Source organism: Lynx rufus, unplaced genomic scaffold, assembly GCF_022079265.1.
Source record: "Lynx rufus isolate CCGP_SWC_20201006 ecotype Redwood Valley unplaced genomic scaffold, mLynRuf1.p SCAF_2, whole genome shotgun sequence".
NCBI classification, from domain to species: domain Eukaryota; kingdom Metazoa; phylum Chordata; class Mammalia; order Carnivora; family Felidae; genus Lynx; species Lynx rufus.
In genome coordinates this window covers 125,801,529-125,945,707 of record NW_025814834.1, presented here as the reverse complement: position 1 = coordinate 125,945,707, position 144,179 = coordinate 125,801,529, and the positions used below count along the sequence as shown (strand labels likewise).

The following is a 144,179-nucleotide window of genomic DNA, read 5'->3' as shown; positions in this document are numbered from 1 at the left end:
CTTATACCTTAGAGCAATGCATCAGCTAGCAGGATTAGAGAACAATGAGCAGTAAACTTTTTTTGTGTGTGAAATGGGAGGAGGGCAATTGAGGAAAAAAAGGTGAGGAAAAGAGGAGCCCCTGGCTGGCTCAGTCAGTAAGAGCAGACAACAACTCTTGATCTCGGGCTTTTAAGTTCAAACCCCAAGTTGGCTGTAGAGATTACTTACAAATAAAATCTTTAAAGTATTTTTTTTTTAATTTTTTGATGTTTATTTATTTTTGAGAGAAAGAGAGAGAGAGAGAGCACAAGCCAGGGAGGGGCAGAGAGAGAGATGGGGAGACACAGAATCCAAAGCAGGCTCATCTCTGAGCTGTCAGCGCAGAGCCCAACACGGGGCTTGAATCCACAAACCATGAGATCATGACTTAAGCCAAAGTCAGACGCGCAACCAACTGAGCCACCAGGCAACAAAAAGAAAAGAAAAATGGCGGTCAAAGGAAATCAGCGCTGCAGATGCCCTCTGAGGCACATCCGTTTAGGGAAGAATATGAATGGAAACTGAAGACCTGCAAATTGATCCCTTTGAAACTGACCAGTGTCCCATACCCTTGGAAAGTATCTGCGTACCTAAACTACCTGCCTTGTTAACACCCGTGCCCCACACCAGCCTAGCAGAGAAACTGGGTATAGCAGTAACCAAGCAGTATTCTTTATTCTCTATCCACGGGGTTTGCACCATATACAGCCCCTTCAAGGTCTTCCTGAGTCATTCTGGAGCCGTTGGGGTGGCTTTCTTGTGCCCACAAGCTGGTGTTCTTGGTTTTTCTATGGCTTCTGCCCATTTTGATCTATCTTCTGCGCAACAGAGCTGCTCACCCCTTAGCTGCCAGATCTAGTGTAGACAGTTGCACTTGAGGAAATTAAGCTTCAGACCCCACACCCATAGGCTTCTTCTGGCTCAAACAGTGGCCCTTCAGAGGGAGAAGTGTCCCCACCCTCCCCCAGTGTCTCTCCCTGGGATGAAGGGTCTTGGCAGGGGAAGCACCTCTAGCTCACAGTTCTTAGAGGGCACTTACTATCCTGGTACATATCTCTTTACATATTTGTTAGTCTTTCTCTCTAAACTGTGGGCTCCTTGAGAGCTAGGTCCAGCTTTATCAGAGACTCTGCGTCCCCAGAGTCTGACATGGGGTGTGGACAGAGTAGGTGCTCAAAGGATGTTTGTTGAATTGAATGTCACGCCATTTAGACAAACTTAGAGGGAGGAGAAAGGACAATAATTTTGGCCTATGCCATAAACGGGGATGAGGCGAGGATAAGCAGTGTCCGTTGATACTTTGTTCTGTTATGTTCTGGTGCATGGACAGAAGTGAGTGGTTCTCTTTCGATCACCCAAAGTGCCTTTGGGTGCTCACCTCTCTTGAGGATAACCAGCTCATCCCACTGAGCCCTGGGATCTAGAGGTTCTAGAGTTTGGAGGGTGCTGAGGAGGGGACAGAGGCCTTTGGACAAAAGCTGTTACACACAGCAGGGTTCTGTAGATAGAGTTTCCATCTCCTGCCCAGGGGTGAAGGAGGGGCCTACTGTAATTCTCCTGCCAGTTGGGAGGAAAAACAGTCAATGGAGAACCATCTTATTATCTGAACTCAGCCCCCTCCAAACAATGCTCTGGTTGATACATTCTCTGCTCCTTTTCCAAGGGGAGGGAACAGCAGCAGGCTGATCCATGAGATCTTCTGGCCTAGATTTAGAAGGATCTGGACTTACTATTCTAGGGGAAATTCATCTTATCAGGATTTTATCCAAGCAAGCCCCTGACCCAGATTTATAAACCTATTCACTGCATTTGGTGTACAACAGGGCTACTGAAAACGTGGTCCACCAGTGATAGCATTAAAATAGCTTGGGAGTGTTAAGAATGCAAATTCTTGGGCCCCACTCCAGACCTACTAAATCAGAACTCCTGGGTGAGGCCCAGGAAACTGTGTTTTAACAATCTCTCAAGGTCGTTTTTCTGTATACGAAAGTACACACACATACACACCACACACACAGAGCGCTGCCTCTAGCTCCTGCAGCTGCTCATGCCACTTGGTCCTTTCCCTGTGGTTTTCCCCGGCAGGGCCCTGGGATTTGTTTTTCTCCACTGTGGACCTTGTTCATTTCCTGCTGCTTCCAAGAGGTTGGGAGAGGAAAGAGAGTGAGAATGAAGGCAGGAGGGAGGGGCCGGGGGTTAGCTAAGGCAGTGGAGCTTTCAAGAATGAAATGGAAAATGCTTAGTGACAATGTTCCTTTGTCAAGAGTTAGCTTTATGTTGATGAAGCTGCAAGTCATTAGCAATCCAGGCACATGGCAGGAGTTGACCTGGTCATTCTCCAGAGCCAGATCGCCCTCTGCTGCCTACCAATAAATAACACTCTGGGACTCGGGAACTGCCAGAGAAAAGAGTCTCTGGGGCTGAGGTGGGAGAGAGGCCGTGACTAAGGCCAACAGGTCACAAAGTCACCACTTTGGGCTAGAAGAATCTTGTTAGGATCTTGTTTGCAGGGAAGGAAAATGTTGCCAATTCAGTGGGTGTTTCCAGGATCCATCCAACAGTGGGGTTCTGCCAAGCCCTACACTGGCTCCCATGATTCCAAGCTCCCAGCTTGATTTGGCTCTGCACTCTCCCCCTTCTTCCTCACCCTTCTCTCACCTTGAAAAGAAAGGGTGTTTAAAATCAGAGGAAGACGAAAGACGGAATTTTTTGCTATGGAGGCATCTAGAGGCAGTTAGTCAAGGCTCAGACTTTTTAAAAAATCTCCTTTTCGGGATCTCTTTGTTTCTTCTGTCTCTAGGTCTCTCTGTCTTTATTCTCTTGCCAGGGAACTCTTACCCCGCAGCTGTGGAGTCAGACCTTCTTTATTGCCCCACTTTATTGCTGTTGGGAATTATGGTTCATGTGGGTCACTGGTGAAGAGAGCAAAGATTTGTTCCCAGAATAAAAGTTCAGGCACAGCAGATGCTCCTGCCAACCGCGGGGCAGTGACCCATTTCCTCCTAGTCCTTGCTTTTGCCCCTTTTCAGCTCTGACTGGGGCTGGCCCCTGGCGAGCAGTCATGCCTGTACCCTCTGTCCTGGGACTTCTGCAGAGTGTAGGACTCCTGCTGGGGAGATACCTTTAGAGCCAGGTCTGGAAAATAACTGCCCCAAAGGGGCTGGGATGGAGTTGAAGAAGGGAGGGGAGGAGAGGGTCGCGGAGATGGGGGAGATGAAGAGAGAGCAGTAGAGATGAGAGTGGAGATCAAATTTTTCAGAATGTTCTGGTGTCATGAAATACTCTAGTCTCTTCCCCAAATATCCTCATGTACAGAATAAGTCTATCTGTGATGCTAAGCCCCTCAACCAAAACAGTTCTCTTTAGATAAAAGTTTGGTTGTTTGCTTGGTTTTTGGTCTACATGGGACTGAATATCTGAATCTTTAGATAAGCACATTTAGATAATTTTATTTATATGACCGCAGGTATATATGCCTGTTGTGTATTTGTATTACAATCGAAGTTGGATGGTGCCTGGTCGGTTGAGTGTCTAACTTTGGCTCAGGTCATGATCTTGCGGATCGTGAGTTTGAGCCCCGCATCAGGGCTTGCGACTGTCAGTGCAGAGCCCTCTTCGGTACTCTGACCTCCTCTCCCTCTGAACCTCCTCCGCTCGTGCTCTCTCTTTCAAAAATAAACCTTAAAAAAATCAAAGCACCCTTATAGTTATAAAATAAATAAGACCTGGAGATACAATGTACAGCATAGAGAATATAGTTAATAATAGGTGATAACTTTGTATGATGACAGATGGTAGCTAGATTTATTGTGGTGATCAGTTCCTAATGTATATAAATGTTGAATTACTAAGTTGCACACATGAAACCAATATAATATTATGTCTCAACTACACTTCAATTAAAAAAAATTTTTTTTTAAATCAAAGCACCTTTCCACTGCCTTGTGGTTATGATACTTGAAAGACAATTTCATCTCTTGAACTCATCTACTTGGTAGCCTTCATTGTGAGCAGGGTTGCATCTCTGGAGCCATTTTGTGCCTGGAGTTGGATCAGAACTCCAAGAAGAAGGGGCATAATCATAGGTACGTAGGCTGCAAACACAGGCAAGCTAAGGGTTAAGGAGAAGGATGGTATTTAATAGAGGGTGTGATTGTGAGAAGGTATGGTGGCAGATGTTAATTAGACTTACTGTAGTGTTCATTTTGCAATATATACAAATATCAAATTGTTATGTTGTATACCTGAAACTAATATAATATTGTATGTTGATTATATCTCAATAAAAGAAAAGAGGGTGTGAGTAGCTACGTAATTTGCTGTGCTCAATACAAAATGAAAACAGAGGGCTTCTTGTTAAAAAGTATTAAGAATTCCAAGATGGCAACAGCAGATTATTAAGTATGGGGCCCTTGTAAGCACAGGGCCTGTGTGATTGCACATGGCCCATGGAGACAGCTCTGGTAGAGGATCCTGTAGGGAGCGTGTGGAAAACAAATTTAAGGAGAAGTGATATGTCTCGTCCAGTTTAAGTTTCCCTCCATTTATGCGATTCTCAAGACATCTGGCAGGCTTTTTTCAACACCACTTGCTGGCCCTACCTGTACTTTGGGGAGGGGAGGATAGAGCCTGTGCTCAAGTTGGGGGAGACACAGCTGGGGGAGAGCAGCAGTAGTCTGGGAGGAGCGAATCCCCAGATGGCTTCGGGTGGCCCCAGAGCTGTGGAGAAGCACCAAGTGTGGCAAATGTACTTAGGGGGAAAACCTCCAAAGGCCAGGATTATGTTGGCTTTCTTCCACAAACAAACAAAAGGGGAAATCCAATGAGACTCACAATGCTTCTCATATTCCAGAGGAGACAACTTGGAGTCATTGAAATGTGTCTATTGAAGAAATGCGACCTGATTCTGTAGTCTTGGGCTAATGAAGTCTTGGGACACTGGGTTGTTTATATAATCAGGCATAGCTGGTATGACATGTTTTGTGGCTTGGGGTATAAATATAGTCTTATCTTTCAAGTTTTCATTAATCACTTGAGCCTGCCAACTGTCTTCATTATTTTTCCAAAAAATTATTTTTAAGGTAATCTCTATGCCCAATGTGGGGCATGAACTCACAACCCTGAGATCAAGAGTCACATGCTCTACCTACTAAGCCAGCCAGGTGCACTCTTCTCCCCCCACCCCAACCCCCCACAACTGCCTTTAGTGGCAGGAAGCCCAACATTTCCCTGGAGACCTTACCATTATCCTTGTGAGTTGTTAAAGAACAGGGAGGGGGCTTCTGTAGGTCTGGCCAGGTCCTTGTCTGGGAGGAGGAAACAGCCATAACCAGTAGCTCAGAGAGTGGAGGAAGAGATGATACCGAGTGTTAACCGGGTTGAGAAAGCAGCTCCACTCAAGTTCTACTTTATTTCCTTCCCCTCCCGGGCAGAATCAGTGCTATATTTGTGCATGAATGACCTAAGGACATCCTTCCCGACTTCTTTCTCAGAATTAGGAAACCCTGCTTAGTATTCAAATCTCACTGTTCATAGTGAGTCATTTTATCCAGTCATTAAAATATCAAGACCTACGCATCACACTGATGAAATTTAATATTAAGGAAGATAATGAAATAGATTTAAATATGTTTAAAATGTGTATTTTAAAATGTGTTTAAAATATGTATTTGAAATGTTTGTTTCTTTTTTTTCCCAAAAGGTATATGAAATAATATTTATTTATTATTTATTTTTATTTTTTAAATTTACATCCAAGTTAGTTAGCATATACTGCCATAATGATTTCAGGAGAAGAATCCAGTGGTTCATCCCCTACATATGACACCCAGTGCTCATCCCAACATTTAGCCCATTCCTCAATGCCCCTTGCCTATTTATCCCATCCGCCACCCCAACCCCTCCAGCAACCAACCCCGCGTTTGTTCTCTATATTTAAGAGTCTCTTATGTTTTGTCCCTCTCCCTGTTTTTATATTATTTTTGCTCCCCTTCCCCTATGTTCATCTGTTTTGTATCTTAACTTCTACATGTAAGTGAAGTCATATGATATTTGTCTTTTTCTGACTAATTTCACTTATCATAATACCCTCTAGTTCAATCCACGTTGTTGCAAATGGCAAGATTTCATTCTTTATGATTGCCGAGTAATACTCCATTATATATATACACCACATCTTCTTATTCCATTCATCTGTCAATGGACATTTGGGCTCTTTCCATACTTTGGCTATTGTTGATAGTGCTGCTATAAACATTGGGGTGCATGTGTCCCTTCAAAACAGCACACCTGTATCCTTTGGTTAAATACCTAGTAGTGCAATTGCTGGGTCATAGGGTAGTTCTATTTTTAGTTTTTGAGGAACTCCATACTGTTTTCCAGAGTGGCTGCACCAGTTTGCATTCCCACCAGCAGTGCAAAAGAGATCCTCTTTCTCCACATCCTGGCCAACATCTGTTGTTGCCTGAGTTGTTAACGTTAGCCATTCTGACAGGTGTAAGGTGGTATCTCATTGTGGTTTTGATTTGTATTTCCCTGAAGATGAGTGATGTTGAGCATTTTTTCACGTGTCTGTTAGCCATCTGGATGTCTTCTTTGGAAAAGTGTCTATTCATGTCTTTTGCCCATGAAATGTTTATTTCTAAGTTTCAATGACTAAAATTGCCATTTAAGACAAGAATTGATTGTTGCTGTTGCTTCCTGCTTAGGGAGGTGATGGAATGCACTTTGATATGGAAATAAATCTCTCTCTTGGTCCTTAGTCCTCCCAGGAGCTATTGAGGAAGGAGAAAGGAAAAGATTTCCAAGTGGCCCTGAGAAGTTGGCTCTGAGAAAAATGCTTGCAGGTTAGAGGAGGTCAGTCTGCAGAGAAGACCTGGGGTTGAGTAGTGGGTGAAGAGGTCAGTTGTTTTGCATTAATAGGGTGAATTTCCCAGAGACCAAAGCAAGGGGACGCCTGAAAATTAAATAAACAAAGAGGCTTTCGGGAAGAAATGATGGTCAAATTCAGTTTGTGTTGTTTTTCTGTAAAGTAAATCTCTTCCTGTCCCCAAATCTTCAGTAAAGTGTGTTGCACACACAGGTGCCTTGGGCTAACAATGAACAAACAACACATAATACTTAACTATGTATCATATGCTATTGTGAGAACTTTACAGACACAAATTTATTTAATCTTCATAATAAAATTATGAAGTTGGTACTATTGTTCCATTTTTTAAAATTGAAGCATAGTTGACGTACAAGTTTCAGGTTAAAACATAGTGACTTGACATTTATATACATTACAAAATGGTCTCCACGATAAGTGTAGTTACCATCTGTCACCATACAACGCTATTACAATATTATTGATTATATTCCCTGTGCTGTATTTTTCTTCTCCACAACTTATTTATTTTATAACTGGAAGTTCCTACCCTTTAATCCCCTTCACCTATTTAGTCTGCCACCCTCTCCTACTCCCCTTTCATAAAGACGTTTGTTCTCTATTTATGAGTCTGTTTCTGTTTTGTTCATTTGTTTTGTTTTTTAATGTTTATTTATTTATTTGTTTGCTTATTTATTTATTTATTTTTGAGAGAGAGAGAGAGACAGAGCGTGAGCAGGGGAGGGGCAGAGAGAGAAGGAGACATAGAATCTGAAGCAGGGTCCAGGCTCTGAGCTGTCAGCACAGAGCCCAACACAGGACTCGACCTAGTGAACTGTGAGATCATGACCTGAGCTAAAGTCAGCCATTTAACCAACTGAGCCACCCCGGTGCCTTTGTTTTGTTTTTTAGATTCCACATATGAGTGATGTCATATTATACTTGTCTTTCTCTGACTGACTAATTTCACTTATCATTATACCCTCTAGATCCACCCATGTTGTTGCAAATGGCAAGATTTCATTTTTTTATGGCGGAGTAATATTCCATTGCATATCTATATTTATAGCTACACACACACACACACACACACACACACACCACATCTTTATCCATTCATCTCTGGATGGATACTTGGGCTGCTTCTATATCTTGGCTATTGTAAATAATGTGGCAATAAACATAAGAGTGCATATATCTTTTTTAATTAGTGTTTTAATTTTCTTTGGGTAAATACTCAGTAGTAGAATTACTGCATCATATGGTAATTCTATAGTAATTTTGGAGAGAACCTCCCTACTGTTTTTCACAGTGGTTGCACCAGCTTCCATTCCCAGCAACACTACACAAGGGTTCTTTTTATCCACATCCACACCAACACTTCTTATTTCTTGTGATTTTTATGTTAGCTATTCTGACAGGTGTGAGGTGATGTGATATCTCATTGTAGTTTTGACTTACATTTCTCTGATGATGAGTGATATTGAGCATCTTTTCATGTATCTGTTGGCCATCTGTATGTCTTCTTTGGATAAATGTCTGTTCATGTCTTCTGCCCATTTTTAATGGGATTATTTGTGTGGTTTTGGTGTTGAGTCATATAACTTCTTTATTTTCGATATGGACCCCTTATCCAATATATCATTTGCAAATATCTTCTCCCACTTGGTAGGTTGCCTTTTGTTTTGTTGATGGTTTCCTTTGCTGTGCAAAGGCTTTTTATTTTGATGAAGTCCCAATAGTTTATTCTCACTTTTGTTTCCTTTCCCAAAGGAGGCATATAGAAAAATGTTTCTATGGCTGACGTTAAAGAGATTACTGCTTGTATTTTCTCTAGGAATTTTATGATTTCAGATCCCACATTTAGGTCTTCACTCCATTTTGAGTTTATTTTTGGATATGCTGTAAGCAGGTAGCCCAGTGTCATTCTTTTGTATGCAGCTGTCCAGTTTTCCCAGCACCATTTGTTGAAAAGATTTTTTCCCATTGTATACTCTTGCCTCCTTTGTTGTAGATTAATTGACCATGTAATCCTGGGTTTATTTCTAAGCTGTCTATTCTGTTACATTGATCTATGTGTCTATTTTTGTGTATCACATCTTCTTATTCATTCATCTACCGATGAATAGCTGGGTTGCTTCCACATCTTGGCTATTGTAAATAATGCTGCAATAAACAGAGGAGTACATATGTCTCTTTGCATTAGCATTTTTGTTTTCTTCAGGTAAATACTCAGAAGTGGGATTACTGGATTGTATGGTATTCCTACTCTTAATTTTTTGAGGAAGCTTCATACTGTTTTCCATAGTGGATGAACCAATTTACATTTCTTTTTTTTAATGTTTATTTATTTATTTTGAGAGAGGGATTGTGAATGAGTAGGAGAAGGGCAGAGAGAGAGAGAGAGAGAGAGAGAGGGAGAATGAGAATCTCAAGAAGGCTCCGCCCTATCAGCACAGAGCCCAGTGCAGGGCTCGATCTCACGAACCATGAGATATCACGACCTGAGCTGAGATCAAGAGTTGGACACTTCACCAACTGAGCCACCCAGGCGCCCCCACAACTTACATTTCTACCGATAGTGCGTGAGGGTCATTATTCCGTTGTTATGGATGAAGAAACTGAGATAGAGAGAGGGCAAATAATTTTCCTATAGTCATGGTTAATATATTTTGAAACATCACTAGATATTAATATGCTATTTTTAATTTAAATTCCAGTTATTCAAAGTTACAAAAAGTTATACATGAAATACCTGGTGAATAAATTTTAAATGATCAAATTTGTTATATAGAGAGATACAACAAAAAGGAATGTGTGCCAGGACTGATTTTTATTTATTTGTTTGTTTTCTATTTTTCTTTTGCAAACTAAAGAAGCCCTGAGGACAAAACTCTGGTCACTGCAGAGTGAAAGGGCATTAACATAGCAAGTAAAAGACTTGAAGGTCAATGCTAAGAAGAAATTGGAGTTGGAGAGAGTAAGGAGATGGTAAATGAACTTTTTAAAAATGCCTCCCAAGGGGCACCAGTCTGGCTCAGTCCATAGGGCATGTGACTCTTGATCTTAGGATAGTAAGTTCAATCCCCATGTTGGGCATAGAGCCTACTTAAAATAAAAAAAAAAAAAAAAACACATACATACATACATACATACATACATACATACTTCCCTTCAAATCTCTGGGCCCAGAGAGTTATACTCCATAGTAGTAAAATGATTTGTGGATGGGATCATGAATCTACCAGCAATTTTCTATATTTAAGCATAAAGATAAACACATTTTAACTTTAAATATTCTTGAGACATTGTGGTGAAAATAAAAGGGTGTCAGGAGGATGGAAAACATCATACATTTCATAAATGGGAGAAGGGCAGATTCCAGAAACTCATACCAGGAAGTAGGATGTTGTTCACAGGAAAAAAAAAATCCCAAAATAGTATATTAAATACATTAGTAGTATATTAAATAGTGTATTAAATGTTCTGTGGATACTTCATAAAGAAAGTTGTTGACACCTGGAATGAGTTTGAGTTTTCTCGGAATGTTTCATGTCAAATTATATTTTATTTTATGATAAAATTACCAGATATGTAAATTAAGGATAAGTAATAGTTAACCTTATCCTGGTTTTAGCAAGATGTTTACAGAGTCAGTTGATGTCACTATAGAAATGATGAAAAATGTGACAAGATTCTAATATGGTTTGCTGGGTTACATGGGTTAAATCACTCATGTCAATGTGAACTGATTCAGGGCCTTTAAAACTGTCCTGCATGGTGTCGAGGACTTAAGAAAGCATTTTTATTAAATTTCTAGATGACAAATTTGGGAGCAATATTTAATGAGTTAAATAACAGAGTCAAGATTAATAATGATCTTCTTATTTTGGAATCATTACCTCAAACCAACAAGAATATTATTTAATCCTACAATTAAGTCTAGGGCTAGATTGAACAGGTATGAGCTTTTGGATAATGGCTCAAAAGAATATCCTATGAAAAACTATGGGCTGGCAAGGTGGTCTTCATTATTTTTACTATAACTGCTAAAAACAAATGAACAAACAAACAAAAACAAAAACTTAAAGAACTCTTCCCTGGGTGGTTACATCTGTATGTAATTCGGTGAGCTATGCCATTCTATGGAAGGATCCTTAAAAAACCAGGGGGATATTCAATGATGATAACACTGTTCAAGGGGCTTCAGTATACATTTTCTCAATTATTCTTGAAATAGTCTTGTATGATAGCTATTACTACTCTCATTTCACAAATGGGGAACTGGGACGTAATAAGATTTGCCCCAAATCATACAGCTATAATTAAGTTTTGAACACAGTCTGGCAGACTTCTCCGCCCTTATGCTTAGCCACTATGGATGCTACCTTCCAGAAGAATGACCAAGTCAGTATGATCCTAACTTAAACTGTGCCTTAACACAAGTGGTTAAAGATTCCGGGTCTGCATTTTCAAATATTTTTTTATTTTGTAAGGAAAATGTGATTCTAGAGGGCATAATTAGGACAAAAAGTTTGATCAGTATCTGCTTCACATAAAGAAAGACTTTGTAATCATTAGAATTGTCCAAAATGGAATGAGCTGCTCGAAAGAAAGAAAGAAAGAAAGAAAGAAAAAGAAAAAGTGTGTGCGCACACGTATATGTGTGTGTGTGCATATGTGTGTGTGTGTCTGTGCTCTGGGTGCTGGAATATGGCACTGACCAAAGTTTCTGTCCTCAAGAAGTTCTCAGTGTTTCAGATTTTTGCAAAATGTGTTCGAGATAGCTGGTGACTCTCTGGATTCCTGTCCAGAGGTGATGACATTTGAGTTGGGTCTGTACTAGGTGGGAATTTGGACTGGTAAATCTAAGTTTGCAATAAACTCAATGATTCCTATTTGTAAATATTTGGGTGATTTGATATTTAAGATTTTATACAACTGTTAGCTATACATACTTGAAAGAAACAGCTCACGTTACCACTATCATTTCTGAGGACAGAAACTTTGGTCACCCCTGTATTCCAGCACCCAGAGCACAGACACATACACATACAGCACCCAGAGCACACACACACATGCACACAGGTGCATGCGTGTGCACACTTTCTTTTTTTCTTTTTTTGAGCAGCTCATTCCATTTTGTCCCCCCTCAGTCACTCATAGCTGTTGCTATTGTTTCAATAATTATTCAAATCAGACTGCATGATATGTCTTCACAGACCTGTCTGCAAACATGCAGAGCAGTTTTATTTGTAAAAGATAAAAACTGGAAATGGCTCAAATGTCCAGCAGTAATGAATGGATAAACATAATAACATGGAGTATTACACAGTAATAAAAAAGAATGAAATGTGCATACACACAAAAGCATGATGGTTCTTGAAAGTTGGAAGAAGGTAGACAAAGAAAGAGTCCCTGTTGTGCTATATGCTATTTAATTTATATAAAATTCTAGAATATGTAAACTAATCTCTAGTGACAAGACAGATCAGTGGCTGCCTGTGGATAGGGCTGGAGCGTGGTGGAGGGAGGGGTGGATTACAAAGGAGTGTGTGGAGGCTTTCGGGAGTAATGACATCCATTCTCTTGGTCATGGTGGTGGTTGCACATGTGTCACAACTCACCAGCCTATATACATTTTAACATAGGCATTTTGTGATATGTCTGTTACACCTCAATAAAGCTGACATGAAAAGAAGAAACTGCGTGGAAGGACATACAGGAAACTGGAAGCGGCAATTAGCTCTAAGGTTAGGATTGGGGAAGGGATGAGTTTGTTTTTCCTTTGTGTGCTGTTTAAATTTTATGAAAAAAAAGTAAAACAAAATGTTTATTTTTATTTTTATTTTTTTAAGATTTTTTATTTTCAAGTAATCTCTATACCCAACATGGGGCTCAAAGCCATGACCCTGAGATCAAGAGTCACATGCTCCACCTACTGAGCCAGCCAGGCGCCCCTGAAACAAAACGTGTTAAAGATAAAACTGTTCACACGAACAAAAAATCCAGGCCATTTTGAGCCTAGAAATTAATGGTTTTGGAAAAACTGCTCAGAATTCTTGCGTACAGAACAAAACAGGCTGCTTTAAGAAGCTGTGCAGGGGTGACCTCGTTACTGAGAACCTTAAAGGCTGAGCTGTAAGTCCTCTCAAGAGCTTTCCTCACGTTCCTCTTTCCTTGGGGTCAAAGTCTTTGGGACCCAGCAGTAATCAGAGAATAACATTCTGCCGCCCTGGGATTAAATGAGAGGTCTTTAGGTTAAGAAATCTGGTTATTGTTCACTGTTAACAACACGTACTTAGTACTTAAAACACGCAAGCCACCAGGATGGGTACTAATCGTCTTTGTTGTCGGTTATAAGCCCCACTGTCTCCGCTAACCTGTGCAAAGCATTCTGCCTGAGGACTTTAGATACAGTATCTCCTTTAGTCCTCACAGCCATCTAGGATACGGATATTATTTTTAACCGTCATTTTATGGGTAAGGACATTGAGTCAAACTGAATCTGTTACCCAAGGTAATAGAGTTAATAAGTAGTAGAGCTAGGATTTTAATCTAGGCAGCCTTCCTCCAGAACCAGTGTACTTAACCATGACTTTATACTGCCTCTCTAAGGATACTGAAATGAAAGAGGTAGAGTCCCTGCTCTTGAAGCACCCATGATCTGGTGGAGGAGATTGGCACAGAGACCATTGACTCCAGCATGTGAAAAGCACTATAACGAAGGTGCGTATGAGGTACCACGAAAGGACTAAGGAAGGCTCCCTGCCTTGCCTTGGGGAAAATAGGCAAAGTGGCATTTAAGCTGGACCTTGAGGGATAGGTGGGATCCTCCACGGAGAGAAGGGGGAAAGAGTATGGCAGGTAAAGGGAACTGCAGGCACAAAAGGCAATGGAAAATGAAACCTGGAGGCATATCGGGTTTGGAGAAAAGCAATAGTTTGAAATGAGAAAAGGGTGGTGCAGCAGGAGGTGAGAGTGGAAGCAGCTTTGAGAGGCTTTGCCGGGAGCTGAGGTGCCACAGGAGGTGGGTGAGCAGAGTAACAGGGTCAGGGCTATGGCAACCATTCTGGTTTAACTCACCTCGACAAGTTAACGAGGAGAGCCTGAGACTTTTGCCACAGTTTCAAAAACCCCTGAGCTCAAACTGGTTCTGCCTAGCTCTGTTTATCGTTGATTTGTTTTTGCTTGGGCTGTTGGTTCTAGAAGGGGCAGGAAGCTGCCCTAGCAAAATACTAGCTATTTTCCTGTGAAATAGAAAGAACACCACATAGGCTCGCTTGTCCATTGTTATTGCTACCCACATGAGAGGTACTCTGTTGGGATGCCTTTAGCTGCAACTGAGAGAAAAATCGAGTTGCATAAGGAATTTATCAGCTCATGATGTTAGAAAGTCCAGAGGCGGCTAGTTTCAGGTGAGGCTCGATCTAGCAGCAAAAACAATGCCTTTCTCTTCTTCCCTGTTCTCTTCTTAAGAAAGCTGACTCCCTTTGGGGTCCCAGGATGACTTAACACAGCTCCCAGGGCTACCTGCTTTCTCATTCACACTCAGCAGGAAAGAGAGCATCTTTGTCTTTGTCTGAGAGTCACCCTGATTACAACAGCTTTGGTCACATGCACCCTTTAAATCAATCATAGTGGCAGTGGATAAAATGCAGTGATTACCTTAGCTTTCAGGGGTCTACTGCTTGACCTCTGAAGTCAGGAAAAGAGTTGTCTTCCCTAGGGCCACACAGACTTCCAAACGTAAATAAAACAGGACTACTGGAAAAGTGAAAAGGGGTCAATGAACAGCCTTCTTCGGCAGTCAGGTATTAGAGGTTCAGAGGACTCGCTCAGTTAAAGCCTTGGTTTTCACATAACCTCCTTCATCGTTGTTAGTGCCCCCCCCCCAAATTTCATACTCCCGGCAACCTCTATTTAATCCAGTGATTCCTAACACCCTCAGAGATTCTGAGTTCATTGGCCGAGACATCAGTATTGTGTTTTCAGCTCACCAGATGATTCTAGTGGACAGCCAGAGCTGAGAACCACTGCTGTTATCTTTTATTAAGGCCACTTCTCCAGTCTCAGGTTCGGTTTTATGTACAGCTGAAGTGGGCTGAATCTAAACAAATAAGAAGAATATAGGCAAACATAATAAAAATTAGTAATAACTAACACTAATTCAGATTTACATGTTCCTTGCACATTGCAAGGTGTTTTACATGCATTATCTCATTGTATCCACTCAACCATCTTATTGAGATAGAGAATAATATCTCTTTTTCACAGGTGAGAAAACTGAGACCCAGAGAACTTAGCTTAGTTGTCCAAGGTCCTGCATCTAGGATGTGGTTAAAATAGGACTTGAACCCAGGTAGATCGGACTCCACAGTTCCATGCACTTAACCTGTTATACATTGTTCGGAGCCATGAGTATGAGAGATCTCATTTATGGTTCATTTCCCAACCGTTTTTAGGCCCTGATACATTTTTTTGTCAGGCTCTGCCAGGTGACATTTGGGTGGGTTTTATTTTTAAGCCACCTCTTAGTGTCTCTTATGCCACCTACCACATTTTATATACCTTGTATTACACACACACAGATTACACCCAGTGTATATCTGTAGGTATAAAATGGGGTGTAACCTAAATATGTGTTCACAAATTACACACCGTGCATTTGGTGTTTATATCTGTACACACACCTATATTTCATACACATATAAAAGTTGTCGATACTGTGTAAGGGAGAGAACAGGACTAGCACTGTGACCTTAGGCAAATCAACCTAAATTTGCTAATTCCTTTTTCTCATCTCTAAAATGGGAAAATGATGCTTGCTTTTCTTTTAATTTTTTTAATGTTTATTTATTTTTGAGAGAGAGAGAGAGAGAGAGAGAAAGACACAACGTGAGGGGGGAAGGGTCAGAGAGAGAGGGAGACACAGAATCCGAAGCAGGCTCCAGGCTCTGAGCTGTCAGCACAGAGCCGGTCATCGAACTCACAAACCGTGAGATCATGACCTGAGCTGAAGTCGGACACTTAACTGACGGAGCCACCCAGGTGCCCCAATGCTTGCTTTTTCTTAAAAAATTTTTTTTTTCAACGTTTATTTATTTTTTTTGGGACAGAGAGAGACAGAGCATGAACGGGGGAGGGGCAGAGAGAGAGGGAGACACAGAATCGGAAACAGGCTCCAGGCTCTGAGCCATCAGCCCAGAGCCTGACGCGGGGCTCGAACTCACGGACCAGGAGATCGTGACCTGGCTGAAGTCGGACGCTTAACCGACTGCGCCACCCAGGCGCCCCAATGCTTGCTTTTTCTAACTGCATGATTATCTGAGGATCAAATGGGATCCCAAATGCAGCAAGGAGTCTTGGGTGTACATATTTTGCTGGCTAATGAGCTGTAAATACATATGATGGGTTGGCATCGTCTTTTACAGAGTAATACTGAGTTTCTGTGTCTCCCAGTGACGAGCCGTGAGGTCCCCCTCCCCTTGCTTTCTCATCTACTGACAAACCTTTGGATTCTGTACAATATGCATGGATCAGAGGTCGTGAATTTAATAGAAAGCAGAGGAAAGGACAGAGGAAAGGGAAAGAGTGGGAGAGGCATTTTTATGAGCTTTACAACTTACATAGTGCCATGTTGTTTTACTATAAAGGAAGTCACCGTTGGCTCAGATGGAAGGAAATGGGCCTTTTTATACACAGTTGAGATGTAAATTGCACTAACATTTTGGAGACCTACTCCTTACATTGGAGATCAGTCTAGCAATCCCATTTTTTTAAAATGTTTATTTATTTTGGAGACAGAGGGAGAGCGAGTGGGGGAGGGGCAGAGAGAGGGAGACACAGAATCCGAAGCAGGCTCCAGGCTCTGAGCTGTCAGCACAGAGTGCGACTCAGGGCTCAGACTCACAGACTGCCAGATCATGACCTGAGCTGAAGTCAGACGCTTAGCCAACTGAGCCACCCAGGCTCCCCATAGCGATCCCATTTTGTGATAAATACAAAATTTAAAAATGTAAGCTCATATTTATACCAAGATTTAGCAGAAAAAGATAGAAAAGGTAGATAACGAATAGCAGTGGTTATCCCTGGCGGGTGGCAGTGTCTGGGAGGCGAAGTTTCGCTTTTTACTTTATATTCTTCTGGGTGATTTGAACTTTTGCCTACAGGCATTTTTTGCAAAAAAAAGAGAGAGAGAGAGAGAGAGAGAGAGAGAGAAATGCAGAGGATAGCTAGATGTGCACACATCAGCCGTGCTCCTGTGTTCTTAATCCTTGGCTCCTCTCTGCAGGCAGGCCCAGCGGTCCCGGGAGGGTGCTGACCCTTGCCTGGCAGGCCCTCCTCGTGCTGGCCCTCCTCGTGCTGTGCTGCTTCGCAGTCCATTACCCGCTGCTTAAGCAGCAGGTTCCTGGTGGCTGGTCAGCTGGAACTGCTTCCTGACGACAAACAGGAAGGACACAGCAGCCTGTGAAGCAGCTTCCCTCATTGGCCTCATTGACAGAAAAAAAAAAAAATTAAATCTTACAACATTGAGGAGAACTTCATGCTATTAATAACTCCTCAAGCCTCTTCCTGGAGAGGGGAACGAGCCAGCTTTAGGTTGCCCTGGAGGAACCTTTGCACTTGCCTGCATTAACAAGCCTTTACAAGCCTCCAGTCCCAGGTCCTGATGACTTGTCCTCCACACTTGCTTACGGCTTTGGCTACGTAATCTCATGGCGATCCTGACCCCCTCCATGAAACTGGAGCCTCCTCTACAGCAAAATAAACCTCCCCACCATTCGGGCAGCTTGCCTTCTCTTATGCAGGATGCTGGAAAGAGCTCAGGGAAAAGAGAGATTAAGGAAGGCAAGGAAATAAGGTGAGAGTTCCTGGTAGATGATAGCAAATCCCTGCTCTGACACTTCCTGGCTGTGTGGCCATAGGGAAATTACTTCACCTCTCTGAACCTAAACTTCCTCATCTGTAAGACAGGGAAAATAAATTTGGTGCCTTATAGGGTTGGAGGTGCTGCGACTTATAAAGGGCTTCGTACTGTCCGTTTGGAAAGAGGAAGTGTCAGTCAGTGTGATCTGTATGGGTCTCATTAGCACTCACATCCCACAATGGCAGTGGTTCAGAATTTGGGCTCTGTTATTTATTACACGTGTGACTTTGAGCAAACCTCATTGGGCTTCCGTTTTCTCCCAGGCAAAATGGATATAAGGATTTCCATCTCATATGGAATCTTGTAAAGATGAGCTGGCATCATGCACACAAAACAGTAAGGTGCCTGGACACAGGCATTCAGGAAATGGGGGCGTTTACAGTTTGCTGATGAAAAATTGGCATGTTTCCTGTAAAACATAGGAGTTTTGCAAAACCAGCTCTAAACCCCTGGCTGCCCAGTCCCCAAAGGCTCAGAGAATGAACAGGTTCTAATCCCATATCTACTCCTGAAATCCTGTCCTGTAAGGTGTTCCGTCTTCATCTCCTTTCTCGCTCTTCCAGCTTCTCCTTGTCTCCCTGCCTAGGCCTCTCATTAGTCCAATTAATAAACTGTTGCTGTCACTTTAGTTCAGCCCCAGGACCCGCGTCCCTTGTGGATGCGCCATTATGCTGGGGAAGTGAATTGTGGGGCACCCTCATTTCCACAGGGGAGTGGAACAAGGACCTGGGGTTGGCAGGAGATGGACCTCCCTGGGCCCCAGTCTCGTAGAACATCAACAGGATAATCAGTGAGAACTTCATTATCCAGGATGAGAGTCTGGCTGTTTGGCACATCACCAGGGTCCCATTTATGGGCTGGAAGGTTCTGGCCTGAGGCCTCTGGCTTTCCACGCACTGGCCTTCAGCTCCCCCTTGAACATGTACACACACACACACACACACACACACACAATGCAGGCACGCACACAATTTCCTTGGGCTTTTAGTAAGCTAAAGAGTTTGTGGGTACATTCCAGTCCTGGAAGGCTGGTGAGCCGAGTGAAGCTGATGCTGGAGGGCCCAGAAACGCACGACTGCTCCTGCTGATTGCTGAGAATAACCAAGCCCTGAGGTTCCCAAGAGCCCATTAAACCATCACAAGTGTCTCATCCCTAGTGAGAGCAGTCCCCCACCTCCCTGGCCTTGGAAAGATAAAGGACCAGGCCTGGGGAGTGGCCCAGCTAGCTGAAAACAAGAAGATGGGACTACTGGGTTAGCTCAGAAGCTCCAGCAGCCCGGGGACAGGTTGGTTTGCTAGGTACACAATGGAGTCAGCATTCACAGCCTCCTCCCTGACATCCTATGGTGTGAAACTGGAGTTTATGCTGAGGACAGGGGAGGGTAGGGGGCATGGTTTGATGGGAAGTTATTTCCCCAGCCAGTTATATCATTCATACCTGTTCAGGCATACATTTAGGGGAAACGGGGTTCCTATCAAAGTCATTGTGCTGACACCTGGCTCTCACCTGCTGCCCTATCAGCACTTCTATTTGCCACCCAGAATTATGAGCTTCCATGCTGGCCTTAGCCCAAGCTGAATGTGGAGAGGGATACGTTTTCTTTCACTTCTTTGTCTAATTCCCCACAACCACAAAAACACACGTGCTGTGTATAATAGACTTCACGGTAGGTCTCCGAGTGTGGTTCTCAAAATATAGTCCATGGGCCAGCTGCATCATCATCACCTGGGAACTTGTTAGAAATACAGATTCTTCAGCATTACCCCAGGCCTACAGAATTAGAAATTCTGGGAGCCAGCCCAACAATTTGTTTATTAACAAGCCCTTCAAGCGATTCTGATACCTGCTGAAATTTAAGGACCATTACTGTATGTTTGAAGATACCTTGAAAAAAATCACAGTATAGGGAAGGAGACTAAATTCAAGCAGAATTGTAAATAGGACTGTTTACAAGCCCATAGGAATATAAAAAGGGGCTTTCATGGAGTTTTGCTTCCCTCTCTGGAGGCCCACATGAAGAGGTTGATTTCTTCCCATATATAAAAACAATCCTAAGCATGTGCTCACACACATACCAGACACACACACATGCACACACGCGCATGCACACACACACACACGAGAACCCATTCCCCACCTTTTCTCTACAGAGGCCACAACATTCTTGAATTTGGTGTTTACCATTTACATGCATGCTTTTATTACATATTTACTACATATAATTTTTTGCATATTTTAAACTTTGTGTATTTTGGACATACCAGACATAAATGCTGGCAGTTTGCTTTTTTCATTTGTCATTAAGTTTTGAGATTTATTTTAGGTGCTACTACATCTATTTTTTTGTTGGTGGACTTTTAGATTGATCCAATTTCCTTTTTTTCCCCAAATTTTTATTTGAATTCTAGTTAGTTAAGGGGTGCCTGGGTGGCTCAGTCAACTGAGCATCCGGCTTCAGCTCAGGTCATGATTTCACGGTTTGTGAGAACTGAGCCCCGCGTTGGGCTCGCTGCTATTGGTGTGGAACCTGCTTCAGATCCTCTGTCCCCCTCTCTCTTTCCCCCTCCCCACTCTCTCTCTCTCTCAAAAATAGACATTAAAAACTAAATTATAGTTAGTTAACATTCAACTTTCAACTATTATAAATAATCCTGCAACTAACACTCAAGTATGTCGATGTATAAGAGTTTCTCTAGGATAGCAATCCCTATCAAAATAACACCAGCATTCTTCACAGAGCTAGGACAAACAATCCTAAAATTTGTATGGAACCAGAAAAGACCCTGAATAGCCAAAGAAATATTGAAAAAGAAAGCTGAAGCCAGAGGCATCACACTCCCGGACTTCAAGACATAATACAAAGCTGTAATCATCAAGACAGTATGGTACTGGCACAAAAACAGACACTCAGATCAATGGAACAGAATAGAGAACCCAGAAATGGTCCCACAAACGTATGGCCAACTAATCTTTGACAAAGTAGGAAAGAATGTCCAATGGAATAAAGACAGTCTCTTCAGCAAGTGGTGCTGGGAAAACTGGAGAGCGACATGCAGAAGAATGAACCTGGACCACTTTCTTACATCATACACAAAAATAAACTCAAAATGGATGTAAGACCTAAACGTAAGACAGGAAGCCATCAAAATCCTCCAGGAGAAAGCAGACAAAACCACTTTGACCACTTTGACCACAGCAACTTCTTACTCAACACATCTCCGGAGGAAAGGGAAACAAAAGCAAAAATGAACTACTGGGACCTCAGCAAAATAAAAAGCTTCTGCACGGCGAAGAAAACAATCAGCAAAACTAAAAGGCAACCAACAGAATGGGAGAAGATATTTACAAATGACATATCAGATAAAGGGTTAGTATCCAAAATCTATACAGAACTTATCAAACTCAATACCCAAAAAACAAATAATCCAGTGAGGAAATGGGCAAAAGACATGAATAAACACTTCTCCAAAGAAGACAGCCAGATGGTGAACACATGAAAAAATGCCCAACATCACTCATCATCAGGGAAATACAAATCAAAACCACATGGAGATACCACCTCACACCAGTCGGAATGGCTAACATTAACAACTCAGGCAACAACCTATGTTGGCGAGGATGTGGAGAAAGAGGATCTTTTTTACACTGTTGGTGGGAATGCAAACTGGTGCAGTCACTCTGGAAAACAGTATGCAGGTCCTCAACAAACTCAAAATAGAACTACCCTATGACCCAGCAATTGCACTACTAGGCATTTATCCAAGGGATACAGGTGTGCTGTTTCAAAGGGACACATGCACCCCCATGTTTATAGCAGCACTATCGACAATAGCCAAAGTACGGAAAGAGCCCAAATGTCCGTCGACAGATGAATGGATAAAGATGTGGTGTATATACACAATGGAGTGTTACTCAACAACCAAAAAGAATGAAATCTTGCCATTTCCAACTACATGGTTGGAACTGGAGGGTATTATGCTAAGTGAAATTAGAGAAAGACAAATATCATATGACTTTACTCATATGAGGAATTTAAGATACTAAACATATGAGCATAAGGGAAGGGAAGCAAAAAAATATAAAAACAAGGAGGGAGACAAAACATAAGAGACTCTTAAATATAGAGAACAAACAGAGGGTTGCTGGAGGGGTTGTGGGAGGGGGAATAGGCTAAATGGGTAAGGGACATTAAGGAATTTACTCCTGAAATCATTGTTGTACTATATGCTAACTAACTTGGATGTAAACTAAATAATAAATAAATTAAAAAAGAGTTTCTCTAGGGTATATACCTATGAATGGAATTACTGGATTATAGTAGTGTGAATCTTCAACTTTGCTAGATCCAAATTATTCTTTGAAGTGGTTATATTAATTTATGCTGCTGCAATAATAAGGTATAAGAGTTCCTGTTGCTCATGGCCAACATTTGGTATTGTTAGACTTTAATATTTATGTGACATTTGTCAATTTTTAGATGTGAATGGTATTTTTTTGGGGGTAGTTTTAGTTTGCATTCATCTGATTAATATTAAAGTTGAATATTTTTTATAATGTTTATTTGGCCATTTGGTTAATTCTGTGATTTCATGTTTATTTCTTTCCTTTGTTTTTCTATTGGGTTGTTTATCTTTTCTCTAGTGAAGTGAGGATTTTTTTTAATGTTTATTTATTTTTAAGATAGAGCACAAGCAGGGAGAGGAAGAGAGAGAGGGAGGGAGAGAAGCCCAAGCAGACTCCATGCTTTTGTCAGTACAGAGCCTAATACGGGGCTCGATCTCAGATCTCACAAACTGTGAGATCACGACCTGAGCCGAAATCAAGAGCTGGATGCTTAACTGACTGAGCCACTCAGGAGCCCTGAGGAATTTTTTACATACTCTGGGTAGGCATTATAAATTTCTTCTTTCATTCATAGCTACTATTTTCACATGATTTATGGTGTTTTGTGGTTTGGATGTTTTTCATTTTAATATAGTCAGATTTATCGACATTTTTCCATCTAGTTGGTGCTCTTTGAGTCATGGTTACAAAAGATTTCTGTGTCAGTGAAGGCTGAGATGCCATAACAAAGAGACCCCAAAATGCTGTGCATTAAAGAACAGATACATTTATTCTTTCACAAAACAGTCCCGAAGATTGCTGAGGTGGCTTTGCTGAACATAGACATTCAGGGACCCGGGTTCATGCCATCTGGTGAGTCTGCCATCCCCTTGGGCATATCACCATGGTTATAATCAAAGTCGAATTGCTGCCATATTCAAATTCCAACCAGCAGGAAAGGGAAGGAGGGCGTGATGGAGGCATACCTAATGTCAAGTTCCAGAGCTGTAATTGGCAGTCAGCATTTCTGCTTATATCCCATTGTAAGAAATTGATTTCATTATGAGACCTATCTGCAATGTGATTATTATGGAAGAATAGGAGAGTAGATTTGGTGAGCAAAGAGTAGTTTCTGTCTACCTTCTCTACCCAAGGTCTTTATTCCATTAGGGTTTTATGTTTGTTATAATGTGAGCTAGGGATCTCTTTTATTTTTTTACATTCCAGCATATTTGTTGTTTGTATTGTGACCTGTGTCTTATATCAATCTCCCTGTGGGCGTGACTTGATTTCTGGACTCTGTATTCTGTTCTTGTTGTTTATCCCTATACCTCTTCCCCACTTTCTTAATCACTAGAGTAGTATTTTATAAGTCTTATTGTTTGGAAGAATCAGCTCCTTGACTTAGCTGTTTTTTTTATAAAGATAGTCTTGGTTCTTCTTGGACCTTTGCTCTTTATAATTTTAGAATCAACTTGTCAAGTTTCATAAAATTCTTTCTTGGAATTGTGCTGCACTTATGGATTCATTTTGGCAGATTTGTCAGTCTTAACCTTTCTATGACACACTATGACATATGTAAAAGTGTAAAAAATAGAAATCTACATTTTGGTTGTCAAGCAAAACCGATGTCAACCACCTTCCAGGTCAAGAAACAGAATATTGCTGGAACTCCAGAAGTTCCCTGTATGTTGCTTACCAATCACAATCATTCTCCTCCTGCATTAGAGGTCACCACCCTTAGCTTTTCTAGGAATAATTACCTTATCTTTATAGTTTACTGTCCGTGTATGCATCTCTCAATAACATTTCCTTTGTAAGCTTTATATTAAGAAAGTAATTTGGATCATTGGCTCAATATTATGTTTGGGTTGTTTCCAGTGTTGAGCAATTATAATAAGGCTGCCATCTACATTTTGGTGCATGTGCCCAGGTACATAAGCATGCCTATCTCTAAAGCGTATACCTAAAAGTGGAATTGCTGCCTTATGATACATGTACATTTCAGCTTTATTAGATAATCCCATGCTGTTTTCTGAAGTGATGGTGCTAATTCCCATTCCCATTAGCCTTTGATGAGACACCTCATTGCTCTATTTTCTTTTCTGCTTTTTTTTGAAAAAATTTAAATGTTTATTTATTTATTGTTGAGAGAGTGAGAGAGAGAGCGAGCAAGCGAGTGCATGTGGGGGAAGGAAGTAAGAGGGGTACAGAGGATCCCAAGTGGGCTCTGCTGACAGCAGTGAGCTAGATGTGGGGCTCAAACTTGCGAACCACAAGATCATGACCTGAACCAAAGTCGGTTGCTCAACCAACTGAGCCACCCAGGCTCCTGTCATTGCTCCATTTTCTTACCAACACTCGGGATTGTCGGGTTTTATAATTTTCATCAGTCTGATAAGTGTAATGCTATTTCATTGTGGTTTTAATATTCCACTTCCCTGACACATAAAGAGCTCAGACAGTATTTCACGTGCTTTTTGGCTATTTGTTTGTTTGTTTGTTTGTTTTGAAGTTCACCTTAAAATTTTACGCCCATTTTTCTTTTGGATTGTTTGCCTTATCTCAGTTATTCTTTGCAAATTCAGGATAGTTTGTTGGTTATGTATGTTGTAAATATCTTTTTTATGTATGTTTTGTGAAGTTTATTTTGATGTATTCATATTTATCATTGTTTTCTTTTATGGTGAATGATTTTTGTTTGTTTGTTTTAAGATATCCTTCCCTATTCCAAAATGAAAAAGATAGTCTTTACTGTTCTCTTCTGAAAGCTTCATGGTTTTACTTTTCATTATTAGGCCTTGAGTTGATTTTTGTACATGGTGTGAGAAGGAATCCAGTTTCATTTTTTCTCCTGTATGATTATCTAATGACCTCCGTTCCATTTATTAAAAAGTCTATCCTTTCTCCAATGATCTGAAGTTCTACCTGGGTCAAAAAATCAAATGTATGGCTAAGTCTCTGAAATGTACCAAAAATCTACCTAAATTTCCCTGTGGCAGTACTACATACTACCATTATAGTTTTATTTTATTTTCATTAAATTTTTTTAATGTTTATTTATTTTTTAAAGAGAGAGACAGAACATGAGCAGGGGAAGGACAGAGAGAGAGAGGGAGACACAGAATCTGAAGCAGGGTCCAGGCCCCCAGCTGTCAGCACAGAGCCTGACACGGGGCTCGAACCCACGAACCATAAGATCATGACCTGAGCCAAAGTCGGACACTTAACTGACTGGGGCACCCAGGTGCCCCCTAATCACTATAGTTTTAATGCTTATCTTTTTTCTTTCTTTCTCTTTCTTTCTTTCTTTCTTTCTTTCTTTCTTTCTTTCTTTCTTTCATTTATTTTTTTAGTAATCTCTACACCCAACGTGGGACTCAAACTCATCACCCCCAGGTAAAGACTTGCACTTTCTTCTGACTGAGACAGCCAGGTGGCCCCTTAACATCTAACTTGATATCTGGTAAAGCAAATTTTTCTACATTTCCTGCTGGTATTTTTCCCTTGCAATACCATGTACATTTGGGATTTTTACTAGGATTGCATTAAGTCTACAATCAATCTGGGAGAATTGATATCTTTATGGTAATGACTTTGAAATACTTTTCAATAATGTTTTTTTTTTTTTAATGCTTATTTATTTATTTTTGAGAGAGAGAGAAGGAGGGGAGGGGCAGCGGGAGAAAAAGAACCCTGCACTGTCAGCACAGGGCCCGACACGCTTGAACTCACAAACCATGAGATCATGACCTGAGCCAAAATCAAGAATTGGGTGCTTAATCGACTGAGCCACCCAAGAGACCCTCAATAATGTTGTATTATGTTCTCCATACGCTTTTTCTCTTGCACTTCTTTGTTTGATCGCGGTATCTTTTAGTTCTATCCTAGATGTCTTGTAATTTTTATTGCTATTGCACATGACGTCTTTTAAAAATTGTATTTTATAATTGCTGATTTATTACATTAACAATTGATTTTAGTTTGTGGATCCTGTAGTCAGAGATTTGTTAAGTCTTTTTAATAATTCCAGTAGTTTTTTTTTTTTTTTTTTTTCAAACGTTTATTTATTTTTGGGACAGAGAGAGACAGAGCATGAACGGGGGAGGGTCAGAGAGAGGGAGACACAGAATCGGAAACAGGCTCCAGGCTCTGAGCCATCAGCCCAGAGCCTGATGCGGGGCTCGAACTCACGGACCGCGAGATCGTGACCTGGCTGAAGTCGGACGCTTAACCGACTGCGCCACCCAGGCGCCCCAATAATTCCAGTAGTTTACTTGAAGATTCTTTTGGATGCTTTTCTTCAATCATATCCTGTATGAGTAAGGGTAGTTTTGTATCTTCTCTTAAAATCCTTAAACCTTTGATAACTTTGCTTGCACTGGTTAGGACCTCCTTCTGCACTTGTTACAACCTCTAGTACTCTGTTGTATGGAAGCAGTAATAGACATCTTTGTCTTTAACCTAAATGTAAAATGAGAATTTTAAGAAATATTTAATTAGTGGGGTGCCTGGGTGGCTCAGTCAGTTAAGTGTCTGGCTCTTGATTTTGGCTCAGGTCATGATCTCATGGTTCATGAGAAGGAGCCTTGTGTGGAGCTCGTGAGGCCTGCTTGGGATTCTGTCTTTCTGCCCCTCCTTGACTTGTGTGTGCATGTGTGCATACTCTCTCTCAAAATAAATAAACAAACATTTAAAAAATATTTAATTAGCTTAAAAAGATTTTTTTAATGTTTACTTATTTTTGAGAGAGAGAAAGAGAGAGAGCAAGGGAGGGACAGAGAGAGAGGGGTCAGAGGATCTCAAGCGAGCTCTGCACCGACAGCAGAGAGCCCAGTGTGGGGCTGGAACCCACAAACTGTGAGATCATGACCTGATCTGAAGTTGGTTGCTCAATGGACTGAGATACAGCTACCTAGGTACCCCTAATTATCTTTTTTAAAAGTAGACTACACACCTAGCATGGAGCCCAACATGGGGCTTGAACTCATGACCCTGAGATCAAGACCTGAGCAGAGATCTAGAGTCAGATGCTTAACCGACCACACCACCCAAGTGTCCCAGTATAATGAATATTTTTAATGTTTATATTATATTGCATTTTTTTAATATTGCATTTTTTAAAAGTTTATTTATTTATTTTGAGAGAGCCCAATGCCAGGCTCAAAGTCACGAACTGTGAGATCATGACCTGAGCCCAAATCAAGAGTTGGTCACTCAACTGACTGAGCCCTATTATATTTCATTTTTAAAGAGCTTTTTAAAAAGTATTCTCTACACCTAACATGGGGCTCAAACTCATAACCCCAAAATCAAGAATTGAACACTCTATGGACTGAGTCAGCCAGGCACCCCTAGGATATTGTATTTTTTAAATAAAGTTTATTTATTTATTTTGAGAGAGAGAGAGAGAGAGAGAGAGAATCCCAAGCAGGGGGATTCTCACACCATCAGCATGGAGCCCGATGTGGGGTTTGAACTCCGGAACTGTGAGATCATGACCTGAACTGAAACTGAGTCAGATACTTAACTGATTGAGCCACCCAGTACCCCTATTATATTTTATTTTTAATGTTAATAGTAAGTATGATGTTTGCTGCAGGTTTTGGTAAATATCTTTTATCAGCTTAAGGAAGTTCATTGTGTCTCAAGTTGGAAAAGAGTATTTATAATATGTCTGTAATATGTCCGGAATATTATGTCTAACACACATATATGATATATGATATCTCTCATATAGTAGGTATTTACATATATCTTATGGCATATGTGATCTATATTATATATCATATAGTGTATATATGTGTTAAAGAAGAAAAACCATACAGGTATTTTAGTAAATGAAAAAATATATGATATACATTATATTTATAAGATATATGTAATACATATAACATGTATGTACATACATACTATATCTGATAATGTAGTAAGTTGCTGGCACTCTGATTTACTTATTAAGGAGTGCATTCATGCTGTTTGCTGTGCAGATGGTTTTGAGGGGAATAAGGTTGGAAAAAAGAGTTCAGTTAGGAGGCTACTGAAGTGGCATAGGTCAGACATGCTTGTGCCTTGAGCTGGTGTGGCGGTAACAGAGATGGAGTAAAGTAGTCAGGTTTTTTTTCTTCCAAGATTTTATTTAAATTCAAGTTAGTTAAGAGGTGCCTGGGTGGCTCAGTCGGTTAAGCATCTGACTTCGTCTCAGGTCATGATCTTGTGGTTCATGAGTTTGAGCCCCACATTGGGCTCTGTGCTGACAGCTCAGAGCCTGGAGCCTACTTTGGATTCTGTGTCTTCCTCTCTCTGCCCTTCCCCCACTCACACTGTCTCTCTTTCTCTCTCTCTCTCAAAAATAAACAAACATTAAAACATTTTTTAAAAAGTTCAAGTTAGTAAACATATAATGTAGTATTGGTTTCAGGAATAGAATTTAGTTATTAATCACTTACATATAACACACAGTGTTCATCAGAACAAGTGCCCTCATTAATGCCCATCACCCATTTAACTCATCCCCCCCCACCTCCCCTCCAGCATCCCTCAATTAGTTCTCTATAGTTAAGAGTCTTTTATGGTTTGTCTCCCTCTCTGTTTTTTTTTTTTTTTTTCAACGTTTATTTTATTTTTGGGACAGAGAGAGACAGAGCATGAACGGGGGAGGGGCAGAGAGAGAGGGAGACACAGAATCGGAAACAGGCTCCAGGCTCCGAGCCATCAGCCCAGAGCCTGACGCGGGGCTCGAACTCCCAGACCGCGAGATCGTGACCTGGCTGAAGTCGGACGCTTAACCGACTGCGCCACCCAGGCGCCCCTCCCTCTCTGTTTTTATCTTACTTTATTTTTCCTTCCCTTCCCCTATGTTCTTCTGTCTCGTTTCTTAAATTCTATATATGGTATTTTTCTTTCTCTGACTTATTTCACTTAGCATAATACCCTATAGTTCCATCCATGTCATTGCAAATGGTAAGATTCATTCTTCATGAAGGCTGAGTAATACTCCATTGTGTATATATACCACATCTTCTTTACCCATTCATCAGTGGATGGACATCTGGACTCTTCCCATAACTTGTCTATTGTTGATAGTGCTGCTCTAAACATAGGAATGCATGCGCTCCTTTGAATCTGTATTGTTGCATCCTTTGTATAAATACTTAGTGGTGCAGTTGCTGGGTTGTAGAGTAGTTTTATTTTTAGTTTATTCAGGAATCTCCATACAGTTTTCCAGAGTGGCTATACCAGTTGGCATTCCCACCAACAGTGTAAGAGGATTCCCCTTTCCTCACATCCTCAACAGCGTCTGTTGTTTCCTGAGTTGTTAATTTTAGCCATCCTGACAAATGTCAGGTGGTATCTTATTGTGGTTTTGATTTGTATTTCCCTGATGATGAGTGATGTTGAACATTTTTTCATGTGTTTGTTAACCATTTGCATGTCTTCTCTGGAGAAATGTCTGTTAATGTCTTCTGCCCATTTTTTTTTTTCTTTTTGAGAGAGAAAGAGAGAGATAGAGAGAGAGTGAGCAAGTGGGGGAGGGGCAGAGAGAGAGGAAGACAGAGGATCTGAAGTGAGCTCTGCATGGACAGCAGAGAGCCCAATGCTGAACTTGAACTCATGAACCGTGAGACTGTGACCTGAGCTGAAGGCAGACGCTTAACCAACTGAGTCACCCAGGTGCCCCATCTTCTGCCCATTTCTTAATAGGATTATTCATTTTTTGGGTGTTGAGTTTGATAAGTTCTTTATAGATTTTGGATACTAGCCCTTTATCCAATGTGTCATTTGCAAATATCTTCGTCCATTCCATAGGTTGCCTTTTAGTTTTGTTGATCGTTTCCTTTACTGCACAGAAGTTCCAATAGTTCACTTTTGCTTTTGTTTCCCTTGTCTCCAGAGGCATGTCTAGTAAGAAGTTACTACAGCTGAGGTCAAAGAGGTTGCTGCCTGTGTTCTCCTCTAGGATTCTGATGGTTTCCTGTCTCACATTTAGGTCTTTCATCTATTTTGAATTTATTTTTGTATATGGTGTAAGAAAGTGGTCCAGTTTCATTCTTCTGCATGTCACAGTCCAGTTTTCCCAACACCATTGTTGAAGAGACTGTCTTTTTTCCATTGGATATTCTTTCCTAAGAAGCAGTCAGTTTTAAGGTATATTTTAGATTTGCTGATGGACTGGATAATGGGGTAAGAGTTGGGAGCAGATGGAGAATAAAGGGAAAGGGAAGACTCAAAGAGAAGTCTTAAATTTCTGGTTTTAGATTAAAAAAATTGTGGTAAAATATACATAACATAAAATTGACCATTTCAACCATTTTTAAGTCACAGTTCAGTGTCATTAAGTACATTTGTGTTGTTTTGGGACCATCAGCACTACCCATCTCCAGAAGTTTTTCATCATCCCAACTGAAACTTAGTATCTATTAAACAAGAACTCCCTATCTCCTCCTCCCCCGCAGCCTCTGACAACCACCATTTTATTTTCTGTCCCTATGAATTTGACTACTTTAGGTACCTCATGTAAATGGAATTAATGATATTTATTTTTTTTGTGACTGGTTTTTATTTCACTTAGTATAATGTCTTCAAGTTTCATCCATGTTGTAGCATGTGTCAGAATTCCCTTCCTTTTCAAGGCTGAATAATATTGCATTGAGTGTATATAATACATTTTCTTTATCCATTCATCTGTTGATGGTCACTTGGGTTGCTTCCACCTTTTGGTTACTGTGAATAATGCTGCTATGACCATGGGTGTGCAAATATGTCTTCAAGTCCTTGCTTTTTTTGTTTTTTAAAGAATAATCTTTTTTCTTTTAAAAATATTTATTTATTAAAAAAATTTCTTTTAAATGTTTATTTATTTTTGAGAGACAGAGAGAGACAGAGCATGAGTGGGGGAGGGACAAAGGAAGAGGGAGACACAGAATCCAAAGCAGGCTCCAAGCTCTTAGCTGTTGGCACAGAGCCTGACACGGGGCTCGAACTCCCAAGCCGTGAGATCATGACCTGAGCCGAAGTCAGATGCTTAATTGACTGAGCCACCCAGGCACCCAGAAAAATATTCATTTATTTTTGAGACAGAGAGAGAGAGAGAGAGCAGGGAAGGGGCAGAGAGAGAGGGAGACAGAGAATTCCAAGCGGACTCCAAGCTGTTAGCACAGAGCCCATCGCGGGGCTTGAACCCATGAATTGCAAGATCATTACCTGAGCTAAAATCAAAAGTCAGATGCTTAACCGACTGAGCCACCCAAGTGCCCCTATTGTTTATATTTTTGAGGAAATGCCATACCATTTTCCATAGTAGCTGCACCATTTTACATTCCCACCAACAGTGCACAAGAGTTCCAATTTCATATCACTCTTTATTTATTTTATTATTTTATTTTATTTTATGTTATTTTATGTTATTTTATTTATTATTTACTCTATAATAGCCATCCTGATGCGTATGAGGTGGTATCTCACTGTGTTTTGATTTGCATTTCCTTAATGATTAGGAATGTTGAGCATTTTTTCATGTGCTTATTGACCATTGTATGTATATCTTCTTAAAAAAATTTTTTTTAATGTTTATTTTATTTTTGAGAGAGACAGAGCGTGAGTGTGGGAGGGGCAGAGATAAAGGGAGACACAGAATCTGAAGCAGGCTCCAGGCTCTCAGCTGTCAGCACAGAGTCCAGACACGGAGCTCAAACCCACGAACTTGTGAGATTATGACCTGAGCTGAAGTTGGATGCACAACCGACTGAGCCACCCAGGTGCTCTGTATATCTTCTTTGGAGAAGTATCTAAGTCCTTTGCCCATTTTTCAAAAAAATTTTTTTTTGCATTATTGCATTGCAGGAGTTCTTTATACATTCTGGATATTAACCCTTTATGAGATACATGATTTACAAATACTTTCTCCCATCCCAAACATTGTCTTTTCACTCTGTTGCTAGGATCCTTTGCTACACAAAAGTTTTTAATGTTGATGAAGCTCAATTTATCTGTTTTTTTCTGGCTTTATATTTTGCATCAATGAGTATTATCATTTCTTCTTTGCTTTTGCAGGAAAAGGAGATAGAGGTAGGAAGAGATGGAAGGAGACAAATGCATTCTAAATAGATTTGTGCTTATTCAGTAAGAGAAGCAGTGAAGTTTTTTATTTCATTTTTTAAAAATTAAGCTTTTAATTTTAATCCCAGTATATTTAACGTACAATGTAATGTTAGTTTTAGGTGTACAATATAATGATTCAATACTTCCAAGCAACACCCGGTGCTCATCACAGCAAGTGCACTCCTTAATCCGCATCATGTATTTAACCCATTCCCCTCCCCCCTCTCCTCTGGTAACCATCAGTTTGTTCTCTGTAGTTAAGAGTCTGCTTCTTAGTTTGCCTTTCTCTCTTTTTTTTCATTTGCTCATTTGTTTTGTTTCTTAAATTCCACATTTGAATGAAATCATATGGTATTTGTTTGCTTAGCATTATACTCTCCAGCTCCATCCATGTTGTTGCAAATGGCAAGATTTCATTCTTTTTTATGGATGAATAACATTATATATGTATATATATATGTGTGTGTGTATCATATGATAATATCACATCATATTTTATTCATCCAGTCATCTCCAGATGGACACTTGGGCTGCTTCCATAATTTGGCTATTGTAGATAATGAGAAGTAGTGAAGTTAACAATAATTTATTCAGTAACAAATATTCATTTACAATCTCTTATATTCCTGACACTGCACTTAGCACCAGGGAGATAAAATGAGTATGGGGATTTCTTACTTAGCGGGAGGACAACCAGAAAAAGTTATTTTCAGCACAATGGGATGTAATTAATATATATGAATATATAGAGGAATGCCATGGACTGTGGTTGAAAAATGGAAGTGGAAACCACTAAATGTCTAGAATAGTCAGAGAAATCTTTAAAGAAGGAGAGTAAGAAATGTCTGGCCAGAGAAAGTGGGAAAGGACAACCTGTAGAAGGAACAGCATGTACAAGTAAGTATAGACATGCGTGGCCCAATTTATGAAAGGAAAATAATTTCCTGTGGCTGGAATATGGAGAAGATGGTGAGGAGGTAATGGGAAATGTGGGAGGTAGTTAGTCTGGGCCCTAACTGTGGAATCTTCAATGGTAGAAACAAGAATTTGGAATTCGATATTGGAAGTCATTAATTAAAAAAATATTTTTTCCTGTTTTCTGAAATAATCCATTTTCATTATAAAACATTGGGGGAAAATATCAAAAACAAAATAAAAACCACTGGGAACATAAAAAAATTTTTTTTAAGATTTTATTTTTAAGTAACCTCTGTTCCCAATGTGAGGCTTGAACTCACAACCCCAAGATCAGGAGTCACATGATTTACTAACTGAGCCAACCAGGCTCAAATGTTTCTATGTAGGGAGAAGCTAACAACATACCTATATCAGTATTCTTTGGAAAAATAGTTCTGACAGAGGGGAGAAATGGAGGACAGGAGATGAGTTCAGAAGTTATTGTATTAATACCCATGAGAGAGGAAAGTCTGAACAGAGACAAGAGTAGTGTGGATGGAGAGGTGGGGAAAGATCTCAGACACTCCTTAGGAGAAATCAAGAGAGCCCAGTGACTGACTGGATGTGGGAGGAAAGAAAGAGGGGAAAGTGTGAGTAACTTTGGGATCTCTAGTTTAGGAGAATAGAATTGGCCAGATTAGTTAGCTATGACTTAGCAAAGAGCAAAGTCCTGAGATAGGGGGAGATGGGGCAGCTAAATTTTAAGGGATGGTGTTTATACAAAAGTCTGGTGTTTATAGAAACATCTGCAACAAGGGATCCAAAGTGAGCCATTTTCTTTAGGAGTCTGGAGTTGGGGTATTCTTAGCTTATGGGCACACTGAATTCTAAAAACTCTGCTCAGGTACTTGGCACCCAAGGATTAATTAGACAGTTTTAGGACAATAAATGTAAAAACTCTTTATTCCATTGTTAATGAGAAACAGGTCACTAAACTTTATTAAAAACACATTATTTAGTAAAGTTGGGCATATGGGCTTATTCTATGATTCTTTTTATTGCTGTAAAGTAAAAATTCATACTAAAAGCTTTTTTTAAGTTTATTTATTTTGAAAGAGAGAGAGAGAGAGAGTGGGGAAGGGGCAGAGAGAGAGGGGGAGAAAGAGAATCCCAAGCAGGCTCCACACCATCAGCACAGAGCCCAATGTGGGACTCAAACTCACCAACCATGAGATCATGACCTGAGCTGAAGTCAAGAGTTGGACGCTCACCCAACTGAGCCACCCTGGCGCCTCCATACTAAAAGTTTAAAAAGAAAAAAATTTAGGTCATTTTATCAAGTAGGGAGTAAAATAATGTCATCATCTATTCACATATCATACATTTATTGAGTGTCTATTATATGCCAGGTACTGTGCTAGCCTGTATGGGGAATACAGAGGTATATAAGATGCACATATGTGCTATATAAGAATGGTAAAAAATAATGTGCAGGAGGAATTAAGGGCTGGGAGGGACTCCTGGATGGTGTAACCTGTACAATTTATTGGAGAGGACACAGGATAGAGAGCATGATTTTCTATCATGCCCAAAGAGAAGCTCTGAAACTATAATCCAGAGAGGTACTAAGATACTCCTGCCTATGCCCAATTTCTTAGTGGAGGTTGTGAAGCATGTTCAACAGACAGGGAAGGGAGACTAAGAGTGAGTTTCACCCTGCTGTCTTGGTTTTAAAAGTTTAGTTTAGATTGGAGCATTGGATATGTCTTTGATTCCAAGAAATATTTCAATTTTAAAAATGGAAAAAGGGTTTTAAAAGCATAGTTGTGACTCCAAACCTGCCATGGAAAGATTGATTTCAGTTACTTTCTAGGGCAACAGTATGCCCTAGGCATTCTGACTTTTTTTTTTTTAACCTGCTCAGTCTTTTAATTCGTAAAAGTCAGAAAACCTATAATAATGCCAGCCTGCCTCTGTCTCCAGGTAACTGGTGTTGAAATAGAAATAACAAATCCAAAATGGAGTCACTTGTGCTAAGCCCCATATCAGCAAACTAAGATTAAATACCTAGCCTAATTTCAGTTTCAACCTCTCCCAGGACTGTGACTTTTAATCAGTCAGTCTGGAATTACTTGGTCAGCACTAGTGAGGTAATGTGCCTGTTAGATCCCACTTTCCCCCCAAAGGAGGGTGACCTTTTGCTAGAAACTTCTTTTTTCTGCTAACTTCTGCCTACAAAGCCTTCCATTTTGCACAGCTTCTCAGAGCTCTTTTTAACTTGCTAGGTGGGATGCATCCTCGTTCATGAATGTTGTATAAAGCCAACTAGACCTTCAAATTTACTCAGTTGAATTTTTCCTTTTTTTTTTTAACATTTATTTATTTTTGAGAGAGAAAGAGAGCAAGCACGAGTGGGGGAGAGACAGGGAGAGAGAGAGACACACATAGACACACAGACTTGCTTTTCTGAATGTGAGGATATAGGACAGCTTCGCTGAAACAGAAGAGTATTTTCCTTAGAGACATGCCTTGCAGGTGCAGTCCCATCAACATTTCTTAAACTCCAAGCTAAACAGAAGCTGGAGGTACACAGATGAATAAACAGGGCCTCTGCCTTCGGGAGCTTAGGGGTCCAGCAACCAGTAGTGATAACACGCTTCGAGTTAAAAGGAGTTGCCGCCCACTTGCAGGACTGCAGGAGCTGCAGACAAGCAGGAGCGGGCAGCGGTGGCCCCAGCTGGGCTCTGGAGGCCAATGCCAGGTGGAAGTTCCAGGGCCCTTTCAGTGCTCGCAAGTTGGAAGGTAACCCTTCTATCATTCCCCTTGGAGTCCAGAAAAAAGATCCTTTTCTATTACCATAGTAGATATCCCTCAAATCAGGACTTGGGACTCGCAGAGCTTTAGCCGCTGTTCCTCTTAAGGAGCCACTACGCCCTCCAGTGGAGGACCAGCGGCGGAACCCCAGTGAGGCGCTGCAAAGTGACGGACACCTTAAAGTCGTCCTTAAGAAACTCCCTGTCACTGGCTCCACCTCCTCGCGGAGTCCCGCCCCCGACGCGACCTCTTTGTGTGGCACCGATTGGTTGGCTCTTGTGCGTGAAGACGTTGCGTCGCGGGGCGGGGCGGAGGAGCGTTGTCCGTAGAGTTTCAGCCGTGTGTCCTCGGCCGCCGCCCCCACTGCTGCGCCGTATCCGCCCCTCTTTTCCCTTTAGAGGGTACAGGCGACAGCCGGGCCCTGGGGTGGCAGCGTAGCCACCAAACGTCTCCGCCAAGCTGTCTCTTCTAGCTGGCGGTTCTTCTCGGCTGGGTCCAGGTCGGGGGGAAAATGGCGCCGGCGCCCCAAGGCGTCCGGGAGGAGCCGCTGCTGGATTGTCGGTCCGGACCACTTTCCCGGTTCCTCTTCCTCGCCCAGGCTGTCTTCCTCTTGCTGCCGGCCGCTCGGGCAGGTCTCTGCCCCGCGCCCTGCTCCTGCCGCATCCCTCTGCTGGACTGCAGTCGCAGGAAACTACCAGCGCCGAGCTGGAGGGCGCTGTCGAGCCCGCTGCCCCCCGACACTGCCAGCCTGTGAGTAGAGTTGCCGGGCGGGGATCCAAAGGAAAGGGAGCTCCCTCCAAGGGGACAGGAGGGAGACACAGTTGGATGAAGGTCGCGGTTGCGAATTGAAGTACTGAAGAAAAATGCCATTATACTGTTGTGAACTTTTTTTGAGGTGGGGTGGGAAGCCTAAAAACCCTGGAGTTAAGGTTATGAAAATTAGCACGAAAACCAGGGTTAATTAAGATTCTTGGGGCCAGGGAGTTTGTGATTCCTGCACTGGGGAGGAGTTGGAAAGGGGATATTGTTAAGGGCTCACTGGACCTGGGCACCGACCTTGACTCTGGATGGTTGGGGATCCTCGCCCACTTTGGGCTGCATCATCCAGTGTGTAACTCAACTTGAATGCTCCCCAGGTACGTGATTTGATAACCACGATCGCCAATGACATAAGAACGGTCCTTTTGTCCCTAGTTCGCATTTGCACATTTGGTGCCATAGTTTTGATGCTTAACAGGGTTAAAACATCATGGCTTAGGAGATCCAACACTTTGAGCAAATACCTTTATAAGTAGCGTTTTAAAAATCTAATTCAGGACTCACTGGAAAGAAGGGAAGGAGTATTCTTTCCCAAATCATGTGTTACTTTAATTGTTTTCAGTGCATTTCTTTGTGGCAAAGAACCTAAAAATCAGTTCTCTTTGTTTATGCGTGACAAACAAGTACAGTGATTGGATTAATTCTTCTGGAGACTCCACTGCTGTGTGCTCATCTTGACAGGCCTGTGTGGCACCTGGAGAGCTCATTAGTCTGAGTCAGCCTGGTGGCATTAGGAGCAACAGTAGGTATTAAATGCTGCAATTATGGGGTTTCTTAACCACTAACATACAGTTATTTCTCTGCTGCTAACTGAGCACCGAATTTATTAATTGACAGACTTCTAATAGAGTCTTCTCTAAAAAGTGTCACAAAAAAGTATAGTTTGAGGTGCAATTAAAATATGAGGGGCTATTTGGATTTTCCTTGGAAGTAGAATACAAATAGATCTCTCTGCTGCTGTTTAAAGTAATTAGACATTTACAAATAGGTTAAGATAGATAGGAAGGAAAGCTATTTCAGGAATTCTTTGAGAAAACTAAGGTAACTTAAATAACCAACTGTCGTAGTAGCATAGATCTGTCATAAAATAAGATGTTTCTGTTGTTTTTATGATAGTGGCATCTGTAGCTAATTCTGGTTCTGTTGACCCAGATTAAATTTAAAAATTGATATCGGTGAGCAGCATAATCTGAATTGAACCTAGCACAGCATTTTTGTAATGCGGCAAGTGCCTCTTTCTAAGAAATTCTTGGAACAGCTACCTGATTATCTGGTGCAGGTTTAAAACCAACACAAGTTTATTTAGCTGTAATTGAAAAAAATGTGGCTTACTTTTAAGATCCTCCATTGGTAGGTAAACAATAATTGGGAATAGTTTTATGTAAGGTACAATTAGTTTGTGTTTGGGTTTGATTTCTGTGTAATCTAGACAAATTTCCTAAAGCCAAATGACATCCCCAAATTTTAAATGTCCTATAATGAAATTGACATTTTCAGTTGAAGTAAAATGCCTTGGAGAGCAATTCTGTTGTAGAAGTGTAATTGGATGGAAGTCTTACATTAGCAGAACAACTCTTGGAATATTAAAAGATGGCATTGTGCTGTTTTAAACTGAGAAATGTAACATCTTCAGTAATTGCTTTCAGCTATAAAACCACCAGGTACACATGGGGTTTTTTTTAATGTAATTTTGAGTGTTCAAAGTAGACATAATGCTGTAAATACATAAGTGATTCAGACTCAAATGCTGAAACTTGTGGCCATCATCAAAAAGATTATAGATGAAATCCATTAATCTTGGTTTTTGAAATATGCATGTATCTGTCCCTGGTTCCTAGTACAGAGTTCCTGAAACTCTTGTAATTTCCTAAATGACAAGAGCTCTATAAGCATCTTCTGTTCTAACCCTTAGGTCTTTGACTAATTCCTGACACAGGGCTCCTAAATCCCTTGGTATTTCCTGGGTGATAGGAGTGTCTTTTGACTTAATGAGGTGACTCTTGGTAAGATACTGGATAGATGGGGTCAGTCCCCAGAAAGACCAAGCCATGATTAGAAGCTTGGAACTTTCAGCCCTGTCCCCATTCTCCTGGAAGGGGAGAGGGGCTTGATAATTGCTTGTGCCTGTACGATTAAGCCTTCGTAAAATCCCAAAAGTGTGGACTTTGAAGAGCTTCTAGGATGGTGAACATGTCTACATGCTGAGAGAGTGGCACACCCCAACTTTACAGGGACAGAAACTCCTGTGCCAGACCCTTCCAGATCTCACCTTATGTATCTCTTCGTCCGGCTGTTCATCTGTGTTCTTTACCATATCCTTTCTTATGTAATAAACCAGTAAACGTAAGTAAGTGTTTTCCTAAGTTCTGTGAACTGTTCTAGCAAGTGATTCAATCAGTGAGGGGGTCTTGGGAACCTCCCAATTGTAACCAAGTCAGACAAGTTGTAGGTAACATGGAGACCCACTTCTTGTGATTGGTGTCTGAAGTGGGGGACAGTCTTATGAGACTGAGCTCTTAGGTCATGAGGTCTGTAACTCTGGTTAGTGTCAGAATTCAATTGAATTGCAGCTGGTGTCTAGAATTGGTTGGTGTGGGAGAAAAAACCCCCACATGTCTGGTGTCAGGAGTATTATGTGTGGAATAAAAGGAAGAAACAGGTGACAAAAGCTCTTCACTTGAGGCTTTAGTCAGGCTTCTGAACCTTTCCTGGGCCATATGTACACATCCTTGTAAAATGCGGTTTTAGCAAGAACCTTGCTAAGTCAGTTTAGCAAGAAGCACTCCCCCTTAATACCTAATTGGGTTCCTCCTTCTACACCATCGTAAAGGTGATGTCTGATTGCCCTGGCCTATCTTCAGCAAGAATCCTTTTGGAGCCCCCCGGCCCCTCATGTTTCCTCTTAATAGTTTTCCATTCATTGACTCCACCCTTCACCTTAGCTATAAGATCCCTCTTGCCCATGCAGTGTTCAGGGTTGAGTCTAATCTCCTTCCCCTACTACAAAATTTCATAGCCTCACCATCCCCCAAAGTCTTCCTTACCATGCTTCAACAAGTATCATTGAATATTTTTTTCCTTTTAACAGTTTTGGTGCCACAAACTGGATAGGATCAGATTCATCATTGGACCCCCAGACCTCTCACCCAGGACCCTAAGTGTGTACCTTTGAAAGCTTTATCTTCACTCCTGACTGATTGTTCGGGGATCCATTGGTGAGTCCGACTCCTGAACCATTGCTCCGGACAAATGTCCGTGGAAGCTGGTAAGGACAGATTTTGATTGTTAACAGTCTGACTATACCCTAGAAAATGGGATGGAGTCCCAGATAAACACAGGCTGGAGACTGGGTTAGAGTCCCATGTTTGTCCCCTGTAAGAGGCTCAGTTAGAGTACCAGGCAAACAGCTGTTTGTAAGAAGCTAGGTTAGAGTCCTAGGCTTCTTCGTTTGAAAGCTGCCTATCAGTCTGTAAATCTCTTATTCCTGGCTCTTTTTTCCCTGAATGAGGATTATTCTCTGATTCTCTAGACTGGAAATCTCTTGTTTTTTTTCTTTTCCTTAACTCCTTGCACTGGAAGTCTGTCTTCCTGGCTCTCTATAACACCTCATAATTTTCTTTGTTGGATCCTGCCTCTTCTGTGGGAACTTCTCAGTTGACTCAAATACTCTTCTTGAACCCCTACTAACTATGTTTTCTGCCATTGCTGTCTACTTCCATTCCTGTTGGCATGCTTTTGCTGAGAATAATACAGAACTTCATTGGCCTCTTTTGGGCCCCAGAATGGCTTTTCAAAGAGCTCTCCCTTCCCATTGTTGCTCCTCCTTCTTCCTTTTACCACCTTCAGTCTTCCCTCCAGTTCCGTTGAATCCTTTCTTAGATCCCCTTCCAAATTCCTTCCTCCTCTCTACCCCCGTCAGAACTTTTTCCACTTCAGTCTTTATAGTCACTTGAATTTTGGGCCCCTTGCCCTCCACTGGGGACTCTTCAGGGGACTTAGGGGCCCCCAAAAGCAACTACTTGAGCTGAAAAGGAAAAAGACTAATTGGAAATAGACTGGAAATTGGCCAGTTGGATGGGTTTTGGAGATATCCAGACAGCTGCTAGATGTCTTCCTTGGTCACCCACTTGAAATTTGGTCCACAGCCTCCATAAAATTACATATCAGTGCAAGGGAAGGTCTTTTTTTTTTTTTCTTTTAAAATGTTTATTTATTTATTTTTGAGAGAGAGCATGCACTTGTGGGGGTAGGGCATAGAGAGAGAGAGAGAGAGAGAGAGAGAGAGACAGAAAGTCCAAAGCAGGCTCCGAGCTTCAGTGTAGAGCCTGATGAGGGGCTTAAACTCACAAACATGAGGTCATGACCTGAGCCGAAGTTGGATGTTTAACTCACTGAGCCACCCAGGTGCGTGCAAGGGAAAATGTTAAAGGTGGTCTTTACACAATTGGTAAACAAGTAACATTAATATGGCCTGACATTTTCCAGAAACACAATTTGTATAAAAATAGAAAGTGGTGGGCACCTGAGTTGCTCAGTTGGTTAAGCATCTGAGCATGGCTTAGGTCATGATCTCACGGTTTATGAGTTCGAGCCCTGCGTCAGGCTCTGTGCTGACAGCTCAGAGCCTAGAGCCTGCTTCGGATCCTGTGTCTCCCTCTCTCTCTGCCCCTCACTCCCGCATGAGTGCACTCTCTCTCCCTCTCTCTCTCAAAAATAAACAAAAAAATAAAAAAAAAATAGTGGAGAAAAGGCAAGAACTAATTATTTTATATAAACCAGTGAATTTGTATTACTATGTTTTACTAACGCGTGTCTAAAATTTTAGATTGAAAACAATAGCTCTCTATTTGTGTCTGTATGTATGTGTGTTTACATGTATATATGTATGTATCTTGTAGATGTGTTGTATTTTTTACACCTTTGGATGGTGTTACCAAATTACTTTATAAAATCCCTTAAAAAGGAGCTCTATTCAAGCTGCCTTAGAGATAAATGGGCACTTATATAAATTAAGTATTCCTGAATTAAGTTCACATGATTTGGGATAATTTTTTTTTGTAAATAAAGGTATTTTGAAAATCGTTGGTAAAATAAAAACAGGCATGTCTTCAGAGTTGTCAGCATTAATTATAATACAGAAAATAATTTGTCTTCTACCTAAGCTTACTAGTCAAGCTTATGTAATCTCTACTAGGTATTTAAGATTATAAAATTATAATTCCAAACTAGGAATAAAACATACAATAAAAATGAACTGCTTGATATATGTTAAGCACTGCAGTTAAAAAAAAAAAAAGGTGGGGGGACAGACTGTATATTTAATCTTTCTCGGTTTTTTACTTTTGTGATGCTTGCCTTCCATGCATATGTTATAAAAATAGTTAATAGGGAAATAGCTTGAGATGATGGCTAGTTTAGTTTGGTGTTACTATCTGCCTAAAATAAATGTAGGTCATTTCTAAGTAAGATAAACTGTTGAGACATTCATTACTGAACCTAAGTTTGGGTTTGTATTTTTGGTATCTTGTTTCTATGTGGTGTAGAAACTAAGATACTTGGATCTCTTAGTAAACCTGTTGCTTGCCACATTGAAAAATTATATTGTGAGGAATCATGCTTCTAGCAATTGTGAAATTGTATATTCATAAATTTTCTAATCTACAGAATACTGATACATGACCGTACTTGTCTACTTCATAGTTTTCTCTGTAAAAGAAAGATTATTAATGGTTAAAACTTGTGATCAGTACATGTAGGTGGAACTACTAGAAACTGTAAGAATAAAGCAAAACAACTTTGTATGCAGAGTATGCAAGGTATGAAGAATGTGTTTTTGTTTAGGGAAAAAAAGTAATTTTATTCTAAGGCAGACTGGTTGTTCCACAGTAAGAAAGAAGCAAAAATATAGGACAAAAGCTGAATGGATATTAGAAAAATGGTTATAGATTTGCAGAACAGGAATTTTATGTGTGCTCAAGTTGCTAAGGTTAAATAGATTTATTACTGATGTAAAACTAGAATGTCAAAGTTTTCTTGGATTATTGATCTCTTATTAATAAACTATAAAAAGATTTTCCTTCACCTATTATGTAATTTGCCTAGGAAACAAAGATTTTAATTAAAAATCCAATTAAAGTCCAATTAAAATGATTTTCTGTGCTTCTTGTGCTTGTCAAGTTTTTTGATTACTTTAAAAAATTGAGACTTATCAGTATTACAAAAACTAAAATTTTTTTTCCAACTATGTAGCTTCCTATATTTGCCTTTGAAATCTTTTAATTGCCACTTTAAGTGAATAAGTATTATTCACAGTGACCTGTTATCTAAAGTGTTTAAAACATTTGACATTTTTGACAACTTCCCCAAATCAAATTCTAAATGGAATTTAAAAAAAGATTTGTTTATTTTTGAGAGAGAGAGAGAGAGACGGGGAGAGACAGGGGAGGGGCAGAGAGAAAGGGAGAGAGAGGATCTGAAGCATGGTCCATGCCAACAGCAGAGAGCCTGATGTGGGTCTCAAACTCATGAAACTGTGAGATCATGACCTGAGCCGAAGTTGGACTCTCTACCGACTGAGCCACTCACGAGCCCCCTAAATGGACTTTTCTATGATCTCAAAACTAACTTTGAGATATTCCAGAGGTCTCTGAAAATTTTCAAGGGATTTGTTGCTCACCCTGTAAGAGAGAGATTTAAACTAATTAGGTTTATTTGCAATGTTAGATGATTACATGGGAAGCATTGTCAAATAAGAAATGATGACAAACCTTCTTAGGTTATTTGTGTATGGATCCATGTTACTAATATTGGCATTCCAGGAATGTTTGAAGTTCACAGTTGGTGTCCAGTTAGTATGTTAAAATACTGTGTGACAAGTTGTTGTTTTACTCTCCTTCCTCTCTGAGAGCACTTCCAATAGGCGACAGGCAAGAATGCTCCATAATGGTATCGGTTGAATAATTTTAAGATCATGTATTAGACTGAGAGTTTCCAGAACCAGTGAAGAAGCTGATGGAGTCATAAAACTGCGAACCCAAGATCAAGCAGAATAAGAATTACGTGGGACTGAATGACCTGATGAAGATGGTTATTATGACTCTTTGAAACAGTACTACTTCTGTAATGTTTTTCAGATTTAAAGAACTTTTTTTCCTCTTAAGCTGTGAACAAAGATGAAACAATTACTTTTTCTCCTTATTCCTCTGGAATTTGGAAACTTGTAGTGAATACTCTTACTTTCACGATACTGTAGTTACTTGTGTAAGGTGAATAAGAATTTGTTCTTGTAACAGGATATAATTGGAAACATTGGTTTTATTACCAAGGTTTGACTGGAATATTATATTTGAGAGTCACATGGATAGAATCTGGTTTAAGGGACTAAGGTTGTCTTCATGGAGCCAGTGCTCTTGGGAAGACTGGCCTGGTACCTGGCTTACAGGGTGCCCAGCCTTACAGGTGAGTAAGAACGGTCACTTCCTTGCAGGCCGAAGAGTCTCAGGATATCTTGGGGACCTCGAGGAAAGAGGAATTTACTCCTGTCTATAGGTATGGGAAGATAAAGTCTGGTGGCTACTTCCTGGATTGGCTTCCTAACCTCGAGAGGCTTTTAAATGTTTAATCTGAGATTTCCTTATGAAAAGTTCCAGCGAAGCAAACTCAGAAAGAGGCTGTGTGGTCAGTCACTATTCTTGGTGCACCTATGTAAAATAATCAGGACAAATCTAATGAGACCGGAATTCTTAGGTAAGGAAGAATTAAAAGGTTGACCGTAGAAATTTTTTTTTTCTTTGATTCAGTGCAAAACCCCTTGTTGGTTCTGTCTTGCACATTTTGCAAGTCCTTACCAAATACTCAACTCGGGTTTCCTGCAGTATCTGGCTATCATTTTCCAAACTAATGTTTCCAGTTTTTCTCCCACCCTCCTGACTTGGTATCACTGAGAACTAAAACTGCCCTTTTCCTGAAATCCTGCAAGCTGAAGCTGGGTCCTTGAAATAAACTTAAAAAAAAAAAAAAATTACTACCGCATATCATACGTGGGCAACTTCTGTGCCTCCTGCTGTATGGACCATTCAAAGGTTCACCAGAACACCAAATGCCATCATCAGAGACATTCAGACTGCAAACTAGGAAAATTCTTCAGATGGTTATTGCCACCCTCACTCTTCCATTTAAAATTGCTTCGAGCTCAAGTGGGAAAATCTCAACTCGCTAACCTCTGGACTCAGAAACTAGGTTTCTAATCTATTATTTTTTTGTTTTTCTGTGTTTTCGTAGAAAACTCCCCTCGTTAAATGCCTGACTACTAGCATCATTGAGCAGATAGATACCCTCTAATTCCAGGTCCCAACAGAAACTTCACTTGTTCCTTAATGAACAAAAGGCTACTGAATAAAAAAATAGACTTCTGTTGTTCAGAGGAAAGAGAGAATGCCTCTTTCCTTGAACAAGAGAGGGGACAGAGATTCTTTGCTTGGCCAAATTTTAGACTCCTGAACCACCTTCTGGGCTCATTTGTTTATGTCCTTGTAAAATGCAGTTTTAGCAAGAGCCCTGCTAAGTCATTTTAGCAAGAAGCCCTCACCCTTGATACCTGATTATCCTTGATACGTGATAAGGTTCCTTATCTTCTGACATCCTCCAGGTGATGTCTCATCTCCCTGGCTTATCTTCAGCAATAAGCAGTTAGGTCTATTTATCCAGCACCTACCTTATTTATCCCTGTTTTTCCTCTTAGTGATTTTCCATCCACTGATAATGGCTGACTACCCTGCTCCTTAGCTATAAATTCCCACTTGCCCATGCAGTATTTGGAGTTGAGCCCAGTCTCCTGTCACTGTAAAATGTCATTGCAGTAGTCCCTCTACCTGAAGAGATAACCTGCACCACCTTGAATAAAGTCTTCCTCACGAGGTGTTAACACGTGTCGTTGAATATTTTTGCCTTTTAACACAGTGAGTTCTTCTTAGACATTGGTGTCACAGAAGTGAGATTTACTAGAATGGCCCTGGCTTATGGAAATCTGGTTTGGGAAGAGAAAGGGCAAAAGGATGGAGAATGTAGAACCGTTGATTCCCAGGTGGCTTTGTGTCCACCTGTGGTATGGAGCAGAGGTTGTGCTGCTCCCAGATACTCAAAGTAAAAGTTACAAATGGAATTTAGAGATAGATCCATTTCCCAGCACTTTGGTTCACTGGATGTGTAAGGAAATAGATGCTAATAAGGAAAAAGTGAAATGTTTAGTCCTTTGGTTATGGTTATTTGTCAGTCTTTTTTTTTTTTTAATTTTTTTTAACGTTTATTTATTTTTGAGACAGAGAGAGACAGAGCACGAATGGGGGAGGGGCAGAGAGAGAGGGAGACAGAACCGGAAGCAGGCTCCAGGCTCTGAGCTGTCAGCCCAGAGCCCGACGCAGGGCTCGAACTCACGGTCCGTGAGATCGTGACCTGAGCTGAAGTCGGACGCTCAACCAACTGAGCCACCCAGGCGCCGCTGGTTATGGTTATTTGTAATAGCTAAAATGAAATTAGAATTCTGGGTCAGACCTTGATGCTAAACCGAGGTCAGATTTCAGCGAGTCTGAGTTTTGGTTACTAGCCTCAAAGCTGTCCCCCAGGGGAAAAATTATGCAAAGACAAGAAAAAGTACCTCTAAGACCTCTGGTCACCAAGAAGGCTGTTGGTGTAGGGGGAGGGCAAAGCCAGGAAGCTATTGAAACCAGGGAATATTGTCTGAGGAGTTGTTTTTATTTTGTGGATCAGTAGCACTAGCTTCCTGAAGAACCTTTATTAAAGTGGATTGTGAGTGTAATTAACTTAGGTGTAGTTTCTGGTTTGAAATGCTGCAGTGTGGAAGACCATGTTTGGGTTCAGGACAGGATCTACAGCTCACTATGGAACAATCACAGATAGGTATTTGTGATCCAGACACAAAGGAGGTTATTCCTGAGGGAACAGCCAGCTTGGTGGACTGGATAAAAGCCAGTGTAATGTCTTATTTATCCTGAGAATGGGGACTGCCCACCTTGCCTTGTAAATGCCAAGTGGAACATCCCCTATGAAGCAGATGGTATGTTTCATATACAAGCTATGTGGGATTATCTTTATAATAATTGGGATAATTCATCTGCTGAATATGTCTGTCACTCAGTTGATAGTGAATGTTGTGGCTAAGGGAAAGTCTCTCTCTCTCTCTCTCTCTCTTTTTTTTTTTTTTTTTTTTTTGAGAGAGCAAGCACGTGAGTGGGTGAGAGGGGCAGAGGGAGAGAGAATCTTAAGCAGGCTTCATGCTCAGTGTGGAGCCCAGTGCGGGCCTATATCCCACAATCCTGGCATCATGACCTGAGCTGAAGTCAGCAGTCAGAAACTCAACTGACAATCACCTAGGCACCCTGGAGAACTCTTACATGAACACCCCATATCACCTTAACTGCTGCAAAACCTAGGGACACTTGAGGAAGCCTTGTGTATTTGCTCTTTCAGCTTCCCCTCTCAGGTTTTATAGATGTTAAAAAAGCATTAGGTTAATTAACAAAAGAACGAGGAAAGGCAAAGGAGAGAGCTGAGGGACTGACTGGTCTTAGCAAGGTGGAAAATTTTATCTTATTGTTAAGTAGACCCCATGGTCCTCATGGAGCTCAGTGCAGGGCTTGAACTCATGACCCTGAGATTGAAACCTGAGCTGAGATTGAGAGTTGGACGTTTAACTGACTGAGCCATCCACACACCCCCAAGGTGGAAAATTTTAAATAGTTTTTAAGAAAGAAGGTGAATAAGGCAAATACCATTTGGAACAAAACAAAGGAAAAAGAAAGGGAAGAATCACAGACTCAATCCATCAGAATGGAAAGCTTTAGATGGTTATTAAGAAATGGGATGGGGGTGCCTGGCTGGCTCAGTAGAAAGAGTGTGCAATTCTTGATCTCAGGATTGTGAGTTTGAGTCCCATGTTGGGTGTAGAAATTAGTCAAATCTTTAAAAAAGTGGGATTAATAAAACAGACAATTGATGGGGTTAAAACAAAGTTTTTAGTACAACACTAGCTAAAGTCCTAAAGGGACATCTTTCTGGTCCCCCCAACATTAAAGGGCCCCAAACAAGTCTATTCTGTTTTCCCCAGTTTGGAGAAATTTAAAAATCTGAATGCAGAGATTACAGTGAGTAATGTGACCAGCAATTGCTTGGGGCATTGGTTAGATAGATTAAATTGACAAAGGGTCAGGGTCTTTTGGCTTAACCCCTGGGCAAGACCCAACGCCTTTTGCACAAGAGTGAGTAAAATGATCAGGAGGTGGAGAAGAAAAGTTCCCAGGATACCTTGATACGGGAACTTCTTGTACTGTGGTACCAAATACCAAAACCCATTGATAAAGCCTTGATGCTGTTGAGAGAACAAAACCATGCAAGGGTTGATAGGATTATGGAAGTTGGGAAGTTTAAACAAGGCTTTTTGTAAAGAAGTTGTGTCTCCTTTGCCTGAATGTTTTATGGGAATGAGTTATGTCTGGCTTGGGAAACACTTTTCCTAGTATTGTAAAACCAAAACCCATTAATAAGGTCCTAATGGAGACTATAGGTAGGACTGTCAGGTAAAAGTTTGTGAGAGAATTGATTGGTGTGTTTGAACAGGCTTTTTCCTGATTGTATTAGGGAGATATGCCTGGCAGGTGTTTCTTCTATCTATTACTGTAAAACAAGTCGTGTAAATCCACCCTTCAATATTAATTTGGATATGTTAAATGGGAGCCAGTAAGATTGCCCAAGGCCACACAATGTAGAATAGAAGTTGAAGTGCTGGTATGGGCAAATTCTCTGTGTATAGTGTTTTGTAGTGTACCATAGACTGGGGCTTATGGCAAAAGCCTGTGAGTGCCTGCCAGCAGTGGCTTACTGGACTTTGGACTAGAAAATTCCCACTTTAAGGGCAATTATTGGCTTACCATTGGACAGTAATTGAAACAGCCACTGTGACTAGAAGTCATAAAAATAATCTTGAAAACTGAAATACTCATGATGTCTTGCATAATGTTGGGTAAACACTTCAGTAGGTAGGGCAGTGCCCAGAAGAGTTCTGTAACAAAATGGAAATGCAAGGAGGAGATACTCAAGAGAAGGGAGCCTCTTTCCCCCTAGGACTGATTGTGGAACTGTGTGAGGAGCTGCTGGATTTTATTGTCACTTGGGCAAGTGTCCTATAAGCTTATAACTGACCAACAAAGAGCTGCTTGGTTTGTGGGTGCATTTCCAAGGTGAACAGACACCATCCTTTTTGGAAGGCCACCACTCTGATTGGAAAAGGTAAAGACAAATTAGCTTGGTGGGCTGAATTGCATCCTGTTTTCTTAGCAGTAATGGAAAAATTGAACAGTGGCAAAAGCCCCTATGTTTGGGTTTTTACTGACAGGCAGTAGCCAAAGGCTTGGTCATATGGCTAGGCAGAAGAACAATAGAAACCTGGCCTCTTAAAGGACTGCCCATATGGGGCACAGCCTTCTGGAAATCGCTGTGGGAATTTGAAGCGTGCATTAAAGTAGGACATGTCGATGCTCATCAGAAGAACCCTCTTTCAGGTTTGTAAGGCGACTGGAATCAACAAGGAAGTATCCCTGTGCACTAGCTTGAGGTGACCACCTGGGGCCATGACATAAGTGGATATGGGGTATGCAGTAACGCAAAGACAAATGAATCTAGACCTAATCCCCTTGTACTTTCTGAGGCACAAAATGCCAGTAAGAACTTTATACCTGCAAGCACAATAGAGACTGTTAGATGGCTAGGTGGCAGATTCCCTGTTGGGAAGGCCTTGAATATAGCCAGAAAATGAGACTGATGCTGTAACCAGGAGTAGAACAGACTCTGGACTGGGCTTGGCTTCTCTGACAGTAGATGCAAATGCCCACGATACTATAAAAGAACAGGAACAGAAGATAATTGTAACAGTTTGGATGGCTAACTGTGATTTCTTCAGACCGAGGAATACACAGCCCATAATGTCCAACAAATGGGCAGAGAGAGATCCTTTTCAGAGTACTACTTTAATAGAGAATTGAATGGTCAGTTAAAACATTGGTTGTTTAAAATGGGAGATAAAGGGGCGCCTGGGTGGCTCAGTTGGTTGAGCATCCGACTTCAGCTCAGGTCGTGATCTCAGTTCGCGAGTCGAGCCCTACATTGGGCTCACTGCTGTCAGTGCAGAGCCAGCTTTGAATCCTCTGTTCCCACCCCCCCCAACACCCCCCCCCACCGCCAGTTGCACTGGTGTCAGTGCGCGCGCGCGCGCTCTCTCTCTCTCTCTCTCAAAAATAAACATTAAAAAAAAAGATTTGTTTGCATTTGTTCTTTGAGAATAGTTGTGAGTTGATGAGTTCTTTAGCATACAAAGAGGACATTAACTTATGTAGAATAATTCTAGGAAGTCCAAATTTACACAAAGGTCAGTGTCTTGCTGTTAAGTGACATTGGCAAAATGCTTTCACTGTTAGTTAACAGGTGGAGCCATCCTTTATCCCTTCAAAGGTCCTGAGCTCACTCTCAGTAACTTGTGTGACGTCAAGGAAAAACTGCATAGCTTTGTCTGTACTTCATACTTCCTTTCTAAAGGGGCAGGTAATCTGTAATATCCTTCTGTTCTGCATTTATAGTGATACTGGTAAGGATTAAGATACTCTTTGGAAAACATTTTTAGGTTTTAGAAAGTGATATGTTAGGGGAGTTGATTTGAGGGCCTCCTAAGCTCATTTCAGATGTACATATGTTTTCTGAAAATGAACTATCAGCCTTCCATTGTATGTTATGAAAAAAACTATGAGAGGCAGGACCATAACTTTGACATAACTTGATAGTCTTTGGTTGTATAATCTAGCTGGAATGTGAAAAGAACTTTAATTGCTTTAAACCACAAGGTGGTGAACTGAAAATGAGTCCTTTTAAAAAGTGCAGATGTGATTTCCTTTCTTCTGAGGTCCTTCATTTACCTCATTTATTACAATCAACTGTTATTTTCCACTTCCTCCATCCATTTTGTTGTGTCCATGATACTTTTCACCATACTATTTTTTTTTTAATTTTTTATGTTTATTTCTGAGAGAGAGAGAGAGAGAGAGAGAGAGAGAGCGCAAGCAGGGGAGGGGCAGAGATAGGGAGACACAGAATCTGAAGCAGGCTCCAGGCTCTGAGCTGTCAGCACAGAGACTGATGCGGGGCTCCAACCCCGTACTGTGAGATCATGACCTGAGCCAAAGTTAGACGCTCAACTGACTGAGCCACCCAGGCGCCCCTCACTGTACTTCTTACACAGAGGGCTGAGCCTGAGCCTGCTTACACAGAGGTCATGAAACTGAGCCTGCCGTGGTTTAATTTTTTTTTTAATGTTTATTTATTTTTGGGAGAGAGACAGAATGTAAATGGGGGAGAATCCAAAGTAGGCTCCAGGCTCTGAGCCGTCAGCACAGAGCATGACATGGGGCTTGAGATCACACCCTGAGCCGAAATGGGATGCCTGACTGAGGCACCCAGGCGCCCCGCCTGCAGTGGTTTAAGAAGCCTGGTTTACTCTGATCAAACCCAGATAGAACTTCCTTCTCTTGGCCTCTAGGCTTCCATAGGTCAGAAATCAGAGGAAACTCTTTTTGCTGTGGATAATATCACTCTGTTCCAAGTCTACACTTCGGAGTAAAGAACTGGAAAGATTCCCTACCCCATCATTCCCCTTACCTGTCACATTCTCACCACCAACTAGTGTCTGCCAGGAGACCATCACCACCAGTCTCATTATGCCCTTGATTCTTGTTTACACCAGTCTCCACAATCTCAGGACCTTCAGGTCATCTCTCCTCTCCCAGAGACAGCCCCAACTCCCTTGGCCCTCTTTTTGCCTTTAGCAGGCATCATCTTCTGACATGCTACATATTTTACTTTGTCTTCTTTTCAGTAGATTGTAAATATGAGGGTGTGGATTTTTGTTCGTTGCTGTAGATGAACAGTGATCAGCAGTAGTAGGTACTCAAAAACATTTGTTGAATGAATGTAGTAAGTAATTGAATTAAAGTGTGTGATTTTGCCTTCTGAGAAGATCAGGATAAATTCAAAGCAGTCTACTCATTTGCTTCTCTAGTCTTTTATATATCTTATTAGATGATTTCTTTTTAAGGCATCTCATTTTCCATAGGAAACATTGTGAATGAATCAGGGTATTAGCTAATTATTTGTATTTTAACATCATCTTTTTTTTTCGTTTTCGTTTTCTTTTTCTTTTTCTTTTTCTTTTTCTTTTTCTTTTTCTTTTTCTTTTTCTTTTTCTTTTTCTTTTTCTTTTTTTTTTTTTTTTTTTTTACCAAAAGAGAAAAATTCTAAATATAGGCACACTAAGTTACTACTAACTGTAGCTCCCATCCTACTCTGTCTGAGGTGTTTTGTGTAAGTGTACTAAAATTCAGAAAAACTTTTTTTCCATGCACAAATAATTTTTGTTTTTATAGGACTTTGTAGCATCTATTAGATATTTACTAAATATTAATGAATAATCAGTAGCACATAGAGTGTCATGGTTTACAGCTGTGGTTTGAGGAGTTTTTAATAGCCTGTACAACCTCATTCCTAACTGTACAGCAGCCATCTGTTTCTAGAGTTGGGGTACTTCAAAAGGCATTTTGTCTTTCACATGCCCTGTCTTTCTAGGCGCTAGGAGAAACACCAGTTTTATTCTTCAAAAGAAACAGACCTGCTGGAAAATTCCTAAAGTACGTTTTGGGGGGGATGGGAATATACTACTATAGTGTTTCCAGAATCAAATATATATTGTCCTTGGCTTGCATACTACTGTTATAATGAATTGTTTGACTTCCAGAAATCATTTCAAAGCTTATACAATATGCTTTTCTTTCATTGTACTAAAGATTTAACATATTTCATTTTTATCTTGGTCTGTCTGGGGAAGTGGCAAACAGATGTGATCCCATGAAATCTTTTGCGATCTTCAAGGCATTTTTATTAGTTCAGAAGATACCAAGTGAGAAAGTCTACAATGAGAGAACCTTATATCTGAACTAATATATATCTGATACAGATCATTTAGGACTGGTTGTTAACAGAGGTCTACCCTGAATTATCTTGATATTTTACATTGAGCCCAGCATAATTTAAACTTGTTTTGGCACTATGAAAATGCCTGTCTTTTTTTTTTTTTTTTAAACATTTATTATTTAGAGACAGACACAGAGCATGAGCATGGGAGGGGCAGAGAGAGGGGGGAGACACAGAATCCAAAGCAGGCTCCAGGCTCTGTGCTGTCAGCATAGAGCCCGATGCAGGGCTCAAACTCACAAACCACGAGATCATGACCTGAGCCAAAGTCGGACACTTAACCGACTGAGGCACCCAGGTCCCCCTGAAAGTGCCTGTCTTAACACACTTTATCTAGCATTGATTATTATTAAAAGTTTTGTTTTTGATAACTTGGTAGGGGGAAAGTGGTATTGCTTTAATTAGTTTTCTTTGTGCACTCTGTTTGTTTCTCTTAATTAACTTTGCCTCCAGTGTTTGCCTTGCCCTGAGTGATACTTAATTTTAGATGTCAGAACCACTTGGAAAGAAGAGTGATAGCAAGCTTAGTAAACCCCTAAGGATTTTTACCTTCAACCTTTGCCCTTTCAGATAAGATCTTGCTAGGCATGGAAACAATAGTTAAGGGATTTACTTCTTTACTGCAAAAAGGAAAGAAACCTAGGGTCATTAGCTTTGCTACGGACTCTCATACCCAAGCCCAAATCCCAGTCCTCCCCAGTGAAATTATGTAGCCAAGGATTATCCAAGAATTAACTAATATTTCTTGCTGCATGTAACTACAAATTGATTTTGAAAATCCTGGTTTGGGTGGGGGTGGGGCACCTGGATGGCTTAGTCTGTTGAGCATCTGGCTCTTGGTTTTGGCTCAGGACATCATCTCATGGTTCATGAGTTTGAGCCCAGCATCGAGTTTGGGCTCTGCCCTGATGGTGCAAAACCTGCTTGGAATTCTCTCTCTTTCTCTCTCTCTCTGTCTCTCCTGCTTGCGCTCATGCGTGTGTGCTCTCTCCAAATAAGTGAATAAATTTAAAATCTTATTTGGGGTACCTGGCTGGCTCAGTTGGTGGAGCTTGTGACTCTTGATCTTAGGGTTGTAAGTTTGAGCCCCATGTTGGGTGTAGAGATTACCTAAAAGTAAAATCTTGAAAAAAAAAATCTTATTTTAAAAAGCTTACATAGGGGCATCTGGGTCGCTCATTCAGTTGAGTGTCTGACTCTTGATTTCGGCTCAGGTCATGATCTCTGTTCAGGATCATGGGATTGAGCCCCGCATCAGGCTCAGTGCTGAGCGTGGAGCCTCTCTTCCTCTGCCCCCTCCCCCTGGCCCTTCTCCCCTGCTCACGCACGTTCTCGCTTTCTTTCTCGCTCTCTCAAAATAAAAATTTTTTTAAAAGCATACATAAATTATAAAAGGGCATATATACTCATTTTTTAAAAAGCAAAACAAATGTGCAGTCCCTATCAAAATAACACCAGCATTCTTCACAGAGCTAGAACAAACAATTATAAAATTTGTATGGGACCAGAAAAGACCCTGAATAGCCAAAGCAATCCTGGAAAAGAAAACCTGGAGGCATTACAATTCCAGACTTCAGGCTGTATTACAAAGCTGTAATCATCAAAACAGTGTGGTACTGGCACAAAAACAGACACTTATGTCAATGGAACAGAATAGAGAACCCAGAAATAGACCCACAAATGTATAGCCAACTAATCTTTGACAAAGCAGGAAAGAATATCCAGGAAAAAAAGAGTCTCTTCAGCAAATGGTGCTGAGAAAACTGGACAGCGACATGCAGAAGAATGAACCTGGACCACTCTCTTACACCATACACAAAAGTAAACTCAATGGATGAAAGACCTAAACGTAAGACAGGAAGCCATCAAAATCCTTAAGGAGAAAGCAGGCAACAACCTCTTTGACCTCAGCTGCAGCAATTTCTTACTTGACATGTCTCTGGAGGCAAGAGAAACAAAAGCAAAAATGAACTATTGGGATTGAGGTAAAATCTTCTGCACAGAGAGGGAAACAGTCAGCAAAACTAAAACGCAACCAATGGGATAGGAGAAGTTATTTGCAAGTGACATATCAAGAAAAGGGCTAGTATCCAAAATCTATAAAGACCTTATCAAACTAAACACTCAAAAAACAAATAATCCAGTGAGGAAATGGGTGAAAGACATGAATAGACACTTTTCCAAAGAAGACATCCAGATGGCTAACACACACATAAAAAGAAGCTCCACATCACTCATCATCAGGGAAAAACAAATCAAAACCACAATGAGATACCACCTCACACTTGTCAGAATGGCTAACATTAACAACTCAGGCAACAACAGGTAATGGTAAGGATGCAGAGAAAGAGGATCTCTCTTGTACTGCTGAGGGGGATGTAAACAGGAAAACACTGCAGCCACTCTGAAGTGGAACTGCAGCCACTTTGGAAAACAGTATGGAGGTTCCTCAAAAAATTAAAAATAGAACTACCCTACAACCCAGCAATTGCACTACTGGGTATTTGTCCAAAGGATACAAAAATGCTGATTTGAAGGGACATATGCACCCCAATGTTTATAGCAGTGCTGTCAACAATAGCCAAAGTATAAAAAGAGCCCAAATGTCCATCGACTGATGACTGGATGAAGAAGATGTGATATGTGTGTGTGTGCGCGCGCGTGCGCGTGTGTGTCTACACACATTGGAATATTACTTGGCGATCAAAAAGAATGAATACTTGCGATTTGCAACAATGTGGATGGAACTAGAGGGTATTATGCCAAGCAAAATAAGTCAGAGAAAGACTAATATGACCTCACTCATATGTGGAATTTAAGAAACAAAATAGATGAACATAGGGAAGGGAAGCAAAAATAAGATAAAAACAGAGAGGGAGACAAACCATAAGAGACTCTTAAATATGGAGAACAACCTGAGGGTTGCTGGTGGCGTGTTGGGTGGGGGGATGGGTTAAATGGGCTAGGAGCATTAAGGAGTACGCTTGTTGGGATGAGCTCTGGGTGATGTGTTAAGTGATGAATCACTAAGTTCTATTCCTGAAATTGTTATTACACTATATGTTAACTAACTTGGATTTCAATTTAAAAAAAAAAAGCAAAACAAATGTATTAAATAGAAATAAAAGCATCCATAACTTCCTTTACCCCTTTTATCCTTCCTTCCTGTGTTACAAATAGGAATTTATTTTATAGGAATTTCATCTTGATAGTAAATATAATTTAGTGGCATCTGGGTGTCAGTGAGACTTCAAGGTGATCCTGTAAACTCCAAGAGGGATCATATAAACTCCCAAAATGTCTGTTTTGTTCATGTTTGCTTAGCGTGTTGCCTGGCAAATGGTAGGTGTCAAATCTTTGTTGATAGGTTTATTATAGGTCCAAGAAAAGGGAAAGAATTGAAAGAATCTCAACAGAGCATCCTCTGGCCATAGACTTTGGTGTATTAGATTTCTGGATGAGTGCAATCGTTCTCAGGGCTGACTGTCACTTGGAGAGCTTTTACAAAATACTGTTACTTGAGCCCCACACCCCAGTGATTCTGATTTGATTGGTCTGGGGTGAGACCCTAGCATCAGTATGTTAGGGTCTTCTCTGATGATGCTGCAGCAGTAGTAGAGAAGTACTGAACCATGGGCAGTTGTTGCTTATTGAATGTTATTTGAGATCTGTGCTTAATTCTTTAGAAGTCCTTTATGCTTTGGAGGACATTTACATTTTTATAGGGAATATTGTCCTGCTTATGTTTTAATATATTAAAAATATTTTGCTTTTCTTAATACACAACATATATAGTCTGCACATGGATATTCAAAGAATCCTGATGCTAGAAAATACATTTCCCTCATCTTTGGTCCATGACATTTTATATGGTACATTTTATGTTTTAAAGGTCCTTAAATACTAATGGAAAACTGGCATTTAGCAGAGAAAACACATCCTATTAAAAGTGTAACAAAAATATTTTTTAAAAAATCTGGAATCTTATGCAGCATTCTTATGCACTATTTTCTTTTCCATGCCAAAGTAAGTGACTTACCTGGTTTATTCTGTAATATTCCAGTCATCAAAAATGTTAAGATGTTCAGCTCATGCAAATAAAAAATCAGTTTAAGTAACTAGATCCCATCTAAATTTTTAATTTTATGTTTGGGACAAAAACCAGAGGAGCAGAATAGTTAATACAAGTTTTACCTTGCTATAAGCCTTTTTTTTTTTTTTTAAGTGCGTGCTTTTTTTTTTTTTTTTACCTTTCTCCTTTCCTTGTCCTTCCCCAGTTTTTCCCCCAGAAATAACTTATGTCATTTGTAACAAACTTAACTGTAGGAATAACTATCAGAGTAACTAATGGTGATTAGCAGTTTTAAAGTTAAACCATAAATAGTGCAACATCAGTGAAGTGTGGCATAAATAAATGTGTAACAATACTTCTTAGCTTTGGGTTTCTCTTACATTTTTATTTTTCACATATCTGTTTGCAAAATCACTATTATGTCTTGCTTATATAATCAAAATCTTGGCAGGTTGCTGCAAGAAAAGCATAACCAACCCAGAGCGTCGATATGCTTATTTGAGGAGATACTAGACTTTGTGCCAGGTTAAGCTAGGTGGATGTTAAGGAATGATGGGTTACATTAATAATGAAAAACCCAGCCAATGCTTGGCTTTGGTTAGACCTTCCTTTTCTATCAATGATGTAAATGATAAGATAACTTGTTTTAATATCCATTCACTCCTAAAAATCTTTTTTTTTTTAATTTTTTTTTTTAACGTTTATTTTTGAGACAGAGAGAGACAGAACATGAACAGGGGAGGGTCAGAGAGAGGGAGACACAGAATCTGAAACAGGCTCCAGGCTCTGAGCCGTCAGCACAGAGCCCGACGCGGGGCTCGAACTCACGGACCACGAGATCATGACCTGAGCCGAAGTCGGCCGCCTAACCGACTGAGCCACCCAGGCGCCCCCTAAAAATCTTTATAACACCAATAATACATAAGTAATCTGATATAAAGGTGTGAACCCAGTTGATACCCAGAAAATGCTTACTAATGATGATGGAAAATGCATAGCTTTCTGTATATTTTCATGTCTAAGCAACAGCATTTGTTCTTCAATTGCTGAATTATTATTTTATTAGTATGCAATGGTTTTGTGCTGCTTGCTTAAATTTTACCTGCTCCCTGGGTTCTACAGTGGAGTTTAGTGTTTCATAAATCAGTCCAAAAACTAAGTCTAGTATGTTTGCATTTTCTACTATCTTTCTGAGGTATATTACTGATTAGGAACACAAGAAAACATCTAGTTTTTGTTTTTTTTCTCCTTTTGTCCAGTTTGTAATTAGCCTAATTTGGTCAATTTAGGGTGTTATTCTGAAAAACATTCTGTGGGAAGAATTCTAATTTCTTAGAAGAGTAACAGAATTAAAATCTTTCCTAGTTACATTCTTGGTTGAAGATAGATTTTCTAAAAAAAAATTATTAATGTTTTTATTTTATTTTTGAGAGAGAGCATGTGGGAGAGGGGCAGAGAGAGAGGGAGACACAGAATAAGCGGGCTTAAGGCTCCACAGTGTTAGCACAGAGCTTGACTTGGGGCTCAAACTCAACTGTGAGATCATGACCTGAACCGAAGTCGTACACTTAACTGACTGAGCCACCCAGGCACCCTGGTTGAAGATAGATTTTGTGAGTTTAATTTTAGACAGCATTTTCCCATAGTAAACTGTTAAAGCATATAAAGTGGAAAAATAACAGTTCCTTTGTCCCACCTAAGGAAAACCCACTGTCAACTGTTTCTTGGGTATACTTCTCAAAGTTCTACACATATATATATCTTTTTTCTTTTTTTTTTAAATGTGTGCACACATGTATGCACACACATGAAGGAAGCCATATAGTGTACCATGCATAAATAAATGTGTTATTGCTGCAGAGATATCTGTTGTATGGAACTTTCATAAGTTATTTTAGTGATCCCATTTTGATAAATATTTAGGTTTCTTTTTATTTTATGATTTTCCTCTTCTAATAAGTTCCTGGTAGATATCTCTTCATAATTCTGTGTCTATATATAGAATAGATCCAAAGATCACTGGGTTATTCTAAAACATCAAATCTTGTGATATAGGTATGTATTTCAATAAGTTAACCAAACCTTTGGTGGACTGCCTTGTTATTGGAATCTTTCTCATAAAATTTGAGTTAGGTGCCTGGGTGGTTCAGTGTCCGACTTTGGTTCAGGTCATGATCTCACTGTTCCTGAGTTCAAGCCTCACGTCAGGCTCTATGCTGACAGCTCAGATCCTGGAGCCTGCTTTGGAATCTGTGTCTCCCTCTCTCTCTGCCCCGCCCCTGCTCATGCTCGCTCGCTCGCTCTCTCTCTCTCTCTCTCTCTCAAAAATAAACACTTAAAAAAAAGTTTAAAATTGGAGCTCATAAGCAATATTTAGTTTACTACTTATAAGTTAATGTAGGGGAGTAGTTCCAATTAATTAATTGGCTTGGGAAGTGGATTATATCTGTGTATAAAATAGATAAATACTCAGAAAAAGTGATAATGCTGGGCCATCCAGTAGTAACTTACTATATACATGCTCATTTGTCTTCTAAGCATTTTATATATATAGTTATTTTTTGAAATCTGAGCAGTTGGGTGAGTTTGGTACAGTTAAATGTAGAAGAGACTGAAGATTAGACAGGTTGAATGCCTCGCCCAGGGGCCCAGAACTGGGCACATGGAAACTCTATTCCTAAGTGTAACTGTAGAATTCATATTTCCTGGTTTTTTGTTGTATTCCTTCCAATGGGTGCTTGCTTCGGTAGCACATATACTAAAATTGTATTCCTTCCAGTGAAGCGACATTTTCAGTCATTAAGAATCCAGCAAAAGAGGGGCGCCTGGGTGGCACAGTCGGTTAAGCGTCCGGCTTCAGCCAGGTCACGATCTCGTGGTCCGTGAGTTCGAGCCCCGCGTCAGGCTCTGGGCTGATGGCTCAGAGCCTGGAGCCTGTTTCCGATTCTGTGTCTCCCTCTCTCTCTGCCCCTCCCCCGTTCATGCTCTGTCTCTCTCTGTCCCAAAAATAAATAAACGTTGAAAAAAAAAATTAAAAAAAAAAAAAAAGAATCCAGCAAAAGATAATGGAAGAAAACAAAACATGCCTCTGATTCTTGAAATGAATGCTGCCATCTTCTTACCACCTCCAACTTTTTGGATTCATATACATTATATTACGAATAAGTGATGTAAGTGAAGGATAGACTATTTAATTTGGAATTGCATTATGCTTCATGCTATAATAAAATCTCATTTATGCTAAAGATAATTTACCCAACATCTCTAGCCATCTCTGGTTCAACCAAAAAACAAAAATGCTTCCAGGAAGCATTTCTTCATAAACGGAGCTGCTCAGACTCTCACTCAGATCTCATTTACTCCCATTTCAGATATTTCTAACATGCACTGGGGTTTCCTACCTATGACAGTTGATTAGAAGCAATGAATTAGAAAAACCACAGGTAGCACCGTTACAGACAAGAAAGCCAACAGTTCCAAGAAGGAATAGCTTTTGGTGTAATGCTGGTAGTAGTAGAAGAAAAACCTACAAGCAGACAGAATTTTAAGTGTTGTTTTGGAATCCTTGTCTTTCGTATACTCCAGGAGTACTCAAGGCCATCAACTTGTTTAAAACCAGTATGGTGATTGATTGTAATGTTAATCCTGAGTATTATTTTTAAAAATAAATTACACTAGATACACTTTAATTAACAAGACAGGGATTTCCATTCACAAAAGGGCAAATTTTGCTGGATAAAATCCGTGTAGCATTGTCATACCCAAACTAGTGGTTATGATGTATCCTTTTAACTTCAGTGAAGGGCCCTTTTCACTTTTAAAGCATTGTTGTTGCTGAAGTTCACAGCATAGCCTATTAGTGCTGCAGATTCTCAAAAACAAAAAAGATTGATGATGACTCAGAAGTGTACACATGTGACCAGGCAGAAGAGAACCTGTGCATCTCTGATGCTGCAGGAATTTTTTGCAATTGCCTTGCAGACCTTAATTTCCTCCTCAGAGCATTGTGATTGCTCTGTACATTCTATAAATTATTTACACCCTGATGGTACTAAACGACTACATTAATGGCACCTCTGGCTCCACATGATATCAAGAACTTTAATAATTCATCACTTATTACAGCTTACATCCCTGTAAATTGGCATGAGTGGGAGCTGAGTTGACAACATTGAGATAAGGCCTTCTGTGAGACCTTTACTCTCCAAACATCGTATCCATAAATACTCAGATATTAGTGGTGTTTAAAAATAAAGGAAAGATAATTGGCTATTACAAAGCTAGACTCTTTAGGCTATATTTATCAAGCATTAGATTACTTCAGGTTCTTAAGTACATCTTAGGGATATTCAAAGTGAAAATTTTTGAAAGATACTTCTTCATTTCAGGACTACCACTTTAAAAAAAAAAAAGCCTAACACTAGCATTAGCTTATTATCCACCCTAAATGGAATTAATGATTGGCCACTGGGAATGATGATGAGAGACTTTAAAAAATCATTCAAATTCTTAATCTAGGAGTTTTATATCTGATAATAGAAGTCTTCCAATTTTAGTCTTCTTCAGCTGTTTTGGAGTACTTTATTATTTTTTTTAATTTTTAAAAAGCATTTATTTTTGAGACAGAGACAGAGCTTGAGTGGGGGAGGGCAGAGAGAGAGGGATACACAGAATCCGAAGCAGGGTCCAGGCTCTGAGCTGTCAGCACAGAGCCCGACCTGGGGCTCGAACCCACGAACCGTGAGATCATGACCTGAGCTGAAGTTGGACACGTAACCAACTGAACTATCCAAGCGCCCCTGGAGTACTTTACAAAAAGAAATAGGAAAGGCATGGTTATGGAAAGCATGTGTCTATGCACTCCCATATTCACATGTCATGATTAAATTCCAGAGTGAAATTTAGGTATAAAAGAATTTGCCCATTTCCAGGGAAGAGGGGGAAGGGTTAAGTTGATCTTGAATCTATCTTTAGTTCTCCAGTGACTGCACCTGAGTACTATCAATGTTGCTTTCAAAAAAGACAAGGTTACTAAAGTTGACAGCTTGTAACCCTAGCATTTAGCACAGTGCCTGGCACATGGTACCTGATGATCAGATCAATCCATATAATTCTAGTCAGACAGCTGGTATTTTGATAACTTAAAGTTATACTGATTCATACTATAGTAGTCCCCCTCCCCCCTTATTCACAGGAGATACATTCCAAGACCCCCAGTGGTTGCCTGAAACCATGGATAGCACTGAACCCTATATATATTACCATGTTTTTTCTGACACATACACACCTATGGTAAAATTTATAAATTAGGCACAGTAAGGCATTAACAGCAATAATAACAAAACAGTTAAAACAATATACTATAATAAGAGTCAAATGAATGCAGTCTCTCTCAAAACACTGTGCTCATAAGAAACTCACCCTTCTTATGATGCTGTGGGATGGTAAAATGCCTGCATGATGAAATGAAGTGAGGTGAATGATGCAGGCATTTGCAGCATAGTGTTAGGATCATCTGCTTCCAGATCCTGGGTGACTGTGAACACCTGAAGTCACACAAAGCCACACCGTGGATAAGGGGGTTGGGGGAACTACTGTAGTTGTTTTCAATGCTAGCACTATTTTAGGAATGTATTGTAGTTCACTGTTAGTGTTTTTAAACTTCTACCTAATGTGGATTTGTCACAGAAGGGGTCCACAGAGCCTCATTATGGGGTTCTGACCTCTGAGGCATATATTCTTTTTTTTATCCATAATCAAAACTTTATTGAAAAACTGACACCAAAATAGGATATCACTAGTGTATATCTCACAGAATTAAAATATTGTTTTGGTAGATTAACTGGAAATACTGAACTGATTAGGCTTTTGGCGATATAACACAAGTTCAGGAGGTTTTGTGGATCATTAGTGTTGCTTTCTTCTAAATGAACACCCTTCTGTGAGTCTGGCCTTTCCTCCTGTTGGCTGGCACAACACAGTTGAACAGCCTACACAAAGAACCACGGTCTGAACATGGCTCAGACATCCATAAAATAGGAGTTTGGGTTTTGAATTAGCTGTTTCTTTTTCCTTTTCCTCCATTGAGGGCCAGTGTTATAAATCTCTAGCCAAAGAAAGGCATATTAATCCTTTTGCGGGCCCAGGCAATCTGTTCTGTAAGGCGACAGCCCTAGCAAGCGCCATGCCAGTGCACTTGTGGCATCTGAGGTATATATTCTTAAGATAGCATTGTCCTCTAGGGAGGCTCCAGAGTATTTCAGGTATCCTTTGGATTCTATCAAAAAGCCTTTAGAGGTTGGGGCACCTGGGTGGCCCGGTCGGTTGACTGATCGACTTTGGCTCAGGTCATGATCTCACGGTTGGTGGGTTTGAGCCCCGCATCAGGCTCTGTGCTGGCAGCTCGGAGCCTAAAGACTGCTTTCAATTCTGTGTCTCCCTTTCTCTCTGCCCCTCCCCGTCTTGTGCTCGCTTGCTCTCTCTCTCAAAAACAAATAAAACATTAAAAAAATTTTTTTAAAGCCTTTAGAAGTTCTTCAAAGAGATAGAGAAAATTAATCTTTCCCCCATTAGAGACACTGGACAGTTTTCACTGATACTTAATACAAAATAGTTTATGCCATGTGTAAGTTGGGTTAACTCGGTTGCTTTAGATTTTTTAAATTATGGTTTCCTTTAAAAGCGATTATCTGCTTGTCATTGACTCCACGAGAGAACTGCAGGAGATGAATACAGTCAAGAGTTACATTGCCAGAGAGATTAGGGTTTGGGAAGGCCTTGGAAGCACTGGTATGGTTAAAATGAAAGCTCTTGGGGCACTTGGGTGGCTCAGTCGGTTGAGCATCCGACCTCAGCTCAGGTCGTGATCTCGCGGTCTGTGAGTTCAAGCCCTGTGTCAGGCTCTGTGCTGACAGCTTGGAGCCTGGAGCCTGCTTCGGATTCTGTGTCTCCCTCTCTCTCTGCCTCTCCCCTGCTCATTCTCTGCCTCTCTCTCTGTCAAAAATGAATAAGCATTAAAAAAAAAATAAAATGAAAGCTCTTAATCTATGAAAGGGAAAAAATTAAATTTCAGCAAGCATGAGATATGGAATTAAATCACACTGTGCTAGCCTGCTACACAGATGGTACTCGCTCTCTACTTGCCAGACCAACCATGTTGAAGCAGAAAGTGGACTATCTAACTTAAATTAGAAGAGCTGAATTTCTTCTTTAGTTGAAATGCCACAGTAAATATCTTTTGTGTAAAATTCAGTGTTTATTGTTCAGTCGCAAGTGTGAATTGGATGAAAGTATCCAAATACAAGATTTTTATGTGGAGCAAATTCCTATTTTTCTCTCTCACGTTTCCCAGCACACACCTCTAGTCATGAGTGTCCTTGAGCTGATATCTGATGCCAGCCAGATACCTTGGAGTAAAGGGTTTAGAACTGTTGTGGAAAAGTGATGGCTTCATTTAGGCTTAGTTATGTTATGTGTGAATTAAGCTCCTAAGTGAAAGTGGCTGAAATTTTACATATGGACAGACACGGATCTAGCTGTGAACCAATTGTTCTGCTGTGATAGAGACATCATTCAAACCTGCATGCATCTGTCAACTCCCTGTGGTGGCACAGTGAGATAAAGTGATCTGTAATGTTTCTCTAGTGTGTCCCTATTGCTAGCCATATTGTAATGTATAATACATCTCTTGGGCAGACAGCTTGAGTGGGCTGGATTCCACTTCAGCCCTGTAAAGATGCCAGGAAGCATCAAGGTGAATTTTTAAAGCCTATTTAAATATTTAGACTCCTGACTAATTTCAGTGAAATCTCCGCTATATCTAACAAACCACGTGCTAGAAGTGAGATGGAATCTCAAGTTTATGGCTTCCTTACTGATTAGTTGTATGACCTTGGATTGACAAATTATTTATCTGCCTGTTTCTGTCTAGGGCAAGTGAGAATTGTAAAAGGATTTGCCTCATAAGGTTGTTGTGTGGATTTTTAGGCAGTTAACATGTATAAAATATGTAGGAGAGTGCCTACCCCTTAATAAATGTTAGCCACTGCCACCACTAACAGTCATCGTCATCAACATAATTTAGAGATGAATTTTTATTCCCTGAAGTTAGATTGCTTTTTTTAGGAAGACCATATCTCTATCAAGGATATGACCAACCTCAATTCTCATATAGAGGCTCACTATCTTGTTTGTAAAGTCAATCTTCTTTTATTTACACCTAAAGTATAATGTAGTATATTATTACATATTATAATATTTATTATGCAAATTATATATTCATATTATGTTACTTTAAAGAAAGTATATTTTTTTCTTTCAAAAATATATAAAGTATAGTCCATTATAAGAAAGTAGAAGATAATCACTAAAAGGGATGAAGGGACTCTATAATACTGCTGTGGAATGATCTATCTACAAGATACATTGTTATGAGAAAAAAGGGCACATTACTGTGTAAATTATTCCACCAGTTTTATAAAATTTTGCTAGTACGTGCATAGAATATTTGACAGGCTGCACAAGAAATGGTATATTTTCATTTGTTGCTGTTGGGGAGGAAAATTGTATGGCTGATGACAGGGTGGGAGACTTACTGTATTTCCTTTTATACTTTTTGATTATTGAACCATGTGAATGTATTCCCTAGTTACTTATTAAAAAACTCATAAAAATGACAGTTGGGCATCCAACTTTGGCTCAGGTCATGATCTCACGGTTCATGAGTTCGAGCCCCATGTCAGGCTCTGTGCTGACAGCTCAGAGGCTGGAGCCTGCTTCAGATTCTGTGTGTGTGTGTGTCTCTCTTTCTGCCCCTCTCCCATTCATGCTCTGTCTCTCTAAATAAACTTTAAAAAATAAAATAAATAAAAAGCTCATAAAAATGAAATGTAAAATAGCTGTTTTGAAATCTAGATATTTATTCATCCCTTAGAAACATTTTTTTTTTCGTATTAAAATTCACATTTGATAGGGCTTTTAGATTGTTTTAGTCCCCGCCCCTTGAAGTCTGTTTTCCAACACTAAACTAAGAATGATCTTTTGTCCTCCATTAGGGATTTGAGTCATAATCGGTTGTCTAACTGGAACATCAGCTTGGAGTCTCAAACATTACAAGAAGTGTAAGTTATTTTTATTTGTTTAAATATTTATTAAACTCTTAGATTTGATGGTGAATTATGCATTTGAGGATGTTCAATCCAGAAATGCTATCAAAAAATTGAGGGAAAAAATTTAAAAGACATTGTTTAAAAACCTAAACTGTTGTCTTTGGCTTTGCTACTATTTCTGACTCTGGACATCGTGCCAGAGGTTGGTGATTAGTTGCAAACTGTGTAGAAATATTATTCTATCTACTTTCTTGGGACCAAAAATAAGATTTTTTTTCCATCTTCAGAGTAAATATGTTTTGCTTGTTTTTTTGCCAATTTGAGCCAGTGAAACGCTCTATTGTGTAAACTTTTTTATGTCTTGACTTGTCCAAGATGGAGGCATCATGTCTAAAGTAGATTTACGTGAAATACAGTATTTTTTGTTGTTGTTGTCTGTAATGTGGTGGTTAATATAGTTTCATTTTCTTTTTTTAAAATATAATTTATTGACAGATTGGTTTCCATACAACATCCATTGCTCATCCCAACAGGTGCCCTCCTCAATGCCCACTTTCCCCTCTCTCCCACCCACATCCACCCTCAGTTTGTTCCTCAGTATCCAAGAGTCTCTTAATGATAGTTTCATTTTCTACTTCACTGAAGTTTTTCCTTTAATATTGAAATGTATTATTATGTATTTTTTGGAGGGAATTTTCTAAAATGATATTAATTATCAGTTTAATTTGTTTCTGACTGGGATAACTTGTTCATGCTGTCATTGTCCTTGCATTCTCTGCTTCCCCGCCCCAGTTGACTGGTTCTGATCTGCTGTGCACTGAATAAACAGTTGACAAGCTTATGAGCTGAAAGAATAGGCCCTGAAGAAAGTCCTGAAAACGCGTCAATGGGAAATGAATGAGCTTTATTACATGGACTTTGTAACTTCACCTTGTTTCTTGGAGGCCTTTTACTTCTGGTTTCTTTGTATTCTAGATTATTGAGGTTGTTCAGTGACTGAAAACCAGATTAATGTAATGTGATTATATTAGATATGTACTAAAACATGGGAGACCATATGTTTAAAGAGCTGCTAGGATCAGATCGTGACATGTCACGTCATCTGTAAAATTAATGAATGATAGGGTCCATATCTCAGTGGGCAGATTCATCCATGGTCCCAAGCAACCCTCTCTAACTGTGAGTAATATCAAAAAACGTGTGTGTGTATTTTAAAAATTTACTTAATTAAAGCTTTTATCTTATAAATAGATGTATAAAAAGATATGGATGGTTTAGTTATTTCTTCTTTAAGGAAGACTGAAATTAGCTGTCAGAAATGTAATTCAAGGACGTTGCTGGGATTAAAAATACTTCATGTGCAAAATATTGGTATCAATCATAGATCTACACCATGAAAAAGCATTTCTTATTAAAATCTTTAGTTTCTCAGCATAATGCATTTAGTCTATCTCATTCTGAGTCATAGGCCTTTTTAAATTTGGCACCTATCCGAAAGAATAATTATTAGCCAGAAACCAGAACTCAAGAGGCAACATTTCCCTCTCTAAACTTTTAAATCTGTTTTTCCCCCTTGCCTAGGAAAATGAATTATAATGAGCTAACAGAAATCCCATATTTTGGAGAACCAACCTCTAATATTACTCAACTCTCATTGTAAGTAAGATTTCAGATCTTTTAAATTATGAATAGTACAGTTTTAGAATGTTTGTTTTAGGTAGCCTTTTTGTCGATCCTCATTATTTAACATCCTTGTGGTCTGGAGTAGGTCTCTGTCAGTCGCTTCATTACAGTTTTTTTTTTTTTTTCTTTTAATAGAATCCATAATTTAATCCCAGAAATAAATGCAGAGGCGTTTCAGTTTTACCCTGCTCTCGAGAATTTAGATCTCAGTTCAAATATAATATCAGAAATCAAGACATCTTCATTTCCTCGAATGCAGCTTAAATACCTGTAAGTAGATTTATTTTAAAGTGCATGTTTATGTATTGATAGTTATCTTCCCAGAGATGTCTGTTATTTATTGTGATTTTGATATGCTTATGTGAAACAAACCTAGGGGCAGTTTTTTGAGGTTGTTGTTATTTCTCTTATCAGGAAATATTAAGTATGCAGGTTAATTTTTGAGATTTAATTCTGGATTGTGTTTTACTAAACAGTTTTATAAAAGGTAAATAGCAGTGGTTTGTTAAATAGTGGTTTATCCTATACAATGATAATTAACGTGTGCGATAGTGTTTTACACTTTACAAAGCGTATTCATACATAACCATTTGAACCTAAATGAAGTTGGTATTCTTATTTTGCACTTGCATAAACAAAGCAGTTAAATGATTTGTAAAGTTGTGTATAGTTGCTAAGTGGTAGAGCTGGGTGTCAGTCATAGACTTCAGGTAGCTGTCAGGTGGTAGAATGTTCCATTGCACTAAATTTTTTTGTTCTCTTGTTTATTTTAGGAATTTGAGTAATAATAGGATAACCATCTTGGAGGCTGGTTGCTTTGATAATTTATCTAGTTCCTTACTAGTGGTAAAGTTAAACAGGAACAGAATCAGCATGATTCCACCCAAGATCTTCAAGCTACCTCACCTCCAGTTCTTGTGAGTAACTAAATAGATGGGTTTTAAGAAGGTTGTCTTTTCTTTTAAATTATTTTAATTATTATTAGAGCAAATCAGCAAACCAAAGTTCTGACTGTTAACACAATTTTTATTAAAGGGAACTTAAAAGAAACAAGATTAAGGTGATAGAAGGTCTGACATTCCAAGGGCTTGACTCCTTAAGGTCTTTGAAGATGCAGCGGAATGGTATTAGCAAACTTAAGGATGGAGCTTTTTTTGGCTTGGATAACATGGAAGAATTGTAAGTACTGTGAACTGGAATAGAATCTTGTTAGGAAAGGAGTCTGACTGGGACTTGTCAGTGCCCAATGGCTAAGATCTTTGCTTTAATTACACCCAGGTACATTAGTTCTTTCTCGCTTCTCTGATGTGAAGTAAGTATACACAGAGCTCTTTAAGTTTCGTTGTTGTTGTTTTTAGTATTTGTTTATTTTTGGGAGACAGAGAGAGTCCAAGCAGGGGAGGGACAGAGAGAGAGGGAGACACAGAATCTGAAGCAGGCTCCAGGCTCCAAGCTGTCAGCACAGAGCCCGGCGCAGGGCTCGAACCCATGAAGGGTGGAATCATGACCTGAGCCAAAGTCAGATGCTTAACTGACTGAGCCACTCAGGCGCCCCCTTTAAGCTTTGTTATATAGAACTGGTATTTTTTTCATCATTCTTACAAGCATTTTGTCTAACAAGTTTTTATTAATGTTGGGGCCAATGAAAATTACCAGAATTTACCTCAAACAGGTATATCAAACCCCTTAGTGGGTTGATTTTATAGATTTGGTATTTTAGACAGTCTTACTACCTCCTAGCGATAAATCTTAAGTAAAATCTAAATATTTATCAAGTAGAATTGGTTGGCTTACTTGGGTTTAGCAAAGATAGAGGCCTCACGGAGCAGGACCTCTTGAAGAGTTTTGGAATCTTCTCATTGCAGTGTCTTGTTCTGAACCATATTTTCTCCTTTCTTTCTCTAATTCTGCAGAGAACTAGAGCATAATAACCTTACAGAAGTGAACAAGGGGTGGTTGTATGGCTTGCGAATGTTACAACAGCTCTATGTGAGCCAGAATGCTGTTGAAAGAATCAGCCCTGACGCATGGGAGTTCTGCCAAAGACTGTCTGAACTGTGAGTGCTGGATGGCATTTGGCTGGAGGCTGTGAGACTAGAGTAGGTTGGGATAAGTCACTCCCATGGCCAATAATGAGGTGGAACATCCTGCTTTATTAGAAGTTTGTTGAAAGCTCTAAATTTATCATGTAAATAGAATGAGAATAGGAAAATTGAATTAAAATACAATGAATTCCTTACCTTCCATGTTTCCGGTTTTTAGTGATTTGTCCTATAACCAGTTGACCCGCCTGGATGAATCTGCCTTTGTGGGTCTGAGCTTACTGGAGAAACTGAATTTAGGGGACAACAGAGTCACTCACATTGCTGATGGTGTATTTAGGTTTCTTTCCAATCTTCAGACACTGTAAGTACATCTGTCTTTTCTTTTTTGCTAATTTTTATAAAACAGTAAAGCAAATTAAAATAACTAATCATAAGCTGCACATTTATGTTTATGTTAACATTTTGCAGTTCTTCTATCTTAGACTTAGGGGCAAGACAGTCTTATTTGTCTCTGTCCTCACACATAAATCTTACTTGTCTCTAGCCAGTTCAGTTTGTACTTTAATTTAGAATTTAATCAACCGAACAACGGAGCATCTCTTGTTTCAGTTACCATGGAACAAAACATGGTTGTTAGTCAAGAATGCACATTTTCTTGTTCCTCCGACCTTGAACTACTTTCAAAACTGCTACTCGTTCAGAAGGATGCAGGCTGTGTAGTGGGAACAGCTGTGGCAGGAGCCCTGTTCAGTGCTGCTAATTTCCTGCATGACTTTGGACAAAAAACCTTAAATTTATCAATGAGCTCATGTGTGCTAGGTGCTTTCAGAATAACAGGATATTATTGCTCTTTTCCATATTAGGAGGCTGAGGTTCAGAGAGGTTAAAATGATTTGCTTAAAGTTATACAACTTGTATTCCCAAGTGGTCTTTCATCCAAGTACTAAGCAGGCCTGACCCTGCTTAGTTTCAGAGACCAGACAGAATCAGGTGCGTTCAGGGGAAAGTCATACAGCTTGTCAATGAGCCAGGTCTGTTTGACACTGGCTTTTTACCATACTGCCTGAAAAACAAAATCACTTAACCTTCTGTGAGTGTCATTTTCTTTTTGTCTTCCTCCAGTGCAGGAGGGGCATAGGAGTAAATGGTTGCTATAGGCAATTTCCACTCTAAAATTCTGGGTTTCTGTAAGTTGGGTGTTTTACTGTCATGAAATGTAATTGAAAGAAGAGGTATTTTAACGAAATACAGTGATTTCAAACAGAGCAGAATAAGAGAAAAAGGCTAATTAGTAGAATTTGTAGATTGTAAAGTTCCTGAATAGGGGACTTTTTGGTCATCATATTCAGGGTTGATAAATGATCTCAGAAAAGAGGCAGGCTCCCAAATTGGAGACCTAGCCATCAGCGAGAAAGTTAGCATGATAGTTTTGTGAAGGTGTGTATATACCTGCACAAGTTTATTGGAATTTTTTTTTTTTTTTTAGCTTAATGAGGTATTTTTTCCTTCAGATTTGGCCCTGGAAAGTTAAAAGTGATGTTTTGTTGTTGTTCTTTTTTCTACATTATTAGAGGTGAACCTAGACCAGCTTAAACCCAGGAACTTAGATGCAGCTGCAGCCTTTTGGCATTTCAAAGACTGGCAGTCAGGTTCTTTCAGTACCACAGATTATTACTTTTAATATTAAAGTTGAGGAAAATAATCGCAGAAGTAAATAATTGTCTAATGCCACAGAGACGGTTAAGGCAGAATTAGAATAAGATCTGAGAAATTTTGGCTTTAGATCAATACTCCTGCCGGAGTACTTACTCATTTTGGCCAGTGAGTTGTATTTATGCTGTGCTATGGAGGAAAGTCTTGAAGAGTTGAGTCGTCAGTTGTTTCAGTGTTTATCGCTTAGTAAAATAAAATGAACCCGTTAGCTTTCACTTCAAGTAAAGATATAGCTAAATAGGAAGCATGATCTCCTATCTCCTGTTACTCACACAACTTTAAATGTCTCATTAAGAAAAGAGCTTTGTGTTTATTATGAGATGACTTAAGGAAGCAAAAGCGATTATCTATAACTGGTACTTCTTCCAGCAGGGCATTGTGTAGTACAATTGCATTTCCTCTGAGGACGCAACAGTGGATTTTAAAAGATCCATACTTTTCCTTTTAAAAATAACAGTGATCACTCTAGCGCATGGGTGTATCAGTGTCACTTCCCAGGGGGCATGTTTAATTGCTGTCAAGCTATGAAGCTCTCCACTGACATAATTCTTTGTCAGCCATTTTAGGTTTAAGGGCCCGCGGGAAGGATTGGGTCACCCAGAAATCCCATTAGTCTAAAATCACATTTGTAAGGCATATCCCCTGCGTCTTGAAATCCTGCTTTTTGCAGGACCCTGACTATAATTTTAAATATGCTAACACAATCAGGGGCTGTTAGCTGGGAAGATTAATACTCTTACCAGGTTGCTTAATTTATTTATCAAGGCCAGCTTAATTCTTTGCTTATGAGAATCAGTTCTTGCTTGCTTATTGCAGACATTCTTTAAAAACCGTAGTCAAGTGTTTGTCGTAAATAACTGTTAAAATAAGGATGAAAATTAGCATCGCCATGCCAGGATGATGCCCGGTGCTATAATGGTCATGTTAACTAACCTAATCTGTCTTTCCCTAACATTTTTGTAGAAACTTAAGAAACAATGAAATTTCATGGGCCATAGAAGATGCTAGTGAAGCGTTTGCAGGACTCACAAGTCTCACTAAATTGTATGTATTTATACTATTTATGTATGTTTACAAAGGTGTGTTTTTAAGAAGCAGTTGTATATGTGATTGGATTGTCTTTTTGCTGTGTCTGGAAAGTCAGCCTCTTGACTCATCCACTAAAGGAAGAAACTGTTTATCAAGTTTTTTGTTTATCAGTGGTTTTAAATTTTATTTATTTATTTAGTGGCAAGACACTTTTTTTTTAAGTTTATTTATTTTAGCGAGAGCATGCATGTGCATGCATGAGCTGGAGGAGGGGGCAGAGAGAGAGAGAGGAGAGAGGATCCCAGGCAGGCTCCCACACTGTCAGCGCAGAGCCCAGTGCAGGGCTCAAACCCATGAACTGTGAGATCTTGACCTGGGCCAAAATCAAGAGTCGGACACCCAGGTGCTCCTTGGTGGGACACTTTCTACTGAAAGAGCTTTCTTATGGGCACTCAAAGAGAAGTTATTCATGGAACTAGAATTGCTCTTCCAGAGTTGAACCAGTATTCTTCTTCTTCCTCTTTTATTTTTTTAAATATTTATTTATTTTTGAGAGAGGGAGAGAGAGAGAGGAGGAAGAGGCAGAGAGGGGGGAGACAGAGGATCTGAAGTAGGCTCTGCACTGACAGCCGTGAGCCTGATGTGGGGCTTGAACTCATGAACCGTAAGATCATGACCTGAGCACAAGTCGGATGCTTAACCAACTGAGCCACCCAGGCACCCCTATATTCTTAATCGTAAGAGATTTATGGGTAATTTATCTAGTGAGAGAGGAATTCTCTCAAGTAAGATTTTAGATCTTCTCTCCTGAGAATTTCTCCAAGGCTTTACACTTGTCTGAATTTCTTTGACCTGATCTTTTGCTAAGAAGGGAGAAACTGGGACTATAATCCAGTTTATTATATGAAAACTAGCAGCCCATCAGTGGTCCAGATGGCTGTTCACAGGCACCTTGTTGAGCTCCAACCTATTAATAGAAGCCTTCATTCTGTGTTTTGCATTGGTTGGTAATAAAGGTTCACAACTTTCTTAAAAATGTATGTTAAACTTATTTTCACTTTTTATAGGTAAATGTTTGCTTTAATGAATTAAATTTTGCTTAGTGGAGGCTTTATTAGAAAGGTCTGTTTGTATTTCAGGATCTTACAAGGAAATCAAATTAAGTCAATTACAAAGAAAGCATTCATTGGTCTTGAATCCCTTGAGCATCTGTAAGTATTTTGCATCTATTTTGCTCCGTATATAAATAATCTTTGCTATTAGCAGAGGTTCTCATGACCATTTAAAGTGTTTATATAACTTAATTGTAGAAATGTGACCGGTAATGTTTCATTTCTCTTCATTTCAGAGATTTGAACAACAATGCTATAATGTCTATCCAAGAAAATGCTTTCTCTCAGACTCGCTTGAAAGAACTGTACGTAACTTCAGTCTTTTTGTCACCAATCATTAGATCATTATCCATGCTTGTTTCTAAACATGATGAATGTGACCTATATGTTTCCAAAAGCACACGATTCAGGCAGGAAAAAAAAAAAAGAGAAAGTGTTAATATTCAGTTACTGTAGTGGCTGGATATAATTTTTAAATAACCCAAGATTGAAAAGCCCAGAGTTTGTGCCACCAAGACCTTCTGTTTTGCCTGTGCTGCTAATGCTTATAGTTGAAGAGACCTTAGCACTGCTCCTTGTGCTTGTTGTATATCTTCCTGTTCCTTATCCCCCCTGACCTCCCATTTATTTTTGGATTATTGGAAAAATGTGTTCCCAGTCCCCTTAGGGTGGATCACAGTTCAGGTATTAGGTAATTTGTTGCATATAATCTAGCACTTTCAGTATAATGGTCAGAGGGGATGTTTCTGATATGGGTGTTCAAGCTACTAAAATGGTCAAACACTGTTAAATAGTTGTAGTGGAAAAACACACTTTATACCCTTTTTCATTCATGGTTTTTAAAAAAATTATGTTTAGGGTTTTCCCAGGGGGAGGGGCGGTTAGTTGGGCATTGGTATTCATTTTAACCTTTGGTGATTTGAATACTCAGCCAGTGTTAAGAATCAGTAGACTAAAGCAATTTATCTTGCCTTGCCTGAAAGCTACTCAGAGGAAGGACTGTGGTCCCAAACTGGTACATGATGAGATAAGGCTAGAAGTTCATAGGAAGCATTCAGAAGCTTTTAGAGCAGTTTGACATTACTGTGATACTTTTGTTGAATTTTATAGAAGTATTAATCTACAACAGATTGGAAATTTTAAAAAGTGGTTCTTCATCACAGGTAGTTTGAGATGCACTGGAAGTGTGTGAGTTCAAACTGCCTAGGTTTCAAATTCTGCCCCATTCTTTACAGCTATGGGACATTGGGAACATTTAGCCTAAAACTCAATTTCCCTTTTGAGAATGGGCGTTGTACCTCTCTTAGAGTTATGTGAGGATAAAATGAGGTAATTTGTTCATTCAAGAAATATGTTATTGTCATCTGCTATGTAAGGTACTGTTTTAGGTGGTAAAAACACAGTGGTGAACAAGACGAAGTCTCTGTTCTCATAGCATAGTACGATAAATTCTGGTAAGGAAGTCAAAGAATAAATCAGTAGATACATAATATCTCTCATCAAGTAATAAGAGTTCTGAAGGAAAATAAAGGCGGGTCAGAGGTATGGAGAGTGATGGGGATTGCTATTTTAGTTTTTATTTTTTTTAAATGTTTGTTTATTTTTGAGAGAGAGTACAAGCGGGGGATGGGCAGAGAGAACTGGAGACAGAATCCAAAATGGTCTCTGTGCTGACAGCAGCAAGCCCAATGTGGGGCTCAAATTTATGAACCACAAGATTATGAACCACGTCTAGCCGAGGTCAGACGCTCAACCAACTGAGCCACCCAGGTGCCCCTGGGATTGTTATTTAGATACAGTAGTGATGGAAGGCCTTTTTGAAGATAACAGAATTTGAGTTAGTGAGTGGCAAAGCATTGAATACTAGTTGAAGAGCATTCTGCACAGAGAACAGCAAGTACAAGGGCCCTGAGGTAGAATCTTGTTTCTTATGCTTGAAGAACAGCAGAGACACTAGTGTGGTTGGAAGAGAGCGAGAGGAAGAGTGCTTAGGAGATGAGGTCAGAGAGTTAAGCAGGAACCAGACCAAGTAGGGCTCAATGAGTTATGAGAAGTTTGGATTTTTTTTTCCTCTAAATGTCTCAGGAAACTTTGGAGGGTTTTGAGAAGATGCTCAGTACAGAGCCTGGCATGGCACACAGTAAAAGTTGAATAATATTAATAATAAAAATAAAAATGTTATGGAAATAATCATTAGTTATTTTCTGCCAGACTTTCAGGTAGCTCTTTTTTTTGAGGGGTGGAGTCTGTTGAGATATTTGAGATATTTCTCCTAGGCTTAATTTTTAAGGGTACAACCTAGTGCATATATTAGTATTACCTTTTTTTTTTGCCCTTGAGAATCTGAGGGCCACCAATGAAGTTTTAACTCTTGTCATGAGAACTCAGTGTAAAATGTAATTTAGACAGTAGGCGAGAGCAAATAGTGTAGTTTCATTCTTTAGTCATTTGGTAGTTTGAGAATTGGTTTGAACAAAATGCTAGTGGAGGAGACTCTAATGTACCTTTTTTACTGAGACATTTTGGTTGCTTTTGGTTGATTTAAATCTAAGTCATATTTACAATACTGTTACATCAACATTTATTAAAATATATCTGTATGCTTCTTGGTATCCTTCAGTGCTTTGCATAAATATTAGGTGGAGATGGGAGAGTTGTATGTAAATTAAAAATATTTTGCATTAAACTTCTGTAGTCATGGTAGAAACATTAGAAAGTACAGTTAAACCAAGGAGAGCCAAGTCCCCAGATGCCCACTACTTGAAGACAACCACTATTAATATTTTGGTGTGTATCTTTTTGAGAGGTTTTAACAGGGTACTCTGTTAGGTACTTGGGGGCAGGTTGGTTAGTGTGTGAGGGGGGAAAGATGCAAAAGAAACAGAAGTAAAGGGAAGTAATGTGAATTCAGTGGTATCTGTGTCCAGGCACTATGCTAAATGCTATATTTAAATTTTTTTTTGAGGTAGCCATTCTCAAACCCATTTTCCAGAAATAGAAATTGAGATTTTGGAGACATTAAGTATTTTGCCTAAGGTAAGTAGCAGAATTAGGATTGAGTCCAGGTGTCATGAGCCCAGCTTATACCTAAGAAAGCATAGATCAGACCATGTGACTTCTCTATTCTTAACCTTCCATTGGCTTCCCATCACATATAGGGAGAAAACACCTTAAGTTCTTTTCTCAGTTTGCAAAGCACTTGCATGGCTTGGTCCTCCTTGCCCTGCTCTCTGACCTTCTTCCTGTCGCTGTCCCCTCCCTCACTGTGCTCTAGGCTCAGTGTCCTCCTTGCTTTGCCTTGAGCACCCTAGGCATGTCTGCCCCAAAGCCTTTGCACACAATTTCCTGTATCTCCGACACTCTTAACCTCAGGTCTTCGTGTGATTTGCGGTCTCGCTCCTTTTAGGTCTTTGCCCAAATGCCCTCTCTTCAAAGAATCTTACCCTGACAACTTTATCTAAACCAGTAGCTACCGTGTCTGTATCTTTGCCTTAGCTTTGTTTTTCTTGCTGGCACTTACTTTCTGACACTGTACCTTCCTTTATTTGTTTATTGCTTGGCGCTAATGAATAATGTAAGTTCTGTGAGACCTATATCCCCACAGCGCAGAACAGTGCCTCACATATAGTAGACTCAAGTATTTCTGTGTCAGTGAATGAATATAACCTAAGAATCCTATTACATTTGAAAGGTAACTTTTGGCCTGACTAAGTAAAATTACCCTTAGTTAAATATGCCTTTTGAGATACCATTGAAGACTGTTTGAAACTTCTTTGGAATCAAATCTTAGATACTTTAAAACTAGATGAGGATCTTGGTGATGCACCCAAAGCAAGTTACAGTGTTCTCAAAATCATTTGCTCTCACTGCTGCCAAGTGGATGGGACATTCATGGGTCAGTAAGAGAAAAGCTATCTGATTTTTTCAGATGTGTTTTATAGGCCTATTATATACAGACAACAAACAAAATTTCACTGCCTCTTAGTTTGAGTTGCAGTACACATTGTCACAGGGTGAAGTGTTTTCAGTCTTGATGAAATAATTTGAAAAGAGTTCTGTCCTCTCCACAACAGACATGCTCTGTACTCCAGTGTATATGGTAAACTTTTCTCCAAACTTTTCTGGGAAAAAGTTTAAACCTCAAAAATTGAAAAGAAGGTACAGTTAACAACCATATTCCCTTTTTACCACTTGTTAACTTTTTGCTAAATTTGTGATCTGTTTCTCTCTTTCCCTGCTCCCTTCCCTCTCTCCCTCTCCATCTCTTTCTATCTTTGTCTCTCTCTCCTCTTCACACACACTGTTGTTTTACTTAGCCATTTGATAGTAAGTTGCAGATACCGTAATTTACCCCTAAATATCTCAGTATGTATTTCCCAAGAACAAGGATGTTTTCCTATGTATAGCCACAGCACTGTTAGTCGGTGAAATTAACATTGATAAAGTAATATTAATTGACCTGCAGTCCATACTCAGATTTCCCCAATGTCAAAAAGTGTTCTTATAGATAGTTTTTCCAGTCAAGAATCATGTACCATATTTGGTTGTAATGACTTGTTAGTCTCCTTTAATCTAACATAGGTCCTTTACCCTTGTTTTACCTTTTTCTTAATGTCTTTCATGACACCAACATATTTGAGGAATCGAGGCTGACAGTTTGAGTTTTTCTTGTGGTTCAATTCAGGTTAAACATTTTTTTGGTGAGAAAAGTGCATAGGTGCGCAGTAAGCTCTCAGTAGTCAAGAAACTGAGAATGAAAAGTAAAGAGTATTTGTTTTCCTCTTTGTTTCCGCAGGATTCTGAACACAAGCAGCTTACTCTGTGACTGTCATTTGAAGTGGTTGCTTCAGTGGCTGGTTGATAATAACTTCCAACATTCTGTGAATGTAAGCTGTGCACACCCTGAATGGCTAGCAGGGCAGAGCATCCTGAATGTGGATCTGAAAGATTTTGTCTGCGGTTTGTATTTTTGTTTTAAAATTTTGTATACTATACATCTACTGTCTTTTTTATTATTTTATTTTATTATTGTTATATTTTCATCATGATAGGTATACTCTTTAATCCCCATCCCCTATTTCCCCTATCTCCCCTACCTCTCCCCCCACCTCTGGTAACCATCAGTTTGTTCTCTATAGCTAAGAATCTGTTTCTTGGTTTCTCTCTCTCTCTCTCTCTCTCTTTTATTTTTTAAACTTTGCTCGCTTGTTGTGTTTCCTAAATTCCACATATGAGTGAAATCATATGGTAATCGTCTTTCTCTGACTGACTTATTTCACTTAGCATTATACTCTCTAGCTCCATCCATGTCATTGCAGATGGCAAGATTTCATTGTTTTTCATGGTTGAATAATATCCCATTGTGTATATGTATCACATCTTCTTTATTCATTCATTATAAATGGACACTTGTGCTACTTCCATAATTTGGCTGTGGTAAATAATGCTGCAGTAAACATAGGGGTGCATGTATCCCTTTCAGTTCGTGTTTTTGTATTCTTTGGGTAGATACCTAGTAGTGTGGTTTCTGGATCGTAGAGTAGTTCTGTTTTTAATATTTTGAGGAACTTCCATACTGTCTTCTTCCACAATGGCTGCACCAGTTTGCACTTCCTCAACAGTGTAACAGTGCAATTTCCACATCCTCGCCAACATTTGTTATGTCTTGTGTTTTTGATTTTGACCATTCTGACATGTGTAGGGGTGATATCTCATTGTGGTTTTGGTTTGCATTTACCTGATGATGACTGCTGTTGAGCATCTTTTCATGTGTCTGTTGGCCATCTGTGTGTCTTTGGAGAAATGTCTTTTCATGTCTTCTGCCCATTTTTTAATTGGATTATTTGTTTTGGGAGTATGCCCTTGTATCAATTCTTCATATATTTTGGATATTAACCCTTTGTCAGATATGTCATTTGCAAATATCTTCTCCCATTCAGTAGGTTGCCTTTTAGTTTTGTTGATGGTTTCCTTTGCTCTGCAAAAATTTTTTATTTTGATGTAGTCCCAATAGTTTATTTTTGCTTTTGTTTCCCTTGCCTCAGGAGACATAGCTAGAAAAAATGTTGCTGTGGCCAGTGTCAAAGAGATTACTCCCTGTGCTCTATTCAAGGATTTTTATGGTTTCGGGTCTCACATTTTAGGTCTTTAATCCATTTTGAGTTTTTGTTTGTGTATGGTATCAGAAAGTGATTCGATTTTCAATTTCATTCTTTTGTATGTAGCTGTCCAGTTTTTCCAACACCATTGGTTGAAGAGACTGTTTCCCATGGTGTATTCATTCCTCCTTTGTCAAAGATTAATTGACCATATAGTTGTGGGGTTGTTTCTAGGTTTTCTGTTCTATTCCATTGATTTATAGGTCTGTTTTTATGTCAGTACCATAGTAATTACTACCACTTTGTAATATAACTTGAACTCTGCAGTGTGGTACTCCAGTTTTGTTTCTCTTTGTTAAGATTGCTTTGGCTACTTGAGGTCTTTTGCAGTCCCATTCAGATTTCAGGATTGTTTGTTCTAGTTCTGTGTAAAGTGCTCTTGGTATTTTCATAGGGATTGCATTAAATGTGTAGATTGCTTTGGGTAGTATAGATACTTTAACAATATTTTTCTAACACATGAGCATGGAATGTCTTTCCATTTCTTTGAATATCTTTCACCAGTGTTTTACACTTTTCAAAGTACGGGTCTTTCACCTCTTTGGTTAAGTTTATTCCTAGATGTTTTATTATTTTTGGTACAGTAGTAAATGAGATTGTTTTCTTAATTTCACTTTCTGCTGCTTCATTATTAGCGTATAGGAATGGAACAGATATCTGTACATTGGTTTTGTATCCTGCAAACTTACTGAATTCATTTATCAGTTCTAGTAGTTTTTTGGTTGAGTCCTTAGGGTTTTCTATATGTAGTATCATGTAATCCGCAAATAGTGAAAGTTTTACTTCTTCCTTACCAATTTGGATGCCTTTTACTTCTCTATATTGTCTGATTACTGTGGCTAGGACTTCCAGTAGTCTGTTGAATAAAAGTGGTGAGAGTGGACGTCCGTGTCTTGTTCCTGACCTTGGGGGAAAAGCTTCCAGTTTTTCACCATTGACTATGATGCTGAGTGGGGTTTTTCATATAAGGTTTTTATTATGTTGAGATATATTCCCTCTAAACCTACTTTACAGAGGGTTTTTATCATGAATGGATGTTGTACTTTGTCAAATGGTTTTTCTGCATCTATTGAAATGATCATATGATTGCTTTCCTTTCTCTTATTGATGTGATGCATCACATTGATTGTTTTGTGAATATTAAACCATGCTTGCATCCCAGGAATAAAGCCCTCTTGGTTGTGGTATATGATTTTTTAAAATATATTCTTGGATTTGGTTTGCTAATATTTTGTTGAGGATTTCTACGTCTATATTCATGAGAGATCGTGGTCTGTAGTTCTCTTTTTTTATAGTGTCTTTACTTGGTATCAGGGTGATACTGGCCTTGTAGAATGAATTTGGAAGTTTTCCTTCCTCTTGTATTTTTTGGAATAGTTTGAGAAAGATAGGTATTAACCCCTCTTTAAATGTTTGCTGCAATTCATCTGTGAGGCTGTCTAGTCTTGCACTTTTGTTTTGGGGGAGGTTTTTGATTATTGATTCAATTTCATTGCTGATAATTAGTCTGTACAAATTTTGTATTTCTTCCTGCTTTGGTTTTGGTAGATTATATATTTCTGGAAATTTATCTATTTCTTCTAAGTTGTCTAATTTGTTGGCATACGGATTTTCATAATATTCTTTTATAGTTATTTGTATTTCTGTGGTGTTGATTGTTATTTCTATTTAATTAGTAATTTTGTTTATTTGGGTCTTCTTTTTTTTAATGAGTCTTGCCTAGAGGTTTATCAATTTATTGGTTTTCAAAGAACCAGCTCCTGGTTTCATTGATCTGTTCTATTGTTTTTTTAGTTTGTATGTCATTTATTTCTGCTCTAATTGGCACTGTTTCCTTCCTTTTGCTAGGTTTTGGTTTTCTTCTTTTTCTAGTTCCTTTAGATGTAAGGTTAGGTTGTTTATTTGAAATTTTTCTTGCTTCTTGAGGTAGGCTTGTATTGCTATAAACTTCCCTCTTAGAACCACTTTTGCTGCATCCCAAAGATTTTGGACGCTTATGTTTTCATTTTCATTCGTTTTCATGTAATTTTTTATTTCTTCGTTAACTCATTCATTCATTCATTCATTTGCATAAAGATTTTATTTTTAAGTAATCTCTACACCCAGGGTGGGGCTAAAACTTAACGACCCTGAGGACAAGAGTTGCATGCTCTACAACTGAGCCAGCCACGTGACCTGACACATTCATTGTTTTTGTTTTGTTTTGTCTTTGTTTCTTTTAATTTTAGAGAGAGAAAGCACAAGTAGGGGACAGGGGGAGAGGGAGAGGGAGAGAGATTGAGAGAGAGAGAGAGAGAGAGAGAGAGATTGATTCCTAAGCAGGCTCCATGCTCAGTGTGGAGCCTGACACGGGGCTCAATCCCATGACCCTGGGATCATGACCTGAGCTGAAATCTGGAGTTGGATGCTCAACGGACTGAGCCACCCAGGTGCCCCCCATTCGTTGTTTTAATGGCATGTTATTTAACCCCCATGTATTGTGCTCTTTCCAGATTTTTTCTTGTGGTTGATTTCTAATTTCATAGCGTTGTGGTCAGAAAAGATGCATAGTACACACTGTCTTAATAACAAAAGTAAAAAAAAAGAAATTAAACCAGAATGCTTTCTCACTAGCATATCTATTTCCATTTCTCTGTGTTCTTCTCTGAAATTTTTATCTTGTTGTTAATCGTAGGTTAAATTTTGTGTTCTTTGACTTAGTATTTCATAAGTAGTTTTTTTCCTCTGTGTGTTCTTCAGTGATCATTTTTAATGTCAGTATAATAGCATCTTTATGAATGTAGGCCTTTCACTTTTAGGGAGTTGTTAACCTTAAAATAAATTTCCAGTAGTAAGATTCCTGAAACAAAAAAGTAATGATTTTTTTTAAAGTAGATCTTAAAAAGTGCTACCAGGTATTTTACAGAAAGATAGCACTTGTTTATGTTGTCACCAGCAATGGATGAATATACCAGGTTCATGTTGTTTCTGTTTTTCATACAGTTTCTTAAGACTAAGGTGTTGGACCTTTTGGGATGAGCACTGGGTGTTGTATGGAAACCAATTTGTCAATAAATTTCATATAAAAAAAAAAAAAAGACTAAGGTATTGGAATTTTTGGGAGGGGAATGGTGGACAGTCATGGAAAAGTTGTCATGATTCTGACACTCATAATTTCAAGTATATATCTACATTGTTCTTTTCTCAAGCTTGGACATTTTTCCTTTACACTTACATTTCGTTTAAAGTGGAATAACTGGTTCTTAGCCTTGGCAGCAGAACTTTTAGATCAGTGTGTTTGTGTTGCATGTCTCTAGTATCTGATCATTTAGATACCCATGTATGGCCAGATCTGTTTTTATAATCTCCTTAAAGATACTGAGGACACTTGGAAGTTCAGGCCCACAAAATGCTTATTTTTTTTTTTACATATTAATGACATATTATTTATGAATCATAGTATATTAGCCAGTTCTAAGCCTGTCTTCAGTTGGACATTTAACATGTTTGATATTTCTCACTATTTTAGGTGAGAGTTACCCACATACAAAGTATATTATGTTTGTTACTCCCCATAAAATAGAATCATAATCCCTATTTTCTATATTGGCACAGAAAAGAATGAGTGTTGTTATATACATATTTTCATATGTAAGCTCTGTGTATACACAAGAGCTAATAGGATTAGAACTTGTCTTGAAATTTGAATCTGGGTTTTTCTTTTTTCCCTGTAACTGGTAATACTTAAGGAAGGACATTCTAAGCATACGTGACTGTAAGGGATAGTAGAAAATGGTGCTAAGCCCTAAAGTCTGAAAACCTGGGTTCCAGTTCAGCACATGTCTCTGAATAAGTTGTTTGATCATCTCTGGGCCTCATTTTCCTCATCCTTAAACCAAAGAATTGGATGCTAGTTCTGTAGTCTCTGTCTTAATATGCCATTTTGTAAACAATGCACAATTTTACATTATTTGTTTCAAAAGCTGTGGAAGCAAAAATAAGTAACTGACTTGGCTCCTGCCCCATTTTTTTTCTCTTAGATGATTTTCTCAAGCCACAGATAAGAATGCATCCTGAAACTACAGTTGCTCTAAGAGGCACGAACGCGACTCTGACATGCACCGCCGTGAGCAGCAGCGATTCGCCCACGTCTACTGTGTGGCGCAAAGACAGTGAAATCTTGTATGATGTCGATGTTGAGAATTTTGTTCGTTACCAGCAGCAAGCTGGAGAAGCTCTGGAGTATACGAGTGTCCTACATCTTTTCAACGTGAATTTCACAGATGAAGGAAAATATCAGTGCATTGTTACTAACCACTTTGGTTCTAATTATTCTCTTAAAGCCAAACTGACTGTGAATGGTAAGGAATTCTGCTCCCTGATAGTTTTATAGTTATAGAAGTGTTTTTCATGTTCAATTTTTGAACCACCTAACCAAGAAAATGAGGCTAAACCTGACATTTAAGGGGGCATTTTACTGTTTTGTCTTTAGGGTTGTGATAATATATAGACTGGATTACCATTTTGCCTACTTACTGTCCCTAACTGCTCTTTGGTGGAGGATAAGGGGCAATTCCATGGCCCCAGGAAATAGGCTACATTTATTGTTATTTATGCTTTTGAAAAAATTCTTTAGAAATTCTCTGTTCTTTCTAGAACCATAATTTGGCTCTGAAAACTATGAAATTTATTCCTGACACTGTTCACAGGGCTTTCTAATAATTGGGAGTATTTAGGGCATTTCTAGGTACAGTATCATTATCATTGTCTGAGTGTAGTCACACAGAATCATTTTTTAAATTAATGCTCTTTTTCACTGTGGTTTTAAAAATAAATAAATTAATTAATTAAAGAAAATAAAACTTCTCCAAAATAGTTTAATCTATCCCCTATCAGATTGAATAATTAAAATATTTTGGGTTTTGGGGCGCCTGGGTGGCGCAGTCGGTTAAGCGTCCGACTTCAGCCAGGTCACGATCTCGCGGTCCGTGAGTTCGAGCCCCGCGTCAGGCTCTGGGCTGATGGCTCGGAGCCTGGAGCCTGTTTCCGATTCTGTGTCTCCCTCTCTCTCTGCCCCTCCCCCGTTCATGCTCTGTCTCTCTCTGTCCCAAAAATAAATAAACGTTGAAAAAAAAAAATTTAAAAAAAAAAAAAAATATTTTGGGTTTTGTACAACCAAAAGATGTATTTGTGTCTTTCTCTTTTTTTTTTTTCTAAAGATTTAAAAAAAAATTTTTTTTGAAGTTTGTTTTTGAGAGAAAGAGACAGAATGCGAGCCAGGGAGGTGCAGAGAGAGAGGGAGACACAGAATCCATCTGAAGCAGGTTCCAGGCTCTGAGCTGTTAGCACAGAGCTTGACGTGAGGCTCGAACTCACAAACTGTGAGATCATGACCTGAGCCAAAGTTGAACACTTAACCACCTGAGGTGCCCCAGGATGTATTTGTGTGTTACTTCTGTGTTGTTTTATGAGATTTTTGAAAGCATAAATTTTTTCTTATCATGCATTTGCCATGCCAGCTTTGTAGATGTTAGTTTGGAAAACACCATTTAGTATCTTAAGTAAGCATAGCAAATAGTGAGTTCTAAAATATGGAGCCCAGAAAGGTTTGTGGCCTTCTGCCTTCCTTGTCCCCATCAGAGACATCAGGTGGATGTGGCATGCATTCTGGAAGAATTTAGTCATCACTGTACTCCAAGTATTCTGAGGTTTTGGGAGAAGAGATGCCCTCTGAACTTGTATTTACTGTTCATCCAGAGAGCATGTCTTCTCAAAGAAATAGAGTATTTACAACAGTTGGTATTGTGCCTAACAGATTGTCTCATTTATGTGTGTATGTAAATATGTGTATGTGTATTTCCCCACCCACCCACTTTTTTCGGTAATCTTTTCTTGGAACAGAGATGCCATCTTTCCTGAAAACTCCAATGGATCTAACCATTCGCACTGGTGCCATGGCCAGATTAGAGTGTGCTGCAGAGGGGCACCCTGCACCTCAGATTTCCTGGCAGAAAGATGGTGGTACTGACTTTCCTGCGGCTCGAGAAAGGCGCATGCATGTCATGCCCGAAGATGACGTCTTCTTCATTGCCAACGTGAAAATAGAAGACATGGGAATCTATAGCTGCATGGCACAAAACAGAGCAGGAGGCCTCTCAGCAAATGCCTCACTCACAGTATTGGGTATGTGTGCTGCCCTGTGGGTCCCTGCTTTGCTTGGAACCTTTTTATAGGGGGCCTGCTCTGATCTTCATGGTGAAAAAAAAGTCTAAGTTTCAGATTTTAATTGTGATCCTTGTATCTCTGTCACTGTATTTTGCCAATACACATGGGGTTATGTCAGCCTAGGATATCTGTGGATCAGATAACTGAAATCTGCGAAAGTAATGAAGGCAGAATTAGAGATCTTCATCGCATGAATTGAAAATTCGGATCCCTTTATCCTGTCCCTCTGGAAGGTTTCTACTTCATATATATGTTTTTTTACCTGTTCAGCAGTGAGTTGGCAGTTGTTTTATACTGCTTCATAGGGAACTCAGGGCAATGTAATTGTTTTTCCCATATTTTATTATTTTTTAATATAATGTCAAGTTAGCTAACATACAGTGCATCCCTTAGTTCATTTTTTTTTTTTTTTAATTAAATGCATCAAAAATGACCTGTCTTTTGGTTAGATGTCCTGTTTTCCTTCCATTGTGTCCCTCTTCTTCCTGTGTTCTGGGAAAGTGTCTTTTCCCTAAACAGTTCCCTTGACAAGCCTGTTTTTTTTTTTCCTTATGAGAATACTTTTCTTCATGGGACTCAAATCACAGGCAGAGTCTGCTTTCTAGTTCTCTATTCCCCTAGATGTTAGGTTTTTTTAAGTTTGTTGCTTTGTGCTATTTACTCGCATAATCAGAAAAATAAGTTTGTTGTTTTAAAAATTTAGAATATACAGAAGATTAGAAAAAGGGAAAGTCACCAAAACACTGTTAAAGATTTTGGCGTGTTCTGGACCTTTTTTTTTTTTTTTTTTTTTTTATACATTTTCACGTAGTTATGTATACCTACTTCTTTCCTCTTAAATATTGTGTCAAAAGGGTTACTCTGTCATTAAGTCTTGAAAGAATACCATGTGGCTGTACTATACTCACTCATTTTCCCGCTAGATTTAAAGATCTTTTTCTTTTGGGGCACCTGGGTGGCTCAGACGGTTGAGCGTCCGACCTCGGCTCGGGTCATGATCTCACAGTTTGTGAGTTCAAGCCCCACATCAGGCTCTGCGCTGACAGCTCAGAGCCTGCATGGAGCCTGCTTCAGATTCTGTGTCTCCCTGTCTCTCTGCCCCTCCCCAGCTCACACTCTGTCTCTCTCTCTCAAAAATAAACATTAAAAAAAAATTTTTTTTAAAAAAGATCTCTTTCTTTTATGTTTAAAAATTGCACCAATTTCATAATAAACATCTTTGTGTATAAATCTTTGACTTCCTTGCTTAGGATAGCTTGCCCAAGGTAGAATTAGTGATTTTTGAGGCTTTTGCTTTTCTGGAACATGAACTTCAATCCTCCTGCGGGCATATGAAAGTGCTTACTTACTTCATTAACACCTCATTTGTCTAATTCAGTAGAAATCAATAAATAAAATTGTTTAACATGATTCTTTTGTACATCTTTCTGTAAGAGACACCCTCATTTATCAGACCCCTGGAGGACAAGACAGTAACCCGAGGTGAAACTGCGGTATTACAGTGCATAGCGGGAGGAAGTCCTGCTCCTCGCCTCAACTGGACCAAAGATGATGGGCCACTGCTGGTGACAGAACGGCACTTCTTTGCTGCAGCCAACCAGCTTCTCATCATTGTAGATGCTGGCCTGGAAGATGCTGGAAAATATACCTGCATCATGTCTAACACCCTTGGAACAGAACGTGGTCACATTTACCTCAATGTCATTTCATCCCCCAATTGTGACTCTTCCCAGAGTAGCATTGGGCATGAAGACGATGGCTGGACCACAGTTGGCATTGTCATCATTGTTGTGGTCTGCTGTGTTGTGGGCACCTCTTTGATCTGGGTCATTGTTATTTACCACATGAGAAGGAAGAATGAAGACTATAGTATCACAAACACAGGTGAGTGGTACCAGTTAACACCAATGGCTTGTACTTGAGTCAGGAACATAATGTAGGATTTGTCGTAAAATATAAAAAGCTATGGAGCTTTGATACTTTACATGTGGTAGAAGGAAGAGTTTCTTTCTTAAAGTGTCCACTTCCTCCATATAATAGAACCTTTCTGATTAATAATTTTAAGAATTTGTAGATACTCCCCCAAGACTTTGCTTTCATAAACACATTACAGGTACACCTTCTTTCTTTAATGCCAAGGGCTCATTTCCATCATAGCTTCCCTTTGGGAAAGAGTGGAGCTCTTATGACTGGGATCAGCCTTTCATACCCCTCCCCCGGAAATCCTGAAAGAGAAGAGGCTCAGTCAGATAGATGGTGAAAGTTTGCCTATGGATAAGATTTCAGACTTCAGGTTCTGCTTCTTTTAGTAATACTTTTTTTTTTTTAATGTTTATTTATTTTGAGAGAGAGAGCGCGTGCACACATGAGCGGGGAAGGGGCAGAGAGAGAGAATCCATGCAGGCTCTGCACTCTCAGTGCATAGCCTAATGTAAGGCTCGATCCCACGAACTGTGATCTCATGACTTGAGCTGAAATCAGGAGTAGGATGCTTAATTGACTGAGCCACCAAGGCGCCCCTTAAAATGAAGCTTTGAAAAGAATTTTAGTGAGAAATAGTTTAGGGGAAAATTCTAAGAGCTGTTGAGTTCCTAGGTACATAGCATTTTCCTGGCCAAGAGTATCAAAGTGAACACATTTGCACAGTGTCTTCTGAGTGTTGGCTTCAGTCACCTAACTTTATTTGAGAGTTATAGATGTCTCTTTTACAGAGGAGCTTAATCTGCCTGCAGACATTCCCAGCTACTTGTCTTCCCAAGGAACACTGTCGGAGCCACAGGAAGGCTACAGTAACTCTGAGGCAGGCAGTCATCAGCAACTTATGCCTCCCACCAGTGGATATTTACACAAAGGCACTGATGGTAATGACTCTTTGTTGTATATGCTTACAATTTCAGCTTATTCTGTTGAGTTTAGTTTTCAGTGTACCGTTTTCCCCATTAACCTGAGGCAACATTTTAAAAGTAAGATACTCACGGAAAACATTTGGCTGCATGCAAAATAGGATGGAAATTGACTGGAAATTGATTGGATGGAAATCTTAACAGAGAAGAAAACCATCTGACAGAAAGGAGAAACACATCCCAAATCAAGGGATTGGTGTACACAGCAAAGGCTCCCAAACCAAAGTAGGAGATGCTCTAGAAACTTTTCTCGGGTGTCTGATCCTTTAAGGCATGAGCACTCTTCAGACCATATCCAGGGAGGTTTGGGTCTCCTGCTGGCAGGTTGATACTAAAGTTTGAAGGGCAGTGATGATTATCAGCATATGTTGGAGAACAGCAGAGAGATACAACATGTTCCCTAGTTAAATGAATCCCACTTCTCAATACTACTTCTCTCCCTCGCTCTACCCTTCCTGCAGGGAGTGACAGAGCTCAGGGAGATGAATTAAGGGATAGAGGAATTGGGTTTGATTCCTAGTTTCTCTTTACAGCTCTGGGACCACGAACAAGTTACTTAAATCTGAGCTTTGTAACTTTCTAATTTTTAAAATAAATAAGCAATATCTTATAAAGCACTTCTCTCAAGATTTTCATAGATCCTTTCAACAAATCTGTGTAATTCTTCAAGTATTGTTCAAATGAAAGGCCTATTCTATTTGTACAGAGATTGTTTAGGCCGAGGGTTAACAGAATTTCTCGGTTTAATCGATAAATTGGATTTTGTTTTGGCTTTCCATGGAAAGGGGGCTACTGCTAGCATTTAAAAGCATCTTTAAATGTCCCTACTCTTTGAAATTGGTGGGCAATAACACTGCTTTCTGGGCTAAACTAAATTACTTCTAGGTCTCTTCCAGTTCTAACACTGTTGCCTGGTCAAGAACAATTACTTGTTCTTTATTTCTCACTCTCTTTCCTGTCTTTCATCAGTTTTCAAAACACATAACTGGCCAGGGAGCTCATTATTAAACTTTACTTCTGCCAAACACGTGTGTATCAGGCAGGACTCTTGACCATCAGAGGCCTTCTCGAGGGGTACTTTTAGTAATGAGTGTTGCTTAACTCCCTGATGGCATGAAAGGGATGCGGGTTTTTGTGAAGTCATCATAACTCCTTGTTCTCTGCTTTAGTTTGCTTAACTCAAACATGTGACTTGTAGCACAGTGCAGCCTTATCTTGGCCCTTGATTTGGGCCTGACCTGTACAGGCTGGACAGAGATGGTTTAACCTAGCATTCAAGAGCATGGGCTCTGGAGCCAGAGTGCCTGAGTTCAGATTTCACCTCCTTACCATAACAAGGTGGAGGCATCTATGAGCAAGTTACCTCATTTCTCTGTGTTACAGTTACCCCATCTGTTAAATGGGGATAACCATAGTACCTACCTCATAGGGAGGTTGTGAGGATTAAATTAGTTAATTCACAGAAAGACCGTGAAACGGTGTATTGAATAAGTGCTGAATCAGTGCCAACTATGATGATAATGATGGCGGCTGGTGAAGGAAACTGGTTATTGGCAAAGCTGATTCCTTAACTGAAGGATTCTTTCCTTTGTTGTCATCAGGTGGCACTGGCACCCGGGTTATTTGCTCCGATTGTTACGACAATGCCAACATCTACTCCAGGACCCGAGAATACTGTCCGTACACCTATATTGCCGAGGAGGATGTTCTGGATCACACGCTGTCCGGCCTCATGGTCCAGATGCCCAAAGAAACATATTTGGCACATGCTCCCCAAGATGCCCCTATCTTGGAGAGCCTGGTGTCATCAGCAGACAGAGAGTTGGCCGCCTTTCCCGCCAACCATGAGAGGATAAATGAGAAGAAACTTCCCTCCACACAGATGAACAGTGGTAAAGGGCACAGCGTTTTTTGTTTATTTTGCTTTGTTTTTACCCTCCCCTACTTGATTTTTCCTTCTGATTTGACAGGAAGCAAGCCAATTGGTATAATGCAGTAACGAGCTACTATTAGCTGGTGTAAACTGGAGCCAGAGATTTTTAGGGATAAGGGTTACAAAGAAGTCTGTATCTGTAGGGTGGAAACAGCTTTTGTGGGAGTATCAAGGTCACACTCCTAAAGCTTCAGAAGCCGTACAGAGAAAGCTTCTAAAAGGGGTCATATGGGTGTTAATTGTTTCTTCCATCTTTATGTAAATAATGGAGATTGGAAATGCTAAGGATATAATCTGGGCATAATTCGGTGGAGGTTTTTATGGAGAAGATTTAAAAATGTTTTGGTCACTGTTCTCTCAGGTAAACATCGAATGCCAGGATCACTTAGCTGGTGCTGTGGGGTGTTACGATCCAGGGCCATAAGTGAGGAGGCAGTTTTGGGATAGTGTCTGCTGGCCCACATGGCCTGGGAAAAGAAGTATATGTTACATTGTGCAGATGAGGCATTTGCTGACAACTCTTTCTAGACCATGAAGGGCCCTCCTTAGCATGTCTTCCTGTCCCTCCAGGCTTTTCATCAACTGTCACCCTCTTGTCAACCTGAAATGGAAGAGCACAGGAAATTGGGGAGGGGGAGGACTATAGGTGCATCCTGGGGTGGGTCTGGTGGGAGTAAATGATCTGACATGGGACTTTTAAGATACATGCTCTGTTCTTTTTTTTTTTTTTTATTTAAGTTCTTATTTTTAGCAGTACATTTTTTCTTAAGTTTGTTTATTTATTTTGAGAGGGAAGGGCGTGGCAGAGAGAGGGAGAGAAAGAATCTCAAGCAGGCTCTGCATTGTCAGCACAGAGCCTGAAGCAAGTCTCGATCTCACGAACCAGGAGATCATGACCTGAGCCAGTCAAGAGTAGGACGCTTAACCGACTGAGCCACCCAGGAGCCCCTGAATTTTGAATAAATATATAATAATTAATTAAGAAAGCCTCTCCAAAGATTTCTAAAGAGAATACAAGTCAGAGAAGAGTATATTGTCACTGAAGTTCAGTGCCCATGTTAGAAGTGTGCCAACGGTAAATACATGTTCCTGTGTCTTGAAAGAGGTACACACATACGAAAAAATTTTAGTAAAAGCAAAAGTGCAGTGCATCTTTTTCCTAACTTTGGGGACATCTTATTGTTAAGCTGGTCTGTAAGTGAGGAAGTGTGCAAATGAATGCTCTGGTGCCCTGCTCATTCCTAAGTGGGGTGTTCTAGCTCCTTCTCACTCAAAGTGTGGTGTCAGCTTCGGCATCACCTAGGAGCTTTTAGAAATGCAGACCGAGGTTCCCACCCCAGACCCAGTGAACCAGAGTCTTCATTTTAACAAGATCCCCAGGTTATTTGTATGCATATTAAAGCTTAAAAAGCCCTGTGCTGGTCTTCTTTTCCCTTGGGTTTTGTTTTTATTTCTGAATGTTTGTTTCCAGAATGTTTTGCTAACTTTTTCCAAAATGCATCCCCATGAAGTTAATATAACTTTCAGCAACTGATATTTGGGGAAAGAGTTCACCACTGCAGTAGATAAGGTGAATGAGAAATGCGTATTTTTGAAACCACAAAGTACAGATAATCTGATTTAAAATTGCTGCTTTGGGGGGCGCCTGGGTGGCGCAGTCGGTTAAGCGTCCGACTTCAGCCAGGTCACGATCTCACAGTCCGTGAGTTCGAGCCCCGCGTCAGGCTCTGGGCTGATGGCTCAGAGCCTGGAGCCTGTTTCAGATTCTGTGTCTCCCTCTCTCTCTGCCCCTCCCCCGTTCATGCTCTGTCTCTCTCTGTCCCAAAAATAAATAAACGTTGAAAAAAAAAAAAAAAAATTAAAAAAAAAAAAAAAATAAAATAAAATTGCTGCTTTGGGTTATTATTTTGTTGTTAGAATTATTGGCATGCTAGAAGCTGGAGGGAAGTGGTTGTTTATTTTTAAAAGAATTTTTTTTAACATGGGCATTTGTTATTTAAAGATGTAATGGCTGCATTGAATGAGCGATTTTTGTCTGTGTGTCATGCAACTTTCACGACAATATGGATGCTATTTTAGTCTGTTTCCATGTGTCTAAAGCATTTTATTTTTAAATTTCTGTAGCGGCAGAACCACTAATAATAGATGAAAGGAGAGGACATAGCTCCTGGTTTCAGTAAATAATTGGTGAAGTTTGTTGGGTAGAAGGGCTTGAAAGACCATGGTTCCCGTTTCTATTTTGTTTTCTTTTGTTAATTGTTGCTAAGAAGATGGCAAGTATACATTTGTTCTCAGTGTCCTTATTCAGGAATATTGAGCATCTTTTTTTGGAGGATTTGGGTAGAAGAAAATTAAGTTTTAGACCATGCGTTTTGAACTTCCGTTTGCCACTGATTATTGTCTTTCATTGTCAGAAACATTGCAGCGGCCTCTGTGGAACGCAAGCAAAGAACGAGGCCTGCCTCATCCTCCCTTTTCCCAGCAGCCGGTAATTGAGTCACCGCAACTCCATCAGAGCGAGGGTCTGGCGGAGAGTGGTCCAGACTGTTCCACATCCTCCATGCCCTGTCACAGGTTGCACGACCACGCTTTTGACTTTAGTAGGACTCGGAACATTCAAGACGGTTGTGAGGGCACATGAAACCCACTCCAGGATGAAATCTGGGCAAAGACTCAAGGTAATTAATTTTGTATTTACTACCTCAGAGTTCAGAAGAAACCCCGAAGTCAGCATTTGCTTTCCCTATCTGCAGTTACATCTGACCACACCAAGGTGGGCCGGGCATTTGTTTGGGCTTATACCTGATGAAGAAGGGGTAATGGCTGACAGAAATGGGTTCATCTAATAAAACACATGCAGCACGGGCAGAGGAAAATACAGGACAAATGTGCCTCCTGATGGTTCCACGGGGATGTGCCCAGCTGTGCATTGCCTATTAGGAAGAGTCTCATTGCTGCTTAACATGCTGGATTGTCTCAACCTGCGGAATGATTCTAAGAAAACATCACTGTTCTGTTTTGTCTTCCAAGGAATACAAATAACTTTGGAGCCCTCTGGGAAGTGTGTCTGGGATTCTTCAGTGGTTTTAAGCATATAGTTGAGACTGGGCTTTGATATTCAAGGTCTTTGATAAGAATCCCAGGCATGACCAACTGTTACCATGTCAGTGGGTGTTGTATTCTTGTGAATCTTTTTTTTTTTTTTTTTTTTTTGTCCCTATCGCCCAGGGATCTTATTGTAAATACATGTGCATTTATAAATAATTTTTGTATTCATTGACCATATGTGTTGGCTGTATTGTAAATATTTTTGATATGCCAAAATTATATATAATATCCAGTTATAATATTGACAGCAGCTTCTCAGACCACAGATTTTGTATAACTCGGTTTAGCGAACCTAAAGACTTTGCTTAAAGTTTTAAAAATGTATTTGTTAAGAAGTATATGTACAGAGGCAGGGTACCTAGTGATTGCGTACACACAAACACGATCTTGGTGTAATTAACCACTTTCTTCATACCTAAAAGTTCATACATCTAGTCATTTGCCATCTGTTTACGAGTGCCGGGTAATACTACCTTTCTAAGCATAAAAAGACTCAAAAGACTAGCAGTCTTGTTATAGCCGTGTGCACATAGACAAAGGAAATTTTCTTTTGGGAATATCTTCTTTCAGCAAAGTACGTTGTTGACGAGGAAACCAAAGATTGCTTCTTTTCTATTTGTTTGTTTTTTTTAAGTAATATCTCTTCTACCAATGCACAGTATATCTTAAGAAGGGAAGAGTGCTTTTGGGAGTCATTGAATGTGCACAGATTCTTACATTATAAAGCTTCAGAGTGGTCCTTGTTTTGTACAAGTGATTATTTAAGCCAAAAAGTTCTCTTGAATTTCTGTGATAGCAAAAAACTTTCTGTGAACAAAGGTCTTCACACTCTAATGGAATGTAATGGACCAAAGTTCTTTTTTTGTCTGTGCTTTCAGATTTTCTTACCTAGGCTGTCAGATCCTGTCCTCTAAACCTAGTGAGCACTAGTTACATCCTGGATAACTTCCATCACTAAAATGCAAATTTCTGTTTCTAAGTTACTGCGCATTTCAGGGGTTCTAAACTCACATAATATCTTCGCTTTTTGCCAGAAAGTTGAATTGCACACTGGTTTTCAATCCTCAGTTTTTTTCTCCCATAGACAGCAGCACCTCTTTAGCTGTTTCTCCTGCCAAGCCTTTCTCTCTTTCCTTTTTAAACTGTCAACCTCTGTTCATTTTTACTTTGAACTTCTTAAATATCACCATTTTTCTCTCCTTCCGGTTTGTGACTCCTCTTCTTCCTTACCAGCGTGTACTGTGATCTGTACGGGACTGACTTAGAGTCAGGACCTGGATTTTGTTCCCAGCTCTGCTCCTTACTGGCTGTGCAGTCGGGGGCGAGTCTCTTCACTTCCAGCCTGATTTTCTCGCTTATGAAATGAGGGCATTCTGCTAGCTAGTCCAAAGCCCTTTCCAGCTGTAACGTCTTGTGAATCTGTGATCCCTCCAGGAGCCAAGGAGGATTAGGCTACTCCAATAAAAAGCTGCTTTCATGGGACGTTTGTTAGAGTAACAGGGGTGGTGCTGCTTCCTCTGACTTGAGCCAGACTCCCTTCCTCCATAGCAGGGGTGACAGCGTAAGAAATACTCACAACTAGAAGAAACACTCTGCTTTGAACCAGTCTCAGCAAACAAAGAGTCTTGACTCGATGGAAGCCACCAACTGCTCTCTCGAGCAGCAGCTCTGAAGGCTAGTGCCCCAGCACACCACAGCATCAGAGTCTGTTGAGGCCGCACTGTGGCTGATTTGTGGCTAGTTCGTGACTCCCTCACCTTTCCAGTGTATTCAAGGTTACCCTGTCACTACCCTGAACTCCCACTCAGAATCTGGCAGACTTTCTTGAGTGTAAAGGTGTAGTTATAGCAAGACTGTTAAGGGTGACAGGGCCAACAAACAGGCTGCGAACCAGTATTCTAGAAAACTTCGAAGACAAGAGCGCTGCCTCTGCCCTAGCAATGGTCCTACTACTTCTAGGACTGGTCTGGTCTCCTGAACAGCCAGGTTCACCCTTACATCACCTCAAACAGCTGAGATGTCCTCCTAGATACTCCTAGCTTGCCTAAATAACCAAAAAGAAAAAAAAAAAAAAAAAAAAACGAGTCAAGAATTTGTTTAAATATCAAGAGCCTTACCCATGGTCTTAAAAAATAATAATAAATTTAATAAATTCTAATCTTAGGAAAAGAAATTCCTGAAATTTTTCATTATTGCATATGCTTTTGACCAAGAAGTGATTTAACCCTTACCCGTAGACAGGGTTAGTGGCTCATCAGTGTTTCCTCCCAGCATGTAAGGTCTGCCTAATGCCTCTTGAATCAGGGATGTTGCAAAGCCAAGCAAGTCAAAATGCGGAGAGAAATACTCTCTTACCCCTCACCCAGTTATCACCCTGTATCAGTAGGGATGCCTAAGTCCTCTTAATTTGTGCCCCTCTTAGACTGATTCTTTAAGTCTATCTAGAAGAAGAAATAGCATCTTTCTTTAACTCCATGCCTTCCTGGCACATGGTCTACACCTAAGCCATTGGCTTTCTGTCATTCAGCAGCTTCTAAAGTGCTTTCCCTAGTGTGCAAGTTACTCTATGGGATACAAAGTATCAGAAACCCTCTAATGTGCCATCTCAGAGTGTTTTATGTGTATTTTTCCGAAAGGTAACTTTAATATTTAAAAAGAGTTGCCTTCACACTGCCTGTTGGTGGGTTGTAAAAGGAACATTAAGATATTGAGCAACTTAGACTCTTACCCATTTTCCTAAGAGATGGGAGATGCGATAAGTCTTTAATTACTTAAAGTTTTGCCATGAAATAGGATTAAATTCACTCTTTTTATTCCTGAGGACCGGGGTCGTATCTGCCCCCATTCTGTGGGGCAGAAGTTACAGGGAAGTGCAGTATACACTTGCCAGTAATTCTGTATTAACTAATTCTCTAACAAATTCGTCCAGTAATTGGAATAATCAGTGTTTTGTGGGAAAAGTACACTCAGAAGCCAAATAATCATCGGTTCGTAGCATTGAAGAAATTTCTACATTGAGAATGAGAATATGGGCGAGATGACTGTTAGATCTCTCTCAGTTTTATCATTGGAAATTTCCAGAAGCAATCTGACTGTCTTAAAACTTTTTCCTTCAAAGTCTTATATACAGTAAGTATAGAGCACTAAAGACATTTTTTTTCAACTAAAGAGTTTTGGTGTTGGGTTTACATAAGGAGCCTGTTCTGTGCTAATGGCTGAAACCATGAAACTCTGGGCTTATTCTGCAGAAATCTATAACTAGTTACTAACACAAATGGCATTACCATAATAAAAACTTTAAAAGTCTATATAATATTATAACCGTCCTTTTTACTCTTTAATTTTATTCCTGTTTCTTCTTACCAGCAGGACTCCGATTGGAATGGGGTTGGAATTGTGGTGTTCACACCCAGTATTTTACCCAAGTGTGTTACAGCCTTTTCCAAAATAATTTTAATATCCACAGAAATGCTAGAAGGTAATGGAGCCACAGAGGTAAATTTACTGCCATTTCATGCTACGTGCTCCACTTCTGAGTTTGCTCCTCAGTGCAGATTACAGGGGTAATTGTGAAGCAGTTGGGCCTTATGAGGTTGTGCTGAGATTTTTGGCAACCTGTAGGGAATGTCTCATTCTTCTGTGACATGGCCTCTTTCCAGTCTGGCAGATGTTTTTCCCTCCTGCTTCTAACTTAGAACTTTTTTGTATAGAGTGCAGTCTAAACCACCATGAGTTAGCCTTAATTTTTTTTTTTCTTTTTTGGACAACTGCCTGGTTTGTTGACAAAAATAACAGGTTCTGAATTAAGAGATGTATTACAAGCTGCTCTTTACAAAACAACACCCTTGAACCCATGAATCATCTGGAGATTCTGTGAGTGATAAGAGGTCAGGGTGTGTGTGTGTGTGTGTGTGTGTGTGTGTGTAGTAATCTTTGGACCTGCTCCCTCAAGGTTGTGTGTTGAGTGTGTTTTAGCAATCCTAATATCTCCACCAATGAGTGGGGTGAAGGTGAAAAATCATCTTGATTTGAGCCTGTTTTTAGATACAAAGAGTAAAGTGATGTTTTATCAACTGTAACTGTCTTGAAAGAGAAATTGATCATCAGGTGGTCAAGTGCTCTTGGAATATCTCTTGGCTGCTTAAAGTGGCCTCTTGATCCATAGAAAGACTATTTCTACCCTCTCCTTTTCCCTCTTTATCCCACCGGAGGACATCGGTCCAAGTAGCCCTGGTACTAGATGTACCTAGAGTGTTAAAAGCCAAGTTGGTGTTCAGTGTGATCCTTTCCTAGTATCTATTTATATTTTCTCACACATGAGAATGTATATTTTATAAAGCATGTGTTTGTTTGTCTACCTGTTTGTCTACTGTAATATGTCTTCAATAAAGCTAAAATACATTATCATTTTCTGGTCTTCTCTTGCCTGAAGTATAGGAGGGAAATGGTGCATTTTTCAGTTTGTGGTCCTTTGAGAGGGTCTCCAAATAGTTGTGCAAGTTATTGCCCCTCTCTAATTTCTGCTGTGTTTGAGTCACAGACTTTCTTGAGCCTGCCTCTGGAACACTCTGCACCCATGAGCTGCCCAAGGGCCGGGGCTCTCTGCCTCCCTCCTATTGTCCACCCTGGCATCTAGCGATGCCTGGCAGAATGGAAACACACTTCATAGTTCATTAAAAAATAAGAATGCTTCCTACACAAGGAAGGATTTGAAGGCAGCATTTTCGAATTCAAAATTAGCAAAATACTTGAAGAAGGTCTGTTTTCTGGTCAGCTTCCTCACTGTACTGTGTTAGGGGCTATTTCTTTTGAGACTGTCAGAAGCCCCTCTTTTATTCCTTGAGGGCTGGACCCATCGTGCACTTCTGCTGCACTTTATGGGGCACGCTCCACAGACATCATCTATTCGAATCTCACAAAGCTTCTCTAAAATGTAGATTGGATAGATCATTTTAATCTCCATTTTTTTGTAGTTAAGGAAATTGGCTTGAGATGATCATTTACACACGTCAAAACGCTTTTGGGCAGTAAAGCCAGGACTTGAATCCAGATTTTCTGATACACATTCAGCATTTGCCCCACTGATACCTTCTAGCTCGGGACAGATACTGTGTCTGTAGTCTTCAGAACTATTTGAATACAAAGCCCTCTGGACATCGATAATTTCCAATATGGTGAAGTTTGGACGGGGATGTATACTGGAAGCTGATTTTTACAATATTCCTGATTAAGAAAACACTCAATTTCTTCTCTGACAAGGTGGAATGAAGGAAAATGCTATAGTTTCTTCAGTATTTTTTGTTTTGGAAGGGGATGTACTGGAGCCCAAGTAGCTGCATCCTGCTGAGTTATGCAAGAGACTTGTTCACACTCGGCTGTTTAGAAGCTTCTAACCCAGTGCTTAAGCTGCCTGTGCTGCTGGGCTAGTGGCCATGGACCAACACTTGTGTAAAGTACAGGAAGAATGAATTTCTAGAAAAACGAAACAAAAGACAACCATAACATTTTTATTACATTATTTTATTAATTTTATTAATTTTATTAATAATTTTATTAAATTACAGATTTAACAGACATAAAATCACTCTGTCAAACTGCTGTTAAAGTTTCTAAATGTTACTCTTGATTTCTGTGCTTTGTCATGGACCAGTAGCAAATAGTTTATGGATAGGCACTGATCTGCAGACCACTTTTACAGGAACAGTGCTGTAACCACGTAATGACATGGTTATGAGTCATGATGGGGATTGGTCTCCCTCATTTCTGGAGATTCCTTTTATTCTTACTAGTTTGAAACTGAGGACTGGGCTTCTGTCCCTTGAGGCCTTCCTGACTGGAAGCAGCGATTTAAAACACCTTTTCAGCTCAGCCACCAACCCCTGCCCTAAAGCTGCTTGCTTGCATGATGGAGTGTTTTGTTTGTTTTGCTTTTTAATTTTTTTTTAATGTTTATTTTTGAGAGGCAGCGCAAGCAGGGGAGGGGCAGAGAGAGAGAGGGAGACAATGGAATCTGAAGCAGGCTCCAGGCTCTGAGCTGTCAGCACAAAGCCCGATGTGGGGCTCGAACTCACGAACGGTGAGATCATGACCTGAGCCAAAGTCAGGATGCTTAACCAACTGAGCCACCCAGGCACCCTGCATGGTGGAGTTTTTGGTAGCATCCTGCTTGTTTTCCAGTCCTGCTGTCTTTCTGGCCAACGCGCTCCGGCTGGGCTGCTTGTGACTTTTGTTATAAGGGAAACTGTCACAAGATAGGTTAAGGGGAAAAGGAAGTGCATGGGTCATCATAAGGCTAAGGGAAGAGGAAGTACATCATGCTGGGAGGGACATGGTCCGACACGGGGGATCTGATGTGGACTTGGGTAATCGCGATAGTAAGGCTCCATTGGGGAAGTTTCAGCTGCTTTGGAGGTGTTCAGCCAACCAAGAAATATTTCTTGAAATCCCCAGGACAGAAGGTTCTCTATTGAGTTCACTGACCATCACCAAGACTAGTTGCACTTTGACAAAAAGAGGCAAATAGGAAGCATTGATCACAATTATTGCCAGCAGGAAATAATGCAATAATAGCAAATACATTCTGTCTGCTACCCTTTCCAGATACTGTTAAGTGCTTTGGCCCTTGATCTTCACAACTGTCCCTTTGAGGGAGATATTCTTACTCCCATTTTACAACTTGTCCAACAAGCAACTTGTCCAAATTTATCTAATTAGCAAGCAACAGAACCAGGAGCTGAAATTAACACTGCATGATTCCAAAGCACACATTTTTTCCTTATGCCAAAGACAGGGAAAATGTGAGCTTTTATCACCTTTGTCATTTAGTCTTTGTTAGAGGCTGAACTGTGTGTCCCCCAAATTCATATGTTGCAGCCCTCAATCTCTAGTACCTCAGAATGTGACTGGACAATCTCTTAAAGAGGTAATGAGGTTAAGATGAGACCTTTAGGGTCGGTGCTAATCCAGTATGACTGGTGTCCTTCTAAGAAGAAATGTAGGGGCGCCTGAGTTGGTTAAGTGTCCGGCTATTGATTTTGGCTCAGATCATGATCTCATGGTTTGTGCTGACAGCATGCAGCCTGCTTGGGATTCTCTCCCTCTCTCTCTGCATTCCCCCATCAAAAATAAGTAAACATTAAAGGAAAATAAAAGGGAAAAAATGTAATCACCAGACATGCATGTTCACCGAGGAAAGACCGTGTGAGGACGTAGCAAGAAGGCAGCCATCCGCAGGCCAACAAGAGAGAACTCAGAAGAAATCAAAGCTGCTGACACACTGATCTTGAACTTCTAGCCCCTAGAACTGTGAAAAAAAATCAACTGTTGTTTCAACCACCAAGTGTGGGGTACCTTGTTATGCCAGCCCGAGCAAACTAATAGTCTTCAGTAACCCAAGCAGGTCGGCAGAATTTTGTTGTAACTCAGGCTATGTGATTTGCCTGTGGTCACGTACTCCAGAGCCCAGATTTTTTTTTTTTTTTAATGTTTATTTTTGAGAGAGTGAGAGAGAGCAGGCGAGGGGCAGAGAGAGAGGGAGACACAGAATCCGAAGTAGGCTCCAGGCTCTGAGCTGTCAGCACAGAACCCGACGCGGGGCTCAAATCTATGAACTGTGACATCATGACCTGAGCCAAAGTTGGACACTTAACCAAGTGAGCCACCCAGGCTTCCCAAGATCCCATGTTCTTTATACTGGACCACATTGTCCTCTGACCCCAGTTGGTGCTTTATATACTGAAAAGCCCTGTAGAGAAACTGGAAATGAAACCGAGGAACATTGGTTGGCGTGCTTGTAGTTCTGACGCAATGCAACGTGCACACATCACTAGCCTCACCGAAATTCAAACAAAAGGCAACTGCAGCTCCGAACAGTGCTTGCCAGAACGCTGGAAACGGACGTGTGTTTACAGCGTAAGTGCAAGTAGAGTGCATCTGGGAACAAAGAGGCAGGTATTTGAAGCATTCAAGAGTAAGTGCCTTTAAGCTCCTATTTTATTCTCTCACAAGAAACCAGGTTTTTAAATCAATAAGTAGAATCCCGTGTGTGGGATGACCGGCTGCTCTTGAGTTCTTTGCCAGCTCAAGTAGTTTAATTCCATGTCCCTTTTAAATGTTCCATCAAAACCAGTGCAAATTCATCCATCTCAAAAACAATAGGCTTGCGGTTAAGGTCAGCAGTGATCTAGGCTAGCGCGAATTATTTATTCTTTTGGGCAAGCTCCAGAGACAAGTGCACGAGTGTATATTCTATGCCAGAAACCGTGTAGAGAGGCAGTACAATTGTCAAACAGTGAATTACTGTTGCTTCCGGGACCCTGTTCTTTATACATGGAAACTGAGGGTGGCTCAGGGACCACACATGTATGCTTTCACTGGAAAGGAACTTCAAGGTTAAGATTCAAGTGTGCGGTGCTGAGAATTTTGGAGAAGCGCAAAATAACAATAAACAGCAGACCCGGAGAAAAAGCAATGCATCGTGCTGGCAGGACTTTTGCCTACTGGACCCCACTCCTCCTAAGCACCAGTTTTTTCCCACAGCTTGTCTAGACCTTAGTTGCCTGTCTCACCTGCCAAATGTGTGCTATTTCCTAAAGGTCCCTTGAGCTTGAAAGACTAATACCCAGCGAGGTAAGAAGTTTGAAAAGCACCTCTTGATCTTCCCTTGTGGAAAGTGTCAGTGTTCCTTCCTTTGGGCAGCCTTAATTTAGAGAAGACCCTAGGAGCTGGCTGGGCACATTACTTTCTTCCCTCCGGGGAAGGGATTTTTTATAAAAGGAAATTCCAATTGAAAGAGGACTGATTCATTTTGCCCTGAAGTCCTTTCTTGTGTCCTAAGTTCTAGTGGATGCCAAGACCTGTTGAAATGGTTCCTGAGGGTGGCGGGAGAATTTACGAAAGGCGTAGAATTTCTTGTGTAGCCCTTGAAGGCAGGGTGTGGCTTTAGGATACCTTTGCTTTAGAAAACAAACCTGTCTGTTTTCTTTCTGTCTCTACTAAAACCTCCAGTTCTGAATGTTTCCTCCCTTATTGCTGGTCTTACCCTTCCCCCACTCCCAGTGAGAGAGTCTGGGCAGAAGAAGCTAGAAACTGAAGTCTGGAAGCTGCCACTGTGGTGGAAATCCCCTCTTTTAGCTAGGCAGGGGCTGCAGTTTTCTGTTGGGACAGCTGGCCAGGGCATGAGGATTCCCTGTGGTCAGCCAAAATTTAATTTGAGTTTCCCTGGGCGCTCCTGCATTTACCATATGGTTTTAGAAGTCAGTGGTTAGGAGCACTGGCTTTGACGTAGAACTGAGTTGGACTACAATCTTCCAATCCCTACCACTCTGACCACTTGTGGGAGCTTAAGTGAGTTCCTTAGGTTGTTTGTGAAACCAGTTTCTCCTTATCTGTAAAGTAGAAATAATCACGCCTACCTGATACCGTTGTTGAGAGGATTAGATGAGTTAATACATATAAAGTACTAAGCACAGTGCCCAGCACTGCACTCAGTAAGTTTTGGCGGCTGTTAGCTATTGTTATGGGGACTTGGGATGGAGAGCTCCATTTTCCCTTCCTTCCTTTCCCTATCCAGAACAGCACAACAGTTTCCTCAAAGAGTCATGTCAAGGGTAGCCCTGGAGATGTGGATTGCTAGCTGGATTTTATTTAGAAACCAGACACAGTCTCTTCAAATGATGATCAAGTGAAAAGTGCCCTGAGCCAGGAGTCCATTGGACCGGGATTCTGACTGGCTCTGCCACTCGCTGACCACATGATCTTGGGAAGTCACTTGACCGCTGGGTCTTAATGTCATCCACCAAAACAGGTGCTCTCAAGAGGCCCCTTCCAGCTCTGAGTTTTACTGTAGTTTTTCCAGGTGCATAAACCCACCCTCACCACTGTCCCCATTGTATATTTGTTTCTTCCAATTGTTAATGGTTCTTCTTAACTCTTCCAAGAGGGAACTTACTTTATCCGAAGAATAATAACCACAAACACTTGCATGGGACTTTATAGGGGACAAAGTGCCCGTGTGGTTTAAATGAAGGAAGTGGGAAACAAAGGAGAAATCTTATTGTTTAATCGAGAAGTTTTGAGCCTCCCAGAAAGTATATTGTGTGAACTGACCTCCAATGAGCACTATTCCTCAATCAGGGTCTTCCTCGGACCACAGATTCCACCCTGTAACGTTATTCTAATGATTATGTAAGAATTCTCTCCCAGCAATCTGTGGCAAACTGAATTGCTTTTCAGAATATTCTCTTCGCTACTTAATATGTTGGCCTCATGCCAAGGTAGATGATGCCATAGGGAAAACTAGAAGCAGAACCCTTGGTTCAAATCTTGGCTACTTTGCTTACAGGAAAATCACTCAATTTCTTTAGGTGTCCGCTTCCTTCTCTGCAAGACAGCAGTGATAATAATACTCACCTCAAGATCTCACATCAAGACTGTTGTGAGCACCAAGTGGAATCGTTTCTACTATGGAGAAGCAAACACTTCAGTTTCAGTCAGTCTGACTTATTTTGGAGTATGGCTTCTTCTGAGCCCTTTGGCCAGTCAGTGGACTGCACTTGTTCCATGAGGGACAGATGTAGCTTTTTTAATAGATTCAAATACCATTCTAGTTTACCCAAGGCTCCTCAGGGTTGACTCTAAAGGGTGCCCCTTGTTTGAATGGTCTTTGGCCTGAAGAGGGCCCAGCAACAGCTTGTAGGCAAAGACTTGTCCTCTGAGGGCCCTCCCTGGATACTGCACGCAGCTGCTGCCCCCAGTAGCATGAACTGTGGCTTTGTCGACAATGAGAGCTTGAAAACTTTATGTATCTTGTTTTCCAGTGATACTCAAGAATTCAACAAACCCAGTTGGTAGGAAGCTAAGTTACTGGTCTGGCAAAGGATTGAGCAGAAGAACCTAAAGTAAGAGGATTTTTTTTTTAAATAAAATCTCCTTGCTCAGTTTGGGAGCTTGGCTTACTTTTCCTGATACTCTGCTACCATCTGGCTTGGATTTTCTTCAGGCAAAAATAACTCCATGCTGATTTTGAACTATTGGTTTATTATTGATGTCTTTATAGACTCATCCAGCTACTACTGAATAAGTATTTTTTTTAATGTTTATTTTTGAGAGAGAGAGAGCATTAGCCAAGGTGGGGGGGGGGCGGTGGCGCAGAGGGAGAGGAGGACAGAGGATCTGAAGTGGGCTCTGTGCTGATAGCAGAGATCCCGACATAGGGCTCAAACCCATGAACCATGAGATCATGACCTGAGCCAAAGTCAGAGGCTTAACCGACTGAGCCACCCAGGCACCCCAGCTATGACTGAATAAGTGGCTCACAATGAAATGTGTGTCCTTGCTTGGTGTAGGGCAGCTCATTTCAGAAATGTAAGGAGAATCAGCAAACTCTCCCCAGAAGGAGGCTTTATCCACCGAAAATCCCCTTTCCCAAGCTAGCCAGAGAGTCTGAGGTTTAGGATAGGAGAAGAGGATCAGATGGGTTTTCACCTGCAGGGTGGGGCTGCAGGGAAAACTGGAGGGGTTTCTTGCATGTTTGCTCTTGAGATCCAGATTTTAGAATATGTCAGGAACAGCGGCATCACACAGGTCCCTGGCCACAGAGGAAATCCCGTCCCAGTGACAAGCCAAGACATCTCAGCCCTTGACTGTCTCATCAGTAAACCATGGGAGGCTGGTAAAGGGACTGATGGGGTCCTCTTCAGGGTCCGCTGCCATTTCTTGCCTTTTAATCCTCTGAGCATCTTTTTTTCCCCCTTTATCCTGCTGAGGCAGATTGTGAAACACCTACACATTCGTTTGAACCAGAACTGGCCTCCAGGGGGCGCTTCAGTACAGCGAACGGCAGCTGCTGGCAGCACCTCCGGCGATATCCTTATATAAGGGGGATTCACGGAAATCAGGCTTCTCTAGCTGCACGATACAGGGAAGATCTGGCCTTTGTCACTGTTCAAGCTAGGACCCTGAAGAGGTCAGGGGGCGCAGGGGGCCGCAAAAGCTCCTGGCTCCAAGCAAAGGAACATACATAGGTTTAGGCTCCGGCCGGGACGGAGCCCAGAGCAGCTTGGCCAGGGCAGCAAGGTTTGGGCTTGGCCTGCTGGGATAACGAGCCCAGAGCTTCAGGCTGCGTCTTCTTACATCCAGGAGGCCTTGCCCAGGCTCACAGCCCCAGACGAGGTGCTTAGATTGGCCGGCAGCCTGCCCAAGATCTGCAGACGTGGTAGATAGCACTTGGGTTTAAATCCTCTCCCTCTGCTCCCGCACACACCTCATTCTCGCCCTCTCCTATTTACAAAGCACTTTTTCTTGTGTGATCTCATTTGCTGCTCACAAATTCCCCGGGAGGAGGGGCAGGGTGGGGCCCTCCCTTGCTCTCAGGAGCCCTGGGAGGACACAGTGCATCGTGAAGATCCCCTTCCTGGTCTGTCTCTCCCAGCAAATCTCAAGTTCCCTGGGGGCAACTACTGAATTCAATGTGGTGGTTTCAGGGCTTAGTGCTAGGTTCTTGGCACGCTGGAGGTGTTCAAAATTGTTTACTGAATGAATAAATATATATGTTTAATTTTTTTAATGTTTGTTTATTTCTGTAGAGAGAGACAGAGTGTGAGCAGGGGGGAGGGCAGAGAGAGAGGGAGACACAGAATCTGAAGCAGACTCCGGACTCCGAGCTGTTAGCACAGAGCCGAATGCGGGGCTTAAACCCACAAACTGTGAGATCGTGACCTGAGCCAAAGTCAGACGCTTAACCGACTGAGTCACTCAGGTGCCCCTGAATGAATAAATATTTACGGATGAAAAAAACCTAATCCAGGGACAGTACATGGTAGAGTCCAGTGTAGAAGTCAGAGCTTCAGGCTTCTGGGACCAGAGACACGGTTGTACTCGGTGCTAATGACATTGTGTGGTTTTTCAGTCAGCCGTAGAGTTTGCTAGTACATAAAGGGACCCATGCAGACCTGTCTTCATGTCCGGCACTCAAGAACATGAGAGCTGTACTCTGGGTCAGGCACCAGGGCTCCAGTTTGCTGTCTGTTAGATGGACTTGGGATGTGATCGGGTCTGGGGGCGGGGCCAGCCTTTAAGAAGCCTTCCTCAAAAGTATGGCGGAGGGATGGTAGGTACCCCGAGCTCCCAGCTATCAAAACCTTGCTGTCTTTAACTGCTAGACAGTCTGGGGGGTAAAAAGCTCATCCAGATGTCCACTCTACCTGACTCCAACCCATGAATTAGCACTCTGTTGTTTATTTAAATGTACATATTTCAGGTAGCTTAGGACTCTGCAAGGAGACTACATAGATTTAAATCCTAGCTCCCCCCACTTTTTAGCTGTTGGCCTTGGGCAAGACAGTAACTTCTTTGTCCCTTGATTTCTTATCTTTTAAGTGATGATAGTAAGAGTATTTTTTTTTTTTACCTTTTAAAAGATGTTTATTTATTTTTGAGAGAGAGAGAGAGCAGGTAAGGGGCAGAGAGAGAGGGAGACACAGAATCTGAAGCAGGATCCAGGCTCTGAGCTATCAGCACAGAGCCCTATGCGGGGCTCAAACCCACGAACTACAAGATCATGACCTGAGCCTAAGTCGGACATTAAACCGACTCAGCCACTCAGGCGCCCCTAAGAGTATTTGATTCATACAGCTACTTTAGGGATTTAGGGAATTGATATGTATTATAACAATTAAAACAGTACCTGGCAATAATTAAAGGCTCTAGGAAGTGTTCCACTGATCTCTCTATAGCATCCTGGATTTGAGAACTGGCTTGTGTTCACCCTCTGGGAGCTCTTCATGATTTTGTAGCATTCCTTGGAATTCCTGCTTTTTCGCTTCCAGGCTCTCAATTTTCTCCCACACAGTTACAGCTCTTTGGAGGTCTAAAAAAGAGAAGAAACAACTTGAAATGCATTTTTCTGCTGATTGGAGCAGTGGCATTATCTTTGTTTAATGTACAGCCTCTCCTGGTGGCTCCAGTCAGAGTTCAAGTGCTTTCTTTTCTACAGCAGTGCTCACCACATAGCACATAGTAGGTGTTTCATAAATGCTTATGGCAGGAAGGAAGGAAGAAAGGAAGGAAGGAAGGAAGATACAGAGAATAATATTCACACAGAGTGCTTTATACAGACAAGGTCCCTATAGAATTCACACTTGTCCCCTAAGACCTACTGACTAAGCATGAAAATCACCAAAGAAATGTGATCAGCTTGGCAGAGAAGGAGGGCGGGGGACGAGAGAGGAGAAACTGGAGCGGCCTGTTATCTGACCGAAGATACCAGTCTTTCCACTGTACATGGTTCCATTGCTGATGGTTGCATCAGCTCAGGCCAAGATGAAACCCTTTCTGCCGCTCTGGGACATGGAGGGCATCTCCAATTGCTGTCTGCCCCAGAGAGTTGTTTTTCTAGGGGTAGTTTGTCCTTTGTCTGATAGCCTAGCCTCTCTGGTGCCCTTCTTTATGTCTAGAGACCAGCCAGCTCACCAGACACCTCTGTGGGGTTTGGCAAGAGAAAGAGATGGGAGGTGGACAATGCTTCAGGACAATTCTTCAGTGGAAGGCTTTCTGACCTTGGCAATCTTACTCCAATTCTTAGCCCAAATTAGACTCCTAATAGATCCTCACCCACAACACAGATCCTCTAGCCTGAAAGGCTTAGAGTAGATGGAGTGTAACTAGAGACTACTCTAGTTTGAGGTTCTGTGAGGGACTTGAAATTGAAACTCAACAGAGCTTTTCTAGTAAACACCCTCGCTATTTAATCAGCTAGGTCGTTGATGGTAAGTAGGACTGTCTCAACTGGCATGCCAACTCTGATTGATGGATGATATCTGCCTGGGGAATTGCGTTGGAGAGGGATTCTGAATCTACACCATCACACCTGGGGCTTAGGACCAAGTGCTGTGATCAATCAACAATGTCTGTCAGAGATGCAGGAAAGGGAGTGGCCCCAGGAGAGGTAGATACTTACCTGCTTGGGTTGCTAATGAGAAGTGGAGGCTGTTTATTTGGAAGTTGGGAAAACAAAGATGGTTGAATGGTCAAATATGCTCATTTAAGTAAATCAAGAGAGACGTCGAGCAATTCAACTTTTGGGGGGAAATGTGGTACCATCTCAGGAAGGAAGGCAAAGAAGGAATAAGGGTGGGGACAGACTAGTGTTCTGGTTTCCCTGCCTCTGTAGAACCCTGACAGTATTCAAAAACGGTCAGGTGGAGAGATAACTGGCATGACAACATTCGATGGTTGTTCTGAGTTGGAGTTCAAGACCTGAGCAGATTCTAGACTAGAGAGTCAAGTCATTGACAAGCAGATGGAAAAGCATAGAGAGTGTCTCTCAAATGGAGGACCATGAATCACTTACTGTCCATGAGCTGTTATGGGTCTTTTGCCTTGAAAAATAAGCAGGGGTACAGAGAGAGTTCCACGGTATACAAATTTGGGAAACCCCTATCAAGAAAATTTTAAGGAGTTAACTGTAGCCCAAGGTGGCTCTTGGCCAGAGGAGGTTATAGAAGAGAAATGTAATAAGCTATGAAAGCAAAAATGTCTGTTGGTTTCGGCTCTGAAAGGCCTTGAGACAAGTCTGAGGCATTAGGTTTTGGTTGGAGATGTGGACGGTTGTGTGCTAGAGACATAATGCAATCAAAGTTGGGGTTAGGGAAATAACTGCTGATACTGTGAAGAAAAGATTGAAGAAAGGAGAGCTAAGAAACTGTTACATGGTCCAAACAAGAGGTTTTAACACGCTGACCGAGGGCAGTAGCGATGGGAATGGAAAGGGAGGGCCAGAGTCAAGAGCCATCTCACCGGTGGTATTGGCAGGACCAGGCTGGCTTCAAGTAGCCCTCAAGTTCATGAGGCATTGTGCTCAAGGACACCGACCAGAACTTTCCTGTAATCATGAGAGTGAACCCCACAGAGTGGGAGGTAGAATGCTGAGATGGAGTGTTTGATTAGGCAGAAAGTAAAACTTCTTGCTGCTAGAGCTGGTTAAACCCTGGAAGAGCCCCAAGGGCACTAGCTTGACTCTTGTGGAGCTCTCTCACCGGCCCCATCCTGCTCCCGGAGAGTCTGTAATTACTATTAGCACGTGAATGTCTGAGGGGCCTTAGAGCTCAGCTAGTCAGAGGCTTTCAAATCTGACTGAACCTCAAGATCCTCCAAAGAGGGGCGCCTCGGGGGCTCATTGAGTTGAGCGTCTGACTCTTGGTTTCGGCTCAGGTCATGATCTCACGGTTTGTGGGTTTGAGACCCATATGGGGCTCTGAGCTGATGGTGCAGAGCCTGTTTGGGATTCTCTCTCTGCCTCTCTCTCTCTCTCTCAGAATAAGTAAATAAACTTGAAAAAAAAAATTAAAAAAAAGATCCTCCAAAGAACTCATTGAAATTCAGATTCTCATTTCCATTTCTAGAGACTTGGATTCAATTGGTAGAGCCTGGGAATCTGCATTTTACGATGTCCTGAAGTGGTTCTGATATCAAATTTAGGAAATATTTAGTCCCGTCCCTACATTTGACAGGTGAGTGAACTGAGGCCCACATTGGAGCCAGGGTTTGCCCAAGGCCCTTGCACAAGGGCACCAGTTAGTGGCAGGGCTGGGACTAATCCCCAGGCTCAGGCCTCCTCTGGCACATCATGGACCAGTACTTGGTCCCATTGCTTGGCTCTAGGCTGAGAGCTATACAGCGATTAAATGGTTCACACGGTTCTCCTATCGCCCACACTGTGCGGTCCTCCAGGAGACATGTTGCTTAGGTCTAGGACATACACAGAAGCATGTTGAGGGTAATAACAATAATAATGATAATAGCAGCTAACATTTACTGTGTGCCAGGCATTGCTCCAAGCACTTTACATGTCGAACTCTTTTTTTTTTTTTTTTTAATTTTTTTTTCAATATTTATTTTTGGGACAGAGAGAGACAGAGCATGAACGGGGGAGGGGCAGAGAAAGAGGGAGACACAGAATCGGAAACAGGCTCCAGGCTCTGAGCCATCAGCCCAGAGCCTGACGCGGGGCTCGAACTCCCGGACTGCGAGATCGTGACCTGGCTGAAGTCGGACGCTTAACCGACTGCGCCACCCAGGCGCCCCTACATGTCGAACTCTTTTAATCCTCACATTAACCCATGAGGTGAATATTTTCCCTATTTTAGAGAAGAGGAAACCAAGGCACAGGGAAGCTAAGAGGGCAAGGAGCTACTTTGACCATGTCACGTTCAGGTGATTGTTTTCCTTCCTTGGGCCACTCTGAGCCTCTACTTCCTTTATTCCACACATTTAGAGCTGGTTCCTTCCCCTCCACACCGCCCTCATCGTCAGCCCAGGGAGCCACTCAGAACTGAGCTGGGGGAGGTGGGTGGTTTGGCCACAGCATCTCCCCCGGTGCCAAGCTCCACTATAGACCTCCCTTTACTGAGGCCAGTGAGCCTGGAGGGGACTGCAGCTCAGCCAGGCAGGTAGGAGAGAGAGGCCGCTTCTCCTGCCGGCCCCCCCTTGCTGCCACATTCCCTTGTCGGGGAATCCATTCTTCGGTGGGGAGTGGCTGGGTAGGGGCACATTCTTGGCCAGAGCAGAGGGGAGTTGTGTGTGGCGCTTTAGATAAGCTTTATTACAGCTGAGGCACATGTTATATCACTGTTGAGACCTTGTCTAATTCTGTGAGTCATGTCCCTGTGTTAGAACTCACATGTTTCCTTTTGGGCCTAGTGAACACAATTTCTCTCTCCTGGAGGTGCCGGTGGTGAGTTCTCTTAGCTGTGTTCTTATTTTTGCAGTGGCTGCTGGGAAGTTCAGGATTCTCTTTGTTGCTTAAGTGAATGCGCCATCTGATTTTGAGTTGGTGACAAAATTAGCTTCCTCCCTATAGTTTTTCCTCCAGTTTTAATGGTTATTTAACCTCTGAACTAATCTTAATTTGCCATGTTTCTTTTTCTTTCAATTTTACTTATTTATTTTGATGGAGAGAAAGTGTGCACACATGCATGCAAGTGGGCTAAGGGCAGAAGGAGAGAGAGAGAATCCCAAGCAATCTCCATGATCACCCCGACACGGGCCCAGTCCCACGACTGTGAGATCATGACCTGAGCCGATATCAAGAGTCAGTCATTCAACCGAGTGAGCCACACAAGTCACCCAGATGCCCCTAATTTGCCATGTTTCTAACTATAACATATGAGAGCGTCTGTTTCATTGCCCTCTTATCTGCTAATCTGACATTTTTAATAGGTTGTTTTTGGTGGCTATTTAAATTCTTATGTCTTTGTTGGGCATTTTTCAATGTTAAGCTATTTTCTCCTATAAACTTTTGTGTTTATCTCCTGTCTTTCTAATCTAGGTGAAATTAGCGGTTCACTAATGTGTATGAATTCTTCAAGTATTAAAATTATTTACCTTTGTGTTGTAAATTTTTTTTTAAATTTCCCGTTAGTGTATGTGCTTCTATTTTAAGTTGCCTCAAATAGTTTACCAGAAATAAGCAGGGCAGAAAACAACACAACAATCTTATGAGGTGATTATTATTATCATCCCCACTTTACAGATAGGAAAACTGAGGCACAGATTAGTTACATAACTTGCTGTGCTCACATAGCTAACAAATGGTAGAGCCAGGATTCAAACTCAAAGACAGTACACCAGTGTTCCTTTTTTTTTTTTAAGTTTATTTATATATTTTGAGAGAGAGAGTGAGAGTGGGAGGGGCAAAGAGAGAGGGAGAGAGAGAACCCCAAGCAGGCTCCACACTGCAAAGAGCCTGATGTAGAACTTGGACTCCAAACTGTGAGATCATGACCTGAACCGAAATCAAGAGTTGGACACTTAACCGACTGAGCCATCCAGGTGCCCCACTACTCCAGTGGTTCTTAACCAGGGATAACTTTTACCTCCAGGGAATATAGGAAATGTCTGGAGACATTTAAAAAAAATTTTTTTTAATGTTTATTTATTTTTGAGAGAGAGAGAGCATGAGAGGAGGAAGGGCAGAGAGAGAGGAAGACACAGAAGCTGAAGCAGGCTCCAGGCTCTGAGCTGTCAGCACAGAGCCCGACGCGGGGCTCGAACTCACAGATGGCGAGATCATGACCTGAGCCAAAGTGGGACGCTTAACCAACTGAGCCACTCAGGTGCCCCTGGAGACATTTTTGATTGTCACAACTGGAGAGTGGCTTCTATTATGTAGTGAGTAGAGCCCAGGGACCCTGCGAAACATCCTCCAGCGCACAGGCCAGCCCCCACAACAAAGAATGGTCTGGCGCAGAAGTTAATAGTGCTGAGGCTGAGGAACCCTGTGTAGAGCAGCCATTAGTGTATATCATCTCCTTGGGCTTCCGCAAAGCGCTTTAGCCTGGTTCTCTGTCCTTGATCTGCCTGTTTAACTGAAAATGCCTCAGGATAGGGTGGGCGATTGTAGCCAGAGCGACACATGCTGACAGGTCAGGGAGTGCAGGCATTCCAGGGGATGCATGCTGGTGTTCACGTAGCCCAAAGAGCGCAGACCTCACAGGAAACGATTTCTGAAGGCAGGAAGCGAAACCCGGAAAGCCTTCATGTCCATTGTTATTGCGGGTCCAAAGAGGGGCAGGGGTTGCAGAAGGAGCTGCTGGGCTTGTTACATGGGGAGCAGCGCCCCATCCCATGACAAGGGCCGGCCGGAGAACCCCAGGTAACTGATGCCCCACACAGAGTGCTCTGTGTGCCCCTGCACACCTGGTCCTCGCCCCCGCACTCTGCCTGTGGCTTCCTTTCTCCCAGCATCCCAGGCACTGAACCCCACATCTGCCTGGCAGGTCTCCGGGAGCAGATCCCTCTTACCCCCGCATCTCATCTAGATACTGAAGCTCCCTGAAGCAGGAGGAGTCCTGTTTCTTTTGTGCAAATACAGAAATCTCCCTTGCAGCCTCCTGGAGCACACTGCTAGAAGAAAGCTCCTGATTCTGGCAGCTAGGGCATCTCTTTTGGAAGGCGGTGCTCTTGTGGAAAGAACACTGCACAAGGAATTGGCAGGCCGAGGCTGCTGGTTTGTGTACTCAGAAGCCCTGCGTGGGGCTCACTGCAGGCCTGAGTTACATTTGTCTCCTCTGTGGTGCCTGGCACGGGGCTTTCACGGGGCTGGTTGTCAATAGTTACTTGTTGGATGGAATAAATGCATCACTGCTCTCCGCTCTGCTCCCCTGTCTGGACAGATCGAAGCCATCTCCACAGATGGACTCAGGTGGTGGCAGCAGTCTGCTCCAGGCCAGAGGATGCGGGATACATGTCGATTGTATGGGGTACATGGCTGACGGCTTACCAGTGTCTTCCTGCCTGCTGTGCGGGCACCTGGACACAGTCCTGCCCCTTGTCTGCGGGCTTGAGTCCGCCTACCCCATTCCACCTCCCTGGGCTAGAGGATCTTGGAGGCCAGGGGCTATTAGTGAATTACACTCAGAGTTATTAGGAACCTGCTCTGTGCCAAATACTGGGCTGAGTGTTGCAGACACAGCAATTAATGAGAAAGACATGGTCCCTGACTAGCGGGAGTAGAGATTTTGCACTAGCAACTACAAGGGGGATGCGTGTAATGAAAGAAGAAGTACAGGGGAGATTGTCACTGTTTGCTGCTGATACATAGAAATACTAGAAATTCAATGGATACATTTTTTAAAAATGCTTATTTATTTTATTTTTGAGAAAGAGAGAGAGAGGCAGAGAGGGAAAGAGAAAGAGAATCCCAAGAAGGCTCCACACCATGATGTGGGGCTTGAACTCACACGCTGTGAGATCATGACCTGAGGTGAAATCAAGAGTCAGATGCTTACTCTACTGAGACCCAGTCGCCCCCAATGGATACAATTTTTATCTTAGAAGCCACACTTGTGTACCATTCCTCAGTGCTGAGGTCGCCCATAGGCAAAGGTGGGAGTTATGTGCATGGCCTGATTTCATGGAGACTACAAATGTATCCACCCCAAAAACGTCCAGGTCCAGGGCCTAGTAGGATACAGTTACAAAACTATGGGAATTTAGAAAAGATCTGGTTTTGAATTCTGCCTCTTCCTCTTCCGGTATGTTAATGTCTGTTAATGTCTCTGAGAGAAACTTCCCCGTCTGTAAAATTTGAATAACAATAACCATCCCCAGCAAGGTTGACTCTGTTTAGTGACTCAGCGGGTACCTCTTGGGACTGGAAGTTGAGTTACTAAACAGAGTCAGCCTTGGGACAGCCCTCCTCTTCTATGAGACCAGAAAGCCCCACAGCCAGAGCAAGGTTAGGCCACAGACAAGGCTGTGTCCTAAGAAGCAATGATTAAATGTCCATGTTGGTTGAGGGACAAGCAAAGGCAGAAGCTTGTCCTCTCCCTGATGGGCTAGTTTGTAGACAAGCCTTAGCGACCCTAGGTCAGGGTTCCCATATGGTAGGGGTAACACTGGTGACATGGGGAGTGGATGAACATTTCTGATTTTGCAATCTATCAGTGATTTTGATGTGTTTTGGGAAAATACAAGTAGCATAGCAAACTCAAGATTGTATGAACATTTTTGTTTAGAATGATGTTAGGTTTTTAAAAAGAATTTTGTTTTTTTTTTAATTTTTATTTAAAAAATTTTGCTACTGTTTATTTATTTTTGAGAGAGGGAGGGAGAGCATGAGTGGGGGAGAGGCGGGGAGAGAGGGAGACACAGAATCCGAAGCAGGCTCCAGGCTCTGAGCCATCAGCACAGAGCCCGACGCGGGGCTCGAACCCACAAACTGTGACATCATGACCTGAACCAAAATCGGATGCTCAACCGATTGAGCCACCCAGGTGCCCCAAAAGGTGAGTTAATTTTTTTTTTTCAACGTTTATTTATTTTTGGGACAGAGAGAGAGCATGAACGCGGGAGGGGCAGAGAGAGAGGGAGACACAGAATCGGAAACAGGCTCCAGGCTCTGAGCCATCAGCCCAGAGCCTGACGCAGGGCTCGAACTCCTGGACCGCGAGATCGTGACCTGGCTGAAGTCGGACGCTTAACCGACTGCGCCACCCAGGCGCCCCCTTTTTTTTTTTTTTTTAAAAGGTGAGTTAATTTTAAAAAATAGGTAAATGCTTGTTCATCTGGCACAGTGATAGAAGAAAAATCATAAAGGGGGTTCACAAATGACTAAAATTTGAGGAACATTGATCTAATAAGCCTCTTTATATTAGTAGCGAAGAAACTGAAGTCAAGAAACAGACCTGGGACTTGAACCAGATCCTCGGAGCTCCAGGTAGTGCTCCTCTGAGCAGCCAGGGCGCTCTCCCTTCGTTGGGCAACCTACACTAGAAGGTACTTTGCTTAGGGTTCTTTTTTTTTTGTTTTGTTATTATTAAAAGTTTTATTGAGATGGAACTCACATACCACAAAATGCAACCTTTTAAAAGTGTCTAATTTAGTGGGTTTTAGGAAGTTCATAGAGTTGTGTAACCAACAGCGCAATCCAATTTTAGAACTTTCCATTGTCACCTTGAGAATCTGGGTAGCCGCTGAGTAGCCACCAGTCCAAGAAAAATGAGGAGGTTCATGGAGTCAACCCAAACCCAACCTGTACCTGGAGCCCAACCCGAAAGAGCCACAGATGATCCACAGAACTGTGAGGCAGAAACATCAGTGTATAAACGTGTAAGTGACTTTGGAGTCAAACATGCCTCATTTGAATTCCAGCTTTTTAATTCTATCATCTTGTTACTTAATGTCTCGGGTCTGTTTCCACGTCTTTAAGGTGGGATAGAGTTGCTTGAGGGTGAACGTGGTTAGGCGCAGAGCCTCTCACACAACAGGGCTTGGTAACGTTGTTGGCTGCCCACAAAGCATCGATTCCCCCGTTTCTTACACCAGTTTTTATTTAGGTTTCCCATATGTCCTCCTGTGCTCCCTGGGAAGCTGACCGCACCCTGAACTTCAGAGCCAGTTGTGACTGGCATAAGGGAAATCCCAAGTCTCTTGCCACCCATTGGCTCAGGAACTCAGGTGTAAGCCGGTCAGCAGAGGGCACAGGGCTGGCCCCAGCCATGTGCTCAGGAACGGGTATATGCATCAATCAGGTTCTTAGCTGTAATAGCAGAAGCCCATCTGGGTGATTCAGCACTTGGAAAGTTTATAGAAAGGACAGTGGGTGGCTCACAAGATCATAGGGAGAGCTGGAAAGCCAGGCTGCTGGGAAAACTGGCCCAAACCATTCCACAGGTCACAGCTGACAGGTGCCACCAACACCAAGCTCTGGATGAAGGCGCTACAGACTATTCTAGATGCATCTGTGCCAGGAGCTTGACTTTACTCTGCAGCCACAAATGCCTCTGCTGTGTGTGTGTGTGTGTGTGTGTGTGTGTGTGTGTGTGTGTGTGGCAGGCTGTAGCGGGAGAGCAGAATCATCTAGTTTCTACTTTGGGGAGGTGGGACTTATAATTTCAAACTTGTCCTAACAAAGGGAGAACAAAATCTGGCTTCTACCTTGGAGAGGTGGAACTTATAATTTTGAACTTGTCGTAACAAAGGATGAGTGTTCAAAAGAGCCAGGGTGACCGCAAGCATGACAGATGCCTACCACAAGATTTGTTCCAGTTTGAGAAAATGAGGCACAAGGGGGTTGTTTGTTGGGACTTCTTATAAAGGATCCTCTTTATTCATAAAAGGGACACAAGAGGAGACTCTTTTCTCCGGACATTGTGATGTGTTGATGTGGAGTCTGGAGAGCAATAAATCACTCTGGCATGAGGGAAGCCAGCCTGAAAATGAAGCCAATACACAGAGGACGGGGGGAAAAGCAAGAGGGGAGCAGAGAAAGAGTGCCAAGCCACTGTCCTAAGCTGATTCTGAAGCTATCCATGTGCCTGATTTCCAGGTACATGAGTGAGAGTTACTTGGATGGTCTGTTGCTGGCAGCCAAAGGCACCCTAACTGAGGCAGAAACAATTACATATGGAGACAGTGAAAGGTGAGGAAATCAGAGGGAAGACCTGGGTTCTAGCCCCGTTTCTGCCTTGTGCCTCCTACCAAAGCATTAACCTCTGAACCACAGTTTGGCTTTTTCTCACAAGAACTGTTGTGGAGTGAAACGAAGGGTGTACGAGTACCGCGTAGACGAAAGTGCAAAGGATTCTTCTTCCCCACAGGCCCTTGTAATCAAACAAGACAGGGCCAAAAACAGGGCAATAAATGAACAAACAAACAGCTGTTTTCTCAAAGGCTTTAACATTCCAGGTTCCCATTTGGCCTAAGTTTTCATGTGTTCTCTATACTGGGCAGCTGGGTGGGAGGTAGTGGGAGGTAGGAAGGAGACGGAAACGCTTTGAAGTAGAATTAGGTCAAAGCTGATCATTAAACAGTGTGTAGATTTGGGGAGTTTGCTTTTTCCTTGTCTCTGTGTTCTTAAAGAAGCCCAGGGAAATGGTAGGCTCTCCTTCAGGGGGAGAAGGAAAGAGGGCGCCAGATGTGTTTTACTTTCTTCTCTTCGATTGTCCTCACAGCAGGTAGGTAGGGAGGTTTGCCTCCATTTCTCAGATGCAGAAATGGTTCCAAGAGGTGAAGTCACCTCTGGGTATGAACTTGAACTTAGTGCCATGAGATTCCAGACCCCATGCTCTTTTCAGTACACCCCCAACCCCCGCCAACTCCCAGAAAAACATAAAAAGATATGTACTCCAGGGGCGCTGGGTGGCTCAGTCGGTTAAGCGTCCGACTTCAGCTCAGGTCACGATCTCACAGTCTGTGAGTTCGAGCCCCGCGTCGGGCTCTGTGCTGACAGCTCAGAGCCTGGAGCCTGCTTCGGACTGTGACTCCTTCTCTCTCTGCCCCTCCGCCTCTCACACTCTGTCTCTCTCTGTCTCTCTCAAAAATAAATAAACATTAAAAAAAGAGGATATTTACTCCTTCGGTACTTCAGCTCTAAAAGTTTAAACAGAAGCTTACCAGGAAGGCTGAGGGAAGGCACTGTCTCCTCAGGTTAACTTCAAATGTTCTTTTTCCCCGAGGGAGGCAACTGTGGTATCAGAAGAACATGGTCATATTTGTAAATACCAAGTATATCTTTGAAGGACACCGGTCATAGACGGTGATCTGAGGGTGCCAGGGAAGGGAGGCTGGCCACTGAGGGGGAGGAAGAAACAGACACTTTTCACTGCTGGCCCTTTCCTTGCTAAACATCGTAGTATGTGTGTGTCTTACCTACTCAGAAAGTAAATAAACTAAATGATTGTTGGCATTTAGGTCACGCGTCTGCTGCTTCCCAACAGTGACCTGGGCTAGCCACTCTTTAGTGTTTCCTCATTTGTAAAATGAGGATAAAAACGTCTGCCTCTCAGTCCTACTCAGAAGATTAGATCACATCATGCACATGAAAAGAGCTTGGCATTTATTAAATGCTCAGTAAACAGAAGGCAGTTTTCCAGACTGCAAAGCTCTAGCCATATGAAAACTACAATCAGTAAGTTATTATTGCTTTTTGGCCACGGCATTTATACAAATAATTTTTCAATCTGGACTACCTCCTAGGCCTGAAATAGTTTGGTAAGTCCACCATGAGAATAACCCATATGTTAGAGGGAGGAACATAGGTGTAGAGTCAGACAGATCTGACTTCAGAACCTAAGGCTGTGTAACCCTGAGCAGGGCACTTGATGTTTCTGAGCTTCAGCTCCTAATCAGCCTTGGGATGATTGGATCCTTGTGAGTGGTCTTTGTTTCTTATCTGATGCCCATCTCCCAAACCAGATCCAATTCCATAATGTATTAACCAGAAATCTTTTTGGGCAGATACGGGGGAAAAGATACAGATCATACCACACAATAAAAATTAAGTCAAATTCTCCATCAGATCTCCCAAATTCCTCTTTCCTTCCCTTCACCTCTATGACTTCTTTAAACTCCTTCTGTCATCCAGAGCAGTTCATCTCTACCCTCAGCTGGTGTGCCCCACTCAGCAAAACAAAGACCGAGCAGAAGTTCCTCTCCTTGACTGTGTCTCTCCACAGGTGGGATGAGGTGACCTCTGTCCAACCTGCCACATGTAAATGGGGGATGATAATACTTACTGTGCAAATGCATTGTGAGGATGGGTAGAGCTGGAATTCAGGTCCAAGCTTTCTGACCTCAAGTGCAACATGCCTGCCCACAGGTATTTCAAGACAACAGAATATTGTAGAATCTTGATTCCTAGTTCTGTTGTTGTTACATTCAATTTCAGAAGAGACAAAGACAGTCTTCAGAGTATATGCTGGGGTCAGTACAAATTCACGCCAAAGTCTTGCTCTCTGTGTATCTGTGATGCCAGCCAGGGAGACCTGAACTTAGAGTGATGACCCCTGAGGCAGAGTGACATCCTCCATCATCAAAGAGCCATCTCATTATGTACGTTGACTTCTGCTCAGGCAAGAACGTAGACTGAGATGTTTCAAAACTCATCTGCAAGATGTGGGACGTGATAAGGTTTTCTTCTTGGCCTGGTGTCCCACTTCCTAAGCCTCCCAGCAAGTTGGGACTTCATTGTAGATAAAGGGAAGGGAAGGGAATCAGAATGAGCAAGCCTATCCATGGGGTTGGCAGAGAGGCAAGCCAGGGAAGACGGTCAGCAGTAGGACCCGGAGGAGAGTGTATATTAGTTTCCTAGATCTGCTGCAGCGAAGTACCACGGACGTGGTGCCTTAAAGCAACACACGTTCCTCTTCGCATTTCTAGAGGCTGGAAGTAAAAAAAAAACCAAGGCACTGCCAGGGCCGTGCTCTCTCTGAAGGTGCTGGGGGAGGATCCTTCCTTGCCTCTTCCTACTTTCTGGTGTTGCCAGGAATCCTTGGCATCCCTCAGCTGGTAGACACATCGCTTCAACCTCTGCCTCTAATGTCACATGGTGGTCTCCCTGTGTGTCTCTGTATCTCTGTTATCTCTTCTTATAAGGACACCGATCATTGGGTCAGGCCCACCCAAGCTAGGATGACCTCACCTTAAGTAATCACACCTGCAAAGATTCTATTTTCTTTCTTCTTCTTCTTCTTCTTCTTCTTCTTCTTCTTAATGTTTATTTATTTTTGAGAGAGAAAGAAAGCGCGTGTGCACACGTGCATGTGAGCAGGAGAGGAGCAGAGAGAGAGGGAGGCAGAGGATCTGAAGCAGGCTCTACGCTGTCAGCTTAGAGTCTGACTCAGGGCTCGAACTCATGAAACTTGAGATCATGACCCGAGCCAAAGTCAGACTCTTGACTGAGTCCCCCAAAGGTCACATTCACAGGTCTTGGGGATTAGGACTTCAACTTACTGTTTCGAGAGACACAATTGAACCCACAACAGAGTGCTCTTCCTTATTTAATTTTTTTAATGCTTATTTATTTTTGAGAGAGAGAAAGACAGAGAGTGAGTGGGGGAAAGGTAGAGAGAGGGAGACACAGAATCTGAAGCAGGCTCCAGGCTCCGAGCTGTCGGCACAGAGCCCAATGCGGGGCTCGAACCCATGAACCGTGAGATCGTGACCCAAGCCGAAGTCAGACTCTTAACGTACTGAGCTACCCAGGCGCCCCAACAGGGCGCTGTTCCAAGTTTCCTGGCAAAGGTGTTTGCTGAAGTGATTCAGTAGGTAGTACCTAGCTAACAGTGATGGAAGGAAGGGATGGGGTGGGAAGGTGAACTTGTGGGGAGCACCTCCTGCATTTTCAAAAATAGGGCAATGGAAGGCTGAGTGCCAGCTCAGTCTTTCCTATCCTCCCCTCTTCCTGGCAAAGGCAGATTTTCAAAACTAACATCTGAAGTGCTAGTCTTAACCTGACCCGTAACTTCAAAATTCATCTGGCAAATTGACCTGTTCATCATTTATAAGGCACAGTTTCGCAGGATGGCTAACATCCCCTTCAAAGGTGGATGTGCGTGTAATTCATTCCAGTTTTTAAGAGAGATCTCCCAGAATTCTGCTCAGATTTATTGTCGAATAACAGGTCTGAAAAATTGCATCTGATGCTGACTCAGGCCTGGCAGGGAGAGTTGTCACAGGCACTGGGTTTTGGCATCGATCTGTGCCTTCCCAGTGAGAGAACCTCAGGGGTGGAAGCCCACAGGCCCGATTGCCCTTTCAGATTAATATTTAATAGGATGACCGCCCCCCTCCCAGCCTGCCAGCCCAGATCGGTGCCACAAGCCAAGGGTCAGCCTTGCTGTGCACAGGGGCTGCGAGGAAGACTTGGCAAAATTTTAATTAACTGAAGATAAACATACAGAGGGAGCGTGAGTCCATTAGCCGGCACCACCACCCAGCGAGAAAAGGCCTCGCTAATCACACGCCACAGCAGGTGAAATGACCTGCAGACCAGCAGCGTCCATTTGCTTTCAAATTAAAAAACGTATTTTCAAAATAAATACGTGTGGGGTCTCTGTTTGTCGTGTGGTTTCTCCCGAAAAGCGGGAAAGCTGGGATGTTAATGAACAACCGTTTTCAATATTTTTCTTGCCCAGGAAAGCCGAACCCCCGAGTGCCAGTGCAGCAAAACAAGGCTGGAGTTGCCCTTCCCCTGGAGGAGAGGGATGCTTTTGGGAAGCCAACCAAAGGCAGTGAGAGACTGAGGACCGTCCCGGAGGAGAAGTACAAATAACACGGTTAGCCTGGGCCGGATCCGCTGAAACCAGAAGTGGGGGAAAAGGCAGGTGTGGCATATGCTGTTTGCTCACCACCACGGAGACAATTGACCCACCTTGGTTTGGATTACGAGATGGCCAAATGATAGGTCTGGAGCTTAAGCTTTTGATATCCTAAAGAGAGGATTTTATACGGTTTTAGAACATGGTCCGAAAGGGGGTACTTCTTTCACTCACTGCAGTATATATTCGTCACTTATTATGGAACGAGTGCCGGCCTGGTCTGTCTGGAGACACAGCAGTGAGGGAGGTTTCACAGTCTCTGTTCTCATGCATTCTAGTTGGGGGAGGTGGAGGACAAGATCAGGTGGCAACTAAACGCAGAGACCTGGGTGGTGAGAAAGAGCTGGTTGTGCAAAGACCTGGGGGGGCAGTCGGGGTTGGCGGGGTCGGGGCGGGGGGGGGGGGAGGGGGACAGCAAGTGCAAAGTCCCGAGGGAGGGAGGAGCTTAATCTGTTGGAGGAATGGAGAACAGGTTAAGTGGTTGGAGCTCAGTGAAAAAGGAGATGAGTAGTAGAAGAAAAGAATGGAGAAAGGTAAGGTTAAGGCGATAGGGTTTTATTCCAAGTGCAATTCTGCATGTGAAACCTGTCATTCCCAGTAGATTCCAAGCATCCAGAGGGCAGAGTCTATATCGATCTTGCTCACTCAATACCTAGGTTGCATTCCAGGACGTGTGCTGTCTGCCTTGTCATTATTACTCTTCTTTTCTTCTTCTTCTTCTTCTTCTTCTTCTTCTTCTTCTTCTTCTTCTTCTTCTTCTTTTCTTTAATCCCTTTAGTATTATAGGTATAAGTATGTAAGTTTTCTCCCTGCAAATAAGTTGCAAACTACTTAATGGCTCAAACAGGGATCCCTCTTCTTCTGACCCTTCTGTCGTGTGGTGGGACAGCCTCCAAAGACCCTTGCCTTCTTGTGTCACCTCCTTTCACATCGAGTCAGGGCTTGCCCTGTGTGACCAGTAAAATGAAGTAGAAGGTGTAATGTATGAGCCTCAAGATAGGCCCTAAAGTCATCACAGCACCTGGCTTGGCCTCTTGGCTTCCAAGAGAAGCCAGCTGCCATGCCACGGGGACTCTCAAGCAGTGATGTGGCGAGGCCCACGTGGACAGGATCTCAGGCCCCCCAACAAGAGCCAGCGACAATTTGCCAGTCCTGTCAGTGAGCCACCTTGGAAGTAGATCCTCCTGTCCCTGCTAACACATGACTGCAAACTGACCCTGGGCCGGAATTACCCAGCTGAGTCCTTCCCAGATTCCTAACCAACAGGAACTATGCGAGATAATAGAGGCTGGTTTTTTTGAGCCATTGAGTGTTGGGTGATCTGTTAGGCGGTGACAGATAACCAGAACGCCTCGCAGAAGGTCAGGCACGCGGTAGCTACTGCGGGTGGGAGCACAGCCATGAGGAAGTGCTCAACTGTGGCCCTGCCATGTGGAACGGAGGGCGAGGGACACCTGAGGTAAGGGGAGGGCAAATGCTCTGCCCTGTGGGCATCTAGGAGCAGGTCGGTAAGAAGAGACTGTTAATGAGATTATTTAAGAATAAATGTGGAGGGCAGAATTTATCAGTTATTGTCTCCTGTGAAGGAGCCAGGAGCCAGGGGATTCAACCAAAATATATCTGTAAGAATCTAGAACCTGTGTAACTTCTCCAAGTTGGCGGCTTTTGTTTTCTCCTGGTTCAGTTTTATGGGGTGAGATGCTGTTGAATATCTGTTTAGGACGACAAACAACAAAGATTCGGGGAGAGATTCTGTCCCACCCAATGGTGGGGCCCACCAGGAGGGGAACCGAGTGGGGGTGGGGGTGGGGAGACCCTGCTGAGGGAATTAAGTCAGGACTACCGAGAGGCAGGCCTGCAGGGCCTCACAGCTGAAAGCCCATTGCATCTGGGTGACGCCCAGAATGAGACCATTTCAGTAACTTCCTGGGGCCCGGGCACAGCCGTCCTCCGGATCTGCCTTCTTCCTGAGACTCCCCGCCTTTGTCAGAGCTGGCATCTCACTGGTGAAAATGTGCAATCATCTCAAGTAGCAGTGCGAGGCGCATGCCCAGCAAATTCTCCTCAAACAGCCCCCACGTTTGTTTGGCTACTTATTTCTGTAATGAGTTGATACGGTTCAGTTGAGGTCTGTTGAATTCTTGTTTGAAAATAAATTTGATCTGGAGCTTCCAGGTATCAATCCAATACAAGTTGTGCTGGTGAGGTCAAGGCCAGGATGAGAGAGGGTGCTGGGTCCGGCCTTCCCTCCGCTTGCCCTCGCCTCTCCGCCCCCCCCCCCCTTACTGTCCCTAAGGCCCTTCCCAGGAAACCTAACGTTCCGAAGATCATAGCTGGGGAACCACAGATTGAGGATGTTCCAGAGTCTGCCACACTGTTTTAATAATCTGTCATTTGTGAACGTTTGCACTGCCGTTTTCCTCCATGACTGCAAATAACTAGATGAATCTTCCTCAGACACCATCTCGTCTACAGTTCCTGTGCTTAATGTTCCTCACGGGAGGCTGCCTCTCTCTCAGAAGCTAAAGTCAAAGTGTCTTTCTCAGTGTCATCTCCGCTACCTGAACACGGAGCCCCCTCTCCAGTCACTTTCTCCTTACTGTCCCCATGTGTCCCCCTGCCTCTAGGCCCTGTGTTTGCATTTCTTCCACCTGGAGCCCCATCTCCTCCCCCCATCCACCAGGCACACTTAGACCCCACTTCCTGTGAGGCGACACCCTGTCCAAGGCGACTTCTCCTCCTCAGTGTTCCTTTAGCACACACTCCCTGGACCAGCCATTGACCCTCAAAATTCTGACAGATCAAAAGTCACAGAAACATGAGGGGTGCCAGGAACCTGAGAGATGGTCTAGTTCAAGCCCTGATTTCATAGATGAGGAGGCGGAAGCTTGAGGGCTGGTCTAACTTGCTCATGGTCCCACGGATAATTAATGCCCAAGTCACATCTAGGGGCCAGATCTCCAGGCTGGGTTTAATACTCTGGTTGCTTCTTGAAGGCAGAGACTGTGTTTTACAGCTCTTGGAATCCCCTCCACATAGTAGGTGTTCAATTAATAGTTGTGGAGTCATTGATTAGCTGGTGGTTGAAGCTGGCTCTTCGCTTGTGAAGTTAATCAGAAGCCAGCGCTGAGAGGAAGGCTGAGGGGGAGCAGCCGTGGACGAGACTGTCTGCTACCCAAAGTACAAGTGCCAGATCCCACCTCTGGAGGGCGCTTGTGAAAGAAGAAACATCCCTCCATCCTGAGGCTGTGTTTTTCTGAATGTCAACCTGCTGGTCTGCAAAATCAAGTCCATGTGGGGATTGGGGAAATGTACCTACGGCACTTGGTACACCTAGGTACTCATAGATGTCTGTTTTCTTTTCTTGTCTTTTATTGCAACATCCTTATTTCTTCCATTTCGTTGTGAGACATTTCAAACATGCAACCAAGTAGAAAGAACTGTACAACGAACAGCTGTCTACTAAGCACGTAGATCCCACCATTGACATCTAAAACTGCTTCTTCACATATCAGTCCATCTCTCTATCCCTCTATCCAGCCATGAATCTATTTTATTTTAGTGATGCATTTCACAGGAAATTGCAGACATCAGGACACTTCCCCCTAAATACTTCAGCATGCATATCATTAAGTAGGGTTCGAGATTTGTTTAGTTTTTCATTTGCTGTAGAATTTAATTGTAATGAAATGCATGAATCTTAATTGTACACTTACTGAGTTTTTACAAATGCAAACACCTGTGTAATCCAGCCCGCTCCCCCCCACCCCCACCCCCGTCGACATATACAGAACTTTTCCATCCCTACAAAAGTTCCCTCAAACCCTTTTCCAGTTCATCCCTCACCCACTGATAGAAGGAACCATTGTTTGGATTTTTTTTTTTTCTCGGCCCTGATCACCCATTACAGAAAGTCATATACATGGAATCATATAGTCTGTACTCTATGTAAGCTCATCCATGCTGTTGTGTGATTAGTGGTTCATCTTTTTTATTGCTGGATGGGATTCCATTGGATGAATACACCCCCATTTGTTTATCCATTATGCTCCTATTAATTTTTAATAAATGCTAGTTATCTCCCTTCTTTCCTTACGACCAGCTTGTCATCAGCAACATTAACCACCACAAAACTCGACCTGAAGGGGTTTGGCACCTCTGGGACAGGAAGGCCCTGGGCCAGCAGGAGAAGGCACCCCTCACAACAGCAGGTTCTTTCCTGGCTGAAGTCAGTGCACACAGAGAGCATCATGTTGATGGAAGAATCGATTTTAGTTTCCTCCTGGGAGATCTCTCACCCTGTCTTATTCTTATTCAGTGCATTCTTCCTAGCTTCCTCCACCATGAAATGAGTTGAAGCCAATTAAGAGCCTTCTGCTTCCTCGTCAGCGATATTTATGACTATGGAAATATTTATGATGCATGGAGAGGGCCTGGGTCAGAGAGGAGACTGGGCTTTTGCTGTCCTTGTAAATGGGATTTGTCTCCTGCTTGTTTTTGCCAAGGTCGTAAAAAGGCAGAGTGCATGTCATATAGTTTAGGGTTGCTTCGCACCCCCCCCCCGCCTGCTCCCCCAACAAACCTTTGCATTCAGGCTGTGGATTAATCTATGATAAGCGCTTTTTTATTACTGACCTCCGTGCTTGGAATGAAGGAAGCATTTTCGTTTTCTGGACACTTTGGTAATGTTACCTCCTTTTTCTGAGCTTGCCCTCACATGACCTATCCAAGCTAGAGCTATGATGTACTAAGAAAAAGCATTTTAAATCCAATGACAGAAATTCTGCATTCTGTAAGGCTTAGGGGCTGCTGCGATTCACCAAAATGTCTCTGCATAAATAAGAAAGGGTCAGTTACTTCATGTTTTTGGTAAAATTACCAGGAAAACAACCCATTCACTTCAAAATACCCATTAAAAATGTTTATTTATTTTTGAGAAAGAGAGAGATGGGGAGAGAGAGATCGGGGGAGGGGCAGAGAGAGAGATGGGGGGACAGAGGATCCGAAACAGGCTCCAGGCTCTGAGCTGTCAGCACAGAGCCTGACACGGGGCTCGAACTCACAAACTGTGAGATCATGACCTGAGCCGAAGTCGGAAGCTCAACCGACTGAGCCACCCAGGCGCCCCTAAAGTACCCACTTTTAAAATAAACTTCCCTGCGTGTCGTCATCCCTGTTTCCCAGGAATGTCCTTTTCCTTCCCAAGGCTGAGGCCCCCATGCTGTCTGGACCCCATGCTCTCCCTCCCAGAGCTGGCTCAATCTGCATAGCCTCCACTGCAAATGGTTCTTCCAACTCCGCTCACAAACACTGTTTCTATCTTTCCTATAATATTCAGACCCAGTTACAAAAATAAACACACAGATCGATTACACATTTATATAAATGGACACGTTTATGGAATGTCCACATGTGCCAAGTTGTCCTTTCGTGTGGTTGCCCTCCCTTCCCTTCCCTTCCAGAAGCCTGCTATCTCTGCCTTAGTTTCCTCACTTGCTGGGCCCTTACAGCATGGCCCACCCTCCCCACTGCACTGTGAGGGGCCAGAAGGCCACCGTGAACTTCGTAGCTTTCCTCCTGCCTCTTCTGGTACTGATGACCAGTCCCTTCTCTGGTGACTTTTGTGACTCTGCAACATTCCTGTCACCTCCCACAACGCTTTTCCTTTTATGGGCTTTATTTTTCCTCCCACACCTTGAAGGTGGTCATTCCTCCAAGCGGTGTCTTTGGGCCAATGACATGCCTTCTTCTACCGCATTGTCAGCTATCCCTGTGGGCAGCTCCAAGCTCCCTGTTGTCCTCAGCCTGCAGTCCTGCAGTCCAAGTAGCTTGCCAGATGCTTCTGCCTGGGTCACCTTCCACCTAAACCCTCGTCCCGCAAGGAAAGAGGCATGAAACGTGGGCTCTGCCCTCTGGGAGCTTATAATTTGGTCAGAGAGATACATGTGCCGGTTCCGAAATATTCTTTTTTTTTTTTTAATTCTTTTTAAGTTTATTCATTTTTGAGGGAGAGAGAGACAGAGGGAAAGAGGGAGAATGTGAGCAGGGCAGGGGCAGAGAGAGAGAGGGAGACACAGAATCCGAAGGAGGCTCCAGGCTCTGAGCTGTCAGCACAGAGCCCGACGCAGGGCTCGAACTCACAAACCCGTGAGATCATGACCTGAGCTGAAGTTGGACGCTTAATCGACTGAGCCATCCAGGCGCCCCTGAAATGTTCTGTAACAAACCCTGAGACTTAATTAAAATTAAAGGTGCTGATATAACAAGAGTCACACCACACGACAGAATGGTAAATGAGTGGTATTGCCAACACCATTGCTCATGGGGAGGGGACTGGGGGGAGAAGCGGGGGGTGGGGGGGAAGCTGGGCACGCTCTTGCCCAGGAAGGTCCTGCAGAACGTGGGTCAGCAAGTTCAGTAGGGAGGGGCAGAAAAGGGTGTTCATTTCAGACAAGAATAGGGGAAGACAAGACCATTCAGAGAACATTCTTTCCACCTGTATTCAACCACATAGGTCACAACACTTCTTCACGTTTTTTTACCTTGCTCCCCTAGGGAGATTGTGGAGGGTTTTTTTGGTGAGCTGTCACAATGACTGAGGAGTGCTATTAGCATTTAGTGCCTGGAAATCAGAAATGATAAATATCTTGCAGTGACGAGGTTAGTCTCATGCAAAGAATCGTCCTGACAGTAGCACCAAGGTTGAAAAACACATGTGATAATTGACTCCTCCTTGCCACCTCCATCCTCCCAAGAAGTTGAAAAACGGGATCCTCCTCCCCCCAACCCCACCTTGGCTTGACTTTGCCAAGTCACACTAGTAAAACCCACACAGAGTGAATGGAATCACCCTTGTATCATGGTAACTAGGGCCCAATGGACAGACTCAAACACATGGCATGGGGCCCCAGCCAGAAAGAAGGGTCAGTTCAGCTGCATTGAGCTTACTCACAATTTTGCAGGCATGATTTTGCAAATTCTAGAAAGTTGTTGTTTTTTAAATTTTAACACAAATTAATGTTTATTGTTAGATCAAAAAGATAAAATTTTATTTTGAATTTCATGTGACAGGAGTCCCTGTGAACTTATCAGGGATTAGGGCTGATAAAGCCATTAATTGGGCCCTGGGAATGTCCCAGAAGAATCCTATACATGTATGACTGAGCAGTTGCTAGAAATAGTCGCCATTGCGAGAGGTTGGTCTTAGGGAGGCAAGACTGGAAAAAACTAGTTAGGAAACCTAAAGCCTAATTAATGGTGCTCTATCTTGTTTGGGGGAAGACTGTAACAGACGATGGGAAGCCAGTTGGTCAGTCTGTTAGTTGACAAATAGTTAATTACTATGTTCCAGGCGCTGGGCTGGGCGCTGGGATACAGCATGAACAAGGCGGTGTCCCTGCTCTCAGGGTCGGGGAGGAGGAAACAGGAAAAAATGCTACAGTCATAGGTCACACACGTGTGTATCCAGACAGGCATCAAGAAGATGGTTACAGGTCAGCGAGGGAGCCTAGAGAGACCGTGAGTCTGAGAACAGTTCAGCAGGTTTATCCAGCCCTCTGAGGAGGGACAGGCGGGATCTTGATCACTGGTCACTTGATGACTGGCTTCCCAGGTCTCACCAGGGCTGGAGGAAAGCCCCGAGGAGCTGACCAAGGGTGAAGCTAAACACTAGGGAAAACCCAAGGGTCAGAGCCAGGGAAGTGGAGCCAAACTCCAGTCTAGGGGTGGAGTGGGGTGGGACCCGAGAGGAGGGGCACAGGAAAATCCTGGTTGGCTACTAGGAGAGGGCTGATGGGCGTGGTCTTTGCCTCATTGGCTGCCAGGCATGTGGGGGCGTGGCCTGGTTTAAAAGAACAAGGCGGTGTTATGGAGAAGGGCGGGGACATGCGTGACTGGGTTAGGGCCCCAACAGAAAACAGATGACATCTTCATTGGAATAAGTGAAGAAGGGGAATTGACACAGGCGTGGGTAAGGCGTGGGGGAACCACAGGGATGTTGGGATGATCCCACTCCTGTGTCAGCCCAGAGTGAAGGGTGGGGAAGTAGATAGGAAACCAGGAAGAAGAATCAGACAGAGAAAGGTAGAGGTGAGAAGGTTGTCTTGAGAGATACTGGGGCATCCTCACAGGGATGCAATGGAGAATACTGTGACCTTACTTCCTTGCTCTCCAGTCTTCTGTCAGCTCCCCCTTGGTCAAACCCAGTGAAAAGGGAGAGGACAGATAACAAATAATCCAGAAATGAGCAAAAGACGTGAATAGACACTTCTCCAAAGAAGACATCCAGATGGCCAACCGACACATGAAAAAATGCTCAACATCACTCATCATCAGGGAAATACAAATCATGAGATACCACCTTACACCTGTCAGAATGGCTACCATTAACAACTCAGGCAACAACAGATGTTGGCGAGGATGTGGAGAAAGAGGATCTCTTTTGCATTGTTGGTGGGAATGCAAGCTGGTGCAGCCACTCTGGAAAACAGTACAGAGGTTCCTCAAAAAACTAAAAATAGAACTACGCTACAACCCAAAAATTGCACTACTAGGTATTTATCCAAGGGATACAGGTGTGCTGTTTCAAAGGGACACATACACCCCAATGTTTATAGCAGTGCTATCAACAATAGCCAAAGTATGGAAAGAGCCCAGATGTCCATTGATGGATGAATGGATAAAAAAGATGTGGTATATATATATACAATGGAGTATTACTCGGCAATCAAAAAGAATGAAATCTTGCCATTTGCAACTACGTGGATGGAACTGGAGGGTATTATGCTAAGTGAAATTAGTCAGAGAAAGAAAAAAATCATATGACTTCACTCCTATGAGGACTTTAAGAGACAAAACAGAGGAACATAAGGGAAGGGAAACAAAAACTATATAAAAACAGGGAGGGGGACAAAACAGAAGAGACTCATAAATATGGAGAACAAACAGAGGGTTACTGGAGGGGGGATGGGCTAAATGGGTAAGGGGCATTAAGGAATTTACTCCTGAAATCATCGTTGCACTATATGCTAACTAACTTGGATGTAAATTAAAAAATAAAATAAAATTAAGAAGAGAACAACAAAAAAAGGGTGCTAGGCGGCTAATCCTATCTGTGCCCATTATAGTGGAGTTTGGGACTCTGAGTTTGTTTCTAAGATGATATGCTGTTACTAAAATTTATGTCTGCTGTGAATGTTCCTTTTATTGCAATATAAAATATGCAAGTTATAAATTCAAAAAAAAGCAAGAAAAGGGAGAGGACAGAGCAGGGTCAAGGGGTCCAGAAGGTAAACAGCACACAGTGACCCATGGCCAAAGGCGTAGGCAGTCCTATTCCTGGAAAGAAACCATCCGTTGTAAACAAGAACGCTGCCTCCCTTGAGACCAGCTGGGTTCATGACGGAAGAGGAACTACAAATCAGCCTGGTACCAGCCCCTGAGTGATTCTTTTATCTTGCCTGGCTAATGGTACCACAATTTTCTTCTCTGGATCTGTTTCTTCCCATCCCCACTGCCTCTACCCCTGGCCACCACCTTCTCATGACTGCCTTTCTCTTAACAGCTTCCTGACTGGTCTTCCTGCCTTGACCCCTCATCCAGTCCGTTCTCTATCTTGCAACCAGATCCTTTCAACATGCTGATCTGAGCCTGTCATTTCCTGTCCTAAGACTATGTCACCATAGCAGCCAACATGAAGTCCAAGCATCTTACCATGGCTTATTCAGATTTTCATGGTCTGGCCTCATTTCTTGCCAATTCTACCCAGTTCTCCTCCCTGTCTATTTTCAACCTCCCCCCAGCCAAACCTTTCTCCCCAAATCCAGCCCACTGTGATACAGAGCTACTCTTTGATCTCTCTCTGACCCCCAGGCCGTTGCACCTGCTGTTTCGTCTCCTGAAAGTCAGGAAGTCAATTCTAACCTTTTTCTTCTTCCTCATTCCTTCATTTCTGGTTACCCTTGGCAAGGCTTCAGTGCCTCTCCTATATGTTCCCATAACACCCTGGCCCTGCCCAAACCATAATATTTACTTTTAAAATCCAACAGATATTTATTGAATACCTGTAATGCCTCACGCTCTTACCACCTCAGGGCCTTCACTTATGCTGTTCTTTCTGCTTGATGTATTTTTTAATTCTTCATCTGACTGACTCTTAGCCTTTGGGTCTCAGCTGAAATGTTATTTCCTACAAGGAGTTCTCCCCTCTTATTCTGCCAAACAGCATCCTGTCTGATTTGTTTTATCTGATATCTGTGTCCCCCTCTTCACGTGGGAAGGTGCCAGATCTGCTTCATCCACCACAGTGTGCCCATCTCTAGCTTACAGCCTGGCAGGCAGTGAGCACTGATCACGTATGTGGTGAGGGGAGAGGAGCAATAGGGTTCTCCCGTTAGACGGTGACAAGGAATAAGGACTGGAAAGTAAATTTTACTAGTTAAGTAAAATACGAAAAAAAATTAGGCCTGAAAGTGGACCTTTATTGGATGCGGAAAAGAAAGGACAATTAAATCATAAGGCTTTCAAAGCTGAAAATACTGAAAAGATCACAAAATACAGAAAAATAACAATGCTTTTATTTTTCTTGTTATTTTTAAAGATTTTACGTTTTTAGGTATTCTCTGTACCCAGCATGGGGCTCGAACTCACAACCCCAAGATCAAGAGTTGCACCCTCCACCAACTGAGCCAGCCGGGCACTCCAACAATGTTTTTATTAATTAACTGCCTAGCACACTGCTATAAGACTTTCTTCCTCACTGGCTACCCTTTTATCTGGGTTCTCTTCATATGACAACAATTTTGTAATGATTTGTATACAGAGATAGGAAAGAAAATGAAGTCTTTCCCTTGAAATAGCCAAAAATGGTATTTATTATTAATAGTTGGGATGCATAAAACATGTGACTTCACAACCAGACATACTTGCTGCTTGTAGGACTGCGATCGTTTGTACTCTACAAACGAGAAATCTTATTTGACATAATTCTCACGGAGAAAGAAAAAGGTATAGCATGGAGTTGTATCACTGTATTACTGAATATTCCTAGTATATATGACTAGGTAGCTGTGAGAACGAAATCTTGCACATCTGATGATTGGAAGAAATTCCCCTAGACTAGCGTTTGGTGCTATACAATGCAAACTGTGTTTCTCCCCACTACCCACATGCTTCCCGGTGGCCAGGTTCCATAGGACACTCTTCAATCTGCTACGATCTTTGGCCCTGCTCCTTGTGCCACAGCGCCCAGTGAGTCGGCACCATGAGCAGTAGGAAGATTCCTGGCAGCTGTTACCACCCTGAGAGGGCCAGCATAAATGATTATAGGCAAAAGTGACTGCCCACCACCTAAATACAGCCCGCGAAACACAGACCCACATACATGCCCGACTTCACTTCCCCTGTGCCAAATCCCACAAGAGCCCCTGGTCACTTCAGGGCCACCCTACACCAGGGGAAACATGACAGAGGGAAAAGCGGAGTGGGAGGAGACAGCATTCTTAACCAAGTGGGCGGAAATAGCTTGTTTTTTTTTTTTAATTTTATTTTTTTAATATGAAATTTATTGTCAGATTGGTTTCCATACAACACCCAGTGCTCATCCCAACAGGTGCCCTCCTCAATGCCCATCACCCACCCCCCCATCAACCCTCAGTTTATTCTCAGTTTTTAAGAGTCTCTTATGGTTTGGCTCCCTCCCTCTCTAACTTTTTTTTTCCTTCCCCTCCCCCATGGTCTTCTGGTAAGTTTCTCAGGATCCCCACAAGAGTGAAAACACATGGTATCTGTCTTTCTCTGTATGACTTATTTTACTTAGCATAACACTCTCCAGTTCCATCCACGTTGCTACAAAAGGCCATGTTTCATTCTTTCTCATTGCCAAGTAGTATTCCATTGTATATATAAACCACATCTTCTTTATCCATTTGTCAGTTGATGGACATTTAGGCTCTTTCCATAATTTGGCTATTATTGAAAGTGCTGCTATAAACATTGGGGTGCAAGTGCCCCTATGCATCAACACTCCTGTGTCCCTTGGGTAAATTCCTAGCAGCGCTATTCCTGGGTCATAGGGTACATCTATTTTTAATTTTTTTTAACATTTATTTATTTTTGAGACAGAGAGAGACACAGCATGAATGGGGGAGGGGCAGAGAGAGAGGGAGGCACAGAATCGGAAGCAGGCTCCAGGCTCTGAGCCATCAGCCCAGAGCCCGACGCGGGGCTCGAACCTGTGGACCGCGAGATCGTGACCTGAGCTGAAGTCGGACGCTTAGCCAACTGAGCCACCCAGGCGCCCCTCTATTTTTAATTGTTTGAGGAACCTCCACACTGTTTTCCAGAGCGGCTGCATCAGTTTGCATTCCTACCAATAGTGCAAGAGGGTTTCTGTTTCTCTACATCCTCTCCAGCACCTATAGTCTCCTGATTTGTTCATTTTAGCCATTCTGACTGGCGTGAGGTGGTATCTGATTGTGGTTTTGATTTGTATTTTCCTGATGAGGAGTGACGTTGAGCATCTTTTCATGTGCCTGTTGGCCATCTGGATGTCTTCTTTAAAGAAGTGTCTATTCATGTTTCCTGCCCATTTCTTCACTGAATTATTTGTTTTTCGGGTGTGGAGTTTGGTGAGTTCTTTGTAGATTTTGGATACTAGCCCTTTGTCTGATATGTCATTTGCAAATATCTTTTCCCATTCCGTTAGTTGCCTTTTAGTTTTGTTAATTGTTTCCTTTGCAGTGCAGAAGCTTTTTATCTTCATGAGGTTCCAATAGTTCATTTTTGCTTTTAATTCCCTTGCCTTTGGAGATGTGTCGAGTAAGAAATTGCTGCGGCTGAGGTCAGAGAGGTTTTTTCCTGCTTTCTCCTCTAGGGTTTTGATGGTTTCCTGTCTCACATTCAGGTCCTTCATCCATTTTGGGTTTATTTTTGTGAATGGTGTAAGAAAGTGGTCTAGTTTCATTCTTCTGCATGTTGCTGTCCAGTTCTCCCAGCACCATTTGTTAGACTGTCTTTTTCCATTGGCTATTCTTTCCTGCTTTGTCAAAGATTAGTTGGCCATACTTTTGTGGGTCCAATTCTGGAGTCTATTCTATTCCATTGGTCTATGTGTCTGTTTTTGTGTCAATGCCATGCTGTCTTGATGATTACAGCTTTGTAGATGACGCTAAAGTCTGGGATTGTGATGCCTCCCACTTTGGTCTTCTTCTTCAATATTACTTTGGCTCTTCGGGGTCTTTTGTGGTTCCATACAAATTTTAGGATTGCTTATTCTAGCTTCAAGAAGAATGCCAGTGCAATTTTGATTGGGATTGTATTGAAGGTGTAGATTGCTTTGGGTAGTATTGACATTTTAACAATATTTATTCTTCTAATCCAATAGCTTGCTTTTGCAAAGTTTACAAAAACATGTTGCCATGGGAACACACCGCTAGGGCCCCTCTCAGAACTTGTGCCAATGGGAGGCCCTAAAACCTGAGCATCTTTAACTTCATGGTGAGTTTGTCTCTGTCTGTATCTTATTCACTGTTATGTGCTCCCCCTGGCACCAACCCTGGCACATAGTAGTTGCTTTACTAAATACATGCTGAGTGAGGGAAAAGTGTTGCTTGGCCTTATTATTCAGGAGATATTCTTCTCCCCCAGTAGATCTCATTGCCTTAATTTTTTAAATTTGTTTTTATATTTTATTTATTTTTGAGAGTGCGAATGGAGGAGGAGCAGAGAGAGAGGGAGACACAGAATTCAAAGTAGGCTCCAGGCTCAGAGCTGTCAGCACAGAGCCTGATGTGGGGATCGAACTCAAGAACCTGACCTGATCATGACCTGAGCCGAAGTCGGACGTTTAACCAGCTGAGCCACCCAGGCGCCCCTCATTGCTTTAATTTAAAGCTGGTGCTCATGGAATGGTTGAGGAGAATTATTGGATGCAGGGGGGCAGGAGGAGGGAGAAGAGGACTATTTGGTGGGGTAAGCTTTCCATCCCCTCGTCGCCGGGCAAATAAACCAACGCCAGCACCTCAGCTGCCCTCATTAGCCATCAGCTGCCCTGACTGCCCTCTCCAGGTAATTCTAATTGGCTCCAATCAGGGAGAGCCAGGCCTGGGCTTTATTAACAGTGACAGCAGCCCCACCGTTAGAATTGCAGGTAGAAAGGTCACGTTGGAAACACTGTTTTCAAGCACGGGGTAATTACAGACAGAACTCATTCTGGCTTCTGCAGCTCTGCTGAAGGATCTTTATTTATCCAGCCCTGCCACTGGGGCCTTCCGGTTTCCCGCTTCCATTTTCTTCCGTGTTGTGAGGCTGCTGGCCTTAAGGATCCACATCCTTTTCTCTTCATGACCTTGGGCGCGGGAGCAGAAGCAGTCTGGATTCCCAAAGCGTTAGAGGGGTGTTCGGTGCTGAAGAACTCGTCGAAAATTCCAGGTAATGGGGCACCTGGGTGGCTCAGCTGTTAAGCGTCCGACTTCGGCTCAGGTCATGATCTCACACTCTGTGGGTTCGAGCCCTGCATCGGGCTCTGTGCTGACAGCTCAGAGCCTGGAGCCTGCTTCTGATTCTGTGTCTCCTCTCTCTCTGTCCCTCCCCTGCTCATGCTCTGTCTCTCTCTGTTGCAAAAATAAATAAAAACATTAAAAAAAAATAAAAAAAAACAACTCCAGGTAAGGAGAGTTGGGCTGCGTTTCTAGACCGAAGGTGGCCGCCACAGGCCAGTGGTTTCAGCGATACTGGTGTATGAGAACCAAGTACGCTTCATACTTTCTTGCAGCCACTTGTCATGCCCAGCTCCTCTGCTGCGCTCTGCTGAAGCCTTCTTGACCCTCAGGCAGTGAGTTACACCCTGTGTGCTCCACGGCTCTTGGCGCATGCCCCTATTACAGGACTCACTGCACTGTGTTTTATTTATTTGCCTAGCCATCTGTCTTTCGAGATGGACCGCCAACTCCTCGAGGGCACTGACCAAATCTTATTCTTATTTATATTATTGGTTTATTCACTAGCACAGAGCCTGGCACTTGGCAATTATCTATCGAGTGACTCTCCAGATGAAGGGGATGGAAGATGTTGGGAATAATAAGATGAACCAATGTGGGCATAAAGTCTTACAGTAGAAATAGCATGCCAAGTGGTGAAGTGTGTGGCCTTTGGAGTCCAACTGGTTTAAATTCCAGCTCTACTACGATGTCAATTAAGATTAGGTTTCGCTGTGAAGGACGGAAAACCCAAAGCAGTGGTGGCTCAAACAGGTTCATTTCTCTCATTTCTCTTTCATGTCAAAAGTCTCGGGGTGGTCATCTCAAGATGGCTGAGTTGACTCAGTTCTGCGGAGTCTCTGGGGACCCAGGCTCCTTCTACCTTGTGGCTCTGCTGTGTACCCTTTGTCATGTCATGGCTCAAGCTGGCACCCCTCCAGCTCTGGCTCTCATAACTACATTCCACCAGCAGGAAGGAGGAAAGGGGAGAAGGCTCACGAGGCCAGGAAGTCGCCTTTGTTTAGATCCTGTTACCCACGAGTTAGTCACATGGACACGCTTCGTTTCAACAGAGTCTGGAAAATGTCTTAATTCCAGAAGGCCATGTGCTCAGCTTGTAATGGGAATCTATGATTCTGGAAGAAGGAGAAACTAGATTTTAGAGAAAAACAGTCTCTGCTATACTCACTTACTGTGTGACTTTGGGGAAGTGAATTAACCTCTCTGATTCTCAGTTTCCTCCGTCAAGAGTTAAGGGAATGCAAGCAAATACCTTAGCAAAGTGCCCGGCATTTACTAAGTGTTCAGCTAGGACTTGGTGTGGCTAGGCTGGCTGGAGGAGTTGTTCCCAGCAGGGAGCCTGTGCACTCAAGTCAGCCTGCCTGAACCTGAGTCGTAATCAATACTGTTCACCTGCTCTGTGACCTGGGGTTACTTCACCTTTCTGAGCCTTGGTCTTCTCATCTATAGGATGGGGGTAATAATAACTCTTTCTTCATAGGGTCGTTGTGAGGATTGACATATTTTATGTAAGGTAGTTAGCATAGCACCTAGCAATAAATATTCTGTCAGTGTTGGGCGCCTAGGTAGCTCAGTTGGTTGAGTGTCCGACTTCGGCTCAGGTCACGATCTCATGGTTCGTGAGTTCGAGCCCTGCGCCGGGCTCTGTGCCGACAGCTCGAAGCCTGGAGCCTACTTAGGATTCTGTGTTTCCCTCTCTCTCTCTGCCCTTCCCTGCTCTCTCTCTCTCTCTTTCTGTCTCTCATAAATAAACATTAAAAAAATATTCTGTCAGTGTTGTCTTCTATTATTACTAGTCACAGCAAGCCCTGAGATTGGCCATGAGGAGGATAATGAAGATTTTTAGGATTCTGCCCAAAATGCGACTCATCCCAAGGGGGCGGGACCAATTTTGTAACCAGGAGGCAATAATTAATTTGGCCTACAGTAACTGCATTAGTACGTTTGCATTTTGAATCATCTCCAAATGGAGCTGACTTTAAATGCAACGGGAAGGTTCTCTGCCTTCCTGCTTATTTTCATCTTCCAGAGCGGTCAGCAATTCTCTCATTTACGGGGGGGGGGGGGGTGGTTCCCAAAGGGGTCAGGCAAGAAGCTCCAGGATGAATTTCTGGCTCCAGCAGGACTGGGGGGCTGTGCTCAGGCTGCATTTGGGCTGGGACTCCTGTCCCCTCAGGCAGAAGTTGCAGGGGAGCAGAAAATATGCCAGGATCAGGTCAGACAGACTGCAGCTTGATAAAATGAGCAAAACATGCCATTTTTCTTCTGCTTGGGCTCCTAGGATTAACGGTTAGGTCCCTCAAGGCTCCTGTGTGTTTAGTCTCAGAAGACGCAGCACTCGGAGGAGTGGGAAGAATCAAAGGCACAGAGACTCCCAGGAAGCTTGTTGACGGCCCTGTTTCTTGCAAGAGCTGAGTTGGGACCCTCTGTGTTCATAGGCTGCTTCCTACCTCAGTGCTAGCTGAAGTAGCTGCCAGGGGTCCCTGCGAGGCCAGAAAGACTGGAGGTGGGGGTGAGGAAATGGATGATCATGGCCCTGCTCTCACCTGGCAGCTCCCAGGGTGCCCTTTGCACTCAGCCTTCGCTCCAGGGTGACCCCTCCAATGGTTACCGCGGCTGCGGGGCTCCTCCTGTGTCCCCACCTGTAAATGAAGCTACTGCTTGACACCAGAAAACTCCCAGCTAGGTGAAGATCTGCTGTTTTTCTGCAGTCTATAAGGGAGTATATCGCTTGAAACAAAAAATTGGAAACCACCTAAATGGCTAAGGGAAGAATGTGCAGATGATGGTTCTGTCCCTTTGAGTAGTGATAACAGGCAGCCTTTTTTTTTTTTTTTAACAGTGAGCCATTTAATATAATCATGAAAATTATGTGGCGACTTGGAAAATTCCTTACGTTGTAAGGTTAAATGAAAATATGAATTCTTGTCTTTGCCATGAGTGTAATGTAAATTATCTGTGCATCTGGGCAAGGGCAGGTGGGAACACCAAAAGAGGAAAAAAAATGGGGTGATAAGATCGTGGGTACAATTTCCCCTTTTTAAAATGTATTCTGATAACGATTCCTGCTGTTTGTGCACTATTAAATACAAAAATAGTTTTAAAATCTTGCTTACTGCCCTATTCATATACTCTCATCCCACCCCAAAAAAGGAAAAATAACCTGAACCACTGGAATTTGTTAGTCTGTCTCCTTTGCTTATTTTGATATCAACTTTTCAATCAATATTCTCAGGAAAAGACAGGACTATTTTAGGTTGAAAGCAAACCCCAGATGAACCGGGTTGCCTATTCAATTCTCCTCTCAGTGGGTGGTGACTGATGAAAGCAGCTCCTTAAGGGCCAAATCAATCCCACCCTTTGCAATGCAGCTGGAAACACAGGAACTTCTGAAGTCCAGGATCACCCACAGCATGCTCATCTGATGCAGGCATGAGAGGTGGGGCCCATTACTGTCCCGCACTGGAACAGAGCTGCTGGCTGGAAAGCTCTTGACACTTTGGATTTGATGAGTAAACAGGAGAAATAAGAAATCATCACTTAACAGTGACCCAGAATTTCAGGAGCCACTTTAATACCATTTCTGCCACCAACCCATTGTGTAAAGCAGAGGGAATTGCTCAGCCACTCTTCAGATTAAGGGGAACCATTGTATCTGGCCTCTAAATACTGATGGGCAGAGAAATGAATGACAACAAGGGCACTGAGTGCTTTGCAAATAGGAAGCAAGTCTGTTGGAAAGAACATGGGACCTGGAGAAAGGAAGTTTGGGTTCAGGCCAAGGCTCTGCCACTCATTAACACTTCAGGCTAAAAGGATTTTTTAGTTTCCTCATCAATAAAATGAGAATACTCTCTGCTCAACCGGATTGTTGTGAAAATTAAGTGAGCTCAGGTATGAAAAATAGCTTTGTAAATTGTAAAGCATAGGCATTACTTTACTAGGGCTGCCAAAACAAGATACAAGAGACTGGGTGGTTTAAACAACAGAAATTTATTTTCTCATAATTCTGGAAGCTGAAAATCTGAGGTTAAGGGGTCAGATTAAGCACTGATTTCTTCCGAGACCCCTTCTTGGTTTATAGACGGCCACCTTCTGTGTCTTCAAGTGGTTTTTCCATTGTGTCCTAATCTCCTCCTCTTGTAGGGACAGCAGTCCTATTTGGATTAGGACCCATCTTAATGACCTCATTTTAAACCCCATCTTCAAATAGTCGTATTCTGAAGTCCTGGGTTTAGGACTTCACCATATGAATTTTGGGTAGATTCAGCCCATAGCAGCACATATATTTTTCTGGACTTACTCAGCATTTGGTGCCTTGCTGACTGTTTTCCATTATAGCATCAAGATACAGACAAGATACCTGCCAGAAACTCTGAGCTTATTCCCTGCTGCTGAAGGGCTGGAATCTTCCGAGGCTATTCTGCCTCCAGTCTTGTTAGCAAATAAATGACCCGTCTTCCTTTTGGCTTGGAATGCTTTTGTACACCAAAGGAACTGTCAACAGTTAACAGCTACTAACTTGGGAAACAGGTGTGGATGTTTGTATCTGTTTACACGTGTGAGTGTCTTCTGGAACACCCCATCCACATCCTATAAGAAGCTCTCATCAGCCTAAGGATAAACTACCAATAGGGAGGCCCGGTCACCTTTCCTCCAAATTTTTCCCAAAGTATTTACTTTAACTGCTAGGAAAGGGCCTCAACAAACCTCTACCAAGGACATCCTTGGTGCCTGGGCCTGTGCTGGGGAGTGGAATGAATCCAAGTCCTATTTAGTAAATACACACATTGCCTGACCCACAGGGAGGGCACAGAGCCTACAGCATCAGGAGCTGGGAATTCAGGCACTGCAAGCAAAATAGGGAAGGGCCGTTGTCAGTAAGTCAGGCTGTCTGGGCCTGCTACGCTGTTTTGGTTCTTTCGGGATGTGGATGTGCCCAGGCTACCTGCAAGCCAACTCCGGGCGGGGTGGAGTGGGGGGGAGCGAAACCCATCCCAACAGTGCAATCACAGCACTCCGGGTCCTAATGGTTCCAAGGTGCGGGGGAAGTGGCGTGGGGGTGGAGAGAGGGTTCAGTACTCTTCCTGGAAACCTGGATTCCAAACGGAGCCCTCCTATTGACCTGAAGTGGAGAACTTTTGTTGTCTTTGCCTGCCCAGCTTACCTCTCGCTTCTCCCGGAAATAAAACCACACTTTCTCTTGGAGGAACCTATTCCACGTGGTCAGGTGGCGCTCACCTCCCCTTCCTGTACCTGCCTTCAGCCTGGCCAATGAGAATAGCCCTCTTGTGTTTGACACGGTGATTGGTACAGAGTTAGGCTCGTGACTCAAGCACAGCCAATCACTCTGCTTCAGGCATTGATACAGGGGAGAGTTGCTCCGCCTTCCTTCTGGCTACCGAACGGCGTGGATGATTTTGGAGTTGCCTGTAGTCCTCTCCTCCAGGATACAGAGTCACGGAGGAAGTCGTATCTCTGGAGTAAATGAAGCCAATGTGCAAGGAGAAACAGAGCTGAGAGATGGAGTGCTAAAGCAGACCTTAAAGACAAATGTTTGTATCCAATGTTTGTATCTCCTATTCTGCTCACACTTTTTATTTTTTTAATTTTTTTTTTTAATTTTTTTTTTCAACGTTTATTTATTTTTGGGACAGAGAGAGACAGAGCATGAACGGGGGAGGGGCAGAGAGAGGGAGACACAGAATCGGAAACAGGCTCCAGGCTCTGAGCCATCAGCCCAGAGCCTGACGCGGGGCTCGAACTCACGGACCGCGAGATCGTGACCTGGCTGAAGTCGGACGCTTAACCGACTGCGCCACCCAGGCGCCCCTGCTCACACTTTTTAGAGCTGGGTTTCTGTTACTTGCGAAGGGGAGACTCCTGACTGGTGGGGCAGGGTTTGTACCAAGCCTCCTCGGAGACATCAGCCTTTCTCATGCTCAGCCCATCGTGTTTCCCCTTGGCTGGAGCCCCGATTTTTATAAAACTTAACTATGGGCCGAATATGGAGACCAGGTTCACTCCAGGATTATCTCCCCCAGTGACAGTAACAGTTTACATTTGGGTTTGGTTTGTGACTGGGGCTCGAGATCCACTGAGGGGAATGGCTTCTCCTCCAATTTTCACTTTCATTTAGGTTTGCTAAATGAGAGCCGGTTCTGACTCCAAGGCCTTAATGAAGCTTTTCTAACTCAATTTTCAGAGGTAATAAGCAGAGGCACCCTTGAACATTTGATCTGCAGGATCCTCTGTTTCCTTTTGCACAAGGTACTTGAATTGTTTCCCCTCTGCTATGTAAGCCCGACAGCTTGGGTTTCTCTCCCTGCTGTGAGACGCATCATGAGGGTTTGGACAAGAGCCTGACGGTTATTCTTCCTTTAATGTTTTTGTTTGTGTTATTGTCAGATTGCACTTCCTTAAAGGTTGCTTCTTGTCCTTTCTTTGGAGCAGATAAAAAAAAAAAAAAAAAAAAACAAAAACGTAGTTATGTATCTTTTGCCCTATCTGTATAAAAAGCCTTTTATTATTGATGAAGATATACTATTCCAGGAGACTCACCTGCTTCTGCAGGTCAAGAGCTGGCACCTTTCTCCAGGCTGTGTTCAGCCTCCAGTCCCACAATGCTGTGAATACAAAGGAATCTTCATTGCAAGTGTTCAGTACACAGGCCTTTACCCACATGCAGCCTCTGGTATGCAGCAAGAAGAGGCCCCCTTTCTGCTTTAGCTTCTGGGATTCTAGCAAGCCCAGAGGAGGAACACCAATGAAAGTGTGTTACTAGATTTCGACTAGTAACCTGTACATCCCACCCTTCTGTTTCTCTTAGATTATGATTTATTGAGGATCTGCTAATGTGCCAGGTACTTTAAGTGCTTGGTATATGTTATCTCAAAAAAAAAAAAAACCTCAAAAGAATTGTATGGGGTGGGGAATATTATTCTTATTTTATAAATTAACGGACTCAGATGCTGAGGGAATACCTAAAAGAGAGTAAAAGGCTCTTGGGAAAGGGCACCTGGGTGGCTCAGTTGGTTAAGCGTCTGACTCGTGGTTTCAGCTCAGGTCATGATCTCACGGTTTGAGAGTTCGAGCCCTGTGTCGGGCTCTGTGCTGGCAGTGTGGAGCCTGCTTGGGATTCTCTCTCTCCCTCTCTCTCTCT

General features: G+C 41.9%; 1 protein-coding gene across 3 annotated transcripts; it reads left to right on the top strand.

The window, feature by feature from the left end:
• The first annotated feature begins 36,279 nt into the window (after positions 1-36,279).
• Positions 36,280-98,331, top strand: LRIG2 (leucine rich repeats and immunoglobulin like domains 2). 3 transcript variants are annotated; one of them, XM_047083247.1, is made up of 19 exons: positions 36,617-36,705; positions 39,863-40,039; positions 65,983-66,048; positions 67,618-67,692; positions 67,855-67,989; positions 68,493-68,636; positions 68,755-68,898; positions 69,633-69,776; positions 69,982-70,125; positions 72,441-72,521; positions 73,646-73,717; positions 73,855-73,923; positions 78,414-78,577; positions 83,796-84,116; positions 85,657-85,938; positions 87,415-87,864; positions 88,692-88,841; positions 90,485-90,775; positions 93,231-98,331. In XM_047083247.1, the coding sequence occupies exons 4-19, from the start codon at positions 67,622-67,624 to the stop codon at positions 93,455-93,457; spliced, it is 2,889 nt and encodes a 962-aa protein (XP_046939203.1). In that variant the 5' UTR covers positions 36,617-36,705; positions 39,863-40,039; positions 65,983-66,048; positions 67,618-67,621; the 3' UTR covers positions 93,458-98,331. The 3 variants fall into 3 exon arrangements, with proteins under 3 accessions (XP_046939201.1, XP_046939203.1, XP_046939202.1); XM_047083245.1 differs by lacking the exon at positions 39,863-40,039 and having other exon boundaries at positions 36,280-36,705; XM_047083246.1 differs by lacking the exon at positions 36,617-36,705 and having other exon boundaries at positions 38,341-40,039.
• Positions 98,332-144,179: the final 45,848 nt, after the last annotated feature.

What these genes read in the sequence shown, in the direction of transcription:
- LRIG2 (XM_047083245.1), top strand. Translation starts at nt 36,467, where the DNA reads ATGGCGCCGGCGCCCCAAGGCGTCCGGGAGGAGCCGCTGCTGGATTGT. An exon ending in TCTCAAACATTACAAGAAGT is followed by an intron (nt 66,049 to 67,617) that starts GTAAGTTATTTT and finishes CCCCTTGCCTAG; the next exon opens with GAAAATGAATTATAATGAGC. An exon ending in AATATTACTCAACTCTCATT is followed by an intron (nt 67,693 to 67,854) that starts GTAAGTAAGATT and finishes TTCTTTTAATAG; the next exon opens with AATCCATAATTTAATCCCAG.